Source organism: Thermobia domestica, chromosome 17 (genome assembly GCF_964235325.1).
Source record: "Thermobia domestica chromosome 17, izTheDome1.hap1.1, whole genome shotgun sequence".
Taxonomy (NCBI): domain Eukaryota; kingdom Metazoa; phylum Arthropoda; class Insecta; order Zygentoma; family Lepismatidae; genus Thermobia; species Thermobia domestica.
Window position 1 is genome coordinate 92,990,971 of NC_137470.1, and position 144,179 is coordinate 93,135,149.

At 37.0% G+C, this 144,179-nt stretch overlaps 1 protein-coding gene across 2 annotated transcripts; it reads right to left on the minus strand.

Moving 5' to 3' along the window:
* Positions 1-481: 481 nt before the first annotated feature.
* Positions 482-115,565, minus strand: LOC145673890 (uncharacterized). Of its 2 annotated transcripts, none has more exons than XM_081743685.1 (5): positions 115,456-115,565; positions 105,402-105,617; positions 101,476-101,759; positions 48,234-48,820; positions 482-1,504 (listed from the first exon to the last, which is right to left on the minus strand). In XM_081743685.1, the coding sequence occupies exons 2-5, from the start codon at positions 105,578-105,580 to the stop codon at positions 1,088-1,090; spliced, it is 1,467 nt and encodes a 488-aa protein (XP_081599811.1). In that variant the 5' UTR covers positions 105,581-105,617; positions 115,456-115,565; the 3' UTR covers positions 482-1,087. The 2 variants fall into 2 exon arrangements, with proteins under 2 accessions (XP_081599811.1, XP_081599810.1); XM_081743684.1 differs by lacking the exon at positions 115,456-115,565 and adding an exon at positions 115,234-115,436.
* Between the last annotated feature and the right edge of the window lie 28,614 nt (positions 115,566-144,179).

Genomic DNA, 144,179 nt, shown 5'->3' on the forward strand with positions numbered 1-144,179 from the left:
TTGAGTCCAAGTTATTTCTTACATCGATCCAAATTTTCGTAAAGCTGATAAAGTTCAAAGTAATATAAGATCTATATTCAACATTAGTTTCTACTAGATCCGACTAATTTTGAGACAGCGAGCGAGCGAGAGAGAAACAGTCCAAATTCAAGTACGATTATAAGGATGAGTTAGTCACTTTAGGAGTTTATGAACGATTTTGTTCTTGCTCGAAGTCCTCTATAGGTACACTAAAGAAAATTTTCCATCAGAGTGAGGTATTTGAGAAACGAGGAGCCCCTCACTTCAGGTTTAGCCAGACACTTGCAAGAAGCAGTATATCAGATAAAGTTAAATTACTTTATTCTTGTTCCACGAATATAGACAGACTTGTTGTTTGAGTTCTTTATCAATCGGACAAGGGATCCGAAACTTTATCTTGATAAAGGAAATCTACATGATGAATGGGATGACATCAACGTAAATATAATAATAATAATAATGACAAGTCTAGAAATTCTTTAGTTTTATTTTTTGTCTTTAATTGAACATAAAATATTTTTTATAGTTCTTCCACATCACAAAAATTAGCAAATTCTTTTTCTTATTTTGTTCAACGTTCAATTGGTTTTGTCTAGGAACAGACGGCTTTCAATTTTCAAAATCAACAGTTTATAATTATTAAACACTGGTTCCTAGTTCTTACCATTCGCATAATATGGCAACATTTACTTAAAATACAACGAAACCATCGGTAACAAACAACCATTCGTTGTTAAACACTTTACATTTCTAATTTTTCTTAAGAAAATTTACCTAAAATATCTTTCTTAATCTGTTTCCTGGAAATGAAATCCAATTTCAAAAATATGTATTGAAACAATTAACCAGAACGAAAGAGAAAAGTGTGATCTCTTTATGACAAGCAAAAGAAAATTCAAGTGCATTCACTATCTTAAAAAAAAATCACGTAATAAAACTGCAATAAAAAAAATGCCAAATTTGAAACTTCATTTTGAAGAATCTTAAAGTTTTGAAACTTGTTTTAATATTATTTAAAGTACCTTTCATTTCTTCCTCGCAACAATCTAATAGCAAAGGAACTTCACTACTTTTGGACTAGCTGAAGATTACAAGACTTTAATAAAATAAAGAAATCTACAGGATTCTTAAAGTCTACTGTAGGATAATCAAGGTTTAAATCATTCTCCGAAACATTACACGTATCCAAACTGTTACCCGTTGCACTTTCCTCACCATACCCTTTAATCTTTTCAATTTTCGTAAATGAAGTTCGATTATGTTGACCAACACGTTTATCTGTATCTGTAAACAAATTAGCATAGCGTATAGACCAGTACAACTGACATGCTTTATGAGCAGAACCGTCTCTTTTTAGCTTTAGCAAATGGTCCAGAACTGCAGTTTCTTTCACCCCTTCTGCCGACATTGCAGTAATCAAGTTTCTTTCGTCAAAATGGAAGAAAGGACACCCACCTTCCGATGTAGAGGTGAGAAGTTTACTCTGGAATGATAAATGAAAAGAAACACATTAAATGGCTAGCATTAACGCATAATGGAATTTATATTGCAGTGTAGAGTATCCAGCACTGCATACATCTATTATGATTCGAATAAAGGGTGGCCACAAAGATCCGTTACCCCTGAAAAAAGTAACACAAACCACTAAACGTACGTAAATAACTACATGGCAAGAACTAAATGACATAAACAACAATGCTTTCGAGAAGTTTTATTGAGATAGAAAACATTAAGTATGCAAAAGATCAGTCTGTAGACCGCCATTCTAATGACAAAGGATAATACGCAGCCAGGTTATGTGCGACATTTTGCGGAGCATTGCAACTTGAGTGAAAGCTTGTTTCACAGTTTCTATCAGTTCTGCAGTGATATCGTAACGGTTTTGTGCAACGATGCCCTTTATGAACCCCCATAGCGCATTATCACAGATGCGGGCAGATTCGGACTACCACGACCAATCCAATACCCAAGAAAGACTCCCGTATTCGCGCACTGGGAAGGCATAATGGGCAAGTGCCCCATCAGGCTGAAACCAACATGTCTCTGATTCTGTGCTCCTTCAAGAGAGGAACAAACCAGTTCTGCAAAATTTATCAACGGGTAACGGGACTTTGTGGCCAACCTGTATTTTCCAATATCTGAAAAATTCTTCAACTTATTCAATTTGTTCTCTTATCCATAGACTTTTCAGTTAATAGTGTATATTTTCTGTGAGAATTATTTTGCTATTCTTGACAGAAAATATTGAATTTATATATCAGGCTGTCTAAACAATATTGAGTTTTTTGAGATCAAATTGAGAACACATTAATTGTGGTTTGAAAATAATGTTATGATACCACACACTCTACCATTTTCTTTGGCGTGGGAGACCCGGGTTCGATTCCCGGCGGGAGCTCATGTGGTTCGGATTCCACGTTAATCAGTAGGTCCACGTCTCATATAGCCTCGCTGCTGAAAGGGACGCTAAACTAAAATCAATTCAACTCTACCATTTTGTTTCAAGATATTCTGCCATTTTCCCGGCAACATCATAATCAATTCGATATAGGACTTCTGTGATTTCTAGTCAAAAAATTGTGACACGTGGTTTTCACAGGCCTCTTTTGAAAGAGACCATTCACGGAATTCTGCAGTGACCGAAACAAGTAATAGTCTGACAGTGTCAGGTGTGGGATATACATTAGATGTATTAAAACTCCCAAGCAATTTGGAGAAATTTCTGACAGGTCGTTCGAGATATATGCGGTTTGGCGTTGTCAGCGTGGTATAGAACACCCTTTCTGTTGACCAGTATTTTGAATTCTCACACTTATTGTCAACAGTGCAGGTTTGAGTCTATCTCTCTGTCCGGCAGCAGCAGCTCGTGATTCATGATGCCCTTTCAATCCACTAAACGAACACAGTAACTAATGGGCATAAAACGGTGAAATTTCGTACCACGCAAATATCGACATAGGGACATTGTTTGACAGATTAACGATGTTGTGAACCCAACATAATGTTGTAGTTTTACGTATGATACTAAGACAGGTTATTAGATATTTCTAAAATACATGTGAAACGAAAACTTAGTATTGTGCTTTCAGTATCAAGAAAACCTTAGTGGGTGGTAATCGGAACTGTCCTAACAGTCGTATCCTCTTACTAGTGACATTGTAACTTAGCGTGTGTGCAACGACGTTGCCACAGTTTTGGTCCCCTTACACCGTGATTAACGACTTACACATGTGGCTTTAAAAGGTCACTTTCCTTTTACCCCCTTGCTAATGAAAGATTGATGATTCCTTTGGTGTTACTTCAAGTAAATAAATAGAAAGATATTTTAGCGTATATATTTTACCAATATTTTAATATTTCAGAGTACATTACATTTTTATTGTTTCGTCTATCCACAGCAAGAAATTATGTGTAATATTCACTTTAATTTAATGCGAATGTCATAAATGATAATTTATTCTTAAATGTGTTTTAAAATACTACAGTAAATATACATCACATTAAAGTATTAAGAAAAATGAATTGTTTACTTATTTATTTTGCTTATTTCAACTTTGTTTTAATAATTCAAAAAATTAAGAATGCTAATAAAATAAACTGCACTACCGTCCCGTTCAACCGAATCTCCAGATTAACAGAATCGCTAGAAGAAATAAGCATTTACTCATGCACAACTTTTATATTAAAGTGTGCAGTCGATCCTTGTCGGTCTGAGAGCTCAGATAGTGCGCTTATGAATGACGTAATTGGGGATGTCAGAACCGACAAGTTGCGCCCAGGATTTTACATACATTGAACTTGACAGAACGTAAGGCATGGAATCTGACCTGGGTTGCATTTAAATAAAACCAAACTTATGCAAAAAGAAACAGATTGTGATGTCGATGGGGTTGAAAAGGGTGAGAAGGGAGCAACTCTTAGGACAGGTTAACCTACTTGCACTTACTTGTAGATCTGGATGTTTCCTTCTTGATGATTCTTTCAGTGGGCTGACGTCCATCCATCTCTCTATCTGGCTGGTTGGTCGTCCAAGTAGTAGAAAATTAAGAGTTAGCGAAACCCGGACAGGAGAACCAATTTACGAAGATCGTAAGTTCAGTCAGAGTCGAAACTACTCTTTAGTAAACAATTCATCGTGCTTAACAGCTATGTAACGTAAGCTGATACAAATGTGCTCTTTAGGACAGAGCAAGGCTAAATTTGTCGTAAACTTGAAAATGAATCTCGCGGTCTACATCTTAAATCGTTACTGATTCCATATCGACTGCCCCTTCCAAAAGTCTCTCAATCGTATTTGTTTAGCGTCCCTTCCGGGTTCATATCCTCGGTCATAAACTATATTTTCCGTCTTGATGAAAAAGTGCGTGCTCGTAGATTAACCAAGGTAAGGTGATGGTAGGAATGCGGACGGGGAAGCAATCTGTTGTTTTTATTAATTGAGAAATTACAAGTGTAAGAAGGAAATAACAGACAGCAATAAGACTTCCTAGTAGGAAAGGCAAATGAACTTAGAAAAAAAAAAGTCGAAGAGTAATTTAACATTAAATGAATGATTACCCTTTTCACTGTAATGATTTTTAAAATAAAGTGTCCCATAGTTCAAAATAAAATACTTTCTCATGTGTCTAAATACACATATCTTCACAACCCCCCCCCCTGAAATCAAAGTCCCGAATGAAAACATTTCAGAGACAAACAAAAAATTCACTTTTTAGTTTTTCTAATTAAAAAAATGTAGCATCTTTGTAGTTCCATTCAGTCTTCATGATAAAGACACAGCAGCAAATATAGTCTGGAAAGAATCATATGGTGAGAAATGATGAGTACAGCATAAATTTTCACAACACTAACACAGTTGATAGTAGAAAAGTCAATGCCAAATGACGTAAATACAGCAACGTCGATGTTGTAGACACAGCATCACTAAGCACAAAATATAGGTCTGGAAATCACAGGAACAATGTCCTTACACATCACATGACTGGAAAGTTCATTCAGTACACGTAGATCATGGGAGTAGGGTAGACAGGTATATAATAGTAACATCACAAAAAATAGGGGATACAGTCAATGACTGCCTAAAACACGTAAGATATGAGAGTAGGGACAATAATTGGATAAACTAATGGAATGAATAAAAATCGACAAAAAAATCAGGGAAAAAAACAAAAGTAATAACTAAACCATAATCCAAACGTATATATCTATATATAGTGAATAAAAACTCCAAATCCAATAAAATGTCAACTCGATAATCAAAATAATCATTACGCGGTAGAAGAAAAATTAATCTAGCTACCCATAGAGAGAACAGATAAAACAAACAAAAGAATGTTGATTTCAGGTTTTAGAAAAACGAATTGTGGAGAATTTAGTTCCACAATGTACGACGTATTGGCAGAGCTATAGCCCTCTGCACTGGCTATTAAAACCTTAAGGAAATCAACATGGCAGACTATCACCAAACATATTCCTAAATCCCTAACTAAATATGCGCTAAAAAAAAAAAAAAAAACTTCTTTCTTCTTATATGAAAGTAAAAGTATATCCACAGGAAAATGTTGAATCAAGTCAATTCTTCAAATATATATATCTATATCTATATATATATATATATATATATATATATATATATATATATCATATAAGCACAAATCTTCGTTATACATGAATCCCAAGTCATCTTCAAGATGCAATACGCAAGTTTACTATACACACTGCAGGCGATGAAAAATGGATCATTCCAGAAGATCACTAAAATCACACAAGAGGTTATAACAGTGTATATTCCTTTGAAAAGAATATATTGACTGAGTATGTTCCCAATAACTAATAACAAATCGTAGGATCGAATAAAAAATCCAGGGAAGAAAAAACTTCATTCTTCTTTACATCCACATTTGGGTCACAAAATGCATCTTGAAAATGCAAAAAACGTAAGAATTCCTTCTTCATCACTATCATAACATAGATAGCATACACATATCAATTCACAGTTGCGTCTATCTCCCTTGTCTTCTTCTGCTAAGCACGGTGTATCAATGTGATGGTAATTTGGCGCCAAGATACTAATTTATTCAGTTTATAAGCTGTTGATAAGATGACCAAGAAAAAGAACGTGTTCTACAAAGTTAACCAACAGTTCTAAGTAACTGAAGAAACAATGATGTCTATATGAGTACTCCTTTTTCTCCTTCTCTACGTTGTAATTGTTATTGCCGGCAAGACTTAGAAACACAAACAAACCAAAACAAATTCCATAATGACATGGCCAGTGTCAAATAAAATTCGTCACTAACTTCACAGATGTTCCTAATCCATCAAATCTTCCTTTGAGAACAATCTTTTTTTTTTTAAAAAAAAAAAAACTTCATTGCAGAGAAACAGCTTCCGCTTCTTTTCCTTCTTCCAAGGGAAAATACACAGGAAAAGACGCTGATAGAGATCCCAATTCTCCTTGTCGAAAATACACAATACAATACGATTTATGTTATCCACATGATTCTCTAAAAATTTTCGTGTATTTAACAGTGCAATTCTCGCAGCAGGTTCCTTAGGGAAATGAAATGCACCAGCAGCGATGCAAGGAAAAGCCACAGTTGAAAACTGATTTTTCAACACAAAATCAAAACAATTGTTATAACAATTCTCCAAAGTCTTCTTGTTTGCATCTCTTGGACCATACGTCAATAATACATAATCAGCGGGGAGATTATAGCCTGGAGCAATCTTCACTTGTCCTGGTTTCAAAGAACGTATTTTCTCACAATCTTTACGAAATTCTTCTCCTGCAGCTTCTTGGATACTTCTATCCGCTCCTCCTAATGGAATAAGTAATTCATTCGTGGGGTTGACAACAGCGTCAGCTTTAATCATTCCATATCTCTCCGAAAAACCCTGATTTTCTTGTTGATTGCAGAATTGGCACCAAACTTCGGTTTCAAACCGAAACAATTCTTTCCTGTTTCAGCCCCAGTGGGTAATTGGTTGGCAATCACAACCTAACGAAGATTCACAGATGGAATATCTTCTACCATGTTTACCGCGGGATTAAAAACAATTTCATAATGTTCTTCTTTATCTTTCTCTCTCTCCTGTTTCTCTTCCTGTGCTTCGGCACGGCAGGCATTTGCAGTAGCATTCTCAACAACGTCTTGTATATCCAATTCAACGTCATCTTCTTCTCCCTCTTCCTCGTTTTCCTTCTCCTGTTTCTCGTAGTACTTCTTCAATCTTTGTACTGCAATCAATCAACCTTGAATCTTCCTCGCGCAGTCCTGAACTTAACAAAATAGGAATTTGGGTGGTCAATATCCTGAATGATTCCTGGAGTCCACTGAAGGCTCTGGTGGATCCTTTCTTCATGGTACTGTCCAAAATCCATACCTTGTCTCCGACTTTGAAATTGGATTTCGAATGACGTTTGTCATAGAATTTTTTTTTTGCCGTCTTATGTCTCTGGAACCATTTATCATGGGCTTTGTCTCGTATTTCTCCAAGATGCTGTAAACGGTCAGCATTGTCCTGAAATTGACAGGGGGGTGTCCAAAATTGCTTCGTGTAGCATCCTACATCTGAATCCATGCAAAAGTTCAAAAGGGCTGTATCCAGAGGATAAGTTGACAGTTAAATTATAGGTTAACACAAACCAAAACAAATGCAGGTGGCAGCAGTTCGACCCATTTTCCTTGATCCTTATTACACGACGCAGATTTCAGTCTCTGTTCAATGTTTCGGATAGCTATCTCGGCAGTCCCGTTAGCGTAATGAGCTTGAACATTTACAAGTCGAATCTTAGCTCTAATCAATGCACACAACTCCTTGAATAGGTTACTTGTAAAACATGGACCTTTGTCTGTGACTAATTCTTTAAAAATACCGTATTTCAAAATTACATTTTCATAAAGAAAACTACTTACAGAAGACGCTGTTATATCTGCTAATGAACCACAAATAGTATAACGGGTAGCAGCATCGACAACGACAATCAAATATGTGTCTCAAAATATTACTCGAGGAGTACACCCCTCCAATGTCCACGAAAATGCGATAGAAGGGCGGCACTTGAGGATACGTTTGCAATGTACCATAAGCAGAACCGGGTTTATTTTTGCTTGACTGACAAATTAAACATTCCTTACATTTCTGATAGATATGTTGTTTCATATTTGGGAAATACACAGACTTCACTAAAAGTTCATATGTCTTAGAAAAACCTCCGTGACTTGAACCAATGGCAGAAGTATGGGTCGCATCAAAAACTTTATAGCGTAATGAAACAGGTACAGCAACTAAAAATTTCATGCCACTAGATGTTTTTTTGTTTTCTATACAAAATTCCTTCTTTAACCGTGAAATAAAATGCCTGTCTTTCAATTTTCGGATTTTTCTTTTCCTTGTTTTCTAACCAATCAAAAATATCCTTATAAAACGGGTCCTTCATTTGTTCATCTCTGAGAGAAGGCTCGTCACTTAGCATATTGTTACACTCAGTAACAGTGGAAGAAAATACTCGAGGGTCTTCCTCATTTTGTTGCTCGTCAGAAATGTCCTCGGGGACACGAGAAAAACGTGAAAGAGCGTCAGCTTCTATATTAGACGCCCCAGATACATGTGTCACAGTAAAGTTATATTGTTCAATAAAACTAAGCCACCTTGCAAATTTACCTACATTTTTTGTCTGTTTCAGAAACAATAAACTCTTACAATCGGTTTTCAAAAGAAAGTGACGTCCTAGCAAAAAATAACGAAAGCATCTCAAGGCATATATAATGCTCAAAAGTTCAAGTTCATAAAGATGTCTAGATTTTTCACTTTTACTTAAGCTACGGCTACGATAAGCAATGGGTGCTAACTCTGGGTCATCTGGAGAACATATAGGTTGTTTGAGCACGGCAGCAAGACCGCATGTTGATGCATCACAGAACAAATATACAGGGTGTTTCGGATTATAATGCATTAAATATGGCGACTTGATGATAAGGTCTTTAATTTTCTCAAAAGCATCTTATTGTTTTTGTGTCCACTTAAACGGTACATCCTTTCTGAGAATCGAGTTCCAAGGCTCCCCAATTTCAGAAAAATTAGGTAAGAATCGTCTTACAAAGCTAGCTAATCCTAGGAAACTTTTCACATGTTTTTTTCGTCTTCAGACGTCTATAATTACTAATGGAAATCCGCAAGCCATCGTACGAAATATCGTGTCCCAAAACCGTTAATGAAAAATAAGCCAATTTCGTTTCTTCTGGTGCAAGTTTAAGACCACGTTCTCTAATTCGTTGAAATAACTTCTTGGTGAGATTGATAACATCCTCGAAAGTATTACCACAAAAAAAAAAAATCATCAAGGTACCCGAAAATTTGTTCAGATTCTAATCCTTCCAATGTCATTTTCACTAATCTGTTTAAACCAGCGGAACTAGTAATAAGACCCTGTGGGAGGGCTGTAAAACAAAAAGAACCAATTCCTGGGATTGAAAAGGCAGTGACATGTTGATATTCCTCAGCGATCTTCACCTGAAAAAAACCACTGAGTAAATCGTAGCAGCACAGGTAGCGACACTTACTAAGACGCGAAATAATGTCTTCTATCGACGGTACAGGAAAACTGTCTGGTGTAATGTGTAAATTAATGCCTCTACAATCCAAACAAAATCTGAAGGATCCAGACTTCTTTTTCACGAGAAGAATAGGCGAGTTATAACTCGATATACACATCCTAATAACCTTTTGTTTGAGCAAAGTATCAATCTGTTTTTTAACTTCTGCTCTTAAGTGGAAGGGTATTGAAAACTGATTGGTGTGAACTGGGACGTTATCTAGCATTTTAATTTCATGTACGTAACCCTTGGCCACTCCAAAATCATCCTCTGACCAAGAAAAACAATCCTTATACTGCTCTATAACAGAATAAAGCGTTTGCTTCTGATCGTCAGAAAGTTGAGGGTTAATGTCCACACGCTTGACGTCAAAACCAGCAGGAAAGTTAGTGTTGTCTTGTTTACTGGCTAAACCATGATTTTGAACACTATCTGTATCATTTGGGTAATGTGCACCCGACCTAATGTTAATAGCTGCACCTAAATGAAGATTTTTCTCTAAACACAACTTTTTGTTGGTTGGGTTGACTACTCTAATAACAGGATCCACTCTAGACTCATTGACAAAATTTCGGCTTTAGAACAGATTTTCTCATTGGGCTGCAAAATATTTTTAACTCCCACTAAATCATTAATTTTACGAACAGGTATTGAAACGCTGGAATTTGGTGGCAAAGTAACAGATTTCGCCGTTATAAAATATGCTTGCATTAAGTTCGCTGTTTGTTTGGAAACTGTGCCTATAGCATGACTCAGGTAGCGCGTGATCAGTGGGCTTCCCAAACCTAACTATGTGAACTACATGAATATCCTGGTTAATAGTAACATGTTGAGGAAGTAACCAATCATTCCCCAACAAAACAGAAGATGCAAATTTGTCTACAACTCTAAAGGTATGCGTAAATGAATAGCCGTCAATTTTGAACTTCAGCACAGCTAACGTGCTAGTTTCAAGTCCTTTACCCGAGATGCCACGGACAATAGTACGTCTTTTAACAAGTCTAGTGTTAGGAGGAAGAAGCTCTCTAGTGCAAATAGAAATTTGACTACCAGAATCCAACAACGCTTTATACTCTTTATTTCCAATAGTAATTTTGATACAAGGCAGAATCCTATCCCTAACAATAGGCGTAGTTATCGTGTGAGTCTTAAAACCAGGTCTCTCACCATTCCCTGAACTATTTCCGCTATGTAAAACGTTACAATTATTACTTCCTTTGAATTGTGCCATGTTGCACTCGAATATTTTAGCAGGACAGTGTATATTATTATTCGCGTGAGACGTACTATGATTCTGTTTGCGCCTGTTCTGTTTGTTCTTAGCAATAACAGAAGTATTCGTTGCAGAGCTCATTCTATTATGCATGTTATTATTATTCTTGGCACTCTTACATTCAGAGGAACAAAAAGAAGAAAAAGAGTTACATTTATGTTGATGAAGCGGGATAGAATCTACAGACTGTTGATTACCGCATTCTTTCACAGCGGATATCATAATGCAAACGTGCAGGCATTTCTTTTATCTCCTGTTGTTCTTCGAGAGGAAATGAAACATGAGAATTATTGCGTAATGAAACATCCGCTATCTTAGCGATAAATTCCGGTGTACTATACTGCAAGATTTGTTCTTTCAAATTAGTTTTAATAAGCGTATTATAATTCACGATTAACTCAGCTGACTGTTCTTGTAATAGAAATTCACACAACGCATCAACGGATGAAAACGATTTATTGCATGTGAGCCTAAAGTATGAGGCAATAATCCTTCAATAAGGAAATTGATTTGTTGCTGTATAGGCATAGCTTTATCAAAACTAAGTATGAGATCTAGCTTCTCATAAATATATGTCATAATAGGTTCCCCTTCTTTTTGATTTCTAGAACGAATGGTGTGTTCCGTCACCTTCTTAACTAAAAAACCTCCAAATAATGTAATCATACGTCTCTTTATGTCTACATACGACAAGTTCACAAATTCGTCAGTCCTAGTTAAAGCTAAACACCACGCCAAGGCCCCGTCCCGTAATAGATATGGAAGCAAATGACGTTTCTTCACTGCATTGAACTCATAAATGACGCAGTAAGATTCAAAATACTCGAAAAACGAGTAACGTTTTCCCCATACTTGCCATGAAAAAATGTGGGGCGCACAATCGAATCTAGAGATGTAAGTCGAGTTTGTGCCATAATGCTAGAATTCACCATTTTCTCTAAATAGTATGGCTAAAAAGGACATAAAACAAAAGAACACAACAAATTGAGAGGGTGGAGGGAGGATGGTAAAACAAATATAATTTCATCAAATTCTAACGGTGGGCGGCGAACAAACTAAGGCTAAATAAATCTTAATTGTGTTCAGCTAAATGGAAAAGATCGAGGGTAACAGATATGTGTGCATTCACACAAGTTAAAACCACATCTCCGCCATGTGCAGTCAATCCTTGTCGGTCTGAGAGCTCACTTAGTGCGCTTATGAATGACGTAATTGGGGATGTCAGAACCGACAAGTTGCGCCCAGGATTTTACATACATTGAACTTGACAGAACGTAAGGCATGGGATCTGACATGGGTTGCATTTAAATAAAATCAAACATATGCAAAAAGAAACAGATTGTGATGTCGATGGGGTTGAAAAGGGTGAGAAGGGAGCAACTCTTAGGACAGGTTAACCTACTTGCACTTACTTGTAGATCTGGATGTTTCTTTCTTGATGATTCTTTCAGTGGGCTGACGTCCATAAATCTCTCTATCTGGCTGGTTGGTCGACCAAGTAGTCGAAGATTAAGAGTTATCGAAACCCGGACAGGAGAACCAATTTACGAAGATCGTAAGTTCAGTCAGAGTCGAAACTACTCTTTAGTAAACAATTCATCGCGGTTAACAGCTATGAAACGTAAGCTGATACAAATGTGCTCTTTAGGACAGAGCAAGGCTAAATTTGTCGTAAACTTGAAAATGAATCTCGCGGTCTACATCTTAACTCGTTACTGATTCCATATCGACTGCCCCTTCCAAAAGTCTCTCAATCGTATTTGTTTAGCGTCCCTTCCGGGTTCATATCCTCGGTCATAAACTATATTTTCCGTCTTGATGAAAAAGTGCGTGCTCGTAGATTAACCAAGGTAAGGTGATGGTAGGAATGCGGACGGGGAAGCAATCTGTTGTTTTTATTAATTGAAAAATTACAAGTGTAAGAAGGAAATAACAGACAGCAATAAGACTTCCTAGTAGGAAAGGTAAATGAACTTAGAAAAAAAAGTCGAAGAGTAATTTAACATTAAATGAATGATTATCCTTTTCACTGTAATGATTTTTAAAATAAAGTGTCCCATAGTTCATAATAAAATATTTTCTCATGTGTCTAAATACACATATCTTCACAAAAGCACCAACAATAAGTAAAATATTAGTTTTTAAATGAGTAAAACAAGAAACGGCTTTTTGGAATCGGTTTAGTGTCCCAAGAGTATGTTCTAATCCTCCTTGAATCGCATAGTTCGGACGTCTTAGTTACAGTGAAATAATACTCACTTGTTATGTCATCAAAATGCATATCGTCGTCTGAGATCAACATCACGTATCTCCAATTTTGGCGAATTTGAGTTTTTGATACCATTAGAGTCAGTATAGGATGATGCACAATCTGCTCAAGTAGTACACCTATATCATGACAAATGGATCTGTTATTTTCTCAAAGTAATACCGCATATAATGAGGTTGAAGCTAGGTTTTAAACTGCTTTTTGTCCCTCCTGTAAAATTGGTGAAATGTTGTTTACGCAGTACTGAACCCGTATTTTAGGGTTATTAATAAAATTATTATGTATCGCCTGTTTCATTTTTTGAAAAAAATGTCTAAAAAAAACACCCTAAAAGTAAACTACCTCTTGTGGATTTTTTCAGGAAAAATAAGTTACGCTATTTGGTTAGGTCAGTACTCAAACATTCATTTACGAAATATGACAAAAAAATAAAAAGTCCGAAAAACTCACCCTCACGAGCAAACTACCCCTTGTGGATATCTTCAGGACAAATGAGTTATCCCATATTATCAGATTGTTATGAACCGTTTATACGTATTTATAAAACAATGATTTATGAAACACGAAAAAAAAAATCGTTAGAGACGTTTTCGAGAAAATTACAAATTTTTTCATCTTCCAGTAAACTATTCGGCGGTAGGAAGAAAATTCGAAAAAAAAAAAAAAACCACTAGAGAATCTTATAAAAACCTTAAATTTAAAATTAAGTCTCGAAACGCTGAACCGTAGATATGGGCTTTAGGTGACCGAACATATTTTCACTGGGACGAACAGACATTGTACGACGCAGTCTCACATTAGTTTCATCAATAAAGTTTATATAGTAGTATATTTAAATGTTATCATTAATTTGCATGTCAAAATGGAAATAGTTTTCTTTATTTTAAAATATTATTTGTATTATTAATTAACTTAGAATCATATTTATTTTTATTTCCTAAGTATTGGTAATATTATAGTTTATATCGAGAATGTAACGATAGATATTGGATTTCGTATATAGAAAGATAGACTCTAGTGAGTTAGATTTTTTTTTAAGGCAAACTTGTAGAAGACAACGAAGCTCCAAAAGGTCAGTCACCTATGCTTGATCAGCCTAGCCAACTATATTGTGAGTTGAAACTAAAAATTACTGTTTTATTTCTGTTAAGCAGCTATAAAAATACTGTATAGAACTAAAAAACCATAAAACCCTCTGAGTTGTAACACTACCGAAAAGGCGACAGAAAGTCGGATATTTGTCTATTGTCAAAATTTAACACATAGATATAAAAACAGAAGGACAATGATGTGTTAAAATCTTGGGTTGACCGCCGATTTCACAAGAATTCGAGCTGGCGTAGCGAATCTAGCAAAACAGGCTGTGAATTCGTTCCAGGTTTACCAGATGAAGCAGTTTGTAATATCAAATAATAATAATAATTAAAATATGTAAGAATTAGTGTGTTTAAGAGTCAATTATGTATTGGAAAGCTACGCGTACCCTTATTGTTTATTTTACCTTTTCCGTCCTTCCGTATATCGTATCATAAAACTTTCTTTCAGCCGTGAGAAAAAAAAAAAATAACAAGTACTATCTGGTATTGGAGGGTGGAGTTTTGGCTTTCTGCTGGGGACAGACGGAACTGGGAATCCTTACCCTAAGAAATTGTTTCAAATAAAGTTAATAGAGGATGACAACTCCATACCACATATGTATATGGTAGCAAAGATATGTATATACTTGTAAGTAAAGTAGATGTATGTTTAATTTCATTCTATAATTAATAATTTGTAAAATTGTCACGCGGAAGCAGAAAACTCCGAACTATTATGGTTGTCCGCGACATTGTTAATTCTTTCCGCTAGAGGGCACCTGTGACTAGACACACATAAGAACATGTCAGGTGGTGGAAAACATATTAACCGGCCTATTTTAAATGCAAAATTTTAAGGTTATATCAGAAGGGGACTATAACATATTTGGTATCTAATGAAAGGCCAAAGAATGCAGACTTTAGTGCTTGATTCGAAATTAGGTGACAATCTATAAGAAGTGAATTATTTGCGTATAAAGTCAATGTAAATAAAAATAAGCATACTTCCTTGCAAAGTTCCGTTAGCAGGTAGATAGACAATAGAAAAGGTTATCTATATTGAAAAGCCAGTAGCTTTGAGGCGAAGCACGACTCTTGTGCGTCAAACCCCTTTTACAAAACCGAAATTCTGGAGAAGAACAAGGCAGTTAGCGGTTGGATCGGGTTTGTGAAGTTGCTGCTCGTGTGAAAATAGTTATTTTCATAATGAACTATAGACTCAACAGAGTTAGTTGCAATGGAAAATATGTGCATATATTTATATTCAAATTCAGTTTAGTTAAGTGCGATAAGTTGCATCATTGTTGTTCAAAATAATTTAAATGAACTGTTTCAGTTTTTCTAGACTATATGCATTGTGAGATCCAATCTGACAATACTGGTAACGAATACACACATCTTATGTATGCAGCAACAAACCATTAAAATATATATATAGAGAGAGAGATAGAAGTGCAACTATAACCAAGTTTGAAGTGGTTACACAGTGGTGGACTCAAAGTTATAATCAGTTACCAAGGACTTAATCTACCTTAGGATGCTACGGAAACTGTTTTAAAAGAATACCATCAACTTGAAAGAATAGACACTAAAATTGTGATTAATGCTGTGAAGTAACGGACACACCTACCTGGAAATTAAAGAAGATGAACTGTGCAATAGATACAAATACGTATTATTAACTATGAACTAGTGATAAAAAAATCATAAGAGTTTTTTTTTAAATTATTTTAGTTCAACTGTGAGCATATCTTATATCGATATCAATTAAGTGTTGTGGTTTAAGTGATTAAGTGCTGTGTTTATAATAAAAGTGTTTATTAAACTACATGGAGTTATCAACTTCCCTAACGGAATTTCGGCTGGTATGGTAAGTACCAGAATAATTTGTTTGTTTCTTGCAGGTTTGCTGGATTCCACGCTCTTTAATATCAGATGTTCGAAACTAGTAAGGTAATCACACACCTATTCTTTGATAAACCAAGGTGGCAGATAACTCATGCGTAAGTCCACATATCAAAGAAAGTCCGAAAGGGGCTACAGGACTTTAAATAAGGAACTCACACTTACAGGAATGGCATTATAGAATATATATATATATATATATATATATATATATATATATATATATATATATATATATATATATATATATATATTATTATTTTAATCTTAGCTCTACCGACTTTTATCTAAATTTCAGTAATTTCTATTATTTTATTTGGCATATCTTTTGATTTTCTTTAAATTTGGATGATACAACATTCCTGTAAGTAAAGGGGTAGTAAGAGAGAGATTTACATATGAGTTTCATACAGAGATTTCTCTTTTCCTTCCCTGCACTCCACATTATTTTGGCTTCCCAGCGTAAGGGCAATTACTACGCTTGTGTGCATAGTTATTTTACACATTAGTTTGGCACCTAGCGTAGTAGCCATATTATATGCTAGGATTACAGGCAAAGGCTCAGTACAATCACATAATTTTGGCATCCATGTGTGAGAGCTTAACCACGTTGATCATTTCTTTACTTAAATGTTTTAACACCCTACGTGTTTGGCAAGAAGTGTGCAGGTTACGCACTGTTGTTCACATCCTAGCATATAACCGAGTGTGTGATTACTTAAAGATTAGTAAAATTCTCGAGTAATGTATTTATTTTGTCCCAAATGCTTTCCAAAACATAATTGATATAAAAGTAAAATGTGTGTAGAAATGTGTTTATATATATAATACTTGAGAAGTTGTAAACTTGAAGGGGGGAGATAATTTTATAGAGATAACATTTAGATGAAATAGAGTTTCTGTCATTTTTATTAGTGAATTCATTAGATTAATTAGAATTGATGGTTTTGACTAGGCTGAAAAGCAGAAAGATGAATGAAGAACTTAGAGATATAAAACAAGCGCAAAGTATGTCATTTACAGAAGTAGGAGATCAGGGAGATGAAATTCAAGTGAGAGACGAAAACATAGAAGTAGGCAATGAGACAGATGGGATAGGAAACACAACTAGTTCATCAGACCCAGTGTTGCAATTCTTGATGCAAATGCAGCAAGAATTAAATAACAAAATTGATAAATCTCAGCAAGAATTAAATAGTAGGATAGATAGATCTCAACAAGAGTTACAGCGTGAACTGAAAACCGAAATTAGGAAAGAGGTGCAAGAGTTGGGCTCTAAACTAGCACAAACTCACCAGGAGTTAGATAGTAAAATTAGTGCATTGTCTAGTAAGCTAGAAGATACAAATGAAGAACTGAGAAATACAAGAAGGGATTTAGAACATTCACAGAAAGAGCTTGAATCTACGCTGAGTAGGTCACTACAAAATACAGAGCAACAACTACATAACGATATAGAGAACACCGTACAACAATTAAATGTAACAGTAAATCAAGTTTCTGAAAATTTAGACCAGACAGCTAGAAATTTAGAAGAAGTTAGAAATGATCTAGGAAATAAGATAGGATCTTTAGAAGAGCAAGGTGAGAATATTATTGGTCATGTCGAAAGAAATCGGGCAGAAGTAGAGACAAAATTAAGTGATATAATTTCTGTACACGCGAATGTAACTGATGAATTAAGAAATACTATCGAGAGGGTAGATTCGAGAATAACCGGAAAAGTAGAGGCCATAGAAGAAATGATTTCTGCCAGATTAAATATCATTGAGTCAAATCGCGTAGAAGTCTCCTCACACACTAGCATTCCACCAGAACAGGCTATGCCCTCATGTTCACGTACTATTCCTAATGAATCAATTTTGCCGAGTATAGCACTACCTGCATCCTCTGTTTCACCACTCGATAATCAGACAGCACAGTTGTCGACAGTCATGAACCCTTTTATTCATCGTGATCTAAGTTTACCAAATTATCAGGGTACAGAGGACGAACCCCAAACATATAACTTTTTGCTAGACTTAGACAATTACTTCGCATTAACAGGTGTACCGAATGAAGCACGTTTGTCATTCATTAGTAGAACGTTAAAAGGGCCAGCACTTTCGTGGTTCAAAGTCATGCGTCAGAAAATTGTTACGTATGAAGAGTTTGTGATTAAATTTAGAGAAACGTACTTAAGTCAGGAACGATTGGCTACACTAAGAGCTAATTTGTTAACAGTTCAATTCGACAATAAGGTCAATTCGACAATAAGGTTCATAAAAATCCTTCTGATTTTCTGTTGAACATCCTACATCAAAATTCAATATTGGATCCTCCTGTAGACGAATCTTGCTTATTGAAACTCTTACCGAGAAAACTTCCAGTATATATATTTAGGACCTTAGTGGCTTCGAAACCACAATCTCTTACAGATTTACTCGCGATTGTGAACGAAGTACAGGGAACTCATTACGACCGAGATAGATTTCCTCCTCGTAGAAATATGAATATGTTGCAAGTGTCCTCTGAGAGGGTAGACACACATCCTCGTAGGAATAATAGAAGGAATGTCCCTTACACACGAGGACAGCAACAGAGAGACAATAGAGGCAATAGTAATGAGAGCCCAAATTCAGGTCATAACGGGAGAAGGGAAGGAGGTCAATCACCCCGTAATGAGCGCTACCCTTCACCTGAAAATAGACAAAACCACAGAGGACAGCGAGGTTCGAGAAGGGGAAATAACAACAGTACACGGAATGGAAGTAGAAATCAAAACAACTACATTCCGGAGCAACAAATACAACTCCTAGAAACCTATCATAATAGCGAAGGACAAGGTTACCAAACTAACCAAAATGCACCAAGTGTGACAAGTGGTCCTCATTATAATAACTGATGCTTTCCAGCACATACAGCGGGAAAGTTGGATGTAGTACTTGTGAATAGAACATCTGATATCCAACAGACGAATAAAGCCCTGTGTGTGCTCGCAAACAATAGTTCTGACTTGGCAGACGAAAATGAAACATATGTTAAAAGTATTGAGGAGAATGAAAATAAATGTGTAAAATGCGAAGAAATAAATAGTACTCAAAATTTTGAAAGTAATAATAAAGACACTATTTCCTTGTTATTGAAAGATGGTAGAAAGGTAGAATTAGAGAGGGAAATATTTAATGAGGCAAATGGAATTTTTGATAATCTGTTAGATACAAAAGACGACCCAGTTGTGAGAAACAATGTAGTAGTTTTACCAGAGATAAATGTAAATATTTATGCTCAATCTGTAAATGCATTGTTAGATTCTGGAGCAAGTATATCCGCAATAAATAACAACATATTTGAAACGATACTAGGTAGCCAAACACAACCATCATTTTTAAAAGCAAATAACATAAAAGTTACTTCAGCGTTCGGTAAGAAGATAGCCACGGTCAAAGGTCAAACTCTTCTTGAGGTTATTGTACAGGGGAAGACTTATTATACAGTTGGCATCATTGTAGAAGGATTAAATAAAGATGTGATATTAGGATCCCAATTTTTCATAGAATCTGCTGCTATTCTAGATTATTCAAGAGCGCTGTTGATATTACAAAGACCCCACTATGTTGAAGTGAGAAAAGTGACATAGGAGAGAATGTAGAAAGTATACAGTTTCTTAAGGTAGGATTGGGGAATTCAAAGGCGAGGCTATTTGATAGTGACCCCACACTGCAGTTGGGTAAAAGAGTATTCCCAAGTCCCACAGAACTGAAAGAAAGAGTGTTGTCTCCCGAAGAATGGGAGAAAAATCAACACAAAGGCCACTGAGAAAGATATTTATGAACATGTAAATAACTATAAAGATCTCACTGATGAACAAAGGGGTAAATTAGCGTCCGTGTTAATAAAACACATAGACATTTTTGACGAAAAGCCAGGAACAATTAAAAATTATGAACATAAGATAGAACTTACAGATCCTACACCAATAAAATCAAAAATGTATCCTTTTCCTCTTAAGTACAAAAATCAGATACAAAATGAAATTCATCGGTGGTTAGCTTTTAATATTATCAAGAAAGCACCTAGTAGTAAAATCATCCGTTGGTGGTCGTTGAGTAACCAAATAGGAAGATTCAGTTGAGCATAGATGGAATAAATTAAAGTCAAAGAAACAAGTCTTACAGTCTCTAAGTGATAAACCTTTCTTTTATAAATTATATATATTTGAGTTTTTCGTGAATGATACAAGAGTGTAAAGAGAATAAAAAAAAAATGCGAGCACACATAACGTAACGAAGTTGAGATAAACAATTAGACATTCAGGGTTATAAAGATGTTTGCGTCACACACGTTCAAAGGGTACTACATCTAGAAATACATTTCTCTTAAAGAAATACCATCTGAGAGAAGACAAAGAAAAGGAAGATAACACATCCGAGCAACAGACATGAGATAGTCTTGCCTCGTATAAAAAAAAAAAAGAAAAAAGAGAGAAATAACAATGTCTATGTACATATCTTAAAACTATCATATGTAGCAAGAATTCTGTATCGTCAGTATGCTATATATATATGTATTGTCAATGTTATTATTGATAATAAGTTAGGAATATTAATTTGTCAAGTAGTCATTACATAGTTATTATAGTTCTTAAGTATTGTATCAGTGAGTAATATATTAATTGTCCTGTCCATTAATATATAACTCAAAGGGGGGAAATGTACGACGCAGTCTCACATTAGTTTCATCAATAAAGTTTATATAGTAGTATATTTAAATGTTATCATTAATTTGCATGTCAAAATGGAAATGGTTTTCTTTATTTTCAAATATTATTTGTATTATTAATTAACTTAGAATCATATTTATTTTTATTTCCTAAGTATTGGTAATATTATAGTTTATATCGAGAATGTAACGATAGATATTGGATTTCGTATATAGAAAGATAGACTCTAGTGAGTTAGATTTTTTTTTAAGGCAAACTTGTAGAAGACAACGAAGCTCCAAAAGGTCAGTCACCTATGCTTGATCAGCCTAGCCAACTATATTGTGAGTTGAAACTAAAAATTACTGTTTTATTTCTGTTAAGCAGCTATAAAAATACTGTATAGAACTAAAAAACCATAAAACCCTCTGAGTTGTAACACTACCGAAAAGGCGACAGAAAGTCGGATATTTGTCTATTGTCAAAATTTAACACATAGATATAAAAACAGAAGGACAATGATGTGTTAAAATCTTGGGTTGACCGCCGATTTCACAAGAATTCGAGCTGGCGTAGCGAATCTAGCAAAACAGGCTGTGAATTCGTTCCAGGTTTACCAGATGAAGCAGTTTGTAATATCAAATAATAATAATAATTAAAATATGTAAGAATTAGTGTGTTTAAGAGTCAATTATGTATTGGAAAGCTACGCGTACCCTTATTGTTTATTTTACCTTTTCCGTCCTTCCGTATATCGTATCATAAAACTTTCTTTCAGCCGTGAGAAAAAAAAAAATAACAAGTACTATCTGGTATTGGAGGGTGGAGTTTTGGCTTTCTGCTGGGGACAGACGGAACTGGGAATCCTTACCCTAAGAAATTGTTTCAAATAAAGTTAATAGAGGATGACAACTCCATACCACATATGTATATGGTAGCAAAGATATGTATATACTTGTAAGTAAAGTAGATGTATGTTTAATTTCATTCTATAATTAATAATTTGTAAAATTGTCACGCGGAAGCAGAAAACTCCGAACTATTATGGTTGTCCGCGACATTGTTAATTCTTTCCGCTAGAGGGCACCTGTGACTAGACACACATAAGAACATGTCAGGTGGTGGAAAACATATTAACCGGCCTATTTTAAATGCAAAATTTTAAGGTTATATCAGAAGGGGACTATAACATATTTGGTATCTAATGAAAGGCCAAAGAATGCAGACTTTAGTGCTTGATTCGAAATTAGGTGACAATCTATAAGAAGTGAATTATTTGCGTATAAAGTCAATGTAAATAAAAATAAGCATACTTCCTTGCAAAGTTCCGTTAGCAGGTAGATAGACAATAGAAAAGGTTATCTATATTGAAAAGCCAGTAGCTTTGAGGCGAAGCACGACTCTTGTGCGTCAAACCCCTTTTACAAAACCGAAATTCTGGAGAAGAACAAGGCAGTTAGCGGTTGGATCGGGTTTGTGAAGTTGCTGCTCGTGTGAAAATAGTTATTTTCATAATGAACTATAGACTCAACAGAGTTAGTTGCAATGGAAAATATGTGCATATATTTATATTCAAATTCAGTTTAGTTAAGTGCGATAAGTTGCATCATTGTTGTTCAAAATAATTTAAATGAACTGTTTCAGTTTTTCTAGACTATATGCATTGTGAGATCCAATCTGACAATACTGGTAACGAATACACACATCTTATGTATGCAGCAACAAACCATTAAAATATATATATAGAGAGAGAGATAGAAGTGCAACTATAACCAAGTTTGAAGTGGTTACACAGTGGTGGACTCAAAGTTATAATCAGTTACCAAGGACTTAATCTACCTTAGGATGCTACGGAAACTGTTTTAAAAGAATACCATCAACTTGAAAGAATAGACACTAAAATTGTGATTAATGCTGTGAAGTAACGGACACACCTACCTGGAAATTAAAGAAGATGAACTGTGCAATAGATACAAATACGTATTATTAACTATGAACTAGTGATAAAAAAATCATAAGAGTTTCTTTTTAAATTATTTTAGTTCAACTGTGAGCATATCTTATATCGATATCAATTAAGTGTTGTGGTTTAAGTGATTAAGTGCTGTGTTTATAATAAAAGTGTTTATTAAACTACATGGAGTTATCAACTTCCCTAACGGAATTTCGGCTGGTATGGTAAGTACCAGAATAATTTGTTTGTTTCTTGCAGGTTTGCTGGATTCCATGCTCTTTAATATCAGATGTTCGAAACTAGTAAGGTAATCACACACCTATTCTTTGATAAACCAAGGTGGCAGATAACTCATGCGTAAGTCCATATATCAAAGAAAGTCCGAAAGGGGCTACAGGACTTTAAATAAGGAACTCACACTTACAGGAATGGCATTATAGAAAATATATATATATATATATATATATATATATATATATATATATATATATATATATATATATATATATATATATATATATATATATATTATTATTATTATTTTAATCTTAGCTCTACCGACTTTTATCTAAATTTCAGTAATTTCTATTATTTTATTTGGCATATCTTTTGATTTTCTTTAAATTTGGATGATACAACATTCCTGTAAGTAAAGGGGTAGTAAGAGAGAGATTTACATATGAGTTTCATACAGAGATTTCTCTTTTCCTTCCCTGCACTCCACAACATTCAAAACTCCGTTTTGAGGCATATAGAGACCATCCGTTTAAATCTCATTTTTTCATGATGACTCCTATCTTCACTCGAAAGTAAAAATAAAATTTTGGAAAGAAGACAATCGAGACTGTCTTGTCTCATCATCATGAGAAAACTGCTGAACCATTTGAAAAGAATTTTAAAATATTAGCACTTGGCTCGAGCTGGAATTTTCATGTCCCTTTCATTATAATGAGTTTTCCAATAGGTATTTTTCTCCACACTCAAACTGATGTTATTTATCTCATCATCACGAGAAAAAGGGATAGACTATTTGAAATGGATTTTGCAGTGTAGGTAGCAGTTGACTTGAGTCGGGTTTCTTTCATGCCACTTTCATTAAAGGCGTATCCTGGGAGGAAAGGATTCAAAAACAGAATATATCAAAATGTGCTAAACAGTTTAAAATCAGTTTCTGAAAATAGCATTTGAGTCGCCTAAGCTTTTATCATTTAATTTCGTTTCAAATATCTGTTCTAAATGCGAAAAGAGGGTTCAAATGTGATACATATTTCAAATATTCACCATAAATCTAATCTTTCCGTGAACGCCGGTTCATCAACTAGTTAATAAATAATTTTATGATTAGAGGTAATAAAAATAATTATTTACTTTTTTTTAACGAAGAAAACATAACAATATATTAATTTATCATATTTATATATGCTTTATAAAAAGATTCATTTCACATGGCTTTCGAGAAAAAATAACAATTATGGATCATCTCAATATTGTTTTTGGTATAGCAATATTGGTTATTTACTAATGTGTTAGATCACCAAGAACTAACAAATACAAATTGTCTCATATGTGGTCATCACATTGCTTTCTTTGTTGTTGTTCTGGGACAAGGTTACCTGTTCCTTAATTCAATTGTCTAAAGATGTAGGTTAAAAACTGAAAATTCTGTGCGCTTGATCGGGAATCAATCCGAAACAAAGCATATTAAAAATAACTATAGTAGTAAAACTACATTTCCTGATGCTAAATTTCACATTACAAATGGGAAGTTTTCAGAATTATGCAGCAAACAATCTTGACAGAAATCTTCACGATTTTCATTTTCCCCCTCAAACGAATAGTGAGATACTTACCTTTTACTTGTCAGAATCCTTTCCAAATTTTTCACCCCATTTCTCATTGTAATGTTAAAATGCATTCAAACTATACCTAGAACTCTACTAAATAAATACCTGTGAGCAATAATAATAATAATAATAATAATAATAATAATAATAATAATAATAATAATAATAATAATAATAATAATAATAATAATAATAATAGAAGAGAACAGTGTTCCGCTAATAACTAGCCATTAGGCCTATACATAACACATTAACATTAAGCATCTTTCTTATCTTTATCGAATAACGAAGAGAAAGAAAAAAATTTAATATTATACCAATGTTCTTCCTGTGTCGATGTAAAATATAGTATAATTATCTAATAAAATAATTAAGAATAATGTAATAATTTAATAAAATGTAAAATATAATTAAAATACACTATTCATAAATGTTTGATCTCTTGTTGTCTTTATCTATTATGTAAATGAGAAAGTTAATTATTTCATCATGCATTTCAGATATTATTATTCGACTAGAATTGAAGAGACTTTTATATATATTAAAATCTCTCCTGTGCTTTTTTTTTTTTTCAAACGATGCATTCATTTTTATCTTTTAAAAACATATGCACAGTCCAAAACGTATTTTTGGCTTTCTTTGTTTATTTCTTTTTTCTTTTTCTTTCTTTTTTTTTCTATATAGAGAAGGTGGGAAATGAAGAAACATTGACCAGCCAGCCACACATGGTTCGCTCCTTCTTAACGGAAGAAGGTATTCTGCTGAAAGAGTCACATAACAAGGCAACACCAAGCACTCGCAGCTTCCCAGACTACTTTCTTTTTTTCGCCAAAATATTTAAGACATTCCATTCCTTACTCAAATAACGGAGATCAGCTTTTACTCACCCCTTCCTATTCTAGCTGAGAGCTGTCATGGAGTTCGAATTTGTTGACAACATCGGATTTCGGAGAAAATATCTGTTTCACAGCCATGTAGTGGGCGGAGAAGGCTGATAGGTCAATTTTCTGGACCCCACATTATTTATGATATTTCAAACAGTCTGCTTAGTATTTACTAAGGACGTTATGATATTTCAAACAGTCTACTTAGTATTTCACACTTCTATCCAGTTTTGCAAATTAAGGACGCTACAAAATATCACAAACATCTGAAAACAACCACATTTTAAAGCATTGTACAACAGTAATAATAAAAGTGACACGGACAAGGTAATGCACATCTATAGTACTTCAGTGTCGAATATTACGGTTTTTATGTGGAAAATTTTGAACAAGGAGAAACAAAGTTACAAGGAATTGAAAATTTGACTTTGTTTCAAAGGAATTTATTCTGAAGAAGTGTTTAGATGTGTCATCCAATTACGTAGATGGTTTATAATTGACATAAAAATCGTAATGCCGTTAAGATCGTAATGCCGGACTTTCTGGTAGGTTTAATTCCAATAAGTCCTCGGAATTATATAATTTTAAGGAGTGTTGCAAACTTTACCATTTACCATATCTCCACAACGGTTTGAGGTATAAACTTGCTGTAAACGACATTATGATCTTTACATCTATTGAAAGCCATTTATGCAATTGGGTGATGTACTTATCTTAACAGTTGTTTGAAACAAACACTTTTGGGGAAAAAAAATCACATTTTCAATCTGTTGTATTTTTGTTCCTATTTCTTCGTAATCCGTCATGGTATTAGATACTAAAGTGCACTTCCCCGTCCGTCTCACTTGGGTTATTACTGCTACAGAGGCCACGAAAATTTAGATCTTTGTGATACTGAAACGTTCTTAGTTTAAAATATGGGAGAGCAAGTTTTATCTAGTAAGTTTTCATTTAACATCATATTTAAAATATGTAATAACCTGACGTAGCGCCATTTGAAAAACTATAACGTAATGTTGGGTTGGCAATACTGTTAACTTTGTGGTATCAGAGTATGTCAATGTCTCTCTACCGATATTTGGATAGTAGAAAATTTTTGTCTATTAGTTTAAAATTTACAAGGGCGTATCAAGATAAATAATGTAGCTTATATATACAGAGTGAATCAAAAGTCTGGACACGGTGGAATAAGTCGAGAACTGAACTTCGGAGCGAAAAACCAAAAAACACGTGTTTAGTAATATTAAAAAATCTATCTGATGAAACCAAATTCGACCCTCTAGACCCAACCCCTGGGGGCTGGGGTGGGGTCAACTTTGAAATTTTAAATAGAAACCCCAATTTTTGATTCCAGATTTGGATTCTACGGCTCAAACTATGTAAGGTTTCATCAACACTTTTCCGTCGATGCATAATATGGCTCTATAATCGGCGAAAGTAAATTAACTATTTGGGGTGAAAAAGAAAGACATTTTGCTGTTAGCCCGAGAATCGTTACCAACAGATCCGTCACCGTTAAAGACCTGTCACTTATAAACGAATCGTTCAGGTGAACGAAGCTTTAACGTGTGAATGAACAAACGGGCAATCACATCCCAATGTTGCAATCCCATGTCATGTATCACTAAACGTGTTATCATTCACACATCCATACATTGCATGTGAGAAGAGAAAACAATAATGAAACGAATAACCCCTCCCCCCCACAGGTATCACTTCTTTCACAAATGCTCCACTATAATGCCGAAATTACAGGTTACGCCTATAACTTCATGTCTATCCCGAACGAAAGTTCGATCAACGTCCTTAAGAGGCCTCCATGCCACGAAATTAAGGTGGTACCATACGTACGTATTGAAATGTGCACTCTGTTCACACAATGCTCTTTAGTGGTACTTCCTTTAGTTTTGAAATTATATTGGAACGAGAGAATCAAATCTTGTCTAGGGTCCGTTGTGATCAATTTGTTGATGACACATTACAGACATTTAAAAATTAAAGGATGAAAGGATTAAACATAAAAAGAAAAAATATAGACATGTAAAAACTAAATTTGTTTCAAGAGTTTTTCGTTAATATCAATACTTTTTGTTTATCTTCGGACTTTTAAGATAATGAAATGAAAGTCGACTATTTCCTGTTGTAGTCAGGACAAGACAACCTTCACGTGAAATACGAAAAAAAAAAAAAACTTTCCCGTGCTGAGTATTTAATCGGCTGTTGGAAAATAACTCTTAAATCTCTCAATCAAAAGAAGGAAAACACTAGCTTCGAAGACAAATAGCGCGAAAAACCGAATTTCACAGGCCAACATTTCAAAAACTATCCAACGTAGAAAGTGCGACTTTATCATTTTCAAAGAAAGTAGTACCCATTTTGTTTTGAAATGCATGCCCGTGTTTCAAAACGCTGGAATGCGTGCGCAATGGGTTTCCTAGTGGGACTGCCGAAAATGAAGCAATTGCCAGTTCGTCAACCCCATTAGAAAATCCCTTGTGTTTGCACTCCAGTTTTGAAACATGCATTTTTTAATAAAACAGGTATAACTTCGTTTGTAAAATTGTAAGCCGCATTGTTTACGTTGCATAGTGTCTGAGATATAGGCCTCTGAAATTCGTTTTCTCATAGTTGCAGCGCCATTTATCTCCGAAACTAGTGACATTTGACTAAAGTTGAAGACGACATTTTTATTCTTGTGATGTGTCTTAACGCCGTGGCAGAGAGATTTATCAGTTTGCAACACTCGATATAAATAGCAAAGCATCATTCTTGAGTCTTGACCGTTTTGCTTGTACTGTCTTCAAAATAGAACAAAATAATCACAAACGCTTTATAGGATATCCAGACAATATTATTGAGTTTGTCGTCCTTTCATCACGAGTCACGTAACTGCTTTCTTTGCATTCATTTGCCTCAGAATAAAAGCAAATTCTAAAAATGGTTGCAACGCGAAAATAGTTAGGTGACTCGCGATAACGTTATCTCTTTCAAAATAACAGTCTCTAGCTATTTTGATGGTCTTTGGTAGTTAAGGCTTAGATTGGGGAGGGCATGGATGTGAAAAGACAGTGGCCCTGGCTTTACGAAAGGCACCTTCCGGCCGTGTGCGAATGAGCGGACATTGTATAGTACGGATGAAATGTACTTCAGAGAAAAATAATATGGGAAAATTCAAAACATTATAGATGTTCAGCAGTATATGGAGTATTGCTCTTTATCTCTCTCGTATTGTGCACACTGCACCCTGGAATTCGTTTGATAGGACTGAGGCGAAGGAAAATTTCAGTCAAAATAGCGACCAGAGCACAGTCCGTGCTTACGCTCCAGCTACCCAATGCTGTTTGGCATGCAGACAGGTTACCTATCCAATAATACCAGCTGGCCCGCTTGCGTGCAACTCAATAGGTATTATTTTTATTTATTTATTTTAGTGTTGCCACGAGGCGAGGCAGTGTTTTCACGAGACTAGACGAGGCAGCCCCAAAATCTCGTCTCGTCTCGTGGCAACACTACTCAGCTGTGTGCAACGAATGTTGGCATGAGAAATTTGAAACGGAGTAATTTATAAAGCTTGCTGGGGTCTCTGTCAACACAATAAAATGTTCCCTTCATTTTATCAAGAATTTTGTGTCGTATATGGATGGACTGGAGCCAGTTCGAGGTGACTTTTCGTTAAACTCGACTCGACTCGAAACAAAAATTTCAACTCGATTAGGCAGTGCGACTCGTCAAATATTTTCCAACTCCACTCGATATTTGATCGAGTTTCGAGTCGAGTCGAGTCTGAACGAGCCAAATCGAGTCAATGTATTAGTATATATTTACTATCTCCTGGGATTGACTAAAATATCCAGAGAACCAGATGATCAATTAGCCGGTATTCATGTTATCATCCGGAGTTTATCCATCATCCGAATATCATACCTTGGATACTATCCATTGTTCGGATATTATGTGACATCCCCATATCAGTCACCCGGTAAGTAGTTATCCTATAACCTCATAACCTTCTATCCAGATCGGGTCATCTCTTATCTTTCCGGAGAAGGGAAGGGGAAAGAGTTAGGAAAGGTAACAGTATCGGCCTTACAAAAGATACCATCCTGGCATTCGCCTGATGGGACTGAGGAAAACCAGAGCAAACTCGTCTACCTCATTAAAATGTGGTCTCCTCTCGTCTTGTACTAGACGAGATGAGATGCGAAAATTATCTCTTCTCATGAGTAACAGTAAAATTACTCCGCACTAGCCGTTTTCCAAGTAATCAAGCTTTGATTTGAATACGGGGTGCACGAGCGAGCAAAATAGCAAACTTTACTCGACTCGAAACTCGACCAAAAAGTAGTGACTCGAGTCGGGTCGTGCCCATTCCTAGTCAGGCTGCCTACTAAAATTCCAAAATGAAATTTCGTGACTTTTTCGTGACCTGTTCTTTCTCTAACCATAATATTTAGTAACGTTCTCAAGAGCGAATTTGGGTGCGAATAGGGCCGCATTTTCATGCATGCGATTTGATAGCATCTAAAGTCGACCATAGACATTTTCGGTGGTGTGTTTTGACGTTTTATAGAACAAAATTTTCCAGTTTAAACTTATATTTGTACAGATAAAAAAAATCGTGACAAAAAAGCTAACTTTCGTGACTTTTTCTGGACTTTCATGACTGTTTTCTGATTTCGGGACTTTTTCATGACTTTTGTGACTTTCGTGACCGATAGAGACCCTGCTAGTGTCGTAGTATTTTATGGGACGAGACCTAGGCTTCGAGACGAGACCGGCCTAGTATTTTCGAGACGAGAGGAGACTGTTTATTAGAGACGAGACATCCCCTAAGTCTCATTTCGTCTCGTCTAGTGGCAACACTAATTTATTTATTAACGAACCCCATTTACACAACACGATTTTACACTAGAAGTATAGTGAGACGAACAATACTAGAAAAGGTTAGAACTTGGGAATGTGTCGTCAAAGGGCTATTGACAAGATACCCTCTCCGAATGCACCTAGTACAGCAGAGAAAATGCCTGAAAAACCCCCAGGCATGATGGTCAATGATAAGAATCGAGCCCATGACATCATGAATAGCTAATTGTGGCGTTTAATTGGAGGCCAGTACCTACATACAGCATAACTAATAAAGGGGATGTTGCCTTATAAATAGGGCCTTTCCGACTTCTTTCCAATACCTCACATTCTTACCTTGCCCCGTGCTCCCCAAAGTTGTCCAGCCAAAACAACATTCAAATTGGGATTCTTTAAGACAGCCTACCAATGAAAAGATGCTAAACAGAAGAAAGAAACGTCAAATAAGGTTTGTCTTGTGGTGATCCTAGTGCATGAGGGGATAAGCTCGTCACCTTGCAATCAAAGGGTCCTGGGTTCGACTCTCGGTGGGGGACACAAATGACTCGGATCCCACGTTAAACTGTGGGTTTTGTCCTTCAGTCCATGGAAGTCAATGAAAAACCACCAAGGGTCCACCTTGCCCAAAGAGCCTCTGGGTCAAGGACTTGCTTTTGCGCATAACACCACATCAGCATCAGCTGACCTCTAGAATACGCTCTTGTAGAACAGCGGCACGATATTAGAACACCAGTATTTCAAATTATAAATTAGTTAGCTTGTGAATGAAAACTGGATACAGTGAAATAACTCTAGAAATGCATCTTGGATCGAGAAAGACAAAACACATTTGATAAGCTATTCGATTATACCAAATTCAATACTCTACTCCATCATTGGGGGTGGGATCGGGGCCAAGTTTGAAATTTCAAATGGAAACTCCAATTTTGTATTGAAGATTCGGAGTCTACGTCCCAAACTATGTAAGATTAAATCAAAACTGTTCGGTCAACTGGTGATATGGCGCTGAAATTGACGAAATTAGATTACACTCAACGTCGTTCATGAGGGTTATATTAGTTACGATAGTCGGGACACGGTGGAATATCTCGAAACTACACTGCGAATGAGACAAATGGGCAAGTTAAAATTATTCAAACGGCTGTCCAATGATATCGAACATAACCCTCTTCACCTTCGAGTGTGGAGGGGGCAATTTTGACATTTCGAATGAGAAACCCATGTTTTGTTGTTTAAATGCAGATTAGAATTCTAAAAACAAAAGTTTTACTCGAAACACACGTGTCGATTCGTGGCAGATGGCGCTGATATCGATGAAATTAGATGGCTGCTATTCATTTGATACTAACTGCCGGTTTCAATCTGAAAAATCAAATATCGTGGGAAATACGCACCGGAGCATTAAAAAAAACTAGGCGTATAATGTTATTAAAAGAGCTACCCTATGATACAAAACTTGACCATTTATCCCCTCAAATGGGGTCGCGTCTGTGGTAAGTTATAAATTCCGCACTATGTTATTTTAGATTCGGAATCTAAGCTTCAAAATTTGTAAAACAGTGCGAAATAATTGCTTGAGTTTCGATAGATGGTGCGGTAATCGCAAAAAATAAGACGCTTCGCAATTCCGAAATCATGAAAGTGAACTAAAAAAATAACACGAAACGTGTTCAGTATTGTGAATAAAATCTAGCGAGAAGAGTTGACCCAACCTACATCCCTTGGTGGTAGCGTGGGATACAACGTACGTGGATCGGGTCACCCGTCACTACCGTCAACGGCTCCTGACAAAATAAACAACACATGGATTGCGAAAGTCAGAGGGGCATACAGTAATAAATGGACATACAGTACTACTACTACTACTACTACTACTACTACTACTAATAATAATAATAATAATAATAATAATAACTACTGGTGCGGCCTATCATTCCACCTGAGTTTCGGACGATCGCGTCACTGCCCGCCAACAGGCATATGAGGAGTTTTCTAAACGGATTAGCCGCGACGTTTGCATTTACGTGACTCCGCAGTTTGCCTTATGACGCCGAGTGGACCCGAAAAGTGGGACGCTCCGCCCGGAAATTGAACCCGACAGAAGTATAACGCTCTAACCACTGGACTATGGAGGTCCTTGAATAAATACATACTAACATAAATAAATGATTGCAAACGCAAGCAAAACTTCTTTTTCGTTAGTAATGCAAAGTGGACTCCGCCCCTTAGTGTTCCCCTCACATGAGTAGAGGAAACAGTATTTTCCCCACCTCTTATTATTTGTATGCTTCCAGTTTGTCTCTTTTGTTTGTTTTTGTTTCAGCGAATGGCATGGATTGAGAAAGATTTTCCATTTATTTGTTCGTGAACAACCCATTGTATCTTTCGATCCGATTAGTGTTGATTGCATGAGCTGTTCAGCAGCGTGTCCAGAATCCATACTCTCATACGAATTGGACAGCGCGGTTGTGGCCGTTCAACGTACTACGACAGACAAGGCAATGAATAACGATGAGACCGCACTTGACCTTCAGAACTTGATCTGAAAACATCTCTTGGTAAGCTAATAAATAAAGTACAGTATTCTTTTTATCAAGAATATTTCTTCGAGTTTTCTTTCCTTTAGGGTAGAACGCGACTAGCAAACAGTCCTTCAAAACACCACTTTACTTTTGCACAAGTTTTCTTAAAATAGTTCGAAATACGTTTATTTTCATAGTAAAATTTATCGTATAGATAGTGTTAGTTTGCTATTCCGTAGTGAGCTACGTAAAACTTCCGTCTGTTAACTTTCATGCGAATTTGCTTCCTAACACATCAAACTAATTTAATATCCATATCTTGTAGAAATATTGAGTTACCCTTCCTTCACACAAGAATACGTGCAATTTTGCAATGGCTTTGTCTACACAAGAACGAATTACAATTCTTCGAATGCGAGGTTACGGTGATCTTACTAGGTCATATGAGCAGACAGCTGTCTTGTTTAATGACACACACCCTAATCGTCAAAATATTTCAGCTTCCACTGTGAGAAAAACGGTCGTGCGATTCGAACAAACTGGCTCCGTGGAGGACCGACCTCGTTCTGGCAGACCAAAATCAGCAACGGATTTGGACACAAGTGTAACAATAATGCAATTATTTGTCGAAAATTGTCATGCTTCTACAAGAAAAGTAGCCTTGGAACATGACATGACCCAGGCATCCGTTCATCGTATTTTGACTAATGCAAAGTGGCATCCATACAAAATTACTTTGACCCAACAATTAAATGATGATGATCCGGACCGGAGAATAGAGTTTTGTGATGAAATGATGCGCTTGTACGATGCTGATCCAACGTTCTTTGATCGCATTGTTTTCTCCGATGAGGCTACTTTTCATTTAGATGGGGAGGTGAATCGGCAGAATTGTCGTTATTGGGCTGATGAGAATCCTCATTGGATGCGTGAGAGACATACTCAGTATCCTCAAAAGTTAAACGTCTGGGCTGGTTTTTCCAGGCGTGGGATAGTCGGTCCATTCTTTATCAATGGAAATTTAACTGCAGACGTGTACCTGAACCTTTTACGAGACGAAATTGTGCCCGCATGTAATAATTTGTATGAAGGTAATTTAGAAACAGTTTGGTTCCAACATGATGGTGCCCAAGCTCATTATGCGCTTATTGTAAGACAATACCTGGACCAAGTATTTGAAAATCGGTGGATAGGAAGGCGTGGTGCTATTGAATGGCCTGCAAGATCCCCAGATCTCACACCGTTAGATTATTTTCTGTGGGGCCATCTCAAAAATAATGTGTATGCTACGAAACCGACTAATTTAGCGGAACTTCAAAATCGCATCGTGCGTCAAGTGGAACTCATCGAACCAACCAGCATAGGAAACGTTCTTGATGACTTTTACTTGCGATTAGGTCATTGCCAAACTGCACTTGGTCGTCAGTTTGAACAGTTGATAAAGTAAATCAGATTCTCTTCAGACTACATTGAACTCCTCAATGTAGTAACCTGTAAAATGAAAGACATCACCTATAACTAACGTCCTATAATGAGAGGCGAGAGAAGGAACTCAAAATCAGACACACCGATGGTGAGAGGCGAGGGGATTCACCTAAAACAAGCACCCCGATGGTGAGAGGCAAGGGGACTCACCTAAAATAAGCACCCCGATGGTGAGAGGCGAGGAGACTCGGTTAAATCAAGCACCCCCAAGCGAGCAGAAACTTACTACGTCCACGCCGTTGTTCCTGGGTAGCGCTGAAAGTAGTTTCTTTCAAAACAAAACAAAAACATTGCAATGTAGCAGGAATGAAGAAATTAGTTTCAATTAACCCTTACGTGTAAATTCTAATTCTTCAATAATACGTGAAGGTTTCCATTTGAGATTTGACAGTTGAACGCAGTATACTTTCAGGTGGTGGAGGTGGGAGTGAAATGTTTACTGGATGGGATTGTTCATCACATATTAAATATGATTTGTGGCATTTTCCAATCGCAGATGTCTTGCGAATTGTGTGATTTTGATTTTTCAAGTTAAAATCCAACGCTACTATCAAGCTTATAATCCGAAGTTCACTTAATTCCACAGATTAGAGTGCCAGGTCACGAATCGATAAAACGAACCAATCCATGCATATTTTGGAGGTAGCGTAGAATACAACTCGCCTTTTGCGAGCCTGTTCAAGGGTTCAATTCCCACTGGAAGCTCAACCCCATGAGCAAAACTTCGGCGGGCCAGCAAAACTCCGTTTTGGCCAGCTGCGTACTTTTCGGCGGGTCGAATCCGTCGGCCGTTTTCGCTCCGATTTTGTTCCGAACAAAACCCGCCTCTGAGACACCGCGGTTGAGTGATGGCTGCCGCCATATTGTCAGCGTTGAGCCGCCATTGCCGTGAGGCTCCCGCCTTGTAGCCGGCACAGCCGCTGATAGCCTGAAGATGTTCCACGCCATTTGTGTATCCAGCATCTTTTTTTTTTTTTTTTTTTTTTTTTTTTTTTTTTTTTTGTTAAAAAGTGGAATAAAGATTTCTTTATTAAAGCAAATATACATTTTACAAAGTTTAGACACAATCTTTTCCCTTCCGGGTACGAATCAACGACACTCCTGTACTTCTAACTTCAGTCTCATGTATCTACCGACAGAACTAAATCAGCAACTAAACACAATGCGCGGGAACACTATCCCTAGTTGCTGACGCGTCGAATTTTCTTTACTTGCGTATATTCACACTTTAAACTGCAGTAGTATTAATAAGGGCGAAAATTATATTTATTGTGATCGTCTGTCTTTCTGAACGCCATTTAGTAGGGTGTACTCGAGACGAGAAGAGACGAGACTTCAGAAAGTCTCGTCTTGTCTCGCAGATTCAAAAGTCGGTCCCGTCTCGCACGAAACGAGACAGTAGCGAGTCTCGTCTCGCGCAAGGCTTCTCAAATTGGTCTCGCAAGATCAGGCCTCATTTCTGTAGTTTCCCGCTTTAAAGACTACTACTACTATTAGTAATACTAGTACAACTACTACAACTACTACCAGTTGTAGTACTACTACAACTACTAATAGTACTATATTACAGTTACTATACTCCTACCATTGCTACTATACTATTACTACTACTGCCACTACTACTACTAGCAGATAATAATATAATATAATAATATAATTATAATAATATAATTATAATAATAATAAGAAGAAGAAGAGAAAGAAGAAAAGAAAGAATTCCATAATAATTTCACCCATCTAAAACTATGCGAGACCGCGAGCAGTCTCGTGAGACTACTCGTGCGACACTTACTGAGATCTCGTCTCGCACAAGTCAGGCGAAACGATGGCGAAAATCTTCATGATGCCGTCCCTTGGGGAACGACGTCGTGCCACTGCTGGGCCGAAGACAACTGTTGCCTCACAGCTGCAGTCCCTGAACAGCGGCGGGGCCGTCACGGTGTCCGCTGCCAAGACGACAAATAGGCAGCCGCCTTTGAACCAGCACAAACTCACTCTTTTCGCTGCTCCCACCCCATAACTGACGATGGTCCGACGAACTTCGTCTGCAATTGTTCATGGGGAACGTCTCGGATCCAAAACCTAATAGAGGTTCGGATCCCACTTTCAACTGTAGGTCCCGTCTCTCGCGTCCCGCTGCGGAAAAGGAACGATAAACACCCTAACAAACCCCATAGTCACACATTTTCTTTTGTTTTTTGATCACATGTATACTTATTTCACCATGTCCACAGCATTGACGCTAATTAAAGTTCATATAGGAAGTTCTCCTGATTTCGCCATTACAGCGCCACGTCACAAAGTGATAACGATGTTTCGACTAAATCTTATACAGGTTTGTGCGCAGAATCCGACTCTGCAATAAGAAATAAAAGCTTCCATTTCAAATGTTTCAGCTAACCCCACCTAGCGGTAAGGTGTGGGATCGTGTTAGGTACCATTGAATAACTTCGTTGATCTGACGAGTATTTCTCAAAATACTGCACCGTGTACAGACCGTCGGAGTTAATATCAAGCTCATGAACGAAGAGGGGAGCATCTAATTTCGCCGATTACAGCGCGATATCACACATCAACAAAAAGTTTTGATTATACCTTACATTATTTGCGATGTAGTCTCCGAATCTTCAATAAAACAAGGTAGTTTCCATTTGAAAAATCAATGCTCCCTTGCTATTTTCCAGGTGGAGGTAGAGTGTTGCGTTTGGTATCATCGGATAGCTTCTTAAAACATATTAAATACTTTTTTTTTATGATCAGAAGTGTATTTCTCCAGTTACTTCACCGTGGCCAGACTTTTGGTTCACCCGTTATTTCAAACATAAATTAGCTTGACAGTTACAGGCTATTTTTGATAATTTCACACCATTCGAACATTTGACGTTATAGGCAGGGGTGTAGCCAGCAGATTTGTGTAGGGGGGGGCGTCGTTTTTGAGGGGGGGCAGCTACAATGTAGAAAGCAAAAAAAAGTGTTGCTGCTACTGTTTTTGAGGCCTGAAAGAAAGGAAAATTTTGGTTTCCTTCTGGAAGACTAAAAACACTATTTTACCTTCTTCTTCTTCTTCTTCTTCTTCTTATTATTATTATTATTATCCATAAATTATATTCAAGATAGTTTTTATTATGCTTAATCAAGAACTACTGCCGGGACCAAACGCTATACTTTTGTGCATAACTATAAAGGTAACCAAGAAAGTTCTGTCCCTTTTCGTGGAGGTCTGTGTTCAATTGGACCTCACACCGTGAGTTGAATGCGAGTGGAGATAAGGCGAACGTGAGTTGTTGGTGTGGGTATATCCAACATACTACCTGGTTGTGATAATTCAGACACACCGTGAACTTGCGTAAAGACAGAGGGAATATGGGACATCCACAGAGCGTCACAAGAGCATGTATGCTGAACGAGTTCAAATGGAGGTCAAACGCCGCTGTAGCGGGACAGACGATATGCCAGGCCTTTGGTGAGGGTGTCGTGAAGACGCGGACATTGCAGCGATGGTTTAACAAGTTTAAGGACGATGACGAAACACCCGGAAACACCACGTGCCAGAAGACCAACACATGTACAAAGAGGAACTGGGAGTACAATTCAATGTGTGGAGAAACCATTCGGCAGCACACCCATTAACTTGTGAAGCACTACAAGTTGGGTCGATCGGTCTCTCATATTTTGACTCCGGGCCAGAAGGCAACGCGGCAGTCGCCTGTGTTTATTTCCTGTTTCGGAGCCATTTCTGGACAGGGCGTTGACATGTGATAAAAAGTGTGTCCTATACGAAGCTCCACGGCGCTGTCATCATTGGTTAGCATCCAATGAACCGATTTCAAAACAGCCGAAACCAGCATTGTACCAGAAGAAGGTCCTTCTGTGTGTTTGGTGCATCGTGCTTCGGGAACTGCTACCAACTGGTCAGAGTATCAATGCAACTGTGTAGTGTCAGCAGTTGAGCTGTGCTCAAGAAAAACTCAGAACTCTGGAGCCATCACTTCTGAATTGCAAATGGGTCCTCGTTTACGGGACAACGCTAAGTCCCACTTGGCTAGGATGACTCAGGACACCATTTTCCGCCTTGGATGGGAAACAATATTGCAACCACTATATTCCCCGTGTGTTGCACCGTCCGATTATGCTGATGGGGACTATTTTTGATCTTCCAGGTTAGGTGACATATCGATGTTCGAAGGTGGTGGGTGAAAAAGCAAGAAAACTTTTCTTGGTTACCTTTATATTTAAATTTAAGACCTTGTATACAGAACTTATTTACACAAGATTGATTTTCTTTAAAATTTCATTTAATTTCTTTATGGTTTCCTGACAAAAATATTTATTTATTATTCGTGACTAAAAAAACATAATTATTTTATTACACTGAGTAGAAATAAAAGAGAGCGAATGAAATCCAAATTAAATAAAAGCATTGTTTCTCACCAAATTTTCCATCCTCTATGTCTTTTAAAACACTTGTTAAAGCATATAAAATATACTGTACTTACAAACCAGTTTTGTACCTTTGTTTTATGGCTGTATTTGTAGTATCTTGTTAAAACGTTTGTCTTCAAACTGTCAAATATAAATCGCAGTAAATTGTGTAATCTGCTGTCACAAAAAAAGTATCCTATTTTTCGATCGGTATAAGGAAGAGATACTATACTATTTTTCGTTCGGCATGGAAAAACAATATTTCTCCATACTATTTTACCATAAATTATTAATTGTCAATAAACTTTGTTACTTTTAAATGAATGAAGCGAGATAATTTTACTATGATGTTTTAAAAGCTGGTCATTTGTGGGGGGCAGGAAACCATTTGGGGGATCCTGGGCCCCCCTTGGCTACACCCCTGATTATAGGGTCAATTCTACACTATCCTGATATTCTGGTCGCAGCAGTCATGTGTTATTTTGTGTAAGATGAGATATACTACCACGACAATGTTGGATCGTTCCGATAATTTATCTTTTTAACAGAGAATGGTACATTCGACCCTATTGAATGTCATATTTCAGCGATTGGAAAACAGTTATATCAATACATTTTCATTTCAGACACAGAAGTCAAAAAATACAACAGTGCAATAAGCAGATACTTCAATAGCTATACTTTTCTTTAATTTTCCTTTTAATTTTAATTGTTTTATTTTTTGTCCTCTACTCGCCGCTTTTGAATTTTCTGGTTTGCAACACTGATACTGCCCGAAGCCCGAATGAAGAAGGCGTGCCTTTCTCTGTGTCTTCTGTCTCTTTGTAGTGTGCTTCTATCCAGTGACGAGAAGGAACAGAGAAGTGAACCAGTGACACTGAACGAGAACAGAGATCGGAATACTACCAAGCTCATGAACGAAATAGGTGTATTTAGGGGCCATTTATTTTCCCCGATTACTGCGCCATATTATGCATCGACGGAAAAGTGTTGATGAAACCTTACATAGTTTGAGCCGTAGAATCCAAATCTGCAATCAAAAATTGGGGTTTCCATTTGAAATTTCAAAGTTGACCCCACCCCAGCCCCCAGGGGGTGGGTCTAGAGGGTCGAGTTTGGTTTCATCAGATAGATTTTTTAATATTACTAAACACGTGTTTTTTGGTTTTTCGCTCCGAAGTTCAGTTCTCGACTTATTCCACCGTGTCCAGACTTTTGATTCACTCTGTATAAATAAATTCTGTAAGCCTAGATGCGTGAAATTAGCAAGAATAGCATATCCAAAATTCGAAGTATTTTGAAAGAATAGCAATACGTATGGATCAAAACCATACCATTCTAAAACTGATTGATATTACTGATATTAAAAGACTACAAAGAAAAAAAGACGTAAGCAAACTTTCTTTCGTAGCGTGAGAACACATTAAGAATAGTTCATTCAATTTCCTGGACTACGGATTATCAACACCATAACTATGTATACCTACATATTAACACCAATAAGCACAGAAGCCTGCAGTGCGGACTTTATTATTTTGTTCTTATTTATTCATTTCTATTTATTTTTCTAATGTTTACATTTGACTTCTTTCGCGAAAGTTAAAGAGTAAATTGTCAAATGTAATACCAGAGTATTCTTTGAAATTGCTTACAATGACGTTACAGGCACGTTCTTTACGTGTTGCTTATATCTCTTAATACTTTTGCCTTTGCTTGGTACTGTAAAACGTCTACTCGTTTTCTTTATCAAAATTATCATAATAAGAGTATATATTATAATGAGGGAAAAGGACTGGTCCCTCTGAGATACTTCGCTGAAACTTGTCAAGTAGCACTGAGCCATGCCAGAACTCAAAAACTTTCTTAACAAGAATTTTAGGAACGATAAAAAAAGGATCACAAGATTGCGATCTTGGCCAACAATTTTAGGAATGATCCCAAAAATGCATCAGAAGACTGCAATTTTGGCCAACAATTAGTTTTTGACTCAAGGGCTAAAAAATTTTTTGAACGGCCCCTAAATCGCGTTTTCGTAATTTCTACGGAATAAGCACATCACACTGAATTGAGTAATAGTTTGAATTTGGCTAAACTATATGTAGTTCTCCAGATATACGGCCCACAAGAAAATTTTTGAACGGCTCGTAAATCGAGTTTTCGCATTTTCTACGGACTAAGCACATCATATTGAATTAAGTGATAGTTTGGATTTGGCTACACTATATGTAGTTCTCCCGATATAAAGCGTACAAGAAAATTTTTGATTGAAATATACTAGATTTTTTGATTCAAAAATTGCATCCGAGAGGTTGCAGCTACCTACTAATCCAGTCTGAAAACTTCTCATTTATTTCATTGTGTGCATTATAGTCTAGCACGTACCCACTTTCTTAAGAAGTTTCTTCTATAGCAGCGTTCCGCAACCTTTTTCAACTTGCGGCACACTACATGTGTAACTTGAATTCTCGAGGCACACCCATATATATATATATATATATATATATATATATATATATCAATTATTATTTGTAAATATAAAATACCGTGGTATTTTTATGTGATTACTGATCACCTTCTTACAGAGAAGAAAGCTCGATCACTGTTTTTCCCCCGTGGTAAATCATTATGCTTAGTTTTCATTCTAATTATATATATATATATATATATATATATCGGGTGTCAAAAAATTCCACCGACAAACTTTGGGAGGTAAATCCTCTCATACGAAGAAACAAAAAAGCTCAGTAAACATGGGTCCGGAAACGCGTTGTTTCGGAGATATAAGGCGCCGAAACCGTGGAAAATGAATATTCAAATGCGTATATTTCAGAAACTATTCAACGTAGAGGGTGCGGTTTAAAAACTCACCAACGAAGTCATACCTGCTCTTGTTAAACATGCATGTTTCATAATCTTGCAATGCCTGCGGAAGGGATTCCCCAAAGGAGCATAGGGATTCCCGGATAATCTGCCGAGTGAAGATGGCTCGAAAGGGGTATGAATGGACGACTTCCTCACCCGTTAACAGTACTTCCTGGTAACTCAAACGGATACAAAATAATGGACACTTGTATACCTGTTGTGTGTGGTTGCATAACCGCCACATACGGATGATGCCCAATAATGAATTTCGGAATATGAAGTACTGTGAATATGCAGTCGAAGGTTCGTAGTGAGGCACGTGCGGTGTTGCTACAGCATAACACACGAAGCAGAGTGATTGAGAGCTGTTGAAACTAGATGCAAACCCGCTATCAAAATGTACCTAAATTATCCTGGACAAATGTATGTTAAATATGCAGCATTGTGGAGTATAGTATTAACATACGTAAGAAGCAGCTGACAAATGACCTCCTGGGAATAGCGATAATGTGATTCGCATATTAGTAGCATAGTTGGTGCCGTGCAATGCTGTAAAGCATAACCTCCAGTCACACAAATAAAATATACAAAGCACAAAGACAGAAGAAGACGAGTCAATGCAGGAAATGGTGTTTGTAATTCACTTGTACCTTACAACGTCACGAAATGTACTAAATATGTGAACCATTGACTTCAATGCACAAGAGATAGCGTCGAAGCACTTCGTCTCGCACACGAGGAAAAACGTCGTGGTTAACACGAATTCTTGCGGAAGCATCGACAATGCGGCCCACAAGGTCCAATTCATTCTCCACTGGTGTCTGGTAGACCAACTCCTTCATGTGTCCCCATAGGTAAAAGTCCATAGGTGTCATATCCGGTGATCTAGGAGGCCATGCTACAGGACCAGCATGCCCGATCCATCGATTCCCAAACATATCAGAAAGTACATTTTGAACACGCCGCGGCCGATGGGGTGGACCTCCGTCATGCTGGAACCACATTTGTTGCCGGACTGCAAGGGGGACATTTTCTAGCAGTTCCGGGAGTACCTCTGAAAGAAACACACTGTAAGTATGCATGTTCAGTCGTGGAGGTAATACATAAGATCCTACTAAGATATTATTCACTATACCGGCCCACACATTAACTGTGAATCGTTCTTGATGACCTCGGCGAAACATTGCATGCGGATTGTTTGCTGCCCACATATGCTTATTATGAGCATTGTAACATCCGTCACGAGTAAAACTACTCTCATCTGTGAACAAAACATGCCGCGCGAACTGCGGATTCTCCAAACACTGCCGCAGGTACCATCGGGCAAATCGCACACGTGTGGGATATGGATAGAAATGTTCTTTATTTAGGACGTTCCACATTTGCTGGTGCTGAACATGCAACACATGTCCAACGGCCCGCGTGCTTTTTCAGGGATTTTGTTCAAATTGGTCCAACACATTCTCTTCGAATGCTGGTGTTCTCACTGTTCGTGGACTTCCTGCATCAGGCCGCTGTATATGTAAGGAACCTGATTCTCGCAGCTGCCGATCAATTGACGTAAGTGTAGTGTGATGGGGGCAAAACGTTCTCTTTACAGTCTTTGTGCCTCCCTTGCATTTCCCAAAGCTGAACCATATGCCAGATGCATATCACTTAATTCTGCCCAAGTAAACTCAATTTCCCACTACGGTGTTTTATAAAGCACAGACAGTAAGCACTGCACACAAGCACAGTAGCTTCCAGAAAACACGTCAGTCTTCGGTAGACTAGCTTCTTTAGGTGCTCGTCTGTCATATGGCTTAGAGTCGAATCCCACTAACAGCATGCCTCTGTTAATCAATGTTTATTTTATCTCTTCTATCGTATTTTTTTCTTATAAACAGTTTTGGACGTAAGACAAACGCTATGTACTGTCATTTCAAGGACAATGTATTTTTGTTGAATATTCTGGACTCAGTTAAAATTATCGTGTGAAACTGAAATACCTCTTACATGTTTTAATATTTAAAGAAGGCCAGAAACCAATTTCCTTACATACAGTAAAATGATAATCAATGTTGTTTTTGTTTTTCAAGGTCGACAATACCCTACAGAGTTCGACTGCGTGTGCATTTAAGTGCAGCCTAAATCTGTTTACATTATGAGAGTTAATGACATCCGACGACTAAAGTTCAGACACAAACGCAGGCGATCTTGCGGCCAGAGCGTTTATAGAGGTACCATCTTGGCATTCGACTTGTGAAACTGAAGAAAGCCACTCAGAATGGTTGAACAAAGAGTGGCGAATCTAGGGTGGGGTTGGGGGGCCTTGGTCCCCCAATTTTGCTGCGTTACTAGAAAAACACTAATGTCATAAATACCAAAACGCAGTCCAAATTACGTATTTTACATAGCAAAATACTGACACCCCCTCCCCCGCCAGTTTTTACTTTCAAGATCGGCTACTGAACACAATGATCGTACCCGGTTCTCTCTACACTTAATCTACTGTGGTTGCTAAATTGGAATAGGCGTATAGATCTGAGGCTCCAGCAGTTGCATTGTAAGCATAAATAAACATGAGAAGAGTATGACGTTATGATTTATTATTTTGTAATAACGTCCCCACCTTATAGACCTAACAAAATGGACACGAAGGCAATCTTGATGTAACTTTAAATGGAGGAATAAAGACAAGATATAAAATATGAAGGTGGTTTATTGTTCTGCTTACATATTTTGGAATCCGTTAACACGAGCGGCTTGGGTACCCGAAGAGAAAACGAAACCGTAGCAGGACTTACGTTTAATTTAACGAGCTAAACCAATTCATTTAGATATCACATTCGCGCACTACAGTATCATTCAATTGTACGTTTATAACAATTGTTTATTGTTTGATTGTTTATTTGTTAAGATGTTCAACGTCCCTTTTCAGCAGCGGCGCTATATGGAGACGGGACCCAAAGTTTCAAATGCGATCCGATCCATCTCTTAGTTTTTGAGTCCAAAGCTTGGACTCTTAGTGGGGATTGACCCCGCGACACGGCGCGCCAACGTGCAACCTTGCTTTCTGTTGCTTCCTTGCTTATCCACGTAACGATGTAACAACTGAAAGGAACAAGTACCATTGAAATCAGGTGGATGGTTGCAGACTTATTAAGATAATGCATATGATTTCAAATCACAAATCTCTTATACATTTAATCAGATCATTCATGTAATGTACTTAACATTGGGTCTCGTTCATTAGTGACATTCACTCAGTTCACTAGACATAACGATATTTGTAGCCATTGCTAAACATTACGCATATCTGGAAATGTGCTGACTGTATTCGCAATCGTGCTATTTGGGGGTTTCCTTTGCATAAAGTGTTTTCACAATTTCAAGCACTCTGCTTCCTGTTATGCTGTAGCAACACCGCACGTGCCTCACTACGAATCTTCGACTGCATATTCACAGTACTTCATATTCCGAAATTCATTATTGGGCATCATCCGTATGTGGTGGTTATGCAACCACACACAACAGGTATACAGGTGTCCATTATTTTGTATCCGTTTGAGTTACCAGGAAGTACTGTTAACGGGTGAGGAAGTCGTCCATTCATACCCCTTTCGAGCCATCTTCACTCGGCAGATTATCCGGGAATCCCTATGCTCCTTTGGGGAATCCCTTCCGCAGGCATTGCAAGATTATGAAACATGCATGTTTAACAAGAGCAGGTATGACTTCGTTGGTGAGTTTTTAAACCGCACCCTCTACGTTGAATAGTTTCTGAAATATACGCATTTGAATATTCATTTCCCATGGTTTCGGCGCCTTATATCTCCGAAACAACGCGTTTCCGGACCCATGTTTACTGAGCTTTTTTGTTTCTTCGTATGAGAGGATTTACCTCCCAAAGTTTGTCAGTGGAATTTTTTGACACCCTGTATATATATATATATATATATATATATATATATATATATATATATATATATATATCGTCGGCGGCAATTCAAAACCTGCTATGTGCATTTTGCAGGAGAAGCGAAAAACAGTATCCTGGTTAGCTTTTTGGCTTTATAAAAGTGATGTTATAAGTAATATTTGATGCTGCACGTAACTTGATACCTTTTCAAGTAACTTGAGAAGGTACCAGTTACGTGCAGCATCAAATATTACTTATAACATCACTTTTATAAAGCCAAAAAGCTAACCAGGATACTGTTTTTCGCTTCTCCTGCAAAATGCACATAGCAGGTTTTGAATTGCCGCCGACGATATATATATATATATATATATATATATATATATATATATATATATATATATATATATATATATATATAAACAATTGCAATGAAATATAGGACTCGGGTTTTTAAAAATCTCTTTTCTCTTTCGAAAACTGTATCTAACCTTTAACTAAAAGGGAAGATCACTAAATAGCGAATAAATAAACAAATCTCCTATACTTTTAAAACACAAATGTAGGTAATTTGTATGCATGTTTGCTTTGTTGAATTTATTGAATGATATGTTAAAATTTCAACTTATGAAATAGTCTGCAACAATAAAGAAGCAATAATGGTCATGACAATGATAATTACGTTTTTCAACATTAAAAATAAGTAACACAGTAAGAAACTTAAAGTTGTAGATTTATGGTAGAGGTTCATAATAATGTGAAATACAAATATATATTTCCCCTATGTCTTGTTATTTGGTTCCTATCGAATTAATAATTTGTTTCGATTTCCTCGCGGCACACCAGAGGCCCATTCGTGGCACACCGGTTGGGAAACGCTGTTCTATAGGTATTTGATACTCTTTTATTATCCACCTAAGGCTGATGAAATAAATTTAAGTATTTGGTGTATAAAACACCTAAGCCACTTATACGGTGTGTTTTATATGTATGATGTGATTCAATTTTATTTTTCTCTTTTATATATATATTTGTCTGAAGAAACTAAAGCTACTCTATTATTTTTTTAAGTGAAACTATACAGATTTTCGTTTTGTGTTTCAAATCACACTCTCTTCGAGATGAATCAGTACTAGGACGACCATACGTTCCGTTTTGACCGGGAGGGTCTCGTTTCAAGGGCGTGTTCCGGCCGTCCCGTCAGTAGATGGAAAAAAGTAGTATTTGTCCCGTTTTATGCAAGTGAAAGAAGTAAATAACAAACCTAGTATCTTTACTGCTTATAAATGTATTAATAATTAATAATAATAAAGAGGCAAGAATTGAACTGAAATTTCAAACATTAAACATGATCTATAGTTCGCAGTACTGATTGAAAGGCATCAGAGGTTTTAGCAATTGCTTGTTTGTTGAACAAACTTCAATCTTTCTTTCCTTTTTCATAAGTATCGAATTACTTGACTAAAGCTATTCTCAAGAAGATAGGTTCTTCTGAGAAATACTTTTGGCATTCTTCAGTTCCAGAGTCAACTTCTCACCCAATGTAATATGAAGGATTCGAGTTATGCAAAGGAAAATGAAATGAAATGAAATCTTTAAGTTTTACGTCCCACGGTTATGCCGGTTAGGCTAAAGGAGACGGTGATAATGAGAAATGAGGGAAATGGTGGAATGAACAAAGTGGGAGGAAACGGGAGAACCCCGAGAAAACCCACGAGCACGGTGTTTGTCCACCACAAAGTCCACACGGCGCCTAATGCAAAGGAACAAATGCAGGCAGCATCATGTTATACTACATTGTAAGTTAAATGCTTTTCATATTTTATAGCTTATATATATAAATGTTATATTACAATATAAATGTATTAGGGATTGTTAAAGTAAATAGGAACTAATTTACACACTGACCAGTTTCTCATTTCTCATCATTTTTAAAAAGCCGGAACCTTTCCCGTTTTCAGCTGAGAATTTTATAGTCACTCTACTCAGTACTGACAAGAGGCAAACACATACCAACCAAGTCAACCATTATTATTATTATTATTATTATTATTATTATTATTATTATTATTATTATTATTAAATAACAAAATAAAATCGAAACGCCTATTTCTTATCTGAGCGTCCCTGTTAGCTACAACAAAATCGTTTTCAAAATTGGTTATAAATGCTCTTTTAAAATCACCATGAGTGCTTAAGTTACTGTGTATGGCCTTAAACCATACAGAACACGGTGGTAATAAAATATGAGGTAAGATAGCAAAACTATCACATAATATCCTGAGAACCCAACAAGCAACAATTTTCATATACTTAAAGACATAAATACTAGTATGAGGTAATTTTCATTTTAATGTATGTGACACTTATCTATTCAAATATTATTCAATCAAATTTCCTCTCTTATTCGTGTCGAAATCTGGAGAATTGATGGTTGAGTATGATTTTTTTTTTCTCATGCGAGACTATTCGTGTCGCTGACACACGGTTCGCGACCTCTCGTTTAGTACTAAAATATAAACATAGGTAAACAATAGCATCGAGTTTGACTGAATGCAATTCGTAGCCTTCAGTTTAAGAATAACTGGAACATAAGGATCAACTCAAAAAGTAAAGTATGTTCTGTTCTATTAGAATGTATGGAGAAATTGAAGCGTAAGAAAATACTTTACCTGAATGGAACAACAAGACGGGGTTCTGTAGCTGCGTTTTCTTCCTTCTAATCCATATAGATGTCTGATACTATACTCGTATCTTTTTGAATTCTTCTGCCATGTGTGGCTACAGCTGGTACATCCGTTTTCTGGCAGACTGTATTCGTCTTTCCAGAAAGAAATAGCTTCTTCTAACGGCATTCCAATGTCCTTCAGGAAAAGACTCAAATGAAATCGAGAGTTATGACTCAATCGATGTCTTAGTCGAAGAGTTTTCAACAGGTGAGACATACACAATGGAAAAAAAGATATGTTTTCGTCAACAGTACTGTTTTTTAGTTCTGCACTGTACTTCATTACACCACTGCGACCAACAGATTTACGAACTTTTAACTTCAACTTGGAAGCCAGCTCTCTAATTCGTGGGTCATACAGAGCTTCTATGTAACATGATTTCAGAAGGTCACTTCGCATCTCTAGTCTTAAATGAAGATTAAACAGTTGTTCAAGCAGACTCTTCCATTTACCACAAGGAATAACTGCGAGGCCATTTGTTAATTCAATCTCCCGCCTTGATACAAGAGGCGAACAAACAAAGAATGGAACTGAAAGAAAAAAGAAAAATCTAGTTACATTGTAGAAATTTATACTGCAATATTCTGGTACTCAACCTACCTGTATTTGTTACAATACAATGAAAGCAGGTTAACATTCAAAGTATAGTCCCTAGTGTTGGACTGTCTGTGAACACTTCCTTTCAGTTCCTCGATTCCATCTCGATACTACATCTTGTCGTTAGAGGCAAAGAAGTCCGTCATTGCTATTTTCACCTCCTGCCGATTGATGAAGCATCGTGAGTTCAGGAAGTGCACTATGGACCGAAGCAGGTACGAGGGTGATTCAGAAAGTAATGCCCCCAAGCTGATATCTTTATTTGTGTTTGACAGATAGCAAAGATACAGGTATCAGTGGGAAGTTTGCAACGTCAGCTACAAATGGTGGCATCATTTTTCAACATAGTCCCCACACACTTGCGCCAACGTGAAACAAGGTTTCTCATGCCTTCGCGTCGGCGAAGAATTGTGGTGGCTGCTGGCAACAGCATTGCCGAACTGCAGCTTCCACCTCCGCGTCACAACTGTAGCGTTGACCCTTAAGTTTCCATCCTTAATCTGGCTCGCAGTTGCTTTAGGGTGTTAGGTTAGACATCTGAATGCCCACGGTCAGAAATTCAATGACAATCCGCTCTTTCAACTGGATGCCATGGACTGTTCCATTACTCTGGAACGAGAAGAGATAGGAAGGTGAAACAAGTGACATTCTATAGATTAAACATCAGTGCATTAATGATAAACAGTTCAGAATGTTTGCAGTACTATTACTCAAGTAGTTGCCTTAGAGGCAGCCGAGTGTGATTTTGTTATCCAGTTAAAGCAGGGCGAGCTTTCCGTTCATCAATGCTGGATAGTTTTGGCGCAGTTCAGCAATCATCAACTCCAACTCTTGGAAATAATGGTCAACATTGATGGTACGACCACTGGGAAAGAACTCAAAGTGAATTACCTCATCATAGTTTCACCACACATACAACATCACTTTATGCTCAAAAAAAGCCCCGCTTGACGACCGTTTCTGTAAATTGGCCCTTGCTCAACCACTGGGTTTGCACCTTCGGCACTTTTCGTCGCATAGCACAGTCGTTTCAGGAAACGTACATCATGGAGATTTTGCAGCAGTTGATGCCACACATACATTCTTATCTGGATTTGAGCTGGGGCAGCTCCCAATGAGCTTCCAGAGTTCGTGCTGGTGTCGCACTACAGCAAACAACAACATGCCGAATTGATTTGACAACCATTGTGTGCTGGTGGATAGATTTTCCTCTGAATGTGTGTGCTGGTGGAATCCGGAGGATGATGTGTCATATGACCTCCGAATCTGTTACCTGGGGCGCTTGGATTTTGGTGGATCTTCCACATTTTTACAACCTGCATGAAATTTGTGGAATCAACAAGTTGTTGTGGTTTATTGCATCTTCCCCATTCGCAAGACAAATGTTTTGGATTACCGATGCAGCGTTGTATTCGAGTTCGAACAGTTTAAATCTGAAGTGTAGTTAACCACTCATCGTCACTTACACTAACAACTGAAGATACTGACGGAATGGCGGCCTGTGTGTTAAATAGTTTGCTTGCCACACCACATCTTGGGTCAGTTTGATCTTATACTTACAGCCAATCGCAGTGTATATATGTGCTTACTATCTGTGGATACATGCAAGATTTATGACTCACCTTGTATTTATACCTTGATAACGCAGCAATTGTTTATCCGACACTTTCCACGCCTTGTAATAAATCACTAATGATATTAAAAGTTTCCTTTTTTATGATTAATGTAAAAATGTTTCATACATTATTCTTAGTTTTAATACGCGGACTGCACAGGTACGAATTAAATACTGTGTGCATTCATATATTGAAAGTCTGTTGTGGGTACTATGACTCAGATACATATCCAATAGGTTAAGATCCCACTTTAATAGTAGGTCCCATTAACCTCGGTCTTCATGACCTCGGTGTTATACAGGGTAAGCACAAAGTCGCTTTCCCCGAAACAAGTAATATATATATATACGTTACTGGGGAAAGCGATTTTGTTCCCGTCCTGTACACGTTCATATTAGTAATTGTACTAGTACGATGAAAAATATACAACGAAGTTTTACATATATGAAGTACTTTTGAGTTTTCTTTATTAAGTGGGGCTATGACGGCTCAGTAGTAGAGCGCTAACCTCTGATGCGTGGGGCCCCTGGTTCGATCCCCGGCCAAGTAAATTTGGGATGGAGAACACCGTGTCTGTGGGTTTTCTCGGGTAGGGATGCATTCGAGTCGAGTCGAGTCGAGATTTAAGCCTGTCTCGACTCGACTCGAGAAAATGTTGTCTCGACTCGTGTCTCGACTCGAAAATATGTTTCTGTCTCGACTCGTGTCTCGACTCGACAGTCTCTGTCTCGACTCGACTCGAATTCGAGTCGAGACGTCTCGAAATTCGAGTCGAGACAAAATGTACGAGTTAAAATATACGCACACATCAGCCAGACCATCATGACTACCTACCTAATTGTCAGTATGTCGACTTTTGGCATGGATAAAAACGGCGACACGTCTTGGCATACACGCAATGATCCTTGACAGGTCGTTGGAGAGAGCTGGCACCACATGTGCTCACTCAGCTCACCTAATTCCCGTAAATTCCGGGAAGGGGGGCGATGTGTTCTGACGTGACGTTCAATCACATCCCACAAGGGACATCACTCAAATGTCCGGCTCCAGTTTCAATGAAACTTTTTTTGCTGATAGAAGGCATGTATGCATCATTACTTGTGATGACAAATTTTTGCCATGGTGCATGTTTTCTATTTTTTTTTAAATAACTTTTAAGAGTTGTGATGTGGTTATTAGAGATTACTACAGAAGTCCCTTACTACCCTTTGTAAACGGAGCGTTAATGAAGAAAAGTGAAGAAAAAACATGTGGATACATGTAAGTCCTGGGGGGAAGTCGTATGGTAGATATGAACTTGATGGCAGCCATCTTGAAATCCGCCATTTTGAATTAAGTCAAGTTTTCAAAATGGGAATAGGGTAATATGATACATAATTTCGGGCTAGAATTTAATTAGAAAAATAATGGTGAGGTTAGTTTTAAGATACACCCATTTGGGGGAAAGTTACAAGCATATTAATGGTTTTTACTTACTGTGTGCGTAAGTCCCTTCTTACTTTTGTCTCAAGACCTGTAAATCGATCGCAACGGCAGAGCCCGGTTTCGCACTAGTGTTTAGAAATCTTTAAACTCACTTGAGACAATATTTGAGGATTATTGTATTGTATTTTGCCTTTAATTAAATTTGAACCCACTGCATGATCTTGTGTAAAGTATCACTAAAAGAGAATTTCTGTTTTTATGGAGAACGTAAGCATAGCAATTATAAAAGGTGAGTAAGGTGCGTATGTATTTATAAGAAAGTTTATTTTACGAGTCTTTTGTGGTTCCGCCAACCTATTCTTTAGTTGTTTTTTTTTTTCAAAATACTCATAACTCATAAATAAAAGAGCTATTATAAAATCTCTTACCATTATTCTTTAATACTTATAAAATTTTATTTATTGTAAAAGCACTGGCGAGATATTTCTTATCGCCCACTAAAATTATGGTGGAGTTCCTTCGTGGCTAACGGTTAGCATACTTGCCTTTGGCGTGGGAAACCTGGGCTTGATTCCCGGTGGGAGTTCATGTGGTTCGGATTCCACGTTAATCAGTAGGTCCATGTCTCACATAGCCTCGCTGCTGAACGGGACATTAAACTCAGAATCAATTCAACTCAAAATTATGGTTTGACTTTATTATGATGTCATTAGTATAAACGCCCAACTGCCCAGTAATTATAAACATTGACTACATTATAAAATTGTAATTTGTGACGACTAAAATGTCAGAAATTAAAGATTATTCTTTGGGTTTTGGAACATTTTGAAAAACGTGAAAAACTGGTACTGCACCGATACAACAAACCTTTTGGATTTGTCATTGTGTAAAGTGATACAAACTAAAGAAGAATTACAACTTTATGAAGTTGTATTAGGACTTATTATTTAGAAATAAACACCAAATAAGTGTAATAGTTCATATCCGTATCAAATACCAAGTTTATGATGAATCAACTACACAAAGTAGGATCCAAAAACGCTCATTGCAATTTGTTCCATCCTTCAGTCGAACCAGGAACTGAAACATAAAGAGTGACATTTTCTTTTTAAAGATACTTTGTCCAGCTAAGTATTGTGAAGGTTTATGTCAGTAGAAGGAATTGCATTCCATTATACAAGCGCAATTTCACAACTTTATGTACACATTACTAAATATCGAACACCCTTGTCCATATGATTAGCGTACGCGTCTTTGGTGCGGGAGACCTAGGTTCGATTTCCGATGGGAACTCCTGTGGTTCTGAACCCACGTTAATTTGTAAGTTCACGTCTCATATAGCCTTGATGCTGAAAGGGACACTAAACTCTAATCTAATACTAAATATTTAAAGAAAAATGATGACGCACCAAGATGACGTGAATTTGGCTATCAAATCCATTTTGTGTTTTCAGTTATTTTCTAGTAGTATTTTTTCTAGGCATCCTTTCAAAAGACAGTGATGCAAATTTCGTAACTGCGAATTCCTGTTAGAAGCCATGAAATTATCCGATTAGATGCAAAATTTGCCGTCCACTAAAATAGATACCGTAAATTTACAATATCTAACAATAAATAATTTTGAAACATATCGCTTTCGAGGGAAAAAAATGAAGTGAAATCTTTGAGTTTTACGTCCCACGGTTATGCCGGTTAGGCTAAAGGAGAGGGGTGATGATGAGAAATTAGTGAAATCGTGGAATGAAGAAAGTGGGAGGAACGGAAGAACCCCGAGGAAACCCACGCACACGGTGTTTGTCCACCACAAAGTTCACTTGGTGCGAGCTAGGATCGAACCAGGGTCCCCAAGCACCAGAGGTGAACGATCTACCACTGAGCCACCGCGGCCCCGCTTTAGAGGGGCCATGACGTATAGTTGAACTCATTCTCGTAGTATGAAAGGCATTATTTATAATTATGCATGATAGGATCACAAACAAAATTTAAAAATATTATGTGCACTTTCTTTTAACAAACATTATATTGTCTTTTATGGTGTGGAAGGGAATGTTATGTTCGAAAAAAAAAAGTTCTTAACACGATTCTTGTTGCTACACACTGCATGTTCCTAGCCACAGAAAAGATGCAGCGATAGGTAGGCTATTTTTCAATTGCTTTACATTAGCTTGATGTTTCAAGTCTTTTGTGTGTTTCTGAAGTTCACTTTTACCACAAAAGAGCTCAATATTAACATGTCTTACATAGCTTTGGTTCGATTCTCAACACGGACTGCAACTACCCGTTAAATTGTGCATCCGAAAGGCACTCTTTGTTAAACCTCGCTTATCACCGCTCATCTTAATAATATATATAACTTCACCGCGAAGCAAATGTTGGATTTCTCTCTTTCATCCTAACACAAAACAAAACTAACCACAGCTGTGACACGAAGGAGCTATTTCGAAAAGAAACAAGCTGTGTTTCATAGAGATATGTACCAAATGATAGAAGTATAAAGTATTGTTTTCTTTCCTGTTTATTGATATCAGTTGGTGTTCTTAATGAGTTTACTCATTAGTTTAGAAAGAGGATATATGGAATTTGGACATATGTTGTACGTATTCTCCTGAGAAATTGATGAGACCAGAAAAATTATAAGGACAGATGGAACAGGTTTAAGCGCATCTACGTGATTTTATCAAATATTTATTCTCCATAATGGTACCACGCGGAAAACTTGGTATAGGCCTACTTTTATCTTTGCCTCCCTCTGTTAGCTGTTTTGTATCATATATATCAGATGGTTTTGATATTTCTTCTGATCATTAAAACAACAATGGTACCTGTGTGCGTGCAGAAATGCAAAAGCACAAGGTAACTTCCTATTTGTTTTGGAAACAACAAACCCATTTCACGTGTGCGAGAGAAATTGAGCACAGCGAGATCGGGTGTTTACTCACGGTCAGTTCGCAGGAGGAGTCCATGGTAAAAGATTTGACTATCTCGAAAACACTCGCAAAACCTTACAAATACAAAAGACTGCGCTTCAAAGAAAGTTTAGACACAGATGTTTCAATTTTCTTTTAGCATCTTTCTTCAGCAAAAGAGTCGGTTCATTGTATTCGAAAAAGGGAAGGGAGAAAGGGTGAATTTATATTTTATGTGGGGGTAACGTTGTAAGTAGTATAAACAATACATACCGCTTCCGACTCTGTACTGAAGCACTTCCTTTAGCGGTATATCACTAGATCTATCTTGACCCTCATCCCACCTCAAGTTGTAAAGTAGAAAGGGACAGAAGTATTCAACATGACTGCGCACTTGAGTTTCAGTTCACAATACTAAAACCAGTGAGCAAGTAAACAGTCTTTTGTAGGATCGTGTTTTACTTCTTGAATTTATTTTTGAACATTTCTGTGAATTCAACAACAGAACGCAGTAGAAATACGGACTAGTTTTTACTCCAACCATTACTTTCGCTCCAACCCAGGGATGCCACATTTATGATTTCGTACTAGATTTAGTGATTTTACTGTTGAACTAATGATCTAGTACGTACTTTGGGTAAAAAGGCACATTCTAGTGATTTTTTTTGCATTTTTTTCTGATGCAGACAAATAAGAAGGAAATGGTTCTTAAAATAAAAGGAAGAAGTATATTGCACTTCAAAACAAATGTAGAAACCTTAAATTATTTTTTCTTTTCCCTCTGACTGAATGAAACCCCTGCTGTGTAACGACCTTAGGTAAACAACGGCTATCTTTGGTCCGCTACCTCCTTTTGTTAGCCGACATGAGATGGGTTACTTTTTTTTCTTGAAGAAAGTGAAGAAATAATTATCCAGTACATTTACGTTTTGTCAGGCACACAGGCGCAGTCTGTACTTGTTTCCTAACGATTTTTTTTTGCAACATAACATAAATGAAACATATGTACCACAAAATAGAGGCAGTACAAACGGAAATTTTCAGCTGTGACACATTTGATGAGAAATATAGTTAGATGTCACGTGCAAGCAATCTAAACATGTCCTATCCTGTAATTCTATTCGTATGTTTATGTAGGTGAGACTGAGAAATCAAGAAACAATAATAACTGGTTTTCTTCCAGGGGAAAAATCTAAATGTGAAGGGGTGTTACACTGGGACTTTAATTGCGTCCTTTGTACAAGATTAACAAGTAAAAGCAATTTTTTAATTTATTTTAGTTCTTGGGGAGAGGAAGATGGAAGCGAACCCTCGTAAGGACCTCTGCAAGGAAACATGAATACTATCCGCCATTGTTTGTTACATTACACAGAATAGTTTTATATATATATATTGAGTTTTAGTCAGGGTTTTCATTCTGCAGGAGAGGGGGGGATAGTAATACCTGACGAACATTTTCTATTCTCAGAGTGTTGCAATGATAGCATTTCCTCCATTATAACTTGGCCAAGCTAGTTGCATTATATGTAAGGATTAAGTTAGCCTAAAAAGCTTAAATTTCTATGGCTGTTTTACTCTGTAGCCATGTTTCTCATTTTCGGTCTACGGGACTCTGTGTCCGGAAATTTTCGATGGCTTCCAAGTCGGAAAATAAGTGTATCAAAGGCATATAAATTATATCTATGGTTATATGAGGCATGGATCTACAGTTTAAAGTGGGATACCGGTAACAACTTCATGAGCTTCCACCGTAAATCGAACCAGAGTCTCCCGCGATCAAGGCGTATGTGTTAACCATACAGCCACGAGGAAATTCACATAAGCACACACACATATATATTGTTGAGTTGATTTTGACTTTACCGTCTCTTTCAGCAGCGAGGATATATGAAATGTAGACCTACTGATTAACGTGGAATCCGAACTACATGAGCTCGCGCCGGGAATTAAACCCGAGTCTTCCACGGCAAAGACGCGTACAATAGCCGCAGAGTTCACACACACACACACAGAATCAGAATCCTCACACACCAAGGGTGAGAGCTGTGCCACTGAGTCACAGCGGCCACGGGGCTAGGTCGAGTCCACTTTACGTTCATAGTTTCTTAGTACATAAATGTTACGATTATGAAATAGATTTTCCTTAATGAGCTGCATAAAAACAAAAGCTTTCGAAATGCATTAAACAACTAGCTTGATTTGAGTGTGAACTTAAAGTTATTAATATATCAGAGTGTAAATACGGATACGCACCAAAGCTCGAAAACTTAATACACTATTTCTCCTATATAGTCAGCATGTATCAAGCAATCGTTCAGCTTTCATTTGAGAGGATGGAAATCGAAGGCCCCTGAACAACTATGTTACTAATGTGCGGAATGTATTTATCTTACAGTGAACTGCTTTGATGCCAAGTGGCCTAACTCCAAAATTGAAATTTTCCAGGAGTGAAAGTTGAAGTTCAATATCTCATGAACAATCCATATTTCTTTTATGTTGGGAACCAAAACCATAACGACTGTATGTAGTTCATTGTTTTATAACTTAGTGTTTACAAAAATCCTTTTAAAAAATACCTATTCATAGAAGTGAATGGTACTTATCTGTACTAGTTCTTGGCATCCAAGCAGTCCATTTATTGTAATACTAGCTTAATATACCCATTCTTCGCATGGGGGCTGCATTTGGAAGTCAACACCTGTGGAAGTATCACCATTCATTTCAGTGACCGCGAAAACTATGGATTTGACACTAGTATCAATCAATATGGGCTATTTATACATGTCTCGGTATTCCTCACCCGCTGACACCCGGCCCGCATACAGTAGTAGCTGAATTTGCAAGTCATCGCTGATGGAAGTGTCACCATTGATCTCAGCGACCGTGAAAACTATGGATTTGACACTAATGTCGATCAATTTGGATTACTTTTACTACATGTCTCGCTAAACGCCACCCTGAGACCCCCTGGTTCCAATTTTGACAAAAACGCTTCGCCTTAGACTGGGACCTGGACCAAGGTATCCGTGACCAAAATTTGGTAACTCTCGGTCAACTTGTCTGGTCCCCATGTCGGTCCCAGTAAACGTCCCCCCCGAGACCCTCTGGATCGAAATTAAAAAAAAACGCTTCGTCTTGATCTGGGGCCTGGACTAAGGTACGCGTGACCAAATTTTGGGAACTCTCGGTCCACTTGTCTGGTCCCCACGTCGCACACAGACAGACAGACAAACACACAAACAAACTCTTTATTTTATTTATATTAGGTAAGATATACTATGTAAAATAGTCTCGTATCATAATATGTGATGTACAACAAATGTTACATTATATATTATCCGTAGCTCGTGATATGCTGCAACATATTAAAGCCTCAGAATAGTTGGGCAAGCGAATAATCCAGAAGTTACGTAACCCTATTGCGTTCATGGGAACGAAAACACAATAATTATAACTATGCTAAATTACTATAGACTACCAACTGCTCATTCAGAGAATTTATGAAGTTCACTTTATCGCAATAGTTTTATACAAACTAGATTTAGACTACGGATAATAGTTTTATACAAACTAGAAATCAATTATTATTATTATTATCATTATATTTGCAGTACAACCAAATACAACGACATTAACTATTAGTTCTAATTAACTGAATTGAGGTGAAAATTAAATCTTGATCTTTAAAGATTAACTATTAATTTTATGCGTTCTGTACCTTTCTGAAGGAATAAAAGCTGGAATTGGTTTCAAGGCTGTTTCTGAGTGAATACTTTCTTCAAAATAATATTAAAAATTATAGAAAGATTTTCGAGACATTCGAGTCGAGTCGAGATTTTTAAGAGCCGTCTCGACTCGACTCGTGTCTCGACTCGAAAATTCGAGTCGAGAAATACGTTTGTCTCGACTCGTCTCGAATTTTACAAAGTGTGTCTCGACTCGAATCTCGACTCGAATTCGAGTCGAGTCGAGTCGAGATTCGAGACATGTCTCGACTCGAGCGCATCCCTATTCTCGGGGTATTGTTATTTCCTTCCACATTCTCATTCCACCAATTCTTCCATCATCATTCACCTGCCTTAATCATCGCCTCCTCAGCCTAAAGGGCAAAAACGTGGGACGTGGCAATAAACTGGAATATTTCATTTCTTTACTAGATATAGATTCGGTAAAGTATATACCGAACTCATTCAGAAAAATTGTTCTTTTGGAAGAGAGGATACACATATTTTTGCCTTCTACCTAGTGAATAAAAGTAACACTTGACGTTGCAATGGAATTCCATGTCGTCCTACAGATGGAAGCATTCTACACACAACTAGGATAACAATGCCTCGGATGGCAGATGTTGAAGATATGATTCTGGCAGAAAAAAAAATATGACGACTCCGAGGAAATTTATTCCCAGTACTCCCTATTGGATTTATTTCATCTCGTTTTATGTTGTACGTGCCTACTGTACTTGTGGAAACTAGCTTAAAGACTCTGGGAACTGGGAGAACGTATGCAAAAGACAAGTTTGTCAACTACTCGGCTACTAAGGTGCTCTTGCCTACACTGCTAAAAAGTTATTTTCGGTAAGTTTTGTCTGAAAGTTCTTCGCAAGGGAGGTATGATTTCTTTGCCATACATAGCTAAACGAAGCCACTAAGCAGGTAGGGTAGGGGAAGGGCAGCCAGTTTCCATTCCCTGCGCTTTTAAAATATATAAGGAAAACTGGAAACCAGGGAACTATGTACAGTCAACGACAGTAGAAACTGGAGGTTGGATACATAAGAAATGATAGCTTTTTCCAGTAGCAGAATAGTTTCACTCGATGTCTGATAGTTGGACAACCAACATGACAGCAAATACGTGCCCGAAAACATAACATGCCAGGATATTCCTCCATTTGGAGGAAAAAGTATTACTATCTGAGATCATCACTTAGAGAAACAACCACGAGATAAATCTGCAGAAATTCCATTCACTTTAAGATCTAAGAGATAGGAATTAATGCAAAGGAAACGAAAAGAATAATACGCATCATGCAGAGACCGAAAAAGTATGGAAAGCTAAACAAAATGAGAAAAGAAGGAAAGAGGGAGAGGAAAGAGCAAAAGACATGGGAATAAATTAAATTTTAACACTTAAGGATAAACAGTGTCCGTCCTTCCTCCTGCCCCTGTATCCGTCCTGGTTTTTCTCCCTTCATAGGATAAATCTCATTCAGTATCAAACGCGAACATCATTTGTAGTGTTTAATTCCTTCAAAAAAGTTAACTCAGTCCAGGGCGAGACTCGAACCCCGGTCCCCTAGAATGACAGTCAGACGCTGTAACCACTTACCTACACAGCCTATAGCGACCACGTTTATAAACCAGCCATTACCCGCGCTGTTATCAAACGTCTTAAATCAGCTATTGTCGGGAGTTACCCCAGTTACTCTTGAAGTTTGAATTTTATTTACGGCCTTTAACCATCTACGGCAACAGGCCCCATGTTTTCATTAAAAGCATTTGTTCTATAGATTGAAATCAAGAATAACTTAATCTATACTCTTACTTACTGTTGTCAATATATATATATATATATATATATATATATATATATATATATATATATATATAGAGAGAGAGAGAGAGAGAGAGAGAGAGAGATAGGTATATTAAAATCGGATTAATGGGGGTTAAAAGAGTGATTTCGTAACTGCGAAATGGGTCTTCAAGACGGTGATCATACCACTACTGACATCTGGTACCGGTGTTACGTAACACACACATTAGAAATAAAGCTTCGAAACGAAAAGTTGCTACGTTGTACCGTGGATAAGTCGGTAAGGTGCCTGCTTATTGAGTGGGCAACTCGAGTTCGAGTCTCGAGTACACCAATTACTTTTTCCTTCAAAATACATTTCTATATTTTTATATATGTTTTTAATAATTGCTTTCTTGCATTTTTTGTAAATTATCTTAAATTAGTGAAGGTTCAGTAAAATCCAGAAGGTTAACATACATATATATGATTGTTTTATCCGTATGTACAGTCCAGAGATGGAGCGGGTCGGGGGGCCGCGGGTCAACAGAACGTGACCCACTGCAACCCCTCACCCACTAGGACCCACTCTGACTTAACAACGTATTACGACCCACAGACTCATTCTGCTCAGTGCATTGTAGACAGCTTCTGAACACTGGTGAATTTGTCTACTTTCAAGGCATCCTTTTTCTTTTCATTTGTTTCTATTGACAAAAGAACTTCAGGCAATTTTAGATATTGATATTTGCAATTGTAATAATAGCAATAGGACTTATTTGAGACGCAGTCTGTGATTTCTTAGAGGAGCTAACTACTGGGAAAAATGTTTGAATCATGTGTAGTATAATATATGAATTATTATATAAAAAATTGAATGTAACTATGTGTGCATGATCATTATATCCAAATTGCAAAGTCAAATGAAATGATTTTTGGTATATACTTAGGCCTCAATCTCAAATAGGAAGTTATATCTACATGTATCGGTTTCATTATATTACATATTCTAAGAGGGTCCGAATTTTTGCAAAAATTTAGTATCTCGGAAGCCGTTCAAGTTGGAGAGCTGATATTCAGTATATTAATTCTTTATCTAATATAAATAAAATAAAGAGTTTGTTTGTGTGTTTGTCTGTATGTCTGTCTGTCTGTCTGTGTGCGGCCTGGGAACCAGACGAGTGGACCGAGAGTTACCAAATTTTGGTCAGGGGTACCTAGCCCAGGCGCCAGATCAAGACGAAGCCGTTTTTTTCAAATTTCGAACCAGGGGGGTCTCAGGGGGGCTTTTACCGGAACCGCCTTTGGAACCAGACAAATAGACCAAGAGTTACCAAATTTTAGTCACAAATACCTTGGTCCACGCTCCAGATCAGAGTTAAACGTTTTTCTCAAAATTCGAACCAGGAGGTCTCAGGGGGGCGTTTATCGGGACATGTAAAAGTATTAGAAATTTTCCGATATTAGTGTCGAATTCATAGTTCTCGCGGTCGCTGAAATCAATAATGAAGCTCCTCTCGCAATAAACTTCCAAATTCACGCTATTCGGCTCCTTGCCAGGGGTCACCGGGGGGGGGGATGAAATATCGAAACATATAAAAGTGATCCAAAATGACCAATATTAGTGTCAAATACATAGTTTTCGCGGTCGCTAAGATCAATGGTGACACTTTTATAAGCGATGACTTGCAAATTCAGCTACCATTGTATGCGGTCCGAGGGTCACGTGTGTGTGTGGGGGGTGGGGTACCAAGATGTAAAAATAATCCAAAATGACAGATATGAGTATCAAATCCATAGTTTTCGCGGTCGCTGAGATCAATGGTGACACTTTCATTAGCGATGACTTGCAAATTCAGGTGAAATTGTATGCGGGCCAGGGTCACATGTGGGGGGAGGTTACCGAGACATGTAACAATTATCTAAAATGACCGATATAAGTGTCAAATCCATAGCTTTCGTGGTCGCTGAGCTCAATGATGAAACTCCGAGCGCATTCACCCCATTCGGCTAAGGGCCGGAAGTCACGGGGGGCGACACTGAGACACGTAAAAGTAATCCAAAATGACCGATCTTAGTGTCAAATCCATAGTTATCACGGTCGCTGAAATCAATGGTGACATTTCCTTTAGCGATTACTCAAAATCAGCTACCATTGTATGCGGTCCGGAGTCACCGGGGGATACCGAAACATGTAAAAATAATCCAAAATGACCAATATTAGTGTCAAATCCTTAGTTTTCACGGTCGCTGAGATGAATGGCGATTCTTCCAGAGGCGTTGACTTCTAAATACAACTCCCATCGCCAGGGGACCAGAGACGTTCTTTTTAAATTTCAAACAGCGGTGTCTCAGGGCGCGTTTAGAGTGATATGTAAAAGTAGTAGAAAATTACCGATATTTTATCGTTTCGTTATTCAGTTTGTTTACATAGATATTTTATCTGACCCTTGCGAATAGTGGGTATTTCAGCTAGTTATTAATAAATGCAAGATATAAATTATTAATAATATACAGGGTGGACCAAAAATAGATATACAGTACCGTACTGATCAGCTCATTGCACTTTATATAATTTCTTATTGTTATCCATCAGGTAAACTTAGTTTCTATATTATTTGTTTTAATGTGTTTTACTTACATCTTGAGCTCAGAAGAGTCAAAGTACGTAACTCATAAACTAGAATGTTATAGTTGATCAATTCAGAGGTGTATGCCTACTTTTGGACTACGTAAACAGATAGGAATGTATCGTAAAAGGAAGAGACGAAAGTATAAACATGCAAATATGGTCAATTGCCTGAAGTTCTTTCTTCAATAGAAACAAATGAAAAAAGAAGAAAAAGGAAGGCCCTGAAAGTAAAACGTAGACAATTTCATCATTCCTCAGAAGAATTTGTCTACAATGCACTGAGCAGAATGGGTCGGTGAGTCAGAGTGGATCGGTGGGTTTTGAAGCTTTATTTATATTGCGTGTGTTACGTAATAACGCTACCAGATGTCAGTACTGTTGCGACGACTTTCTTCAAGATCCGTTTCATAAATTTCCGAAATAACTCTTTTAATCCTCAATGAATCCGATATATATATATATATACACAGTAGCGTACCCAGGAATTTATTTCGGGGGGGTGGTCCAAACTAAATATGAAGGTATTTTATATTAAAATTCCTAAAATTGCCCCTAAAATTAGGCTAAATTTTAAAAAAGTCGAAATTTCGGGGGGTCCGGACCCCTAGGTCCCCCCCTGCGTACGTCCCTGTATATATATATATATATATATATATATATATATATATATATATATATATATATATATATATATATATATATATATATATATATATGTTGACAACAGTAAGTAAGAGTATAGATTAATTTATTCTTGATTTTAATCTACAGAACAAGAACAAATGCTTTTAATGAAAACATGGGGCCTGTTGCCGTAGATGGCTAAAGGTTGTAAATAAAATTCAAACTTGAAGTGTAACTGGGGTAATTCACGAGGGAAACAATCACAAGATAAATCTGCAGAAATTCCATTCACTAAGTTCTAAGAGATAGGAATTAATGGAAAGAAAACGAAAATAACAATACGCATCATGCAGAGATCGAAAAAGTATATAAGGCTAAACAAAATAAGAAAAGAAGGAAAGAGGGAAAGGAAAGAGCAAAAGACATCGAAATAAATCAAATTTTAACATTTAAGGATAAACAGTGTCCGTCTTTCCCCTTTTTTGTCTTGGTTTTAATTCCTTCATAGGATAAATCTCTTTCAGTATCAAACGCGATCATTTATAGTGTTTAATTCCTTGAAAAAAAAAATGTAACGGTCTGGTCGGAGACTCGAACTGAGGACCCACAGAATGACAATCACACATGCTGTCCACTTAGCTACACCGGCCATACCCTGTAGACTTTTAAATCAGGCATTACACCCGCTATAATCAAACGTGTTGTTGAATTAGCCATTGTCTGCGATCCACCCCAGTTCCATTTGAAGTTTAAATTTTATTTAGGGCATTTAGCCATCTATGGGTAGCAGTCCCCTTGCTTTCATAAAAAGCATTTGTTCTGTAGATTAAAATCAAGAATGAATTAATTTGTACTCTTGGGAGCTTACTAGTGCACCAACATACCTATATATATATATATATATATATATATATATATTATAGGCTGATCCAAGGGGGGCTATAGGGGATATAGTCCCCTCTTGACGCTCAGGTATACACGGGATAAAATGGGCTTCAATCCAACTTTACACTGGATAAAGCCACAAACTACGGTTTATCCAGTCCCTTTGATCTTGCCCTAGATAATAATCTGACACACACACACACACACACACATATATATATATATATATATATATATATATATATATATATATCGGGTGTTGCAAAATAAGTGTTACAACTCTTGGGAGGTGAATCCTGTCACTGAGACAAGAAAAAAAGTTCTCTTGAACTTTCGCCTATCGGACATAGTTTCAGATCTACAAGGTGCCGAAAGCATGGGAAAATGACTTTCGGACGCCAATAGTTCGGAAACTATCCAACGTAAAGAGGGCGGGTAAAAAATTCACTGAAGAAGTCATACCTGCTGTATTGAATTTTGCATGTTTCACAATCCTACCATGCACGCGCAAGGGATTCCCCAAAGGAACGTAGGGAGTCCCGAATAATCTGCTAAATGAAAGTTGGTCTAAATGGATATGAATTGATGGAGTTTCTACCAGGTAACAATAATTCGTTTGTATTAAGTCGATATCTGGAACACATACAAAATGGCGGACAATTCAATGTCTGTTGTGTGTGGTTGCATAATCGCCAGGTACGGATGCTGGCCAACAGTGAAGTTCTGAATGTTAAGTGTAGCGAATTTGTACTCAGATGCTCTAGAAAGACATCTGGAGTGTCGGTAGAGCACAACAGATGTAGCAGGGGATTCACATGTGTGGAAACAAGTAACGAAAAATGCCCAGAAATGCACTCATACTCAGTAAACGTGAGTTCAAAGCGTCGGAAATGTAAAGATTAGCGTCAAGAACATGGAAGTCAATTCACCAATAATATTCCCTCAAACGGACGCAATATGATGTGCACGGTTGTATACCAATAAGGATGCAACTGAGGCCAAGTTGAAATTTTGCAAGGGGACTCACTAAGAAACTGGGTAAACTAAATGAGTGTCTCTAGTGGGATCACATGATCGATATTGAAATGCGGACAATTTGTGTGTTGATATCGATATGTAGCTAGTGGAGGAATGTCAACATGTGCCACTACTGCTGGGACACCGTCCCACGTGGGAAAAATAGGAAAATAACTACTCGGGTCTTGAATTTGAGCCCGTGGGCTCCCAGTAGGATTGGAAACTGCGACCACGCGAGCGAAAGCGAGCGCTCTAGCCCTGAGGCTCGAGGAAGCCTCACTTTCTCTGTATACATTTCTTTGAGGAGTACCCACTTTGTTCGGCAAGCGCTCTTGTACAGCCTCCCGACATGTTTGTGTGTTACATTTTGTTACTCCTACTGCACAGTTGTAAACAATCAGAGCTTTAAAACGTTTCTTCCTATTTCTCATGTCGTTTTATTTTTCATATGTATGGTGTTCCAGCTGTAGTGTTAGATGTACCAAATTAGTTCCTTTTCGTCTTTGTCTTGGCATGTGCACTGTGTGTAAGATACATATTTCTGGAGGTATTTTGATATCGAAAATGAAAAATGAAATCTTTAAGTTTTACGTCCCACATTATGCCGGTGAGGCTAAAGGAGACGGTGAAAATGAGAGATGAATGAAAATGGTGGAATGAAGAAAGTGGGAGGAAACGGGAGAACCCCGAGAAAACCCACGAGCACGGTGTTTGTCCACCACAAAGTTCACGTGGCGGGGGCTGGGATCGAACCCGGGACCCCAAGCACCAGAGGTGAACGATCTACCACTGAGCCACCGCGCCCCCCGATATTTTGATATCGAGTACGTCATATGTCCCAGAAGACGTGAGACATGATACAAGTTTGTTTTCTTCACGCTCTATCACAATATGAACCATGGATTAAGAGATTTCTTTTCATATGTGTCGACTGTGGGACTATGTCCCAAAATAAGTGGGACATTGATACAATCTTGTTCTAGTTACGTTCTACCAAAAAGTGCACCAGATGTAATAGCAGAATGTACAACGTTATTTTCCTAGTTTTCGCATGTGAGACGGTGTCCCAGCAGTAGTGGGACATGTTGACATTTGTCCATTAGCTACATGTCGATATCAACACACACATTGGCCACATTTCAATATCGATCATGCGATCCCACTAGAGACATTCATTAGTTTAACCAGTTTCTTAGTGAGTCCCTTTACACAATTTCAACTTGGCCTAAGTTGTTGCATCCTTATTGGTATGCAATCGTGCACATCATATTGCATCGGGTTGATGGAATATTATTGGTGAATTGACAATGGCTTTCATGTCCTTGACGCTAATCCTTACAATTCTGACGCTTTGAACTCACGTTTACTGAGTATGAGTGTATTTTCGGCATTTTTCGCTACTTGTTTCCACACATGTGAATCACCCTGCTCCATCTGTTGTGCTCTACCGACACTCCAGATGTCTTTCTACAGCATCTGTGTTCAAATTCGCTATACTAATTACTCAGAACTTCACTGTTGCCCATCATCCGTACCTGGCTATTATGCAACCACACACAACGTACATTAAATTGTCCACCATTTTGTATTTGTTCCAGATATCGACTTAATACAAACGAATTATTGTTACCTGGTAGAAACTCCATCAATTCATATCCATTTAGACCGATTTTCATTTAGCAGATTATTCGGGACTCCCTACGTTCCTTTGGGAAATCCCTTGCGCGTGCATGGTAGGATTGTGAAACATGCAAAATTCAATACAGCAGGTATGACTTCTTCAGTGAATTTTTTACCCGCCCTCTTTACGTTGGATAGTTTCCGAACTATTGGCGTCCGAAAGTCATTTTCCCACGCTTTCGGCACCTTGTAGATCTGAAACTATGTCCGATAGCCGAAAAATCTAGAGAACTTTCTTTCTTGTCTCAGTGGCAGGATTCACCTCCCAAGAGTTGTAACACTTATTTTGCAACACCCGATATATATATATATATATATATATATATATATATATATATATATAGTGCTTGTCAAAAGTTCCGAAACGAATAAATATCTAGGATAGAATGCGTTTTTTTTTGAAAATATGAAAGATACAAAAGTAGCAGGATATCAACAGAACTATCGGAAGCTCGTGCCTGTCAAAACATGTGCAGCCCTTTGTGGGCCTCACTGGGCACAACTTTGATTTTTCAAATGAGAACCCCCATTTTTTATTACAAATTCGGTATCTCCGAAGCAAACTAAATCAAAATATGTGCTGCTTAAAGTGATAGGATGTAAGTACCAGGTCCTACAGGGCCGCAAACACTATAAGGGTGAGTAGTGTGACAGGTTCTGGAACAGCTAAAAATCTGTTAGAATGCGTTTTCTGAAAATTTGAAAGGTACAAAAGTAGCAAGATACCAATAGTCCGATCGGAAGCTGGTGCATGTGAAAATATGTGCGGCCCTGTGTGGGACCCACGGGGCCTAACCTTGATTTTTCAAATGAGAACCCCATTTTATTATAAATTCGGTATCTCCGGAACAAACTAAATCAGAATAAGTACTGTTCAAAGTTGCACGTAGACACAGCCGAAAGGATATGAGGTGCATTTTACAGGAATAATTGTTGATCCCCTCAGTATTTCTTCCCACTTAGGCTTGCATAGCAACTCATTCTGTAGTTGTTAGACGTAACAGCACTTTGCGATGTCCAATTCATTTCTGACTACCCCAGTGGCCAATGTCCCACATTCACTTTGTACAGTCTGTCAGGGAAGTAAATGTACACCTGTTTTATGAGTCTGGCATTCCTGCGCTCTAACCATGAAGAATATGAGAATTAAATCAATCAAATGTTTACTGAGGGGCAAGAAGAAATGTCTAATCTGAATAAGACATTGCAGAGTGCCAAAGTATAAGTACGAATAGTGCATGGTGTAAATAAATGACGACACCAAAAGAGAAATTCAGAAACAGCTAGTAAACGGAGAAAAAAAAGAGTAAAAATTGTCGAAGTGGGAACATAAAATATAAATGCATCCAAATATGCCAACACCTAAACGTTTGCGAAGCGAAGATCCTGGTGTAGTGATTAAGACGCTAGATCATAAATCCAAAGAATGTAAGTTCGAATTCACTCGAAGTAAAACGATTTTTTTTAAATAATGCATACAGCACGTGAGAAGTGGTAAAAGAGAGCGTATTGCCCGTTTGAAACGTTAAGTGAAAACGAGGCAAAAATTCCAGTGGCATTTATTAGAGAAGTGAAACAATGGAAACGAGGTAGCAGGTATATCTAATCAGAGGGTGGTGATCGGAAAAACGAAATTTTCCCGAATTTCACACATGTGAGTCTCTACAACAGACAAACTTCATCAGAAATATGCCTATTGCAGAGACCATGTTACACCACCGATTGCGCTAGCCAAAGTTTGTTTAACAAATGGTGTAGTGCTTTTTCCTTAGAACGATAAATCAAAAAGTGTATACTGCAGATCAATGAAGTGTTTCGAATGTCCTGATAATTTCCTTCCCCTTTCCAAATTAACATGCATAAATCGTCTCTATCATGAATTAATATTTTACTCGTAGTTAAAAATGGCTGCTTTATTGGATAAAGAAAAAAAAAGACTTAAGCAGGAATCGAACCCAGGACCCTTTACACCTGAGACGTGGATTTTTCTAACTCTGCCACGCCTTCACTTAGTAACTTTATGCTTCGTCTCATACATGAGGCGAGTTGGAACCTTTAAGACGCTTTTCCCCCAATATTTCTGGCAATTGCGCTACTCCAGTTTGTAATATTAACACTTTAAACGTGCAGTACTACTTCCGAAGTATATCCCCGAAGTTTATTTTAAAAAGTCTGCTTTACCCTTGTTAGTTAACTTTCGCCGGGCTTTTCTCACCTTACTTCCATACAATACATGTTTTAAGCGAGGAAAGGAGTATTAAAAATGTAAAGAGAGAGAGAGTTTCTGATAAAACTCTTATGATAGGAAGATGAATCTCGGCATTTAAACTCCTCCTTACAAATCTGTGACCACGTGGTGCATCGTTTTCGCGAATTCCAACTCTAGCAAAGAAAGCAAGGCAACTGATACAATATCTCAATTTCTAATTTTGTATTCATAAACTGGCCAAAGTGAGTAAGCATTTTAGCTGTTTACAATAAACATAGAAGATATTTGGCAGTTGGAATCACTTGGATCTTTTTCATTTCACTTCGATTGATATACTATTCTATTGGAGAAGAGGTTTGAATATTTCGCAAAAAATATTTCCATTAACTTATTCTTCTCGTTCGAAAAATGAACATTTCAACTAATTCGTGTCGGACCTTTAAAGATTTCTCCAACCTATATTTTTAAACGAATTGTATATTCTATTTTTTGATTTTTAAAAATATATTTACAGGTCTTTTGAACCCGTATTACGAACCTAGACAGCGGCGCAAATCTGTCTTCAACATTAGGGGGAGGGGGTAAGACCGTTCACATATATTATTTAAAGCGACGTTCAAAATATTATGAAGTTGATAAACAATGCTGTGGAGTATCAGGGGAGCAGAATTGTCTTCAACATAGGGAGGCAGGCAGATTTGAGGATTATTCTGGGGAACATCAATTTCATCTCACTTTCCTTTGTGGCAATCGGACACAAATCATCACTTTCCTGAAAAAAAAAAAAAAAAACTTCAAATCGGATTTTGTGAGGACAGTCCTCCTCAGTTCCAAATTGAAGGAGACATGTCCCTGTCATTCCCCCAGCTTTTTCTCCAGTGAACCTCGAATCACAATTTTACGAAGCTAAAAATCAAGTTTAATTATGGATCACAATGGTTCAGCGAGCCATCAACTTTTATACACATATTTGTGACTTTAATCTATTTTGGGTTATGTGGAAATTGCTCTAAGTTTGGTTTGTAGATTAATAGAGACCTTTCACAGTTTTCTGAAACTGATAGTTCTAAGACTGATCAGTTGGTTCTATGGGAGTGTAACATCCCTTTCAGCAGCGAGACTATATGAGACATGGTTCTACAACTTAACTTGGGATCCCTAACTAAATGAACTCCCTTCAGAAATCAATCTCTTGATAGGTTGATTCCATAACTGTTACATTCTTTTCATTCGCACGTGAGTATTCCCAAATAGAATATGACCTTCCAGAATTCGTACTGTCATTCCACTCGGTATGAACACTAATTTATTGATCATATTCTCATTTAATAGTAGACATGATTTCATTTTTTCAACATACTGAAACATCTAATAATAAAACAATATATACTAATATTGTTTCTTTCCTCTTTTTTATGTTTTTACACAGACGAGTAATTCATTGACAACATTGTGTTTTTAAAAAAGGTGTGTTCAGTTCACAGTTAAAACAGAGATAAAACAGCCACCTGAATGCGCCTCAGGTTATATTGCTTTGGTTTTCTGCCTAGTGGTTTGCTCTTCTGCCCTCAGGTTAAATTGAACCAACCTGCTACTTTCATTTCAATTACTTGTATATTTAGTTTCCGATTTAAGCTTATTTTTATATTTTATTAATGGAAAGAAATCCAGAATATCGTTACTCTTGATATACCTAGGTAGAATCATACTTGCAGCCTTATATTATTACCTTAGACGAGAATAAGAAAAAATCTAACAGAAGGGCACCATAACACTACAAGTAATGGCCATTCTTTCGACGAAAAGAGAAAAAATACTACAATTACTGGCTGTTCCTTTGATGAAAAATAAAAAGAGTAAATATTACAAATAACGGCTGTTCTTCGACGAAAAGAAAAAAAAAGGCACTTGCCGAAGATTCGAACATGGATCGGCTGATTGGTAGGATAGAACGTTACTCACTACACCACACTATCAAGTGTTTGTTTTCTTGCTATATACTTTAAACGTTCAGTTTATGATTTTTGTTTGTCTCGTCTTACCGTATAACAGTTTCTCTGTTTTCCCTGCTTGTCACACTATTCGTGTTATTTGTTGTGTAAATTGCATTTGCAAACGTAATATGTTTTGTTGTTTTACTTGGATCCACGGCTTTAAAAGTTTTAAAGGTCAATTACATTACGCGAAATGATTTTCTCATATTTTCCATCGCTTCAAGGGGCAAAAGATAATATCCATGGAAAAAATGCACTTACTTATGAAACAGAAAATCCACCACGATACATGATTCTTGCTTTCATCTCTAGATGGAGAACTTTGAGCAAAGAATATTGATCATTCACCTTCCGTGCAGCCATTATTTTATGCGAAAAAATATGTTACCTGGTATGGAATCGAATGGAAGTTTTGTAGTTGGAAGCCAAACATGATACTCAGTGGCGGCTTTAGGGTTTAGGTACGGGCCTACCCAAGAATTTAGAAAAAAATTAAACGCGAAAACATACGATAAAGAGTAAATATATTTTTCACTTTTTATATTAATGGTAGATAATTATTTAAAAAATAGCATCAACCACTCCTGTAAAATTTATTTTCTCCTCTCATTAATCAATCAAATGTGTGTATGTATCCATAAGTGAGGGAGCGGGCATACTCAAAATTAAAATCCGCCCCTGATGATACCGATACCCCACAGATTACTCTACCGAAAATGTATTTTTAACAAATTGTGCAGTGATTCTTTCTAAGACCAATAACATGAAAAGAGGATACTTCAGATCAGTGAAGTTTTGAATGGCACTGGTAATCCCCGTAGATGTTGTTTGTCCTTTTTCAACCAACATTCGTAAATCATCTCCACCAGATGTGTGATTCCACCCTCTCAAGGATTGCTCGTTTAGTATGAGAAGTCACTCTTCGATTTTTCACGACCGTTTTGTTAAAAAAAAAAAACTTTGAGTTGAAAAGAATTTGGACCTATGTTGATTAGCAGTATTACTCAGAATTTCACCATGTTATCCCTACACGATCTTCCCACAGGAAATCATAAATCAAATCAAATAAGTTGGTATTACTAATTTCAGCCCTGATGTTTAGAGCGAACCGGTAATGTTCTTCCTGTAATGATATTTCCACCAAAGTGCATGCCGAAACTCATTTATTCGATGACCTGGAGACAAATTAGTGCCCATTAGTAAACTAAATAACATGCAATGCAGGAAAATGACATAAACATTAACATTTTATACAGTAATTTCAGCACTAAACAAAAAGTATTATCAGCACTAAACATTAACAATAATAATTGCTACGAAACACTAAAACGAACAGCTGAGCTCCTAACGACAGGACTTACAGTTGTGGCCAAACTATGTTAAAAACCTCTGTGTTCAATAATCCCCAACGGACTAGAATCAATGTCCACTCGCACGAAGACGTAAGTAATTCGTTAAAGTTAAAACTATACAGTGAAGGTGATAATTTATTATTATTATTATTGTTATTATTATTATTATTATTATTAACATACTTTTGAATATACATGGCGAAATTACTGTATAATATGTTAATCTTTATGTAATTTTCCTGCATTGCATGTTATTTAGTTTACTGGCCTGGTACTTACACCCTATAACTTTGAGTAGTACATATTTTGATTTAGTTTGCTTCGGAGATACCTAACTTGCAATAAAAAAGGGTTCTCATTTGAAAAATCAAAGTTGAGCCCTCTGGGTCCCACACAGGGCCGCACATATTTTGACAGGCACGAGCTTCCGATAGTTCCCTTGATATCCTGCAACTTTTGTACCTTCTAAATTTTCGAAAAAACGCATACTATCCGAGATATTTAGCCGTTCCGGAACTTTTGATAAGCACGATATACAGTATATAAATTGTTTTGGCCTGCGGCCTTAACCAAGGTACCTATAAGCTAAATTTGGTAACTCTCAGCCCAGACCCCAGGCCGGTCCCGGTAAACGCTCCCCATGAGAACCCCTGGTTCGAAATTAAAAAAACAAATGCTTCGTCTCGATGACCCCTCTATTATGACACCCGTTTGTAAGCTGATTGAGGCTAAATTTTAAAGTAAACGTGATCTTAAGTTTCACCATTGAGCTCAGCGACCACGAAAGCTATGGATTTGACACTTATATCGGTCATTTTAGATAAATTTAAATGTCTCGGTAACCTCCCCCCACATGTGACCCGGGCCCGCATACAATTTCACCTGAATTTGCAAGTCATCGCTAATGAAAGTGTCACCATTGATCTCAGCGACCGCGAAAACTATGGATTTGATACTCATATCTGTCATTTTGGATTATTTTTACATCTTGGTAACCCCCCCCCCCCACATGTGACCCTCGTTCCGCATACAATGGCAGCTGAATTTGCAAGTCATTGCTAATAAAATTGTCACCATTGATCTTAGTGACCGCGAATATTTTGAATTTGACACTAATATCGGTCATTTCGGGCTATTTTTTTTACATGTCTCGGTATTTCTACCCCCCCTCCCCATTGCTGCCGATTCCTGCTCTGCATACATTTGTTATTAAATTTGCAATTCATTGCTAATGGAAGTGTCACCATTGATTTCAGCGACCGCGAAAACTATGTATTTGACACTAATATTGGTCATTTGGATTACTTTTATATGTTTCGATATTTTAGTCCCCCCCCCCCCGGTGACTCCTGGCAAGGAGCCGAATAGCGTGAATTTTTAAGTTTATTGCGAGAGGAGCTTCATTATTGATTTCAGCGACCGCGAGAACTATGAATTCGACACTAATATCGGAAATTTTCTAATACTTTTACATGTCCCGATAAACGCCCCCCTGAGACCACCTGGTTCGAATTTTGAGAAAAACGTTTAACTCTGATCTGGAGCGTGGACCAAGGTATTTGTGACCAAAATTTGGTAACTCTCGGTCTATTTGTCTGGTTCCCAAGCCGGTTCCGGTAAAAGCCCCCCTGAGACCCCCCTGGTTCGAAATTTGAAAAAAACGGCTTCGTCTTGATCTGGCGCCTGGGCTAGGTACCCCTGACCAAAATTTGGTAACTCTCGGTCCACTCGTCTGGTTCCCAGGCCGCACACAGACAGACAGACAGACATACAGACAAACACACAAACAAACTCTTTATTTTATTTATATTAGATAAAGAATTAATATACTGAATATCAGCTCTCCAACTTGAACGGCTTCCGAGATACTAAATTTTTGCAAAAATTCGGACCCTCTTAGAATATGTAATATAATGAAACCGATACATGTAGATATAACTTCCTATTTGAGATTGAGGCCTAAGTATATACCAAAAATCATTTCATTTGACTTTGCAATTTGGATATGATGATCATGCACACATAGTTACATTCAATTTTTTATATAATAATTCATATATTATACTACACATGATTCAAACATTTTTCCCAGTAGTTAGCTCCTCTAAGAAATCACAGGCTGCGTCTCAAATAAGTCCTATTGCTATTATTACAATTGCAAATATCAATATCTAAAATTGCCTGAAGTTCTTTTGTCAATAGAAACAAATGAAAAGAAAAAGGATGCCTTGAAAGTAGACAAATTCACCAGTGTTCAGAAGCTGTCTACAATGCACTGAGCAGAATGAGTCTGTGGGTCGTAATACGTTGTTAAGTCAGAGTGGGTCCTGGTGGGTGAGGGGTTGCAGTGGGTCACGTTCTGTTGACCCGCGGCCCCCCAACCCGCTCCATCTCGACTGTACATACGGATAAAACAATCATATATATGTATGTTAACCTTCTGGATTTTACTGAACCTTCACTAATTTAAGATAATTTACAAAAAATGCAAGAAAGCAATTATTAAAAACATATATAAAAATATAGAAATGTATTTTGAAGGAAAAAGTAATTGGTGTACTCGAGACTCGAACTCGAGTTGCCCACTCAATAAGCAGGCACCTTACCAACTTATCCACGGTACAACGTGCAACTTTTCGTTTCGAAGCTTTATTTCTAATGTGTGTGTTACGTAACACCGGTACCAGATGTCAGTAGTGGTAGCAAATTTCACAAAATTAAATCCCCACGTTAAGCGGGTTTGTATATCCAGGCTCCTAACTATGAAAACATTTACGCTCAGTCCAACCTCAATCATTTCACGAATTCAACCTGTTTTATGTATGTTATTAGGACATAATATCGATTGTGATTTATTCTAAAAACACTTTTATACATTGCAAGAGCTGTAACGTCCAAATATTTACTGAGAACTCATAGTCGTATCGGAATAAACAAAAGCAAGTATGGAATAGTAAACTGCTATAACAAAAGGCAAAAGAAGACGTGCAAAGGCATACAAAACGGTCGAGTGGTTTGGGTCGATACACTATCAATCACATGTTTGTGTGTTCAAACCCGCTAGTAAGTCATTTCTTTTATAAGTGTCTTCCTATTTTCATCCGGAGGCTGAAAATATTTCTTTGAGTAACTCATTGAAAACTTCTTTTGTTTCAAATTCGATTAGAACGGAAAATTATATGAATTGCGAATCTTAAATCCATAGCTAAAAAGTGAAGTATACTCACTACTCTATTATCCTCTGATTTGTAACGATGAACTATTTATAAACAGTGGTGACTTCAGAAAATTATTCTCGGGGGGAATTTCAATATGCGGGTGGAGGGCAAACATTGTAGTCCACATTGAGCACGATCGAACATATGGTCCTGAAGGCGGAAACTTCTTAGTTCGAGAGGGGTCTCAAATTCTCCCTCAAATCACGTCGTGAAAGCATCATTGCTTAAAGCTTTTCGTAACAAATATAATATTACACTTGCTTCTCGTTCTACATTTAGAATTGGTAAAATCATAACTTATAGAGGATTATAAGAAAAGCATAAAAATTACAATACCAATCATGTATAAATTATCCTGTAAGTTACCAACTTTGGGTCAGATTAAAACTCAAATATTTGTTTTTGGATTGCACTTAGAAGTAAGTCCTCTCTATATAATCCTGATTGGAAAGCCATGTTTAACACTAATTAATTAATCAATATTTATACGAATATATTTTTTATTTTACTATTTTTACTATTCAGTATTATATACACTTCATTTCCAAAATCAAAATCTCGAAAATGTATATTGTACGAGTGCAGACTCGCAAATTAATGATTATTTATCATATATATATTGGTCTCTATTCGAAATTCTATTTAATCGAATCCGACAAGAACACAGATAGAAACATCGAGAACAGGTGAAAAAAAAGAGAGAAAAAAGCGTTGTACCCGGCAGGGACTCGAAGTAAGTTCGAATGGTGCTTTACAAGCCGAACGCCTTAGACGACTCGGCTATGGTAACAACTAGTGAGTGTAGCAAAGGCTTCGAGTAGTAGTTGTTATTACAGAATAACATTTTCTATTGCCTAAAATTTAAACCTAATTTACTTTGATATAATATATCTATTAATTTGTTACATGAACAAGTTTTCGTTACTTTGATGAATGATGTATGGTGTTGATATAGATTATATTACACGTTCTTTCGTAAATATTATAGAAAGTATCAGGGTTATTTATGATCTTTTATGGAAATTGACTGGCGCATGCGCAGTACACAGACAGTTCAATTGGAAGGGGAGGAAGGAAACGCTAACACACTGCTAGAATGTTTCCCTCGCATGCAGTAGTTCCCAACTGAGGGACGGCGGGACGCACTTCGTCCTCCTGGGGTGGCGTGAAGGGTTTACGAAGTCCCTTCGTTGTCTTATATTTCTTGAATGATTATACACAATATCCAGTCACATCTTCTACACATTTGGAAGTGATAAATCGTAGTATAAATAAACCGTCCTCCACACACAGTGATTGTTGCTTTTCCAAGATTATAAACTGAAACACTTTTTATTTCAATAGAATATAAAAGTTTCAATGGGAGGGGCTACAACCCTCTCAATCCCCTGGGTCTTCGATATGTCACCGCCTAAACTGTAACTTTCAAGTTAGAATCGAAAAATGGAGACATGTGACCTACTAAATATATTTTTAGTTCATTATACATTTTCATAAATAAAATATCCACAATTACAATGACAGTAAATGCTAAGTAATTATTGTAAATCTTTGTACTTTCATTTTCCCTCTTTCTTCTCAATTGAGCTTGAAAAATGTAAAAATGGGAGGTTAAGAACTTCAAATATTGCGTATATTTTAGCTTATTACGGAATTATATTTAATAGAATCCGGAAGAATCACAAACAGAAACGTCAAGAAGAGGTAAAACCAAATTGTACTGTGGTGGGATTCGAATTACTCTTGAATGGTGCCTCAGAATCTCTAGCTGAATGCCTTGGTCCACTCGGTTAATGTGACAAGTTGAAAATATAGTAAGCGTGTTTCATGTTCAATCTTTTGTTACAGTATGAAATTTATTTTGTATTCTCTGAAGTTTAAGCCTATTTTGGCCTGATGTAATAGTCTGTGGAAATTGTTTTATTTTTACGGTATTCTTTACTTTGACGAATGATGTTGTTAATATAGGTTCTGTTACGTATTCGTTGATAAATATTACAGCAATTGTCAGGATTATTTATGATCTTTCATGAAAATTGACTGGTGCATGCGCAGTAGAAACAGAAAGATGCACTTTACCAACATTTGCCATACACGCCAGAACGCAAATTTCTAACAGGTTCTCAAAATGCCTCGCTCTAAAGGTTGTGGAGAACTGTCTGTTGCTCTGAGAGGAGAAATCATAGGCCGAGCAAAAATGGGACAAACTGTGCCTCAGATTGCTAGAGATCTGGGATGTGACATGAAAACGGTCAAGAAATGGGTTCAGCGACATGAAGAAGGTGGTGAATGGTTCAGGTCTCGGTCAAGGAGTGGAAGGCCAAAAGTGACAACTGCAGCTCAAAATCAAGCTTTAGTTACAGAAGTAATCAACAGACCTCTACGCCACACGTCAATCCTCTTGGACAAAGCCAGAGAATATAATTGTTCTCACGAAACAATAAGAAGAAGATTATTGGGGGCTGGTCTACACTGTTCAAGACCCGCTAGGAAGACTCTCCTGACTGAAACTCACAAGGCCAGACGAATGGAATGGGCACAGAATAACATAACCCAACCTCAGTCATATTGGGACTTAGTCATCTGGACCGACGAGAAGGTTTTCAAGTCTAACCAACAAGGCAGAGTTATATTGTATAGACCGCGCGGAACCAGGTATGCTGAACAAAATATTATCAGAACTTCTTGTTCAGGACGAATATCAGCACACTTTTGGGGATACATGACGGCTGCTGGTCCTGGAGATTTGGCTGCGGTGCCTGAGAGAATGAACAGCAGTGTTTACATTAATATCCTCGAAAATACGTTGTTACCGTCCTTAGAAAGAAACTTCCCCGAACAGGAAGAATATATATTTATGCATGACAACAGTGCTGTTCACACTTCCCGGCAAACACGAGAGTGGCTAAGTGAACATCCAGAGTTAATTTGTATTGAGTGGCCCCCTCTATCCCCAGATTTAAACCCAATTGAACATCTGTGGGCCTACATGGTGCAAGAATGGGAAGAGAGACGTGAAGACAGAGACCAAACGTTTCTTCAAAATCATGTTATGGAACTGTGGCAACATTTTCGTGACACACCGTCGTATTTCTCGAGACTTGTATCTAGTATCCCCTCCAGACTTCAAGAAGTTACTGACTCTGGAGGTGACTACAGGAAGTACTAGTGTGTTACTTTTTGTGTAAACATTTATTTAAGTTTCATTTATTTATTAATTTTTTTCAAGAGCAATACTTTCGTTCTTCATTCTTTTCCTTTGCTTGTTTACTTATTAGTTCGTTAAAACGTGAAGGAAGAGTAGTATATCTTCAAAAAGTATTTGTGAATTTACTTTGAACGTTTCTAAGAATACATTTATTTTTTTTCTTTCTCTATATCATGCCCAATATTACTTTCATTTCAGTTAATTAATAACTTTATTTCACATCTCGGATAAAAGTATTATTGTCTTTTTAACGATATTTTCCCTTTTGATTGTGCAATTTCTAGTTTCATTGAATTATCTCAATTCGAATGAATAAATCACATTTTGTTTATTGTCCCTTCCTTAGCTAAGTTCGAATTCGAGAACAATGTGGTGTAATATACGTTCTTAATTCTTCATATTGTGCAGTAATGACAATATTAAATATTTTTCATGAGTTCAGTTGATTAGTGAGAACTTGGACAAACATTAACCTGGTGATTCTTTACGCAATGACAAGCGTAAAATACATTTTAGCTGTTCTTTATACTTCACAGCGATGAAACATTCTAACAGTGTGTTAGCGTTTCCTTCCTCGCCTAACAATTGAACTGTCTGTGTACTGCGCATGCGTCAGTCAATTTCCATGAAAGATCATAAATAACCCTGATACTTTCTATAATATTTACGAAAGAACGTGTAATATAATCTATATCAACACCATACATCATTCATCAAAGTAACGAAAACGTGTTCATGTAACTAATTAATAGATATATCAAAATAAATTAGGTTTAAATTTTAGGCAATAGAAAATGTTATTCTGTAATAACTACTACTCGAAGCCTTTGCTACACTCACTAGTTGTTACCATAGCCGAGTCGTCTAAGGCGTTCGGCTTGTAAAGCACCATTCGAACTTACTTCGAGTCCCCGCCGGGTACAACGCTTTTTTCTCTCCCCTTTTTTTCACCTGTTCTCGATGTTTCTATCTGTGTTCTTGTCGGATTCGATTAAATAGAATTTCGAATAGAGACCAATATATATATGATAAATAATCATTAATTTGCGAGTCTGCACTCGTACAATATACATTTTCGAGATTTTGATTTTGGAAATGAAGTGTATATAATACTGAATAGTAAAAATAGTAAAATAAAAAATATATTCGTATAAATATTGATTAATTAATTAGTGTTAAACATGGCTTTCCAATCAGGATTATATAGAGAGGACTTACTTCTAAGTGCAATCCAAAAACAAATATTTGAGTTTTAATCTGACCCAAAGTTGGTAACTTACAGGATAATTTATACATGATTGGTATTGTAATTTTTATGCTTTTCTTATAATCCTCTATAAGTTATGATTTTACCAATTCTAAATGTAGAACGAGAAGCAAGTGTAATATTATATTTGTTACGAAAAGCTTTAAGCAATGATGCTTTCACGACGTGATCTGAGGGAGAATTTGAGACCCCTCTCGAACTAAGAAGTTTCCGCCTTCAGGACCATATGTTCGATCGTGCTCAATGTGGACTACAATGTTTGCCCTCCACCCGCATATTGAAATTCCCCCCGAGAATAATTTTCTGAAGTCACCACTGTTTATAAATAGTTCATCGTTACAAATCAGAGGATAATAGAGTAGTGAGTATACTTCATTTTTTTAGCTATGGATTTAAGATTCGCAATTCATATAATTTTCCGTTCTAATCGAATTTGAAACAAAAGAAGTTTTCAATGAGTTACTCAAAGAAATATTTTCAGCCTCCGGATGAAAATAGGAAGACACTTATAAAAGAAATGACTTACTAGCGGGTTTGAACACACAAACATGTGATTGATAGTGTATCGACCCAAACCACTCGACCGTTTTGTATGCCTTTGCACGTCTTCTTTTGCCTTTTGTTATAGCAGTTTACTATTCCATACTTGCTTTTGTTTATTCCGATACGACTATGAGTTCTCAGTAAATATTTGGACGTTACAGCTCTTGCAATGTATAAAAGCGTTTTTAGAATAAATCACAATCGATATTATGTCCTAATAACATACATAAAACAGGTTGAATTCGTGAAATGATTGAGGTTGGACTGAGCGTAAATGTTTTCATAGTTAGGAGCCTGGATATGCAAACCCGCTTAACGTGGGGATTTAATTTTGTGAAATTTGGTACCACTACTGACATCTGGTGCCGGTGTTACGTAACATACACATTAGAAATAAAGCTTCGAAAGGAAAAGTTGCACGTTGTACCGTGGATAAGTCGGTAAGGTGCCTGCTTATTGAGTGGGCAACTCGAGTTCGAGTCTCGAGTACACTAATTACTTTTTCCTTCAAAATACATTTCTATATTTTTATATATGTTTTTAATAATTGCTTTCTTGCATTTTTTGTAAATTATCTTAAATTAGTGAAGGTTCAGTAAAATCCAGAAGGTTAACATACATATATATGATTGTTTTATCCGTATGTACAGTCCAGAGATGGAGCGGGTTGGGGGGCCGCGGGTCAACAGAACGTGACCCACTGCAACCCCTCACCCACCAGGACCCACTCTGACTTAACAACGTATTACGACCCACAGACTCATTCTGCTCAGTGCATTGTAGACAGCTTCTGAACACTGGTGAATTTGTCTACTTTCAAGGCATCCTTTTTCTTTTCATTTGTTTCTATTGACAAAAGAACTTCAGGCAATTTTAGATATTGATATTTGCAATTGTAATAATAGCAATAGGACTTATTTGAGACGCAGCCTGTGATTTCTTAGAGGAGCTAACTACTGGGAAAAATGTTTGAATCGTGTGTAGTATAATATATGAATTATTATATAAAAAGATGAAAGTAACAATGTGTGCATGATCATCATATCCAAATTGCAAAGTCAAATGAAATGATTTTTGGTATATACTTAGGCCTCAATCTCAAATAGGAAGTTATATCTACATGTATCGGTTTCATTATATTACATATTCTAAGAGGGTCCGAATTTTTGCAAAAATTTAGTATCTCGGAAGCCGTTCAAGTTGGAGAGCTGATATTCAGTATATTAATTCTTTATCTAATATAAATAAAATAAAGAGTTTGTTTGTGTGTTTGTTTGTATGTCTGTCTGTCTGTCTGTCTGTGTGCGGCCTGGGAACCGGACGAGTGGACCGAGAGTTACCAAATTTTGGTCAGGGGTACCTAGCCCAGGCGCCAGATCAAGACGAAGCCGTTTTTTTCAAATTTCGAACCAGGGGGGTCTCAGGGGGGCTTTTACCGGAACCGGCTGGGGAACCAGACAAATAGACCGAGAGTTACCAAATTTTGGTCACAAATACCTTGGTCCACGCTCCAGATCAGAGTTAAACGTTTTTCTCAAAATTCGAACCAGGGGGTCTCAGGGGGCGTTTATCTGGACATGTAAAAGTATTAGAAAATTTCCGATATTAGTGTCGAATTCATAGTTCTCGCGATCGCTGAAATCAATAATGAAGCTCCTCTCGTAATAAACTTAAAAATTCACGCTATTCGGCTCCTTGCCAGGAGTCACCGGGGGGGGGGGGACTGAAATATCGAAACATATAAAAGTAATCCAAATAACCAATATTAGTGTCAAATACATAGTTTTCGCGGTCGCTGAAATCAATGGTGACACTTCCATTAGCAATGAATTGCAAATTTAATAACAAATGTATGCAGAGCAGGAATCAGCAGCAATGGGGAGAGGGGGGGGGGAGAAATACCGAGACATGTAAAAAAAATAGCCCGAAATGACCGATATTAGTGTCAAATTCAAAATATTCGCGGTCACTAAGATCAATGGTGACAATTTTATTAGCAATGACTTGCAAATTCAGCTGCCATTGTATGCGGACCGAGGGTCACATGTGGGGGGGGGAGTTACCAAGATGTAAAAATAATCCAAAATGACAGATATGAGTCTCAAATCCATAGTTTTCGCGGTCGCTGAAATCAATGGTGACACTTTCATTAGCGATGGCTTGCAAATTCAGGTGAAATTGTATGCGGGCCTGGGTCACATGTGGGGGGAGGTTACCGAGACATTTAACAATTATCTAAAATGACCGATATAAGTGTCAAATCCATAGCTTTCGTGGTCGCTGAGCTCAATGGTGAAACTTAAGATCACGTTTACTTTGAAATTTAGCCTCAATCAGCTTACAAACGGGTGTCATAATAGAGGGGTCATCGAGACGAAGCGTTTGTTTTTTTAATTTCGAACCAGGGGTTCTCATGGGGAGCGTTTACCGGGACCGGCCTGGGGTCTGGGCTGAGAGTTACCAAATTTAGCTTATAGGTACCTTGGTTAAGGCCGCAGGCCAAAACAATTTATATACTGTATATCGTGCTTGTCAAAAGTTCCGGAACGGCTAAATATCTCGGATAGTATGCGTTTTTTCGAAAATTTAGAAGGTACAAAAGTTGCAGGATATCAAGGGAACTATCGGAAGCTCGTGCCTGTCAAAATATGTGCGGCCCTGTGTGGGAACCAGAGGGCTCAACTTTGATTTTTCAAATGAGAACCCTTTTTTATTGCAAGTTAGGTATCTCCGAAGCAAACTAAATCAAAATATGTACTACTCAAAGTTATAGGGTGTAAGTACCAGGCCAGTAAACTAAATAACATGCAATGCAGGAAAATTACATAAAGATTAACATATTATACAGTAATTTCGCCATGTATATTCAAAAGTATGTTAATAATAATAATAATAATAATAATAATAATAATAATAATAATAATAATAATAATAATAATAATAACAATAATAATAATAATAAATTATCACCTTCACTGTATAGTTTTAACTTTAACGAATTACTTACGTCTTCGTGCGAGTGGACATTGATTCTAGTCCGTTGGGGATTATTGAACACAGAGGTTCTTAACATAGTTTGGCCACAACTGTAAGTCCTGTCGTTAGGAGCTCAGCTGTTCGTTTTAGTGTTTCGTAGCAATTATTATTGTTAATGTTTAGTGCTGATAATACTTTTTGTTTAGTGCTGAAATTACTGTATAAAATGTTAATGTTTATGTCATTTTCCTGCATTGCATGTTATTTAGTTTACTAATGGGCACTAATTTGTCTCCAGGTCATCGAATAAATGAGTTTCGGCATGCACTTTGGTGGAAATATCATTACAGGAAGAACATTACCGGTTCGCTCTAAACATCAGGGCTGAAATTAGTAATACCAACTTATTTGATTTGATTTATGATTTCCTGTGGGAAGATCGTGTAGGGATAACATGGTGAAATTCTGAGTAATACTGCTAATCAACATAGGTCCAAATTCTTTTCAACTCAAAGTTTTTTTTTTTTAACAAAACGGTCGTGAAAAATCGAAGAGTGACTTCTCATACTAAACGAGCAATCCTTGAGAGGGTGGAATCACACATCTGGTGGAGATGATTTACGAATGTTGGTTGAAAAAGGACAAACAACATCTACGGGGATTACCAGTGCCATTCAAAACTTCACTGATCTGAAGTATTTTCTTTTCATGTTATTGGTCTTAGAAAGAATCACTGCACAATTTGTTAAAAATACATTTTCGGTAGAGTAATCTGTGGGGTATCGGTATCATCAGGGGCGGATTTTAATTTTGAGTATGCCCGCTCCCTCACTTATGGATACATACACACATTTGATTGATTAATGAGAGGAGAAAATAAATTTTACAGGAGTGGTTGATGCTATTTTTTAAATAATTATCTACCATTAATATAAAAAGTGAAAAATATATTTACTCTTTATCGTATGTTTTCGCGTTTAATTTTTTTCTAAATTCTTGGGTAGGCCCGTACCTAAACCCTAAAGCCGCCACTGAGTATCATGTTTGGCTTCCAACTACAAAACTTCCATTCGATTCCATACCAGGTAACATATTTTTTCGCATAAAATAATGGCTGCACGGAAGGTGAATGATCAATATTCTTTGCTCAAAGTTCTCCATCTAGAGATGAAAGCAAGAATCATGTATCGTGGTGGATTTTCTGTTTCATAAGTAAGTGCATTTTTTCCATGGATATTATCTTTTGCCCCTTGAAGCGATGGAAAATATGAGAAAATCATTTCGCGTAATGTAATTGACCTTTAAAACTTTTAAAGCCGTGGATCCAAGTAAAACAACAAAACATATTACGTTTGCAAATGCAATTTACACAACAAATAACACGAATAGTGTGACAAGCAGGGAAAACAGAGAAACTGTTATACGGTAAGACGAGACAAACAAAAATCATAAACTGAACGTTTAAAGTATATAGCAAGAAAACAAACACTTGATAGTGTGGTGTAGTGAGTAACGTTCTATCCTACCAATCAGCCGATCCATGTTCGAATCTTCGGCAAGTGCCTTTTTTTTTCTTTTCGTCGAAGAACAGCCGTTATTTGTAATATTTACTCTTTTTACTTTTCATCAAAGGAACAGGCAGTAATTGTAGTATTTTTTCTCTTTTCGTCGAAAGAATGGCCATTACTTGTAGTGTTATGGTGCCCTTCTGTTAGATTTTTTCTTATTCTCGTCTAAGGTAATAATATAAGGCTGCAAGTATGATTCTACCTAGGTATATCAAGAGTAACGATATTCTGGATTTCTTTCCATTAATAAAATATAAAAATAAGCTTAAATCGGAAACTAAATATACAAGTAATTGAAATGAAAGTAGCAGGTTGGTTCAATTTAACCTGAGGGCAGAAGAGCAAACCACTAGGCAGAAAACCAAAGCAATATAACCTGAGGCGCATTCAGGTGGCTGTTTTATCTCTGTTTTAACTGTGAACTGAACACACCTTTTTTAAAAACACAATGTTGTCAATGAATTACTCGTCTGTGTAAAAACATAAAAAAGAGGAAAGAAACAATATTAGTATATATTGTTTTATTATTAGATGTTTCAGTATGTTGAAAAAAAGAAATCATGTCTACTATTAAATGAGAATATGATCAATAAATTAGTGTTCATACCGAGTGGAATGACAGTACGAATTCTGGAAGGTCATATTCTATTTGGGAATACTCACGTGCGAATGAAAAGAATGTAACAGTTATGGAATCAACCTATCAAGAGATTGATTTCTGAAGGGAGTTCATTTAGTTAGGGATCCCAAGTTAAGTTGTAGAACCATGTCTCATATAGTCTCGCTGCTGAAAGGGATGTTACACTCCCATAGAACCAACTGATCAGTCTTAGAACTATCAGTTTCAGAAAACTGTGAAAGGTCTCTATTAATCTACAAACCAAACTTAGAGCAATTTCCACATAACCCAAAATAGATTAAAGTCACAAATATGTGTATAAAAGTTGATGGCTCGCTGAACCATTGTGATCCATAATTAAACTTGATTTTTAGCTTCGTAAAATTGTGATTCGAGGTTCACTGGAGAAAAAGCTGGGGGAATGACAGGGACATGTCTCCTTCAATTTGGAACTGAGGAGGACTGTCCTCACAAAATCCGATTTGAAGTTTTTTTTTTTTTTTTTTTTTTTTTTCAGGAAAGTGATGATTTGTGTCCGATTGCCACAAAGGAAAGTGAGATGAAATTGATGTTCCCCAGAATAATCCTCAAATCTGCCTGCCTCCCTATGTTGAAGACAATTCTGCTCCCCTGATACTCCACAGCATTGTTTATCAACTTCATAATATTTTGAACGTCGCTTTAAATAATATATGTGAACGGTCTTACCCCCTCCCCCTAATGTTGAAGACAGATTTGCGCCGCTGTCTAGGTTCGTAATACGGGTTCAAAAGACCTGTAAATATATTTTTAAAAATCAAAAAATAGAATATACAATTCGTTTAAAAATATAGGTTGGAGAAATCTTTAAAGGTCCGACACGAATTAGTTGAAATGTTCATTTTTCGAACGAGAAGAATAAGTTAATGGAAATATTTTTTGCGAAATATTCAAACCTCTTCTCCAATAGAATAGTATATCAATCGAAGTGAAATGAAAAAGATCCAAGTGATTCCAACTGCCAAATATCTTCTATGTTTATTGTAAACAGCTAAAATGCTTACTCACTTTGGCCAGTTTATGAATACAAAATTAGAAATTGAGATATTGTATCAGTTGCCTTGCTTTCTTTGCTAGAGTTGGAATTCGCGAAAACGATGCACCACGTGGTCACAGATTTGTAAGGAGGAGTTTAAATGCCGAGATTCATCTTCCTATCATAAGAGTTTTATCAGAAACTCTCTCTCTCTTTACATTTTTAATACTCCTTTCCTCGCTTAAAACATGTATTGTATGGAAGTAAGGTGAGAAAAGCCCGGCGAAAGTTAACTAACAAGGGTAAAGCAGACTTTTTAAAATAAACTTCGGGGATATACTTCGGAGGTAGTACTGCACGTTTAAAGTGTTAATATTACAAACTTGAGTAGCGCAATTGCCAGAAATATTGGGGGAAAAGCGTCTTAAAGGTTCCAACTCGCCTCATGTATGAGACGAAGCATAAAGTTACTAAGTGAAGGCGTGGCAGAGTTAGAAAAATCCACGTCTCAGGTGTAAAGGGTCCTGGGTTCGATTCCTGCTTAAGTCTTTTTTTTTCTTTATCCAATAAAGCAGCCATTTTTAACTACGAGTAAAATATTAATTCATGATAGAGACGATTTATGCATGTTAATTTGGAAAGGGGAAGGAAATTATCAAAGGAATGAAGTTTGTCTGTTGTAGAGACTCACATGTGTGAAATTCGGGAAAATTTCGTTTTTCCGATCACCACCCTCTGATTAGATATACCTGCTACCTCGTTTCCATTGTTTCACTTCTCTAATAAATGCCACTGGAATTTTTGCCTCGTTTTCACTTAACGTTTCAAACGGGCAATACGCTCTCTTTTACCACTTCTCACGTGCTGTATGCATTATTTAAAAAAAATCGTTTTACTTCGAGTGAATTCGAACTTACATTCTTTGGATTTATGATCTAGCGTCTTAATCACTACACCAGGATCTTCGCTTCGCAAACGTTTAGGTGTTGGCATATTTGGATGCATTTGTATTTTATGTTCCCACTTCGACAATTTTTACTCCTTTTTTTTTTCTCCGTTTACTAGCTGTTTCTGAATTTCTCTTTTGGTGTCGTCATTTATTTACACCATGCACTATTCGTACTTATACTTTGGCACTCTGCAATGTCTTATTCAGATTAGACATTTCTTCTTGCCCCTCAGTAAACATTTGATTGATTTAATTCTCATATTCTTCATGGTTGGAGCGCAGGAATGCCAGACCCATAAAACAAGTGTACATTTACTTCCTTGACAGACTGTACAAAGTGAATATGGGACATTGGCCACTGGGGTAGTCAGAAATGAATTGGACATCGCAAAGTGCTGTTACGTCTAACAACTACAGAATGAGTTGCTATGCAAGCCTAAGTGGGAAGAAATACTGAGGGGATCAACAATTATTCCTGTAAAATGCATCTCATATCCTTTCGGCTGTGTCTACGTGCAACTTTGAACAGTACTTATTCTGATTTAGTTTGTTCCGGAGATACCGAATTTATAATAAAATGGGGTTCTCATTTGAAAAATCAAGGTTAGGCCCCGTGGGTCCCACACAGGGCCGCACATATTTTCACATGCACCAGCTTCCGATCGGACTATTAGTATCTTGCTACTTTTGTACCTTTCAAATTTTCAGAAAACGCATTCTAACAGATTTTTAGCTGTTCCAGAACCTGTCACACTACTCACCCTTATAGTGTTTGCGGCCCTGTAGGACCTGGTACTTACATCCTATCACTTTAAGCAGCACATATTTTGATTTAGTTTGCTTCGGAGATACCGAATTTGTAATAAAAAATGGGGGTTCTCATTTGAAAAATCAAAGTTGTGCCCAGTGAGGCCCACAAAGGGCTGCACATGTTTTGACAGGCACGAGCTTCCGATAGTTCTGTTGATATGCCTGTGTAGCTAAGTGGACAGCATGTGTGATTGTCATTCTGTGGGTCCTCAGTTCGAGTCTCCGACCAGACCGTTACATTTTTTTCAAGGAATTAAACACTATAAATGATCGCGTTTGATACTGAAAGAGATTTATCCTATGAAGGAATTAAAACCAAGACAAAAAAGGGGAAAGACGGACACTGTTTATCCTTAAATGTTAAAATTTGATTTATTTCGATGTCTTTTGCTCTTTCCTTTCCCTCTTTCCTTCTTTTCTTATTTTGTTTAGCCTTATATACTTTTTCGATCTCTGCATGATGCGTATTGTTATTTTCGTTTTCTTTCCATTAATTCCTATCTCTTAGAACTTAGTGAATGGAATTTCTGCAGATTTATCTTGTGATTGTTTCCCTCGTGAATTACCCCAGTTACACTTCAAGTTTGAATTTTATTTACAACCTTTAGCCATCTACGGCAACAGGCCCCATGTTTTCATTAAAAGCATTTGTTCTTGTTCTGTAGATTAAAATCAAGAATAAATTAATCTATACTCTTACTTACTGTTGTCAACATACTATATATATATATATATATATATATATATATATATATATATATATATATATACAGGGACGTACGCAGGGGGGGACCTGGGGGTTCGGACCCCCCCGAAATTTCGACTTTTTTAAAATTTAGCCTAATTTTAGGGGCAATTTTAGGAATTTTAATATAAAATACCTTCATATTTAGTTTGGACCACCCCCCCGAAATAAATTCCTGGGTACGCTACTGTGTATATATATATATATATCGGATTCATTGAGGATTAAAAGAGTTATTTCGGAAATTTATGAAACGGATCTTGAAGAAAGTCGTCGCAACAGTACTGACATCTGGTAGCGTTATTACGTAACACACGCAATATAAATAAAGCTTCAAAACCCACCGATCCACTCTGACTCACCGACCCATTCTGCTCAGTGCATTGTAGACAAATTCTTCTGAGGAATGATGGAATTGTCTACGTTTTACTTTCAGGGCCTTCCTTTTTCTTCTTTTTTCATTTGTTTCTATTGAAGAAAGAACTTCAGGCAATTGACCATATTTGCAATTGGTCAAATTTATTATTATTACTTTCTTTCTTGCAATTTTTCCTACATTATCTTAGATTAGTGGCCGCGGTTTAAGATAGATTATATAAAGTCAAGTACGGTTATGTATGTTTACACTTTCGTCTCTTCCTTTTACGATACATTCCTATCTGTTTACGTAGTCCAAAAGTAGGCATACACCTCTGAATTGATCAACTATAACATTCTAGTTTATGAGTTACGTACTTTGACTCTTCTGAGCTCAAGATGTAAGTAAAACACATTAAAACAAATAATATAGAAACTAAGTTTACCTGATGGATAACAATAAGAAATTATATAAAGTGCAATGAGCTGATCAGTACGGTACTGTATATCTATTTTTGGTCCACCCTGTATATTATTAATAATTTATATCTTGCATTTATTAATAACTAGCTGAAATACCCACTATTCGCAAGGGTCAGATAAAATATCTATGTAAACAAACTGAATAACGAAACGATAAAATATCGGTAATTTTCTACTACTTTTACATATCACTCTAAACGCGCCCTGAGACACCGCTGTTTGAAATTTAAAAAGAACGTCTCTGGTCCCCTGGCGATGGGAGTTGTATTTAGAAGTCAACGCCTCTGGAAGAATCGCCATTCATCTCAGCGACCGTGAAAACTAAGGATTTGACACTAATATAGGTCATTTTGGATTATTTTTACATCTTGGTAACCCCCCCCCACACACACACACACGTGACCCTCGGACCGCATACAATGGTAGCTGAATTTGCAAGTCATCGCTTATAAAAGTGTCACCATTGATCTTAGCGACCGCGAAAACTATGTATTTGACACTAATATTGGTCATTATGGATCACTTTTATATGTTTCGATATTTCATCCCCCCCCCCCCCGGTGACCCATGGCAAGGAGCCGAATAGCGTGAATTTGGAAGTTTATTGCGAGAGGAGCTTCATTATTGATTTCAGCGACCGCGAGAACTATGAATTCGACACTAATATCGGAAATTTTCTAATACTTTTACATGTCCCGATAAACGCCCCCCTGAGACCTCCTGGTTCGAATTTTGAGAAAAACGTTTAACTCTGATCTGGAGGGTGGACCAAGGTATTTGTGACTAAAATTTGGTAACTCTTGGTCTATTTGTCTGGTTCCCAAGGCGGTTCCGGTAAAAGCCCCCCTGAGACACCCCTGGTTCGAAATTTAAAAAAAACGGCTTCGTCTTGATCTGGCGCCTGGGCTAGGTACCCCTGACCAAAATTTGGTAACTCTCGGTCCACTCGTCTGGTTCCCAGGCCGCACACAGACAGACAGACAGACATACAGACAAACACACAAACTCTTTATTTTATTTATATTAGATAAAGAATTAATATACTGAATATCAGCTCTCCAACTTGAACGGCTTCCGAGATACTAAATTTTTGCAAAAATTCGGACCCTCTTAGAATATGTAATATAATGAAACCGATACATGTAGATATAACTTCCTATTTGAGATTGAGGCCTAAGTATATACCAAAAATCATTTCATTTGACTTTGCAATTTGGATATAATGATTATGCACACATAGTTACATTCAATTTTTTATATAATAATTCATATATTATACTACACATGATTCAAACATTTTTCCCAGTAGTTAGCTCCTCTAAGAAATCACAGGCTGCGTCTCAAATAAGTCCTATTGCTATTATTACAATTGCAAATATCAATATCTAAAATTGCCTGAAGTTCTTTTGTCAATAGAAACAAATGAAAAGAAAAAGGATACCTTGAAAGTAGACAAATTCACCAGTGTTCAGAAGCTGTCTACAATGCACTGAGCAGAATGAGTCTGTGGGTCGTAATACGTTGTTAAGTCAGAGTGGGTCCTGGTGGGTGAGGGGTTGCAGTGGGTCACGTTCTGTTGACCCGCGGCCCCCCGCCCGCTCCATCTCTGGACTGTACATACGGATAAAACAATCATATATATGTATGTTAACCTTCTGGATTTTACTGAACCTTCACTAATTTAAGATAATTTACAAAAAATGCAAGAAAGCAATTATTAATAACATATATAAAAATATAGAAATGTATTTTGAAGGAAAAAGTAATTAGTGTACTCGAGACTCGAACTCGAGTTGCCCACTCAATAAGCAGGCACCTTACCGACTTATCCACGGTACAACGTGCAACTTTTCGTTTCGAAGCTTTATTTCTAATGTGTGTGTTACGTAACACCGGTACCAGATGTCAGTAGTGGTACGATCACCGTCTTGAAGACCCATTTCGCAGTTACGAAATCACTCTTTTAACCCCCATTAATCCGATTTTAATATACCTATCTCTCTCTCTCTCTCTCTCTCTCTCTCTCTCTCTCTCTCTCTCTATATATATATATATATATATATATATATATATATATATATATATATATATATATATATATATTGACAACAGTAAGTAAGAGTATAGATTAAGTTATTCTTGATTTCAATCTATAGAACAAATGCTTTTAATGAAAACATGGGGCCTGTTGCCGTAGATGGCTGAAGGCCGTAAATAAAATTCAAATTCAAGAGTAACTGGGGTAACTCCCGACAATGGCTGATTTAAGACGTTTGATAACAGCGCGGGTAATGGCTGGTTTATAAACGTGGTCGCTATAGCCTGTGTAGGTAAGTGGTTACAGCGTCTGACTGTCATTCTAGGGGACCGGGGTTCGAGTCTCGCCCTGGACTGAGTTAACTTTTTTGAAGGAATTAAACACTATAAATGATGTTCGCGTTTGATACTGAATGAGATTTATCCTATGAAGGGAGAAAAACCAGGACGGATACAGGGGCAGGAGGAAGGATGGACACTGTTTATCCTTAAGTGTTAAAATTTAATTTATTCCCATGTCTTTTGCTCTTTCCTCTCCCTCTTTCCTTCTTTTCTCATTTTGTTTAGCTTTCCATACTTTTTCGGTCTCTGCATGATGCGTATTATTCTTTTCGTTTCCTTTGCATTAATTCCTATCTCTTAGATCTTAAAGTGAATGGAATTTCTGCAGATTTATCTCGTGGTTGTTTCTCTAAGTGATGATCTCAGATAGTAATACTTTTTCCTCCAAATGGAGGAATATCCTGGCATGTTATGTTTTCGGGCACGTATTTGCTGTCATGTTGGTTGTCCAACTATCAGACATCGAGTGAAACTATTCTGCTACTGGAAAAAGCTATCATTTCTTATGTATCCAACCTCCAGTTTCTACTGTCGTTGACTGTACATTTGGTTATAGGGCAACGAGGACAATAGTCCGGTACCCTATGATAACAAACCTTGTGGCCAGACTTGTTTCAACTTGTTTTACTTATGCTGTTAAAAGTATAATAAAAGAGGAAGCCATAAGCGATTGAAGTATATTTTTAATTTCTGTAAAATGAATGATAAGTATAAAGGAAATACAAAGTTTGAAAGCAATAAAAATAGTTTAATTTATTGAAATAATTACCGTGATAAGTTTTGGTGATTATTAAAATAATTTTAATCGAACTGGGACCGCAATATACAGGGTTATTCAAAAAGAAAGAACAGGTTTCAAACATTTATTTCTTCCAAACTACAAAAGATAGAAACATGATTTGAACATTAAATTGTAAATTATTCTTAATCAAGTATTGTTAGTAGTTATGATGTGCATTCAATATGAGCACCGGGTGTTACACGACAAATGTCAAAACGGTGGCTCATTTCTTGCCACACACGAATCAGCTGGTCTCTAGTTATCGAATTCACTGCCGCAGGATTTTCACTTGCCAAATTCTAACGTTATGGCGATTAACTTTACCAGAAAGATGAAAAGGGGATTCATCGGAAAAAATTAATCGTTGAGCAAAATTGTCTTCTTCCATATTATTTAACATGCTAATGCAAAATTCGTACCTTTTGTTGTGGTCGTCAGGATGCAATGCTTCCAATAACTGCAGTTTGTATGGCTTCATGTGCAGACGATGTTTTAGAACTCGCCATACCGTTGGTTGGGGAATGTTAAGTTCTGTGCTTGCTCGTGATGTGGATTTCTTTGGGCTCCTTTCATAAAGTGTACGAATACGCTCGACATTCTCGTTCGATGTGCGTGGACATCCCGTGCTTTTCCCTTTGCAGATGCAACCATCTTCTACGAATTTTCGATGCCACTCGTAAATTTGCTTATGATGCGGCGGTTGTTTATTAAATTGACGGCGAAATGCTCGCTGAACTGCAACAATGGACTCAAGTTTTGCCAATTGTAGCACACAAAGACTTCTCCTGTGGTGACGCCGCCATTTCACTACAAACAAACAACAACAAACAACAGCGCCCTTGCGGCCGTGATTGGAACTTCTATCCGGGCTGTTTAAATTGTAAACTTTTCTTAATCAAGTAACGTTCGAATCATGTTTCTATCTTTTGTAGTTTGGAAGAAATAAATGTTTGAAATCTGTTCTTTCTTTTTTGAATATATATACAGGGTGGTAGGAAACTCCACCGACAAAATTTGGGAGGTAACCCCGAAACAAGAAAAAAAGTCCGTTTGCACTTTTCTCTAGGAGACAGTTTCGGATCTACATGATGCCGAAAACATGGCAAAATACTTTTTAGAGCGCTATATCTTCTATATTTCGAATGATAGAGGCAAGGCGGCATGATCACCTCAAAGGAACGAAACCTGCTCTATTCAACGATGGGTATGTCACAATTGTGAAATCAGTGCACAGGGGATTCCCCACAGGAGCGTAGGGACTCCCCGATAAACTGTCAGGTAAAGATACGTCAAAATAGGCGTGAATGGATGGGTTTCCCACCTGGAAACCATAATTAGTTGTAACCATGTCGAGATCTCAAACAGAGACGAATTGATGGACGCGTCATATTAGGTATGTGTGGTTGCATAACCACCAGGTACTGATGGTGACCAACAATGAAGTTGTGGATATGAAGTGTGGGTGAATACATTTCGGGAGGTGACTCCACAACTGGAAACAAGTCATGAACAGAAGTCGAAAGAGGCGGCGTGTTCCAGCAGGAACCGAACAAAAGATCGACCACACACCGTGGGTAAAGTACAATATCTCCCCAACGAATTGAGATAGTGACGTCGGTCCATAAAATGAGAAAGAAAATCATACTCAAGGGAACTGATGGTGCAAACTGAAAGGAGCAGATGGAACTGCGCAATGGAAGTCCATACAGGAAGAAGGGTATTCCGCAAAGCAGACATGATAAGGGCCGTGAAAAGTGAAACAGACGTATGTACTATGACGTGTTACGTATGGTTTACGTACGAACTGTGGGGTGGGCTGGAAAAGTGGGGACCAATCCAAGGGAACACCGCCGGACATGGGTGTTGGTGCAACGGTTCCGCAACAAGCAGAGTACGCAGACATTGCAGGACCGAGAATCGCTCTAGGTCCTACCGAGTAGGCAACTGAGGCATGGAAGACATGGACAAAAGCATGCGTACAAGCAAACATGGACTGTATTATCAAGGATGATACACTACAGCTCATACTGGTGTCCGTGGTGAATAAGTATCACAAAGAACGACACTAAAGGTTTCAGAAATCTTACAACAGTCTTACCTGTGGCAACACTAAAGAAGATGCTCAAAATGACGTCCACCACTCTGAACACAGGCATTCAGACGTCGCCGCACAGACCGGCGCACAAGTCGAAACGTGTCTGGTTCTTCCCGCAAAGCGTCACAAGCGGCTCGGGCGCGTTGTTCCAACGTTTGGATATCAGGTACCGGAGAAGCATAAACAACAGTTTTGAGATGCCCCCATAAATAGAAATCCAGAGGGTTTAAATCCCGCGACCGGGCAGGCCATGACATAGAACCGCCACGGCCGATCCACTTGCCCGGAAAAACAGTGTTCAAATAATCACGCACGGGGCGACAGAAATGCGCCGGGGCACCATCGTGCATATACCACATACGTTGTCGTAAGACCAACGGCACATCCTCCAGAAGTGTAGGAAGTATCTCGCGCAAGAAGTTCAAATAGATAGGCCCAGTGAGTTGTTGTGGAAGAACAACTGGTCCAATGAGATGGTCACCCAGAATCCCTGCCCAAACGTTGATACGAAATTGGTGCTGGTGGCGGGCCTGTACCATTCCATGTGGATTTTCCACAGACGAATATTATGAAAATTCTGGATACCATTTCTTCCAAATTGGGCTTCATCTGTGAACAAAATGGAGGAGAGAAAACCGACAGTTGTTGCCACCAAATGGAGAACCTGATTACAAAAGTCCAGCCTGGGAGGAAAATCCCCTGGCGATAGACCCTGTACCCGTTGCAAATGATAGGGGTAAAAATTGTTGGCATGAAGGATCGACAACACCCTCTCATGACTGACATTATGCTGACGGGCAAGCTCCCTGGAACTTACACTCGGGTCATTGAGCACATGTCGTAAAATACGTTCTTCGGCATGCACAGTGCGTTCCTCACGTGGTCTTCCCGTGTCATACATGGCAATATGAAACGTTCCGGTCTCACACAAACGATGAAACAGCGTTGCAAATGTTGTATGATGCGGTTGGCGTCTATTGGGATATTGATCGTTGTATAATCAGGCTGCCTGTCTACCATTGCATGTGCTTCTCCATGCACAAAAATCATCTCGACCTGTTCCTGATTGGTGTAATGGGCCATTGTCACAACACACAACGTACTAGTTGCCCACTTCAACTTCACGGATGACTTTGACAGACAAGGTAGGTCTGCTCAATGGTGATGTATTGTTTGTTGGTTGTGCACTCAGTGTTTCTTCAGTGCTAACTCCTTGTGCATCGCAATGACCTGGACTGGTAACTTGGGGGTCCTCTCGAGGCAAATCAACGAAGTATGTATGTAGTGTGGTTTAGCCGTATGGTAGCTATGGCCCTCTGTTTGTGACCGTGCAATGTTCCCGAAAATAGTCAATGTTTTGCTGTCAGCAGTGTTCGAATAAACGAGGGGGTGCAGGGGAAATCACCCTCACGTAAAAGCTTATCCCTGGCTTATATCATGAAAATAACATAGTATCCCTGGCAGGAATAATTAATACAACTGCATTGTTGGTTACCATCAGTACCTGGTGGTTATGCATCTTCACCACAGTGAAATGAAACTACAGCTAATTTAATTTTTTTTTTATATAATATCTTGAAAACAAATAACATTATTGGAAAAACAAAAACAGTGCAGTAGATAATATTCTGCATGTGATACCGTAATCACAACTCACCTATCTTCTTTGGGTGTGCCGCTATTCACAAAACCCGCAAAAAATCTTTCGGCAGTTGCAAATGGAAAGCAGATAAGTGAGTTGTGATGACGGTATCACATACAGAATCATAATATCTAGCGCATTATGTTTTTACTTTCCCAATATTTGTACTTATTTTGAACATATTACAGAAAAACTATAAAATTAGCAGTAGTTTAATTTTCGCTGTGGTGAAGACCCTTGTGCAACCACACATAGCGAATATGATGTGTCCACCATTTCGTCTCTGTTTGAGATCTCGGCATGGTACAACTAATTATGGTTACCAGGTGGGAAACCTATCTATTCACGCCTATTTTGACGTATCTTTACCTGACAGTTTATCCGAGAGTCCCTACGCTCCTTTGGGGAATCCCTTGTGCACTGATTTCACGATTGCGACATACCCATCTTTGAATAGAGCAGGTTTCGTTCGTTTGAGGTGACCATGCCGTCTTGCCTATATCTTTCGAAATAGAGGATATATAGCGCTCTAAAGTGTATTTTTTCCCGTTTTCGGCATCATGTAGTTCCGAAACTGTCTCTCCTAGAGAAAAGTGCAAAAGGGCTTTTTTTCTTGTTTCGGTGTCGGGAATCACCTCCCGAATTTTGACGGTGGAGTTTCCTACCACCCTGTATATATATATATATGGCTGTTTCGCACCCAGGGCCTTATTGAGATTAGTTCGAAGGAATCGAAGGAAGAGTATAACTGTCTCATTTCCGTTACAAATAATTCGCCAACACATTTACATTTTATTACAGAGTAAAAACAAAGTGTATAAAAATATTACAATGAATATTCCAGAAAGCGAAGATAGCCTTAGTGCTAGAGGAAATGATAATATTATGAGAACATCTGAGTCAACATCGTGTATGGCCGATCTCATAAGGCAACTTGGGCAGCAAATGAATGTAATGACTCAACAGTTAAATGACAAATTGGAATCAACTACACAACAGTTAAATGCCAAATGGGAAGAAACTGATACTAAACTAGGACAAATTGTTCCCAATTTGCGGCTCTTGAAGCTGTTAAAACAATGGAAATTCAGGTTAATGAACATTCGCACCATATTCAGAGACTCCAAGAAGTGTAAACTCTAAACGAAAAGTTTGAAATGGTGGATCGCAACCATAATCCTATTATGAACCTAGCAGGCGCCGAAACTAATATCATTCAAAAATCGTCTTAATGAAGAATCTAGAAATCTACAGGAGTGCCATTCTGGTATAGAAGACATGGGTTCAACTTCAAGAAGTGATGATGAGGAAAGAAGAGCACTACGGAGTACGGAAGTTCATGTGCAGCGGGATGTTCATGCTCACCTAAATTAAGAAAGTTTAAAACATATTCCAAATTTAGTGAAATAAGATCCATGACAAAATGTAGTGGTCGGTCTAATGTTATTACAGCAAGTACATTTCTTGAAAAATTGGAAGCTGAGTGCGATTTCATAGTTATCGATAGGTCTAATATTCTCAGATTTCCGAAGGCGTTAGGTATTAGAAATTGGAATTTTGTACAAGTGCTCTACTTGAATTTTTGGATTTTGCATAAGACAAGATTTTGCGAAATGCAACTCCTGAGAGAGAAATATGAGAGATGTACCTTCCGGCATTAATTATCAGATCTCTAAGATTGCTGGGAGTAGGAAATATAAATTTTGTACAAATTCCCCATGAACCCTGGATGACCATCTGTAGGGCGTTTCTTTAATTTTTTTATAGCGATTTCTACTTCTGTTCGGTTAAGCGCTGGAATATATGATTCTGCTGTCTGCATTTCCCTTTCTTCACGAACATTAGTTTTTTTTGTCTGCGTGTTAAGTAAATAGTAAAAAAAAAAAAAAATCTTTCCATCTATTCAAAATGCTATCTGTATCAGTGAGAATTGTTCCGTTGGCTTTCTTTAATATAAAAGCGAGAATTTGATAGCCATTCTTATATTCACTGATGCTTATACATGTCCCGAATGTTTTGTTTCTATTACCTTCAATTTGATTAATTTTAGCTTTCAAAAAATCGCGTTTCTTCTTTCTAAACATTTTGGAAGTTTCCCACCTGATGTCAACGAAATTTTGTGGTTATATCGTTCGAATTTTGTAGCCAACGTAATTTTGCCTGTTTTCTCTTCTCTGCTACTGTAGTGTATTCCTGGTCGAACCATGGTTTGTTCCTACGTATTTCCGCGTGCCCCAATTTTTCTTTTGTTGAAATTTTAATACTCTCTCTACTTTCTACCTAAATATCCTCAACACTGGTGCATTCCGGACCTCTAAAACCGAGAATCTATTCGACACATCAATCTGGTATTCCCCTCTCACCTGGCTCTCCTTTAGTTTCTTTAAATTAAGTCTATCTGTTTTAAGATGTTGAATATTTCCTTTATTCCACGATAATCTCTTTCTCTTATTAGCGCTGCTACCAGGTAGTGATCAATGAGGTAAAACGGAGGCATGTGTTGAAGCGAACGGACGGTGGTTATACATACAAATGTTGGAGCATTTATTTTGACACGCCCTTGTAATCTTTAAACTAATAGAGAAGAAATATTGAAATTTTGTACCATGCAAATATCTGCGGGAAACATTGTTTAGTATGATCTACGACACGATCAGGTTAACAGTGTTGCCAATCCATATAAAGTTTTTTTTTTTGAAATTGTACTACATCATATTATTACACATATCAAATCTATGTGTTACACAAAAACTTGCAATATCACATCTGTTATCCAGTATTGCAAACTGAGCACGCCACAATATCACAAACGTCCAAAACTTGATAACCTCTAAAACAGTAAAAACTAAAGTGAGACGGATGGGGCAATGTACATCAGAAGTACTTCAGTGCCCAATATTACAATCATGAAATGATGGATTTCGTATGAATAAGAACAAAGTTACAATGGATTTAAAGTTTATTTTTTTTTTTTATTTCAAACAAACTGCTTAGCTAAGGACTACATCCAATCGCAAAGATGTGTCTCGACAGATGTTACATTATAATGCCGTTTACAGCCATTTGATATCTCAAACCGTTCTAGAGATATGACAAACAACGGTAAAGTGTGCAACACTTCTCAAAATTATGTAATTCCGAGAACTTGTAATTGCACCTGCTGACATGTTACACAAACAAAATAAAACATCAATGGTTTTCAAAGGTTCGCACAAATATGTCATTTTAAGCAATATAGAAATCATTACCTTTTTTTTTTCTTTCTTTTCATATCTCAAGAACGGTTTGAGATGATAAATTGCTGTAAACGACATAATGATCTTTATGTCAATTGAAAAGTATATACATAATTGGAAGTGATACTTATCTAAGTATTTTTTCGAAACAATGTATTTTCAAGAAAGTCAAATTTTGAATTTCTGGTAACTTTGTTTCTATTTGTTCGAAATATGTCATATGATGACCGCAGTATTCGACATCATAAAACTTTCGATGTGCAATTATCCCATCCATCTCACTTGCGTTATGACTGTTGTAGAAACCTACAAACTTTGGTTGTTTTACGATGTTTGTGAAACTGTAGTGTCCTTAGACTGCAACACTGCAAAACAAATGTGGTATTGTAAGTTTTGTAGATTCGAACTACGTAATAACTTGACGTAATGATATCTGAAAGAAATATAACCTTATATTAGGATGGCTACACTGTTAATCTGGTTGTACTGCACTGTATATCAAACAATGTCCTCCTGCGATATTTCATGGTACAAAATTTAAGCACTTTCTATCTGTTAGTTTAAAAGCTATATATATATATATAAAATTACAAAAGTATATGAGTCGCAGCGCAAGTTGCCGTATGCGTCACTCGATGGCGCCAAATGGGTGCGACAACGACACAGATCGTACCTAAAATTTATAATTTTCATCTGTCGACTCAACCTGTGATTTTGTAGATTCAGTTGTTAACGCCTATTTTAGAGCATTTTGCTCAAACATAATTCGGACTAAGTTATTTACTTCTAGTCCCACAGTCTGCAACGAGCAAGCCAAAAAGAAAAGAAAAAAAATACTTTTACCTTTTACGCATGCTTCTTCGCAATTTTCCTTGTGGTTAAGACTAAATATATGAGGCCAGGTTTCTTCGTCACACAACCAACTACAGACGTTTAGTAGACTTTGGTATAAAATCTTAAATTTGTCATTTACGTTTCTTCTTGAAGCTTCCAGTACATGTCTTTGGAGGATCCCAAGAAGTCTCCACAGGTCGTACTCCCGTGAGGAATCAAGACGACGTCGAAACAGTATGGTTTCATTTCTAAGAACTATTTCCTGAAGTTCATGCGATGCAACAGAAACTAATCTGAAAACCAAAATTCAAGGTAATGAACAGGCAAGACAAAAATCTTAATTTCATAATACATTGCTAAAAGAAATTCGAATTTGTTCAGAATGTTTTTTCTACATTCGACTCGAAAACTATTGCGTACATTTTATAGACATCGAAACACAATATATCTTTAGGCATTCACAACTACTCATACTTCCCTCTTTAATGTTGCTGATTGGCTAAAATAAATACATATTTTTAATCCAATCCACATCCCTATTTCACTTTAATATTTCTTTGCCTACTTTTCGACTTTTAATTTAGTCTTAATTTACACTCAATTAAATTCAATCTAAAATTTTAATTTTCAGATTCCACGAAAGGCTATAGTCGGTCACTCAGCTTTCAGTTGAGTGACGTGTGGACACTACATCGTATCCCAAATTCATTACATGTGGGTTTCTTATTCCAAGTAGCTTCCCTATTGCTTCATGATGCAGAGTAAACGACAATATTTCTCTTCCCTCGAAAACAGAACATTTGATTCAAAGCCAGTGCGTGCTTTTCATGTATTAAGTGTGGTGGTTGTTATTTTGACAGCACGTAGATAGGAAAGCAAATTTCTGCAGACTATTATATTTCAATCGAGTTACATAAGCATACGTAATGTAAATTCTCTAACTAAATGTAACTGTTTATGCAACTGATGAAATGTTAAAGCTTTCTACTTCGCTGTTTGGGCCGAAGCTCTGTGAGGCCACTTTTTCGATAACCGATGTCAATCTACTTCAATGCACTCCGCCACTCCATTTCCTTGCCAAAACGAACCATTTTTGGAGTTTCCGAAAACAGATGGTAAGAACTGAGCGTAGTCCTGAATCTCCGCCACTCGTACTCGCAGACTGTAGGGTGTTGGCCTCTGAGATAGCTGAAGGGGAAAATTAGACAGCCCGAAGGAGAAAATTGAAGATAAGCGATGTTTCCAGACGAAATTTTGGACTCAGAAAAAACCAAGGTCTCATCACTTTGGATTTTAGGTTCGTGCGAATATGACGACACATGAGGTGTAGATGTTAAGTATCAGGCAGGGTTGAGTGAAGTGTGAGGGTGCGAAAGGTAACACGGTATGGGAACAAAAATTTAGTGTGAAAGTAGAGAAAATAAGTGATTGTCAAAGAAATCTTTTAGTACGAATTGAAAATCAATAAATGGAAGATGCAGGCAAAACAGTAACGTGCACAAGTATTGCCAACAAACATTGCTCGGTAAAGCATTCAAACATTTAAACAAGCTAGGCACAATTGTATTACTGCAAAATGAAATTTTTCCGATTACTACTACTGTCTCCAATGTACTCTGATGTACTACTTATAAACTTTAATAGCTCAATTTGCAGGTGAAGCATCCCAAAAGAAGCACAAATAGAAAACTACTTATTTCAAAGCTTTACAGATGACGATAGACGCACTGGTCTGCACTAGCAACTGGTTGTTTGGTGCTACATTTGGTTTTGCATAGTCACCGACAAGTGGCTTACTTTGGTATAAGAGAATTAATTGCCATTTCTATTGGTTCTTTCAGGACTAGTAGTAAGGTTTGGATCTGACGTACTCATAGATAAACTAGGTTTTTGATTTACAGACGCGGGTTCTCTATTTTTTGTATTTCCTGATACATGGCGCTGCACAGGTTCACTCTGTTGCTAACTTTGATTTGAGCTTGTCCTTGGTGCATTAAACTGAGAATTTGTTGAACCTATTCTTCTGCCAGTAGGTTTCAATTTTTATATTCCACCAGCAAGAAGTCCAAGACTTGGACCTCCATTGCTAAGGATTTCGCTTTCTCCGCCAACGTTTCTTCCACTAGTGTTAGAATGACTTTCTACTTTTCCACAAATAAAAAGTTTATAATTGGTCAGTTACAATACGTTTCTTCCACTAGTGTTAGAATGACTTTCTACTTTTCCACAAATAAAAAGTTTATAATTGGTCAGTTACAATATTAGAAATCACCTATCTCACATTATACACGTCAAAGTTAATTAGTGTATCCCCATCGAAAATAGATTACATCATGACTGTAATTGTCCCTGTTTCATATGTCGTGAACTCCTATAATATAATAAACATTAATGAGATATGCGTTTTATAATTTTTGTTGTATTCCTTCATACCTAACATTTACCTTCATAATATACGAATTAGTTTCCCGAATTGTTACATTTACTGTGAAATATACTTACGACATCGTTCAGAACACACTGAAATATAGAAACATACGTACTTAATATTATGCGATTAAGAAAAATTAGTGTCTGACAGATAGCAATATGTGTTATAAACGAAACACATTGAAGGGTTGTTTACCAGCCAATGTAGTATTCTTTCACGCTGTCTCTAGGTAACCAAGGTCACTGGCTGAGCAGTTACCAGTGTTGAATATTAAATATCTTATCAAATGTTCCGAGTACAATTATTTTTGTTATTTGGATACCTCAGTAACAAATTTTTCTGCCATATTATTACGATTATAGAATTAGTAGTACAACCCTCTGTTGTTCACATGGAGAGGCTAAGTTTTAATGAATAGTACATTTACACCCTCACGTATGTCAGTTTGTGGCACATTTCATGCACTATCGGCAAAACCTCTGTCGAGCCGAGCAATTTAAAATAGTGGCGTGGCACGAACTCGACTTGACCTCCATTCTTTCTCTTTCTTTCTATGTCAAATGTCAAGAAACGCAGAAACATACAGTATGTTTAATTATTTTAAATCAAAAGTCTCAATTTCACGTCCCTAATTTATTAAGGCCCAAACAGGTTTTCCCAGTGATGGTAATTGATAATCTGAGGATCCACCTTGAACCCTCTACCTAGCTCTTACATTTACAGTTTTTATAAAAAATGTATACAGTAACACTAATACACATTACAAGTACACTAATACACAATATATCATTACAAGTATAAAAGTACAATCGTGCTCTGTACATGTGTGTCTAAAAGGATATTTTGTGGACGAAATGATCCCCTATCTAACACTGTATACAAAAATAAATAATAATACAAAAATAAAATAAAATAAAATAAAATGAACTCCGACAATAGAGTTCACTTATAGAACTGAACCAGATTTTACACTCAATTTCATTAAGCCTCTGATACAACATCAATGTCAATAAAGTTAAATTTAAATAATCACAACTCTTACTATAAATTTAACAAAATTCTAAAAAAACCTCCGCGCATATTATGTTTTTGAATACTTAATGTGCTTAATTCTTCTATGGGCCTATATATTTATAAATAATCATAGTTGCATCCACAAAATAACAAACACATAGAATACTACAAAAGACCTATATGATGAGAACGCAGATAATATGCGACCCGCGAACCAGAGGTAATAAATAGCCAGCAACTAAGCCATCTTGGCTCCAAATTTTTTTTAGAGTTCACATCAAAAATTTCTTGTAAACGATATGTTAAAAATTGTTCATAAATTGTACTGTTGCTGTTTGCTGATATCCATTCTTCGAAAAAGTTACATGATACAACAAAACACCAAACGCTTGATTTTTATAAGAAAAAAAATCAATGCTCAATACCTCTCCTACTATACTCTCTAATTCGTTACTTTAAATAATAAGTACTTAAAAGCAGAAAATATTACCTCAAAACAAAATGGGAAACTCGATCCAACGGCGTTCCCTCTATGAAGTATTCAAAGTGGCTCGGATCAACATCTTGGCAATGTGTAAATGTTAACAACAAATCCAGTCGCTGCTCCACAGAATGACATAGTTTGTGAAAAGCAATATTTCCACGAGGTGGTTTTATGTAAAACGACATTCTAAATAGGTACAGTGAAAGGGTGTCTACTCCAGAACTGGAAAATCAAAAATAGAATCACCGTGAAAGCATTAAGGCAGTATGATTACAGTATACGAACGAACGAACTCAAACATGAATTGCTACCAAGCATTCACTTAACTGCTATAGTACTCTACACGTTTTTGTATATTATATAATCTACGAACATTTGCTTCTTATGAATATTACTTACGTATGTTTATTCACAGGAAAGTTGGTTCATATGGTTCAATCCAACTTTTCTGTTGAATGGATCTTGAAGTAAGGTTAATTTTTTTCATCATTTCCAGAAAATTATTTGAATAATGTTGCCAGCATGTGGAAGTAACTACCCACCACGAATTTCAAACCCCAGTCACTAAAGGGAATTATGCAGTTTGTATCCATGTAAACGCCTTGTAGGTACAAACTTAGTGCTGCAAAGGAAGACTGAATTTCAACCCTTGTTGATCCTATACGCCAAAGTATTTTTCTTCTTCTTCTTTTTTTTTAACATTGAGGCAATGTTATTGCAAAGCGTTGGAATTGTTAACATGAAATTAGTGGCTAGTAATAATTATTTAAGTAGAGTAATTACTAATGATGAAATTGATGTTCTCTACCTGATCTTCGCTTTCGCAGTATACATCACATAGAAAGAAATCCAAGAAGCAAATAGTTCAAATTGTCGTGTTGTTCCTTTATGGCGTTTACAAAAAAATCTGTGTTCTATCCGCTCTCCAGAAACGAAGAAAAGAAGGATGAGGGTGGCACCCCACGACGTTCTACCACAACCATTGGAAAAGGACTTAAGAGGGCGAGGGAAATCCCTGCCTGTCAGCAGCACACCTGTTCACGAAGATCAAATTGGAGCAAACAACCTTCAATGTATAATCCATTACAGTGTTACATAAAAAAAAAAAAGTTCATTACTCTTGATCTACATCATTACGTGTGAAATTGAAATGACCATCCAAATTCTATTGCTTTTCTGTATTCGTATGGAGAATTTTAAGTTGTTGAGTACCATACGTCGTTAGATATTCATGAAGTAAAATTTACATGCTATGTTATGGGGACTGAGAAACCAGCGGTAAAAGGTATAAAATGCTCTCAGAGGCCTTTGAGTCAGCTTCGATCAACAGGTGCAGGAAGGGTCCATGACATTTGGGCGCGAAACCTTTTATCCAAATAGGTTTACCTAGCTATACACGTCATAGTGAATTTCATAACTAGAGCCCAGGTGTTCACGCACTGGAAACTTCGAAACACTTCCACAAATAATTTTGCAAAAACTAAAAAAAAAAAGAAAACATCTTCAACACAGCAAAGTTTCTGTACGTCATGCACAACTTGTCTCTACTGTTGAAAAGAAATTGGAAGGAACTGCAGCAGACTCTCGACTATCCAGATTGCGATATCCGTACTATCTGGCTTAGTTTTAAAATAATATTTCTTCTTAATAAAATGACATATGTAATAAAGAAATGTAATTAGTGTAAAAAAGAACGTTCTTTTTTGTTAATTTTTAGCTATTTTAAAGATGTGAGTGTGACTATATATATATATATATATATATATATATATATACTGCACTGTGTACTATATTTTTTGAGTCAGACATTATAGAATTTATCTGAAAATGTGTACAATACTGTACATATTTTCATTTTTGCACTTTTATTTTCTGTAATAAATTATTAAAACGCATGGTACCAGAAAAACAGCATCATTCCCAATAAGGATGTGGAATCTGTGAGACAGGTTCTCAATGACAATAGTCAAGAACGAACACCACGCATTAGCAGCTCATCGTGGACTGCAAGCGGAGCTTCAAATGGGCCATCCGTCGATTTGGTGCTTTTTCGATGCACTTAGGAACACACAAACAGACAGGCAACAGACACAGACACACACAAAAAGCAGGACTTAGTGTACGAGGCAATGTTTCGAGGAGAAGAGTTGCCCAAGATAAGAAGAAAATATATTCAGACAAATGAAAGAATTCGCCGTACTGTACAGAATTTTGAAACTGTTGACACGTCGCTGATTTTTTGGTTAAAAAAATTGTTATACCCTTAGGTACAACATATATTTTTTACGGGGTCTGAACGTGATGGCAACATTGTAAAACAGAAATAAAACAAAAACAAACGTGTTTTTCGCACATTTTTTCCACCATTTTAGGGCTCTCAACGTGAGAGCCCCTTCAAACAATCCTTTGCCGAAGTTCACAATTTTCGTTTCTTTTGTGTCCCTTCTACTTCTTCGTTCTTCGGCTGCTTCAATTGTGTCCATTCCGGAACAGAAACACCAAATATATCTCCGTAACAGTGCTTCCACTTCAACCGTCTCTTGCACAACAAACTTATACGCACAGCTCGCGGTAGAGAGCGCCACTGTGTGCGGCCAATGAAGCAAGCACTGATAGATACGGGGAGCCGATGCGAGGTGTGTGTAACTTCGTTGTGTACGAGTCGGTTGAAGTGGAAGCACTGTTAGGAAGATATATTTTGTGTTTCTGTTCCGAAATGGATACAATCGAAGGAGCGGAAGAACGACAGAAGCAGAAGGGACGCAAGAGAAAGGAAAATTGTGAACTCTGGCAAAGGACTGTTTGACCTATAACAATTTTTTTGAAAATTTCAACACGCAAAAAAATAAAGAAAAGACGCATCGATGCTTTTGAAAAAAAAAATGCACATTTACATCTACATAGTATCTACAATCTGTGAAACTTTCAAAATTTTTCGACTACCCCCACCAAAATTTTAAAATATTCAATTTTGAGCATGTATGATACGATAATTCGGAAAGGGGAGGCGGTAAGGGGTCAACATTTTTTTGACGTAGTTTTAGGTCAAGGGTAACTTTCGGGTCAATAGCGACCGAATTTGGATCAAGGGCCGATTTCACTATCTTACTGTGAAAGACCCTTTCCCATACAATTGCGATCATTGGTACTGAACTTTAAAATTTCACAAACTAGTAAACTTTAGTGGCATACATATGAATAAAGGTTTATTGAACGGGATACAAGGATCACTGACACATGTGGAATTGCTTTCTGCTTTTCAGATGCCTTTCCCTGAAGAAAAATGCTCAAAAAAAACAATTCTCAGCTGTGAGTCTTTCTTTAAGGAAGATCCCACGGACCTGTTCGTTTATTTTTCATTTATTATTATTTGTATGTGTTTGCTTAAGATCCAGTGAAGTTTCAACATTCAACAGACAATTAACGAAAAATTAGAGGAACCAACTTGATTCTTACCAATGACAATTCCCATGAGCCTAGGGTAACAATATCAAAATTATCGAATGTCTACACATTCTTTCAGTAAAAGCATGACCTTTCAGTTAAAAAAAAAAAAAAAAAAAAAAAGTTTTATTTTTCTTTAAAATTCTGTTCACAATGTTGAAGCTGTCTCGTTTTGAACGGAAATATCCCTTCTTCAGTCTTTGTCCAGGGTCTCTTCGGTTCTAAAACAAGACGGCGTCAAATATCAGGTTAGTGTTAACACATTAATCCCTTATGTCAGATTGCCACTTGGGTATTCTATTGACGTCACTTTGATGTCTCTGTTCAGTTGTTTCGTTTTGGAAAATGAAAGTGAACACACTCTTCATTTTTACTAAGATATCCTACTGACCATAGTATTATGGTCTTTTCAAGACAGAGTGTATTATATATATATATTAAATTCAAACAATATTTCTGTTATAACTTTATTTAAACAAGCAAGTTCTCTTTTTAAAGGCGAAAGGTTAACACGTACTACCAATACACGTAACCCCTGGTTCAATCCTTGGTGGAAGACACAGCCTTCGAAACAAGTTAGCAATACCTCAGATCAGAGTGCGATATTAGATTCACTACTCTTATATTTTCTGATTTGTGTGAACTAGTGATGATTTCAAGGGGTGACCTGGGAAGGAAATTCTATCGCTCTCCAAAAGTTACGAAATTTTCCTAGGTGCACAACTCCGACCATGCTCAACGTGTTTTATCAGTGTTTTCTCAATACCATTTCTACCCCATCCACACATACGATAGTCGTGTAATCTATAAGTTCGTACTACTGCTGAGAAGGGTTTGTCTGCATCGTCGCACAAGCGTACCGCGTCCGTCACATGCTAGGTACGCTACATAGTAGAGTATCAAGAAACCTTCCCAGTTGTATAAACTAAGAACAGAGAAGTAGTAATACAACACTGAAAACAGCTTCATATGGGTCTTATCCAACGCCGTCACCAGCGGCAGTTTAGCCGGTTATTTTAGGTGTCATTCCTCCTAGGTAATAGTCTACTCTAAGATATGTCGTAAGCATACACTACTTTTAAATATTCCCCTATTTTTTGTGTGACGCAATATATGGCTATTATTTCATAGAAGCGGCGAAAACATCAATGGCATAAAATGTAGGTTAAGATAGGGTAAGTCAAGTACAGTAGGTAGGGTAAAATAGAGTAGGTTGGGCTAGAGTTCAACAGAGTTAGGTTAGAGTATGGTAAAGAAGGGTTAGATTAGTCTGGACACTTGTTCTCTACGAACTCGATGTATGTGCACTGCACTGCACTGCACTGCACTGCACGCACGCACGCACTCACTCACTCACTCAAACAAACAAACAAAGACAGACCGACCGACAGAAACACTATTTACAGTTTTACTTCCCAACGTGAAATAATAGAAAATTTTCTGGTTCCCGAAAGCTAATTGGAAAATTATAATTTATTGCTGCCTAATTTTCCTCTACAGGAATTGAATTTTATATCTCAGTGTGCAGTTAAATATAGAAGAAAATTTTCCACCTAACATCACTATACATAATATCCAAAACTGTTCGGCTTATGAAAGTTTTTCCATTTGTTTCTACATCGCAATGAAACTTTTCCGATTCACAAAAAGTTATTTCACTTTTTGCTTCAAAATGATGAAAGTTTTCGACTAATAAAAATTTTATCAATTTTTCCATAGAAGACAGAAAATATTTCAATTTATGAAAATTTGTTTCACTTGTTCGTACATAGTACTGAAAATGGTCTGAGCCATGAAAATTTTCAGATTCTTTAAACGATCTTTCACTTTTTATCAATTTGTTTAGAACGGAAAATTTTCCGGAAAAATATAGAAGAAAATTTTCCACCTCACATCACGGTTAAACAACGATGTAGGAGTACGTGGAGTACGTTTTTATGAATCGGAAAATTTTCATCACTGTTCATACAGTCCAGATTTTGACTTCCGCTATCTCGCTTATTACTCAAACTACACTGATGACCATTATCTATTTTCGATTGATTCCATTCATCTCTAACAAAATTTTGCATTTCAGGGCCGCCATCTGCGACAATTAACTCTCACGTCCTTTCATAATCAAAAAAATGAAATGAAATCATTAAGTTTTACGTCCCACGGTTATGCCGGTTAGGCTAAAGGAGACGGTGATGATGAGTAATGAATGAAATGGTGGAATGAAGAAAGTGAGAGGAAACGGGAGAACCCCGAGGAAACCCACGCACACGGTGTTTGTCCACCACAAAGTTCACTTGGCAAGGGCTGGGATCGAACCCGGGACCCCAAGCACCAGAGGTGAACGCTCTACCACTGAGCCACCGCAGCCCCTCTTTCATAATCAAATACCAATAATACATATATCACAATTATACAGGATTTCCACATAAGCCATACCAGCGTTGTGAAGTATTACCTTGATGATATTTATAACTTTTTTTTCTTTTGTTACTGTCATGCTCGCATTTCATCTCAATTTGATGCTGTTGTCTATGGTAATTAACCTCATAATCCCTTCCACGAATACCAAAAAACAAATGTGCTGGTTTACTTTTGGCGTACTACATTTTGGAAGATTTACAGGTAAAATTCAAAACTTTACATGAAAAAACACATTTATAATGAACAAATTTCTTTAGGCGATAGAAAATGAAATGAAATCTTTGAGTTTTACTTTTCACGGTTATGTCGAATAACAATAACAATAACAATAACAATAACAATAATAATAATAATAATAATAATAATAATAATAATAAAGAATTTTATTGTCGTTAAGCTATACATAGCAATAGACAACGTCAAAATGTGATACAATATTGGTACATAAGTATAAATAAATAATGATCTATAACAAAATTAATGATGAAATGACATTATAAAATAAATGACAATAACAATATGCATTTTAAATACAGCCTCAACGAGGGTTGGCTGGTTTAAACCAGCTGTTTTTTTTTTAAAAAAAAAAAAAAAAAACAACTGATTTAAACCAAAACACGAAAAATGCTCGAAAAAGTGTAAGTGTTTGTAAAATCTTGATGAACACACATTTGTGGGTTATCACGTTTCACTCCCGTATATTATTCGTATTATATTCAGACCTAAATTCCCCATTCGTTACTCAAAAAGATTATACTAGAAAGGAACTTTTTTTTATAAGTTTATAAATTTTTCTTTTTTGATCTTTTTGTAATTATTATTGTTATGTAATTGCAATCAACGAAAAATTCTAAATATTGTTTCGTTTCAATGTTTACTATTGATAAAATACATCGAAATGCCATACTTTGTGTGTGTGTGGGGGGGGGTCACACAGACCCCACGAGAAGCATTTAGTGAAATGAGAAGTATCTTTGGTATCTATTTATGTATAAATGAGTCTGGGCCAAAGTGGATTCAAATAATTCGTATATTTATTCACTTTTCTTACTGATATGCAAATTAAGTCGTCGTATTTCTTTAATTTGGACCAATAAAAGCCCTTGTTAACTAACTTGAACTAAATTAGTTCTTCTGTACTCCGCAGTACTTTGAAATTGTCCATATGTAATTCTGTATAATGGTTTCACTTGTGCAACTGTTCATCTTTTTGCCCTTCTGAAATGACTCTTGACAGTTATATTAAGGAGTATGCAAAGATCAGCACAACGTATTTTTATCAGGATTCCTTAGTAAGTGAGTCGGCAGACGTATCGCATTTGTGGCCAATTAGTCCTGGTTCCGAATTCAAATGGAGGACAATTTCTCTAGGATTTAACTCGAGAAGCGGTTCTTATTCCGCTTTAAGCTTATATGACCCCTTGCAGCATAACCCGGTTTTTGCATAATAACATCAAGGCGAAACAAACTTTTTCTGTCCATATATGATATGAATATATAGAGCAAATTATTTAAACCAAAAAACCTGGTTTAAACCCCAAAAAAACTTTTTTTTTTCAATAAAAACCATGGTTTTTGCCAACCTTGTGCTCAACACGAGATTACAAAATACGTTACACTTCTATTGAACAACTAAAATACTCCTGTAAAGAATGGCTAAAGGAGACATTGATGATGAGTAATGAATATGAAGAAAGTGGGAAAAAACGAGAGAACCCCCGAGGAAACCCACGTACACGGTCTTTGTCCACCACAAAGTTCACTTGGCGGGGGCTGGGATCGAACCCGGGACCATAAGCACCAGAGGTAAACGTCCTACCACTGAGCCACCACGGCCCCTTTTAAGCGATAGAATTAAATACAAAGTAATACAAATGTATATTACATTTACAAGTGTAAAATCAGTAGAAGTGCTTTATGACGGATAAAATAAGGGCTAGACTGCACTTTATGCCGAACAAGTGATTTTGTCACAGGTTGTGGCATTGGAGGTATGGAATCACTCTTATTTGTAACAGGCACGGAATCGATGTATTTGTTCCTCCTTTTGAGAATGTTGTGTTGGAGTTTTAGCTGTTGATGGCACTGATATCTCCTGTGCTGTGGTTGGTTGGTTGTGTTGAAGTCGCTGCTTGGTTGTTATGTATTCCTGACTGATGATGCTGTATTTTCGAATGTTGTACCTTGAACATGTGTCGTTTCGTCGTTCTGATATTGTGAAGTGAGTTTCGGTGTTCGGATATTAATTAATATAATTTTTTAAATATGTTTGTGATACTGAAGTGAATTCCTAGCGTTTCGCGATATTGTGTGGACTGATTAATATTGAGAATTGAGGAGTAACACTTGAGGTGGACCAGAGTTTGTTCGGAACACATAAATTTAATGTCGGTTAAATGCGCCGTAGTTAGAAGTGGATAGTCGGTGGTATTCGCCGCAAAACTAATGAAATATTTTTGACTGAGTGTAGCGAGAACACGCGCAGTGTGATTAACTTTTAGAAATTATTTCTAAGCATGTAGATCCTGACTCCGTTATTATCACTGATTGTTGGAAGGGGTACGTGGGTTTGGATAAGGTACAGTGGACTCATATGACTGTGAATCATTTCCATAACTTTGTTGATCCCGTACACAGTCTATCGAGAATGTGCGATTGCATTTTAAGAGGAATTTAAATTTAACTTTTCGTTCTGATAATTTAATTCTTCATTTTGCTTATTACTTATGGAATAGAAGGTTTGCTGTTGGTTGTTCCCTTTTTCATTGTCATGCTGGATTGATTTATAATTAGTAGTGAGTGTTACTTTATTGTTTTGCAGTTATTTTTTTCCTTATTACGTTAGATTAAAAGTAGTGGTTTTATTATTTATTCTTGTTTTGGATGTTTTCCTTCGGTTGTTAAGCGGAGGGTTTGGGGAGCGCTAGCCCTCCATTTAGATCTTAAAATTGTTTGTTACCGTTTCACCTGAATTGATTTCTCGCAGTAGTTCAGGTGAAACAGCTCTCAATGATATTTCCATTATTCGTAGCAATGGAAGAGTAAATTTTTGGTGAGTGTGGTAGATCATTGGTTAGCAATCGTAATCTATTGTCGCTGTTGTGATACACCTTAGTTTGCTTGTGCGAAGTAAGATTACGGTTGGTTATTAGGTGGTCTGCAGAACTTGTCCAGAATTTACTTTTCTATTGCTTCGATTTATGGGATTATTTTTCTGAAATGTTCCGAGGAATCGGTTCCAATGAATGTTCGGCATAAAGTGCACTCTTACCAAAATAAGTTACTCAATATGAAAGACGACTGTATTAGATACTATTTTCCACCGGCGGCGTATTTCTGCACAGTGTAAAGAAGCTGTGTATTACGATTACAAGAGGAGCACGACTAGTGTGAAACCATGATAAATGCTATTGCACCTCGTATTATTGCCAATCCCTAAATATTTTCAATAACTTTGCTTACGCATTTACCCACCATCACTGACATGCCTGCTCCCTTTCGACGCACTCTCTCACTGCCGCTCGGGCCCCATACCTTCACTCTGAGCTGATACAGTGAGAGGGAATTCGTGCATTTCAGTGGCCACCTAGCACAGCTTGGTTTGTCTTTCTTTGCACTATAGTTCCTAAGACATACATCTGGATTTTATATATATATACACGCAATCGTAATTGAATTGTAATTTTTCAGCAATTACTTCTGACGGCCTCCTTGAATTTTATCTATGCCAAAGTGAAATATTTTCATGTCATCTATCACAATCATTTAGGACACAAGAAGGAAATTAGTGAATGAATTATAATTTTTCAATAATTCTTTCTACTCATGCGCCAAAAGTAAACCTACAGGGAAGAAAATTTCATTCACATAAAAATCCACCAAGAAAGCAATTTAGTGATCATACACATCCCCTAGTAGCTGCACAATATTAAACTCTTTGAGATAGGCCTAAACTGATGTTGAACATAACACTCACCTTTCTTATCCATTCATATTGCATTAAAATTACTGAATCTGTAAAATTTAGGTTGAAGTACATTCCTTTTTTAAAGACGAAATATGTCAACTTCTCTCCATTTTGATGCTGTAAAAAATACCCTGTTATATTAACTTTGAATCATTCCACCATTGTCAAATTCGGATTGCTTTGCAGCTCTTCTATTGTTTTTCAGAGTTGTCAAGTCAAATGGATACTCACATTCTTCTTCCAGGATAATCCTAAACTCTGCATTTATTATCCAGTTCCTTACAACTGGGCATTTACAGACAAATGTCAACCTGATAAGGAAAAATGAAACTGCTATCATGCACATGTGCAATACATCAATTGAAAGCTAATTTCATATAGAATCCAGATCAAAACAGATTAATTAAATACAGTTTGTATTTCACTGTCAAATAATGCTAAATAAATAATAGATTATGCAAGTGATTAAAACAGGGAAGTTGTGTTGCGTCATAAATTGATATACAGAGGGATCGACAGCAAGAATTTGACCATATTTTTTCACTGATGCACTGTGATCAGCATTTCATAAATCAAATATTAAAATGAATATAGTATATGTAAATATAATTATCTTCCATATTAAATAAGCACTATTTACATTCGTGTCACTCGGGAACGTCTTCCATGCTGAACTTTATGTAGCTTGCCTGTATGTTTGTGAATTTTTTTTTTTTTTAAATCATATTTTCTGTCTCCTTTAAACAGCCTTAGCATATGAGCCATACTACTTTACTGCAACTTCTCCCACAACCTAGTAAACTGTGTTCCGGACTGACATTAAGCCAGTAAGTACGCCAGAAATCATTGCTTGCGGGGGTGTCCAAAATAACAGGGAGGTGCTCTCAGAATAGTGATATACATTTTTAAACAAACTCAAAGAAAACAGTTTATTTTGTTACGCAACTATTGCAATACTACTACTACTACTCAGTGTTGGGCAAATTTCAATTGAATTAACAATTAACAATTAATCTGTAAATTTAATTGTTAATTGCAATTAACAATTGAAATAACTAATGGTTAATTGTTAATTGCAGTTGGCCATTAAAAAAGGAGAATCAATTGCAATTGATCAATTGATTGAAAGTAATTGCAGTGGAAAGTAATTGCAATTGAATTCTGTAATTCAATTGCAATTGAAATTAATTGGCAATTGATTCAATTGCAATTGATTTCCACAGCAATTACTTTCAATTGATTGATCAATTGCAATTGATTTTCACTGATTAATTTTCAACACTGTAGTTCAGAGAGGGCGTGGGGTAATGAAAACTTTAGCCACGACCAATTGACTCACCACCCGTCGTGACCCACGACCCACCGTGACCCACTCTGACCCACCACCCACCATAAACCACTCTTACCCACTGCGACCCACAGACCCACCAAAACCCATTGTCATCAACTCTGACCTATGATTCACGCCCTTTTCTCTACTGACTAAAGAGTTTAAACTTGTAATAAAACAAGCCTATAAAATTATCACTCATCGGAGTTTGAATTTTTACGATCAATAGCTCAAGCACCGCACTAATACAATAACGGCGGATCTCACCTTTCTAATATAAATAAAATAGAGTTTGTTCGTGTGTCTATCTGTCTATCTTTGTGCGACCTGTGGACGAGACGAGTGGACCGAAACTTTTCAAAATTTGGTCACGGGTAGCTTGGTCTAGGCCCCAGACCAAGACGAAGAGCTTTTTTTTAAAATTCCTTACTAGGGGGTCTCCAGGGGACGTTTACCGGCACCGGCCTGGGGACCAGACAAGTCGACCGAGAGTTACCAAATTTTGGTCAAAGATACCTTGGTCCAAGTCCCACACCAAGGCAAAAGCTTTTTCGAAAAAATTCGAACCAGGGGGTCTCAGGGGGGCGTTTACCGGGACATGTAAAAGTAGTAGAAAATGACCGATATCAGTGTCGATTTCATAGTTTTCGCGGTCGCTGAGATCAATGGTGAAACTCCGATCGCATTAACTTCCAAATTCACCGTATCCGGCTACGGGCCGTGGGTCAACGGGGGGGGGGGGGGGCGATGCCGAAACGTACAAGTAATCCAAAATGCCGATATTAGTGTCAAATCCATAGTTTCGCGGTTGCTGATATCAATGGTGACACTACCACTAGCGATGACTTTCAAATTCATCCACCGTTGTATGCGGGCCTTGGGTCACCAGAGGGGTAATTCCGAGACATGTAAAAAAATAATCGAAAATGACCGATATTAATGTCAAATTCATAGTTTTCGGGGTAGCTGAGCTCATTGGTGAAACTCAAGACCGCGTTTACTTTCACATTTAGCCCCCATAAGATAAGAAACGGGGGCATTATAACGGGAATCACGAGACATGTAAAAATAATCCATAATGACCGATGTCAAATCCGTAGTTTTCGCGGTGGCTGAGATCAATGGTAATACTTTCATTAGCGATGATTGTCAAATTTAGACACCATTGTATGCGGGCCGGGCGTCACCGGGGGTGGGGAATTGCGAGACATGTAAAAATAATGGAAAATGACCGATATTAGTGTCAAATCCATAGTTTTCGCTGTCGCTGAGATGAATGGTGATACTTCCACAGGCGTTGACTTCCAAATACAGCCCCCATCGGCTGCGGGCCAGAGGCATTGTTTTTTTTTCAAAATTGGAACCAGAGGATTATAGGGACTTTTACCGGCATATGTAAAAAGTAGTAAAAAATGGCAGATGTTAGTGTCACATTCATAGTTTTCGCGGTATTAGTTGGGGGTTGGTGGGGGCCAGAGGAGATTTTTTTACAATACGAACCAAGGGGGTCTGAGGGGGCGTTCACCGGGACATGTAAAAGTACTAGAATTTGTGTCGAATCCATATTTATCGGGGTTGCTCAGACCTATAGTGACACCCCCGATAGTTTTTACGTTCAAATTCAACCCCCATCGGCCTTCCCAATGAAAACACAAATATGGCGGAACAAGTTAATGCTGTTCCGTCAGGAACGATTTCGAGGTCGTTTCCTTCACATCGTCTTGTGCGTGTTTTCTACCGTTTTGTAAGCCTATTTCCACGTTTTGTGATTCAATGGTAGTGGGTCAAAATGGGCATTCAATGTGGGAAGAAAACTGATCCACTCTCCCACCAGTATCGAATTTCAAGGTCGCTTTTTTCGCATTGTTTAGTGCATATTTATACCGTTTCTGCGCATACTTTCACGTTTTGTAGGCCAACAAAAGTGGGTCAAATGCGACCTACAAATATGGCAGAGAAAGACATATTCATTCCACTTTCAAGGTCCATTTTGACCCTCTCCCACTGATGCACAAAGCGACACAAATCATGTATAAAAAATGTGAAGGAAACGACCTCATTTGATGGTGACGGAACAGCATTAAGTTATTCCGCTATACTTGTAGGCCATTTTGACCCATTTTTGTTGTCGCACTAAAGTGGAAATAGAAGTACTAAAGTGGAAATAGGAGCACAAAACGGTACAAAGCAGGCACTGTTCGATGCGAAAGAAACGACCCCCCAAATTCGATAGTGGCAGAACAATGACTCTATTTGCTCACACATTGATGGACCATTTTGACGCATTTCTGGTGATGCTCAAAACGTGGAAGTAGGCGAACAGAACGGTACAAAATACACACTAAATGATGCGAAAGAACCAACCCCGAAATTCGATAGTGGCGGAATAGTGAGCCATTTAACTCCCACTTTAAAGGCCCGTTTAACTCACTTCCGGTGACGCACAAGACGAGAAAGTAGGCACAGAAAACTTTTTTAAAAAATAATCACTAACCGATGCGAAGGAAACGACCTAGAAATTCGACAGTGTCGGAACAATGGGTCATTTTGGTCACACTTTGGAGGTCCATTTTCACACACTTCTGGTAACGCGCAAAACGTGAAAATAAGGGCACGAAACATTCACTAGTCGACGCGAAAGGAAGGACCACGAAATTCGGTAGGTATAGTGGCGGAGCAGTGGGTCATTTTCGTCCCACCTTCGAGGCCCATTTTGACCGTCTTCCAGTGACGCACAAAACGTCGAAATACGCGCACAAAAGGGTATGCGATGTGAAATTAACGACCTCGAAATTCGATAGTAGCGGAACTCTTGGTCATTTTCGTCCCATCTTGGAAGCCCATTTTGACCCACTTCAGGTGACGCATAAAACGTGGAAATAAGGGCACGAAACGGCACGAAAATCCACTAGTCGATGCAAAAGGAAGGATATTGAAATTCAGTAGTGGCGGAACTCTTGGTCATTTTCATCCCACCTTCGAGACCCATTTTGACCGTCTTCCAGTGACGCACAAAACGTCGAAATAGGCGCACGAAAGGGTACGCGATGTGAAATTAACGAACTCGAAATTCGATAGTGGCGGAACAGTGGGTCATTTTCGTCCTATCTTGGAAGCCCATTTTGACCCACTTCTGGTGACGCACGAAACGTGGAAATGGGGGCACGAAACAACACGAAAATTCAGTAGTCGATACGAAAGGAAGGACCTGGAAATTCGGTAGTGGCGGAGCAGTGGTTCATTTTCGTCCAACCTTCGAGGCCCATTTTGACCATCTTCCAGTGACGCACAAAACGTCGAAATAGACGTACAAAAGGGTACGCGATGTGAAATTAACGACCTCGAGATTTAATAGTGGCGGAACTCTTGATCGTTTTCGTCCCACCTTGGGGACTCATTTTAACCCACATCCCACGACGTACAAAACGGAAGTAGACCCACAAAACGGCACAAAACGATGTGAAGGAAACGATCTCGAAATTCATTGGTGGCGGAAGAGCAATAACTTGTTCCGCCATATTTGTAGGCCCATTTTGACCCACTTCCGGTGATGCACAAAATGTGGGAATAGGCGCATAAAGCGACACAAAAGATGCAAAACAAAGTACCTTGAAATTCGTTGGTGGCGGAACAAGTTAATGACGCCGTGAGCACCAATATACATAAGTATATACTGTAGTTCTTACCAGTTGGCGCGGTGGGTCACTGGTAGAGCGTTCACCTCCGGTGCTTGAGGTCCCTGGTTCGATCCCAGCTCGCGCAGTTTGTACTTTGTGGTGGACAAACACCGTGCTCGTGGATTTTCTCGGGGTTCTCCCGTTTCCTCCCACTTTCTTCATTTCATTCATTTTCTATCATCACCGTCTCCTTTAGCCTAACCGGCATAATCATGGGACGTAAAACTAAAGATTTCATATCATTTTTTGTAATTGTTACCATCAAGGCTGAGAACTGCACGGTCCAATTTTTTAGCCAAAGTAGAAGCCCAACCGGAATAGTGATGTCAACCGACTCGGATCGGTTCAACTGAGCGTACAGCTTGAACTGGCTTGGTTGGGATTACCCATCGACTGGGCTCAATTGAGCCAATGGCTTGAACCGGCTCCGTTGAAACGAGTCCATAGGCTGGGTTCGAGTCAGCTTAACTGAGCCGATGGCTCGAACCGGCTCGGTTGGGGTAAGCAATTAGCTCGGTTCGGCTCGGCTCGTGTGAGCATCGGCTCGAGCTGGCTCGGTTGGATGAGCTGTTGGCTCGGCTCACTTCTCGGTTCGGCTCGATAAGTGAATAAGCTGTGAGCGAGCCGCTTGAGCTGTTGACCCAAACCCGGGTCGAGTAGTTTTGAACATATTTGGCTGGAGTCCCATAACTTTTAATAATTTTTGGCTCGAGCCCGAATACTTGCTCCTCCTGAACTCAAACCAAGAACCTCGTGACCGATGTCCTTGCCTCCTGAAGATTTCTTGACGACCGAGATCGACAGTCAACTAATTTTTAGTATTCCGATACAAACCGCCTATATTCCATGTTTATACAGGTACACGGTGTTATAATGATAATTAATTATAGTAGTAGTAGTAGTATCATTGATAATTATATTGTCTATGTATGATACTTGAAGATAGTAACACAAAAATTTAACTCGAATTGGCTCGACTCGACTGGAAACTCGATCCGAATTCGAGTCGAGTTGGGGGAAATTTTTCGAGCCGATATCTCAAGTCGAGCTCAAAGATGTCTGCTTCGAGTCGAGTCGAGTTTTAAAGAAAACTCGCTCGAACTCGTTGGTGCCCATTCCTATTGTATGCATGACGGGCATATAGAGTTCTTTCGAGGGGGATAGAACCATAAACATAATATATTTTAAAAAATACTTAGTTTCCCGGCTTTCTTCCCATGGGGGGGGGGAAGGATGGTAGGTATCCAGCATTTCTTATAAGTACCTTATTTGAAATATGTAAAACAGTAACAAGTGGACAACACAATACACACACATCTTCTTATCTTCAGTTTTAATTGCTGATTTCAATTGCAATTAACAATTACAATTAACAATTACAAGTTTCAATTGTCAATTGCAATTAACAATTAAATGTTTCAATTGCACCCTTTGCAATTGACAATTAACAATTAAAAGTTTCAATTGCCTGGTGACCAATTAACAATTAACAATTGACGAAAATTTAATTGCAAATTTTATGATTGAATTCAATTGCAATTGAATTAATTGTCAATTACAAATTGAAATCAATTGCAATTGAAATCAATTGCAATTGATTTTCAGAGCAATTACTTTCAATTGATTGATCAATTGCAATTGATTTCAATTGATTTTGCCCAACACTGCTACTACTACTACTAATAGTACTATTACTACTAATATCAGCAGCTCTTCGCAGTTAGGGATGCGCACGAGACAAGAATTGTGGCTGTCTCGTCTCGAAAATGTGCTGTAAAAATGATGTCTCGACTCGAAAAATGTATATTTCTCTATCGGAAGAGCCGTGTCTCGACTCGAATTTTGTCAGGAAAATCCTGTCTCGACTCGTCTCGTGCGCATCCCTTTTCGCAGTAGTAGGTTCAATAAAGGAAGTTCACACATTTGAGCATTTATTATTATTATTAAACTAAGTAATACAGTGAAACCTCTCAAAACGGACATCGGTGGAACACGATTATTTGTCCGTAAATGACAGGTGTCACTAAATGGAAGGGTTCTCTCTCATAACACCACACCACAAATATTTATGGCATGGAAAAATAAGAAAGTTTGTCCTCTCGTGAAGGTGTCCACTATTGAGAGATGCCCGTTAAGAGATGTTTCACTGCATTAGGAATTAACCACCACTATTTAACCCAGTAATTACATATGAATTGATTACATACGAATTATTGTAATTATTTTGCAAAATTAATTCAATTTATTCACCCCCAGCAAGTTTTAGTGGGTGATTTTTTCCCAAAATATTAATTGAAAAAATCCCTCATCCCTTGTTGAAATCACATTCGTTTAGTAATTAATACTGTATTGTCCGTTCACTATAGGATGGAAAATTGTTTACAAACAACAATTGTAGTACAAGCCTCAAAACCTTGCTTCCCACCCCTACATGGTTAATTCATGGTTGCCAGGCACATCAATCACCGAACCGAACGTATACTTCTGCACAGTCACGGACCAAGTGCTATTACTACATAAATTGCTGCTTTTGAGATGACTGAGATATTAACGTTATGAAAATCGAGTTAGTTATTATGTAATACAATCTTACAAATAATGCACACTCAATTTTGTACAAGTGTTCTTGTTCGAAAGTGTGCGAAAACCTTATACGCCTGGCAATATTGGAAGATGGCAGTTTGTGTTGTAAACAATAAACAGAGAGAGCGAAGACCGTTAGGTTCGTTGGACAGAGTTGTTTTCATGATAAGGCAACAAAAACATATTGTACTGATTGTAAACAAGGGCTGGGAATTTCGATGCGAGTATAGGTGGAAATATTCTCGCCACATATTGCCTGTGGGTGAAGGTTTGCAATGTTGCAAACTGCTAGGTCTAGAATTTCATACCAATTGAACGAGCTTTGAGAAGGATTAGTATGATGCAATAATTATAAATACTAACAACCATAGACTTAAAGTATTAAAGAATATAATACACATTGAATTACGTGTTCAAAGTACAGTATAAATTTAACATTTAAACATTTTAAAGCTGTACACATTTGCCCTGTTTGAGTGCCCTTAGCAGACACTGTGCAACACAAAAAAGGCATTAAAATAGGTAGATCAAGCATGGGCATGAACCCAGCTCTGGCCGGTATTCCTTATTAAGGTTTTCCTCAGTCCCACGAGGTGAATGCCTAGATGGTAGCTTCTGTAAGGCAGGGGCGGATCCAGGACGGACTTCTGGGGGCGGTGGGTTTTAATAATGCTACTTAGAGCTACTTTTAGGAGCTCCAAACTCTGAGATTGGATTTTATATAAATATATAAAATGAGAAAGTTTCCTTTCCTGGGAGGCAATCACCACGATCGCCCCCTAGGTCCGCCACTGCTGTAAGGCCAGAATTGGGCCAAACACTGAGGCCCCAGAATTGGCGGGAAATATATTCGTTCAGAATATTATGTTGCCAACACTTCCACAAATATTAGGGTGGTGGGTTCCGATATCCCTTTTTCGTTTATATGTGCTTAAATTTATTATGAAGTAAATGTAGAAGTGTTTCTTCCATTCACTTTCTTTCTTTCTTCTCATCTTTCTCATTCTCGCTCTCCTTTCCCCACCTTCTTAAAATTTGAATACTATCCTCCTGTAAGATTGTTTCTCTCCACGGCCCAAGATTTAAAGAGACCAACCTGAGATAGTTAACTATTAGCAGAACTGCACCAATAAATTCACATTAGAGACAGCGCCATAACTTAGACTTTTTCTGGGGGGCAAGCATTAATACGTGTATTTGGGCCTCCTAGATAAAGTTGTTTTCCTCACTCTTGGGCCCCCCTCTTTCTATCTTTCTCTTACTATTTATGCCCCCCGGAGCTTGTGGGCCCTCCCGCACGGCAAGGTCTGCGGGACCGTTACTTACGCCCCTGGGCCCGTTCCATACATGACAAATTAATTAAGGATACAATATTGACAAATCTCAAAGTCATACGAATAAATGTTATTTCTAAGGCCCCTAATAATAGACGTTTCTTACTCACTTTTGTTTTATTTACCTTTTGTGCGCTGCTTTATGTAATGTAGTGAAACTGTTTGATGCTTCATTTATAATTTCATGTTCGTATTGTATATGGATTAAGAAAATTTTGTCTCCAAATGGGCCCGTTCGAACGGCGGGGAACCTCCCTGGGGGGAAGTTGCCCCTTCCCTGCCCCACACATGTTACGGTCCTGATTAGAGAAAAAGTAAACTCTTTCGAAATTTGCGCAACTTGCAAATACCAAACCCTACTAGTGCTAAAATTGATGAGTTAGTGCCACTGTTACCACTGCTATAAGGGGAAAGTAGGGGAAGGTCTTCTAAGATTCGCTGGCCAGGTTTTGTGTCAAAACACAGCGACAAGCTACAGTAAACGGACAATACACAGTTGCAGTTTCATTATTTTAATATTCTAACCCTGTTGTTAACGTTAATTGTTGTAATATTATTTGATCTCTTAGTCTCGCTCCTGCCCCTTCCTGGCTACTTGATTCTAAAACGTTTTGATTGCACCCTTCTAACTTCCGTCCGTTGATACACCACTTGCAGAGTAGCACTTACCAACTGAATCAGGTATAGGCTTATTACTATATTGTCACATTTTTCTTTATTGATTAGGAGATAGGTGAATGACCGCTCAAGACGTTGCCAATTTCAGTCAACTCCATCTGTCCATCAATCTCTTTTCTCGGAAACGACCGCGGAGTCCAGGAAGGTAGGTATGAGCGAGTCTTGTTTTGTCAATTGTTTTGATCGAAACACCGCCCGAAACAATGAGTCATGTGGTTCTCGAAGTCATACATGAGAATGAGGTCCCTTCGTATTTTGAAGTGAAATAAATAAATAAGAATAAATTGCCTTCTTTCCAAAACACTAAAACTTTTTAAACTTGATTTAATAAATAACATACGTGATGCTGATTGATACAATTGGATTTAGCAGAGTATTCCTTTTCCATCCAGGGATGTGTGTAAAGAAATTTGGAGGGGTGTTAGGGGGTGTTGGGGCATGTAGATTACTCCCTGCATTATACTGTGTTCCGGATTGACCAAGTGTGTGTTCCGGACTGACAGATGCTTATTTTTTCCTGTCTGGACTTGTTTTTGCTCTCTAATCTTATCAGAAATTCTGCCCGGTACACATCGTGCTTGTACTTCAGACCTTCTTATTTATGTTTTGACAATTTACAATTACACAAGCATTTTACAATTCAAGACCTCCTGGATGAACTAACTGGTGACGTTCCTGATTTTCTTGAGCCATACTTTCATAAAACGTCAACCAGCAACATGTTTTGCTAACAGCAAAGCAGGCATTTCTCGTGGAACCATTGTTTGCAGATGGGTTTTGCTGAAAATGTCACCAGTAAAGAGAAGAATGAAATCCAGTCAGCTCACTGGGTTAACAACAAGTGTCAGTCTTTACAGCAGTATCGTGGTTCTTGAATGATAATGGTCAGAACAGCAAATGACTTTTGCTTTTGTTTCGAATTCTTTGAAACATGAAAAATGCACTGTTCATGTTTACCTTTAAAAATCTCTCTGCTCTTGAGAATCAGAGTGTATTCCGTGAAGGAGTTGCATCAACTTTGAAAATCTTCTCTGACGGCGCATCTAGTCAGTTTAAGCAGAAGTTTATGGTGGCAGATATAACAAGAATACCTGAAACATTGGATGTCGTGGAATTGAACTTTCTCTCCCAAGGGAAAGAAACTGTAGATGGTATAGGAGGTGATGTAAAAGGGATTGCAAGATGGGCTATGTTAAGTGGAAACTCCATTTGAAATGCACATGATTTCGTGAAACAAGTTGAAAACAGGGTGAAGCATATCAATGTTTTTCAAGTGCCAGTGGATGAAATTGAAGCAGAAAAAAAGATCTGGATGAATTTTGGAAAGATATAGTGGCCATTCTAAGATTACGTGAGAACCACTTCTTCAAGGTAATAAGATATTGCCAGAGTGAATACGCCAGGTATCATGCATCAGACAAGTTGACGAGGCACAAATTTTTATGCCACATGGCGCCACAAGACATTAAAGCAACATCAGAGGAAGTATCCCTTCAAGAACATCCGTATTACGCCGCATTTTACGATCGAAGATTCTACATCGGCAGAGCTAGCCACTGCAGCAAAGATGACAGTCTTTTTACAATGCAATTCTTGGAGTAGAGTACTTTGAGGTCAGAGTATTCGTTGGCCAACAAAAGATATAGTTGAAAATGTAGCTCAACAGTTTTTTTGTGGCCCATTTAAAGAGGAAGAATTTGAAATTGCAGGAGTATAACCTGTTGAAAAAAGGATTGTAAGAATTACAATATTACACATTTGTAGTCCATATCGTCCTACAGTGTAAGTTTCTTTTTTAAGATTTTGTGACCAATTTTGTAAGCTTGAAAGCTTACAAGCTTATTCACACATGTTTTAAGTGCTGATATATGTCACTTTGTGCACAATACCATTGCTCATTACATTCGTATTCCTAGTATCCTAGTTTTATTTCACAAGAGTCGGTCCTGAACATAGAAATGTCAGTCCGGAACATGGCTTATAAATTTAATGTCTATGTTATATTTAATTACCTTCATACAAGAAAATTATGGTGTAATACTACACTTGTCTACTGTAATTTGTGATATGGGGCATTATTTGATTATCAATACTTTCAGAGAATTAAAATGATGAGTTGTTTAAAATTGAAACTAAGGATGCAAAACTGTCAGTCCGGAACAATAACTTCATTAATTAATTTCTATTTAAATACTGTCATGGCAAAAAACGTATTCTAGGCAAAATGAAGGTCTTGAAATGCCTTATAGCTAAACAAAGTTACAGTATTCTGGTGTTTTTTTTTTATTTCGGCGAAGATATTAGTTGGAAATGCAAAATGTTTTCCGAACTATGAAAAAGATTACAAATACAGAATTAAATCCTAGGGTTCCCAGAGGCTCCATTCGTATCGGTTTGTGTCAACGTAACACAAGATCTGCACTTATCCCAAGGATGTTCTTGCACTTTTTAGTGATATTTTCATTTCCAGGGATTCTTTTTTATTTTCTTACCTGAGCAGTGGCGTACGCAAGGGATTCGGAATTTAAGCTCCACTTAGGGAAAAGCATATAAGATAGGTCTATACAGCGGACTGTAGTTAATTCGAATTTGGATAATTTGAACAAAAGTATATTCCTCCTGAAAAGTATATTGTAAAGAATAGGAAAAGAAAAATCGTGAGTAAATTGAACTTTTCAAGAGTCTATTTTAATAACTTGAAGTAATATATTACACGACTGATTGTAAGCAGAAGAACACACTTACAGTTGGTTCTGAGTTATCCATAGATAGCTGCAAAGAAGAGTGAGTAGTGGTAAATCCAATATTATACATATAATAACTTATGGGCATACCATTCTATTGTGTTTTTGACATACGATGAGATGTAAACAAAAGAGGACAGTAGAAAGTTGTGGTGGTAGATGGGGTGAGAAGGGATATAGAATGTAAACAAAAAAATAGTAGAGGATAAAAGAGAAACCATGTATACAATGCTTTGCAGCTGTATGTTTTAAAGAATTGTACAGAAAAGAAAAGAAAAGAGGTGGATGTGGGAAAAGGGTTGTTGTTGACTCGCGAAACTTGAATAGTAAATAAAAGAAAGAATAGCAGAGGGCGGAAGAGAAATCATGTATACACTGCTTTGCAGCTGTATGATGTAGAGAATGATTGTATAGAAAAGAAAAAGAGATGATGTGAGGGTAAAGGGTTGTTGTTGACTTCCGAAACTTGAATTGTAAACAAAAGAAAGGATAGTACCAGATGTTGATGGTGTGGGGGTAAGGGAAATTGTGTATACAATGCTTTGTAGGTGGAATGATTATGAAAAAATCAACTATGGACTGCAGACACATAGAGGTTATTATTATAATTGAAAAAAACCTTGTTAGAACATGCATCCCGGCGGCCGGTGGTGGAAACGCGACGCGGCGTGGAGTACGCGGGAGCGCGAGCGAACGTAAACACCCCCGTGTGCGGACGCGAGCGCGTGACGTCATTTGAATTTTCAATTTATATACTGGTTTATAAAATCTACATGTATAGTTTTGTTAGCGATAGAGAACCGTCAGTTTGTCGAATACGTTGTTGAGAAGCTAAGTCAGACGTTGAGAATGATACTTCTTGTAAAAGAAAGTAAAGATAGAAGACTATCCAGATTCTCCGGATTCATCATTTAACGAAACGGAATTAGAAAAATATGAAAATGATAATGTAGAATTTACCCATGTTTATAATCTGATAGTGAAGAGACACATGTTTTACCGGATGACGAAGTGTACGAGTTTTCGGAGGATAACTTGGATTCTGAGGCGGAATCAGACGAAGCCCTGGTATCAAATGTGGGTACGCAGCCACCTTCACCTGCTTCAGCGGAATTAGAGTGGAAGTATGAATGTTAACTACGTGGATGTGAACTGTATTAGAGACTGCATTGTGAAACTGAATCCAAATGATTATTTAATATGTTATGAATGTTATTGGGATGATACATTATAATGGGCTCATGAATGTTTTACTGTGATGACGATATTTTAGGCTTACATGTTTGGTCTGTGCTGGTGAGTCCTCGTGTACAGGACGAATTGTTTGACATTTATGGACAAACGCATACTATTGGACCGTTAACATAGACTATTTTAATATTGCGTATGTGAAGTAACAATTGATGTGAATGCAAGAGAAGATCTTTTACGCATTTTACTTGAAAAAGACAGATCGAATTCATATAGTGAAGTGTGTTAAGAAAACATACTGTACAAAATGTTTTCCGATAGTAATTCCTGTGTATTATATAGTGAAGAAAATATTAGTGAAGTTTGTGTTTTAAAAACTATAAGTGTATACTTACGTTTAAACAATATTTCTTGTGAACAATGCATGTTGAATCTTGAACATCATTGCTTATTTCTTCATGATATTGGAACTTTTGCTGTAGAGCATTTATCCAATGAAATAACTTATTGATTTGCTTGAAGTGTTTGAAGAACAACATAGTGAAATTTCAAGCATAAACTTTATACGAAAAGCGCGTGAACACGGAATTTGTTGGACAAATTATTCCGTTTTTCTTGGAACGTAAAAATGAAATTTCACCACGTGTTAATGAATACATTAGTGACATACAAGATTTTAAGATTTCAAATGATGATTTTATTATTCGTGAATTTTGTTTAACTTCATGTGATGATACAGTAAATTTGCATTAATAAAATCACCAGTAGAATAAAAGTTACTTCCGTTAGGTTGTCAAAAATAAATTGTATGGTTAACATTAAACTTACACGGACAAACCTGGAATGATAAACGAGGTTATACTGTATCACACATAGGTAACCTTATATATCAACTGTGTTAACAAGATGCAAAGTTTTATAGCAAAGGTGCAGAAAAAACACTCTGGATTACAAATATTTTGCAACATGTTATTGATTTGGAAAGTAAACATTGTCCACCACTAAGCACGTTGCATGCGAACGTATTTAATGATTATTGTACTTTTCATGAACAAAATATTAAATTTGAGAAAATATCAGGATTTGCATATCTTAATGCACAACAATTATGTTTTGGTGGAAGTTTCAACCTACTATAACATTAAGTAATGCATTTGCAAAGTTATAAAAGGATATAATATAATATGTTTTGTTCCTGTAAAAAAGAAGCACAAAATTTAAAATTTTAGATAAAAATTTTTATTACTCTAATCTAATTGTTTTTTCTTTATAATATATTCGTTACATGATTAAATACAATTTTATCATTTTGTTTAAGATTATTGTTTCTGAAAAAAATTAAACATTCTTTAAAACTTTTCTTGCGTACAATATGATGAAGAAAGTATAAAACAAAATGTCCACACAAGATTGAAATATCATCTTGGTATGCGGAATTATTTGTTAAATATATTTTGCAAATTTTATTTAAAAAGCTTTTATTTGTTTTGGAATTGGTAATGCCAGGCTATCAAAGTAATAACCTCTTTGATTTTCATCAATGAATACACATACCCAACGTGTACCGCCCGATTTTTATCTGTCCAGGTTTGTGATACGTCCAGCCGGTGGTAGCACACTTTTAGGTATTCTATGAATGGAATAAATACCATGCATATGGGCACCAGTAAGTTTATCACGAAGTAACACTTTTATTATATCGTCGGTGCACATTAATTTTCTTTTATTTAAAAAACACTTCACATCACTTCATACACGAGCGTATATGTTGGAAGACCTAGTGGGGTATATGAAATATTCTCATGAATTGAAATAACATGTTCAAAATATTATTCAAATATATTCTATAACTTTTCCAATAATGATGATTGGTGCTTACGCCAGGAAAATACCTTTGACACACTTCATGGTATGATTCCCTGCAACTCTTTGAATATGCCATTATGAGAATTTATCTCTAAAACGACCTATTTTTCTTTTTACTTTTCTTTTGCTTTTGTTTGTGTGCTTACGTTTTCTTGGTGGTCCAAAACGAACAAGCGCTGGAGCTTTACGTTTCCGTGGCCGTCTGTTACCACTTCCAGTTAATAACTGACCAACTTTGTTAACAGCTTTTGTCTTTAATGATTCACCAGCTACTTTTACACGTGCACGAACAGACTCTTTAAATAGTTTATCTTCTAGTACATCACCCGCTACTTGTATTCCCGTTTGTAGTGCTTGACGACATAAAGTTTTTACACCTTCTTTAAGAAATGGTATTGCAAAACGAAATAATTCTTGTAGAAAGCTACCTATATTATGTTCCCGTTGATATACAGGTCCTCAAAAGTATGCAATACCGTGTCCGTAATGTCGTGTAAATTTCATTCTGAATAAAATTAACTAATAATTTTTTTAGCAGAGCGCTTAAAATGAAGTGTAACACTTAATGTCCCAGAACGAAATGGCAAATTTCGCCGTGCATTGTCTTTTAATAGTATTTCAATAGTGCTAAAAGAAAATTTTGAAAGTGGAAGATAATGAATATCTTGAAATGTTAACGTTTGCACTTTACCATATTTAACATTTGATATTGTTGCAATACGTAATAAAGGTGCTTTTGTATCACCTAAGAAGTGATATTGTATGATATCAGTATAAATAAAAATTTGATGTGGATAACCAATATCAACATATGGTTGTTTAAATCTGCGATTATGTGAACAAGATCTTTATTTTCACGAAGTCCTAGTTGTAATGCTAATGTTCGTGACAATGTAACTGATTCAACACGATCAGTACAATCTATTGTACAGTATTTGATACAGATTTTTATATCTTTTGATACTTTGTTTAATTCAGCAATGATATGATGTGCGGACGGATAATATCCACTTACAATTTTACTTTTCTGCGATTCTTCATTTTTTAGTTTATACCAAATAACATTTCCCCAGCGGTAATATTATAACATGTTAAAGGAACATGTAATTCACATAATCCTATATACCATTCGCTTTTTGATAAATGAATATTATTTTTAGTTGATTTAAAAAATGTGATGTATTATTTGTAGGATATACATCAGTACTTACGTTTGATACAAGTGTAATGTAAAAATTATCATCTATACCTTCAGAAATCATTTTCGTTTAAAGTGAAGTGTCAAGTTTGAAGTCCCAAATTAAAATGCCAATTTTAAACCTTGTTCAACTTTTAAGTTCACTTCTATCGTGTTAAAATAAGATTTTTCAACTTTAACATAGTGCGGTGGGTGAAATAGAAAACAGTTTACATTTCCGTGTTCGATATTATACGCACTAATCTTACGAAGTACTGGTCCAATATTTTCTTGTTGTTTTACAATATTAACACAAACGTTAACAATGTTTGGTATATTATAATCTAAATTACATGGATAGTTTGCACGTGTTATTACTGGAACTTCATTAGCACGATTTAGAAAAACAGTATCCTAAAAGTCGGTTGTATTTTCATTTATAAATCCAAGTAATTTTTGTAAACCCTCTGTCATTCCAATTATACCAAAATCTTTTTATTTTTAAAAATGTTTAATTACAATTTGATTTTTATTCTTATAATATTTTAACATTCGTACATGTTCAGGAACCATATCTAAAATAGAATGAACAGCAGTATAATATCCTGGTGTAATATCAATATCATTAATTTCAAGTTCGTCATCAATGATGGTTTGAATTACATTTTTTCATTTTCACGAACATTATAAAAACTAAATGGTATAATAAATTGTGTTAATTGAACATACGAATTCTCTTTCACTTAACTGAATAGATTGTGCAAGCTTTACTATAAATGAAGAAGTTGTAACATTCCGAAAAGTTTCAGTTCTAGAATTTGAAGGAAGAGTAACATAGAAATCATGTTTTATCATCGAACTCATTTTGAAGACTGAACAGAACTTGTTTTCATCCACGAATCCATACTTGACGGATATCCTAACCATCATATCTTTCTTTCGTTCTAATACTTTTTCAATTAAAAATGTTTTGTTTGAATTTTCATTTACTTCTTGTAATTCTTGTGTATAAAATATACCTTTAATTTCTTCACCGTTCCAATCTTTTAATTTATACGTAATAGGATTTGTCGGAATATATTTATTAACGATAAAAATTCTCGTGACCATTTTGGTAAATAAACCCTTTCTAACTTATGTTTATATTTAGTAACACGTACATAAGCACCCGGATGAAATTTTTATGTTAATTTCTTTTTATTCATTTTGTCCCGGTACAACGTATTCCAAACTTGATCAACATTAAAATGATTTACATCTGCAGGCGCAATTTAATACTACTATGATACGTATGATTATAATTTTTTACAAATTAATCTAATACATCTATATAACGATATGTATTTTTAGCAGTAAAATAACGACACAATTTTTCTTTTCATGTTCTTATAAATCGCTCTGCTAATGCATATTTAATTTCTGAAAGTACACTATAATTGTTATTTTCTTGTTCTTTAATTAAACGTTTTACATAACGATTATAAAATTCTGTACCTAAATCAGTTTGTACATTAAACACAGGTAGTTTAAATTTTTTAATTTTTTTGATTGATTTTGCCATTTCTTGACCTGTTTTTATTTTCAAGGGAACATAATACGCGTACCGTGAAAAATATCGATACAACATAATATATACTTATAATTTTTGTTATACTTCGCAATATTTTGCATATCTGCTAAATCCATTTGTAACGTTTCATTTGGTGCACTAACGTAATATTGTTTACGTTCAAACACTTTACGTGCTGGTGTATGCAATGTATATGCATCTTCAGATGCTAACCAATCTTTACTTTTCTTTTTCAAAAAATTTGTTTTCTTTGTAATGTTTTAATATTTGTAAGGAAGCGGGATTCGTATAATCATAATATAATTTTGACAATTTTCCAGTTTTTACACTTTATAATCTTTCCAATTTTTAAATATATTTGCTACGATTGACGGACTACTTGATTTTTTTACTTTGCTATGTGATTTAACTGTAGGTGTAGAAATAAATTCCCGTGGAAGATTAAGATCATCTAATAAACTTTTAAATTCGTGAATGTCTCTCGGATTTCTAAATTATTTACATGAACAAACAACATCATTTATTGAATCAATAATATTAGAACCTGGTATTGTTTTTCCTTGAATACGTACTATTCCCGTTTGATCCCAATGAAATTTATCGGAACTTGTTAACTCCTTTAATAATAGATGTTTTCATTCGTTAGGTTTTCGGTACTGAATGTAAAATGTCTGATACAAAGGGTAAAATAGAATTATTCTTTTCTTCAGATGATGTTTGAGGAACATCTTTTTCAATAATAGGTAATGTAATAGGATTTTGTGATGAAGTATAATTTAAATACTGTTGTAATGCCTGCTGATACAATTTCCATTTCTCATCAATACTAAGATTACAACGTTTTAAAATATTATTCATTTCTTCATCTAAACGTGATTAAGGTAAATCTATTGATTTCTTATTTGCATACATTTGCTGCATTGCATTTTAATTTTACGGAACTAATATCATTTTTTACGAAATTATGGCATACTTATCTTCCAAAAAAACTAGTTTTTACTGCACCAAGTAATGGTCCTAAGATTAATGGTAAAAACGCACCACATTTTTGTAATAAAATTTTCTTTTTCTTGTTAAGTGCCGTACGTTGCGCAGATAAAGCACGCAAGATCTTTTTATGTCTACGTAAACGTTTCTTCTGACCCGAATTCAACGGAATGTTTCCCTTTATAGTATTTTTAGCAACTTGTTAAATAGTAGGTATTAAATCACCGGATGCATGTCGTATAATTTGTTTTCGCTTTGCGCTTTTGCAATTGCACAAAGCGCGGAGAGTATCAATGTGTTCTTTCACCTTCAGCATCTTGACATAAACTAAACGTAAACGAATGAATTACTGTCTTTTATATTTGCGTATACATGCAGTGTTTCATCAGAAAAAAATATGTGTACGTAATCGTAATGCATCACTTGTTTTCTGAGATAAGTCAAATACCAAATAAGTGTGAGAATCAGGTGTTACATCTTCAAACACATTCACTACTTGTTTACTATATCGTGGCATAATTTGTCTTGCTAAATATTGTATTTGTAATTTATCACGCGCATTTTTAAATACTATAATGTAATGTGCATTTAAACTTATATCACATGCATGTTTCCTTTTAGAAATAAATTTTGTACAATAAATATTACTGTTAATTTTTCATGTGCATATTTTGTGAATAAGTTTGCAACATCACCATTGGTTTCAGACATTAAGTCATCTAATATTAATTAATTTTCTTGTATTTCGAAATTATTCATATCTGGAATTCCTTCTATGAATCAAATTTGTGTACTTGCATCCAAATTTGGTATGATTGCACCGTCACACCATACAATTTCATTAAATTTCATAGTAAACATTTGATCACGTTCATTTAATAAACGATTTACGAAACATTTTTTGCCTGCACGTGAAGGACCAGCAATTAAAATGGTTGAAGGATATTGAAACATTAACATCTTGTATTAAAATGAATGCACACAACAGATATTTTCTTTATATACACAAATTCTCACAAAATAAATTCAGAATAAATTATTGAAATAAATTAAAAATAAATTAATTTGTAATAATTCACTCACACATTTAACAATGAGTTTGTACAGCAAACGATCCAATAAATAAGTAGAGCTTCCACAGGAAGCAGACTAAAGCACACATGCATTATCACTTAAAGGTCAGGCTAAAATTATTCTACATAACCATGAGGTAAACTTCGTGTCTTTGGTATTGGTCCGTCATTTTGTATATCGTCAATTCGTTTTCGTTTCTTCTTTACCTCTTGGTGGGTTTTCGTCTTTTTACGTGAAAAGATTTTGAAGCCGTTTTTGCACAATACTATTAGGATTCTCTATGGTTGTTATATTAATTTCTCTTGTCACTAATCCATACAAACTCTCAAAGTTTATTCTTTGAGAGGTCCTATCGTTTACTGAAATTTCCCGAATTTTGTGAATATAACGAAATTCCCCTGAAGCACTTTTAAGCCTCATATTATAGTTTTTTGGCCCTAATCCTATAAACGTGAAAATCTCCCACCCTTCTTCTATTTCATCAGTCAGATCACCCAAATAGTTTCCAAGCTTCAACGAAGGTTCCCTATATTTTTTTACACGTAAACATAACACTGTATAACATTTAATTACATCATTAGGTCCTACAGTCAGAAGTAAATCATATAACTGTAGCCTGGCCCATGAGGTAATAAAACCAGCAAGTATGACGTTGAAAAATTCCAGAGGCATCTTCTCATTTTCCAGGTCTTTATATGTGAGAATGAGATGTTCTTCACCAACTGGAATAACACTATGAACCTCATACCGCGCTGTAGTAAGGTACCTATGTAAGTCTGCCCCACTATCAATAATCACACACTGCGTCATATCAGTGCGCTGCCCCCATTCTCCGTATGAGGAATTGAGGTACAACTTCGCGCATTGTCTAAGTCCAGGGTTCGTTCTAATATTATCTTTATTTAATCGTATGCCTTCATGAGCATAATAATCGTCAATGTATTTTTGCTTGTCTTCAGTTTTACACCAAGCAGGATAGCCGGATGGTTCCTGCTTCATCTAAAGAAACGTATTCACATAGTCCCAGGATAAACTAGGTAAATTCCGATCTTCAGAACCCATCAGTTCGAATTCTCAAATTTCATATATTTTGACGATCTTATAACAGTTTGCAAGAGCACGGTTAAGCTCTGGTGTACAAAAAGTTCCAGTTAATGCGCGTTCAGAATCGCTATGTGTGCAATTGTCATTAGTTTCTTTTTCCACACATAGCCTGCAAAGTCCGAAAAGTAATCGGCTTTGCGCTACGTACGGCAAAACGGGAGAAAAGAGTTGTTTTGAAGCCAATACGGTATATTTCACAATCCCATGATTTATTCCACATTTGGGAAAACCGGCTCCTTATGCACATTAGATGGTCCCACCGGAAGAGGTTTCCTTGCCATCACGTGAGGATATAACGATGTAATATCATAATATTGAATCTTTTCATCGTCCGCACAATTCACATACGAACGAACATACATACGAACACATCATTTTTTCACAAAGAGGAGTACAGCAAGGAGATCCTTTAGGCCCAGCATTATTCGCAATAACTTTACAGTCCATCGTCAATAACATACACACAGATTTGAATGTTTGGTACTTAGATGATGGAACCATAGCTGGAGATCCGGATACCGTATTAAATACATTAAAAGTGATCTATACACAGGAAATTACAGTTGGTCTACACCTTAATTTTTCAAAATGTGAAGTTAGCTTTCTTGGAACAACGAAAGAGCATATGCACATACTCCTCACATCATTCAATGAGGTAGCTCCAGGCATTCAATTAATGTCTCCTTCAAAAGCATATCTCCTAGGAACGGCCCTCTCAACAGAATCAAGAAAAAAAATTATTAACTGAGAAGATAACCAAACTGGAGATGTATTTCGCACGTCTGTCACTAATCTCAGCACATTCTGCCTTTTATTTATTAGGAACATCATTTACTACTCCAAGATTACTATATTTTCTGAGAAGTTCACCTTCATGGAAGGAAGAAGATTTATTAGAACGCTTCGATAACACCGTAAAATCTGGTTTAGAATCTATCCTAAATTGCTCCCTTGAGGATAACACATAGCTTCAGGCTTCTCTGCCACTTGGTTTTGGTGGATTAGGAATCAGACGAGCCATAGATTTGGCTATTCCCGCCTTCTTGGCATCATTCTATGATTCCCGATGTCTAATAGGGTCACTTCTCTGACAGGATATAAGCTTTCACATAGATTCTGAAATAAAAGATTGCTCTTCCACTTGGTCACTACTAGTTGGATCTGAATTACCTGAATTTAGCACCAGAGCAAAGCAATCCACATGGGAAGAACTTATCTTTAAATCACACTTCTCCTTTTTGCTACGGTCTTCAGAAAGCCTAGAGGACAAGGCTAGAATAATTGCTGCATCATCCATAGAAGGAGGAGCTTGGCTTAAAGCTTTACCTTTGTCCCCTCTAGGCCTTCATCTCAGTAATGAGAGTTTTCGAATAGCTGTTGCGTTACGGTTGGGAGCAAATATATGTGAACCTCATAAATGTCAGTCATGTAAGAATCCAGTAAATAAAAAAGAACTGCATGGACTGTCTTGCATAAAAAGTACAGGTAGATATCCCCGACACTCGAATGTCAATGACATTATAATGAGAGCACTCATTTCAGCAGGTATACCGGCAATAAGGGAGCCAAATGGATGTAGTAGAGCTGATGGTAAAAGACCAGATGGGATGACCTTAATACCTTGGAAGAGGCAAATCATTGATTTGGGATTTTACATGCACAGATACTTTCGCCCCTTCCAACCTTCCTTTCTCCTCACTCCAAGCGGGCAATGTAGCCAGTAGAAAGGAAACAGAAAAAAGAAGAAAATACAGTAACCTAACAGAGAAGTACCAATTTGTTCCCATTGCCATTGAATCCAGTGGATCCTGTGGCAAAGAAGGCCTCACCTTTATAAAGGAAGTAGGTAAACGCATCACTCAATTATCAACGATGATCAATGATGATAGAGCAAGCACCTTCCTAATTCAGAGAATAAGTATGGCAGTGCAAAGAGGTAATGTAACCTCTATATTAGGAACAATACCACCAGGTAAAGAGCTAGAGGAGATTTTTCTCCTTTAAAACACCTTTCTTTATGTTATCTGATTATTTTATGCTTGAAGAAGAAGAAATTGATTTGTATATAAAGTTATCTCTACTGTGAGATTTGCTTTAGGATTGTTCTGCTTATATACATGTTATTTATTCTTGTAATAGTTAAAATTTAATTTTTATCACTTGTTTGACCAGTAGTTGCAAGAAATAATTTGAATAAAATTGTAACAATTGCATTAAATAAATTTACGAAACAAGAAAAAATAAAAAAATAAATGAAAAAAATAAAACAATATAAATCGGCTGAAGGTTACCAGATTAGTCATAACACATTTCGTTTTACCCATTAATGTCAATAATCGAAAAAGGGATACTGAGTATTTTATTATCTCTTCATTAGAGAATTTATTGGATAAATAAGAGTTACAGACTTTGCCTACTAAAGTACCTAGGAATAATTTCACGGTATTAATATCAAATCCAACTAATAGGCCTGTAACATTAGCACAAAATACACCGATCGCATATGTGGAGGAAGACTTGCAAGAAGTAGACATACAGAGTGATCACCAAAAAGAGCAAAATGATGAAACTGTTTATAGATCTGAAAAGGAAATTCAGGATAGGCTGGACAAAACCAAATCATTTTTGATATTAAATTATTTAAAATAAACCCGGAATTAACGGATGAACAGAAAAAGGCTGCACATAATATACTTTTTTAAATACAGGCATGTCTTTTCATACTCAAAACAGACATAGGTTACTTTCGTGATGATGTACAATAAATAAGGAAAGACAAAGGAGCTTCTTTCCACCAGAGGTCACTTCCTATTCCTTTAGCAGTAAGGCCGCAAGTGAATTTGCAAATTAAACAGCTTTTAGAAGCTAATATTATTAAAGGGACCTTCTCGTCGCCACTTCTCATAGTTCGAAAACCAAATACTACAGAATTTCGTTTAGTTTTGAATCTACGGGCACGCAATAAGTTCACAAAATATTTAAGCATACCATTCCAATCCACGGAAGACATTTTACGTATACTTAGAGGAAAATCTTGCATTTCAACAATCGATATAAATCTAGCTATTTTCAGCTCCTATTACATCTTAAAAGCCAAAATACATGACATTGATACTAGAAAGGCGTATAAATTTCAACGCTGCGTTATGGTCCATTCTACATCAGCTGACGGGATGACTATAGCAGTACGCATGCTTTTAGAAGGTTTACCATCTCGTACAACTGCATTTGCAGATGACCTCATTATTGGAATCTTAAATTGGAAACAGCAATTATCGGACTTGGAATTACTCTTTAAAGATATAGAAACGCGATTTTAGAGCTAGCCCGAATAAGACCCACCTACTATACTAAGAATTGGATGTCTTAGGATTTACAGTTAGTGGCAAAGAGATCAAAATTTCCCCAAAATTGCCAATAAAATACGAAACTTTAAGAAGAAAACCTCTAAGGGCGTAAAAAGTTTTATAGGACTCTGCTCTTATTTGAGGGCGCACATCAAAAATTTTACGGAGAAAGTGGAACCATTTCAATTTCTTCTGGAAAAGAATTTAAATGGACAACTCAGCATGACGAGCTATTTGAGAAACTTAAAACGGATATTATTCAGGCCCTATCTTTCTTTCATTTCAATCCATCATTGAAAATCCGAGTGTACTCTGATGCATCCTCAATTTCAACAGAAGGAATTGTAGCATGTTATAACACTAAAACTAATCAGGAACGTGTTGTTTTCTATTGTAGTCGTCGTTTTACCAAAACCGAACGACGAGCCTCAACATGGCAGAAAGAATTATATGCATTGATATATGTCCTTAAAAATTCCGATATTTTCTATTGAATAGAAAATTCAAGTTATTCATAGACGCTAAATGCTTAGCTTCATTGAACACCCAGCCCTAGAATATCGGAAAATTCACTCGCTACAAGGTATTCTTAGCAGATTATAATTTTGAGATTCACCACATTAAAGTCAACAGCATCCTGCAAATAATATTTTTAGTCGTTTAGAAGAGAACCAAGACAGAGCGGGATGAAGATCACGAAGCTGATAAGTTTTCGAACATAGAGGACGCTAAAGTTTTTGCTTCTCACTCGTTGGAACACAACTTTCAAATTGACCAACACATGACATTACCCAATCTGGCGGAAGAGCAAAGGAAGGACCCTACATTTTCAGATATCATCACTGTCTTGGAAAATAAAGAACCTAATAAATTGACACACTCCATGCCGCGAAATATTTTTCTCTTAAAAATGTACTGTTATATAGAACTCAGAAACATCCTCAATTAGGATTTGTGTACCAAAATCTTTATTAAGAAAATGGTTTGATGGTATCCATAATAACCCTTTGGCGCCTCATATCAGATATACCAAGACGTGCCAGTCGCCACCCAGAGAAAGTATTATATTACTAACATAAAAGCTTATATAGCAAACAAACTAAGGACGTACAATCTATGCCAAAAACTCAAGAAGTTACCAGCCAAGCCATCGGACCAACTGCTTAATCATCCTCCTACACCCATCGCTACTGCGTTGCAGTACGATTCAATTGGAAAAATGCCGGTCGGACAAGGAAATTTCAAACACACACTAGTGGCTATTGAGATATCCACCCGATTTTGGGTTCTACAACTTTGAATTTAAATTTTCACCAGCATATGATCATAAAACTTAAGGTGTACTGGAGATATCCCACATAATTTTACAGAATTCTCTTAAATTTTCCTACAAGAAAATCGAAACCAATGTCCAAAGATTATCCCATATATAACTTTTATGATTAATACGTTCGTCCAGGCTGGAACCAAGTATTCAAGTTTTTTCCTTATGCACGGATACGAACCTAAGACCATTTCTGATATTGCGCTTGCATCAACCCTGACGTTATGTGTCGACAAGGAGCACTTGAATAAAATACGTGGGATTGTGCAGAACACTCTAGCGGCAAGCTATAAGAAGCAGAAAATATTACGATGATAAACATAAACAGAGTAACTTTGACAGGGGACAGAAGGTACTTATATTCTACCCGAACCATCAGATTGGAGTACAAGAAAGTTTTTCATCTAAATTTGTTGGGCCTGTAGAAATTCTCGGAACAATCAATCCAAACCTTTATAAGGTCAGGTTCTTTTTATTCATATCATCAACCCATACAGGAGATTTATGTCGACAGAATTAAACCGTATTATGAAGATATAGACGATACTCAGCAAGAGGATAAATAGGTATTATCTACACGACCGAAGATACTTAAACGAAAAAAATGATACTGAGGTAGGCAGAACGCAAAATACACAACAGGATCTGGCATAAACACCTCATCTTTTAATATTTATCTTCTTTCCGTTGGCAGCCCAAAAAGAGAAGAACAAGATTAGAAGATAAACACAAATAATTATTTTAAATCAATTGGCAAAGAATATTGTATAGCATAAAACATTTTATTCATTCTCACTTAAATGAAAAAAGTAAAAGTACACACCACTAAGATGAAGAAACACGAAGACAAGCATTCAGATAGAAAAAAACACTTTTCATTACGATACAAACAGTTCTTTGCTTTTACAAAAAGCTGATTCATTTCCTCAGCACTGAATGAAAGAGTGCTGAATTTGCATTTCCGCTTTTAGAAGGCTAATGATCTCTACAAGGACGACTAACCTATAATTCTACATTTGCTCGATAATTTTTTCTTTTTTCTCACTTTGGAATACATATTGTCACCAACATTATGCAACATAAACGTGCTCTAAAAATCATGACCACAGTTACATTATACAGGATGTTCGAAAAATCATGATCGTTGTTATTTTATACAGGTTGTCCAGGAATTCAGGATCGTCATTATCATCATCATTAGCATTTAAAAATTGGATTATTTTATTTAAATACACATGTTTAGTGAAAGCATATTAGAAATTTTACACCTTATACAGAGTGACCAAGAAATCACGCCGTACGCATTACGAACTTTCCAATGTAAATTGTCTTTATATCCCTGTGATAATCGCAACTTTTTTTTAGCGTTCGCAACTCTTATTATTTTATACAAACTATATCTCCGTCTTCGCTCTGTACCAAAAACACCCAAAAGACCTCTTTAGATATATCTCCACCAATTCCAATGGACACATTTAATACCATTCATACAACTAAAGAGCAACCGATTCCAAAGACTCCAACACCCCTCACCATAACTGAGCTAATATATACTGCTCCACAGCACTTAAGCAACTCGAAGTAAGTAGCAGAAAATAAAACGACACGATCACTGCACGAAGTGTAATCAACAAAAAGATAGTACAGATGCACAATGCAGCACAAATGAAGGACAATAATACATTTAAGATGTATAGGGTTTCCAGAAAATTGAGAACCACGACACCTCGACCTGTAAACCTGGATTGTGAAAGGACATAGGCAGTCAATGTAGCGGTTGACCACCACGAACAGATACACAGGTACGACATCTGGCCTTCATGCAGCAAATCAAAGTGTTGGTCAAGTCTTGCAGCAGATGACGCTAATCCTCGAGGAGAGCTATTCGCTGTTCAGAAAGAGCGCGTGGTGGAAGGTTGAGCTGTGGTATTCGCCACCTAACAATTGTAAGAGCATCGAATCAGGTGCGGCGAGTATGCAGGCTATGCAATGCGCGTGATGTCTTCCCTCTTCAGATACTCTGACACCAGATCTGCACGAAATGGGCGGGGTTTGTCATCCATGAACAGGAAGACCGGATCAAATGCTCAGTGGAAATTCTACATATTTTTATGGAGAATTTAATCCCGATATCATTGTATCGTTAAAGTGCCATGTTCCACAATATCGAGGTCCGTTTTCCCATTCGTCATATTTACACCGCACACCATGACGGAATCAGCGGCAAAGGATGGCCGTTTAGTAATGAAGTTTGAGTAATAGCGTGTTCCTGGCTCTTTCCGTACTAATGTCCGACCAGAGTAAAACAACAGACTGTGTCGAGACTCATCGGAGAACATAACGCGTATCCTGGTGTTCCTCCTCTGCAACATATTCCTGACAGCACATGTGACGCGCACGTTTGCTCCCGTTTCGATTCCACACACAACACAGGCCTCCTGAGATACAGCTTTGATGTATTGAGCTGCCGATGCACAGTTTCACGACTAACACGTCCCGTCGCCTGAAACAAACCATTTACCAGTTGAAACCATGACCCTTGATGGTCACGTCCGGTAGCAAATGTCAGAAACCGGTCATCGGGGCCGACGTCTCTCTTGAACGATCTCTTCCATGACGTCTACTGACTGTATGTCCATTTTGGAAGCGACTCCACAGCCTTGACACAAAATTTGTTCTCATTGAATTCCTGCGCCACGTCCACCTGGGATCAGCCGAGTTCCCATCGTCCAATTATGCTTCCGCAGCCAACGTCACTCAAATGTTTTCTGCCAGGTATTCGAAGGTGCCTACGCTTGATATTCCCCAAAAGAACCACCAACTCACTGCTTGCAGCCTCTGACACAACTGGGCTGTCATGAGTGTGTCGTGGCAAAATTTGTTCACCGCAGTTGCAACGGTGCTACGAACGTGCTATACCGGGCCCTCGCCTTGACTTTGCGTATTTTTGTATGTACATGACTCATACC

Coding starts and splice junctions, on each gene's coding strand:
- LOC145673890 (XM_081743685.1), bottom strand. CDS start 105,580: ATGTCGTTTTACATAAAACCACCTCGTGGAAATATTGCTTTTCACAAA. Junction 48,821..101,475: donor CGAAGAAGCATGCGTAAAAG/GTAAAAGTATTT, acceptor TTTTTCTTTCAG/TTCCATTCTTTGTTTGTTCG. Junction 1,505..48,233: donor CGTCTTGTTGTTCCATTCAG/GTAAAGTATTTT, acceptor TTATCATTCCAG/AGTAAACTTCTCACCTCTAC.